The 140073-nt window shown below is 50.3% G+C and overlaps 4 protein-coding genes and 1 non-coding gene across 14 annotated transcripts in view; 2 read left to right on the top strand and 3 right to left on the bottom strand.

Moving 5' to 3' along the window:
• Window positions 1-8104, top strand: part of Map2k5 (mitogen-activated protein kinase kinase 5) — a 255818-nt gene extending 247714 nt beyond the window's left edge. For all 5 annotated transcript variants that reach the window (XM_090358127.1, XM_090358124.1, XM_090358122.1 and 2 more), the window contains one exon: window positions 7653-8104. In XM_090358127.1, coding sequence (XP_090214253.1) covers window positions 7653-7775 — 123 coding nt within the window. In that variant the 3' untranslated portion in view covers window positions 7776-8104. The remainder of the gene's footprint in view (window positions 1-7652) is intronic.
• Window positions 8105-23336: 15232 nt separating this feature from the next.
• On the top strand, window positions 23337-33154 carry Skor1 (SKI family transcriptional corepressor 1). Of its 2 annotated transcripts, none has more exons than XM_090357731.1 (9): window positions 23337-23359; window positions 23673-25881; window positions 27103-27193; window positions 28180-28281; window positions 29474-29545; window positions 30901-30975; window positions 31218-31292; window positions 31862-31927; window positions 32418-33154. In XM_090357731.1, the coding sequence occupies exons 1-9, from the start codon at window positions 23337-23339 to the stop codon at window positions 32507-32509; spliced, it is 2805 nt and encodes a 934-aa protein (XP_090213857.1). In that variant the 3' UTR covers window positions 32510-33154. The 2 variants fall into 2 exon arrangements, with proteins under 2 accessions (XP_090213857.1, XP_090213856.1); XM_090357730.1 differs by having other exon boundaries at window positions 32415-33154.
• A 5440-nt stretch (window positions 33155-38594) lies between these two features.
• On the bottom strand, window positions 38595-38701 carry LOC150046306 (U6 spliceosomal RNA). The gene has a single exon (XR_016532640.1). It is a non-coding gene; the product is annotated as a U6 spliceosomal RNA (small nuclear RNA).
• A 32425-nt stretch (window positions 38702-71126) lies between these two features.
• Window positions 71127-122130, bottom strand: Myh11 (myosin heavy chain 11). 4 transcript variants are annotated; one of them, XM_090358120.1, is made up of 43 exons: window positions 122038-122130; window positions 114349-114709; window positions 110487-110643; window positions 102756-102783; window positions 99607-99709; window positions 98445-98465; window positions 96784-96876; window positions 96354-96417; window positions 95848-95946; window positions 94819-94962; window positions 93633-93728; window positions 91803-91921; window positions 90918-91070; window positions 89959-90132; window positions 89461-89634; window positions 88388-88502; window positions 87902-88095; window positions 86819-86940; window positions 86672-86741; window positions 86391-86551; window positions 85868-85976; window positions 85023-85154; window positions 84711-84917; window positions 84143-84280; window positions 83752-83875; window positions 83383-83554; window positions 82882-83094; window positions 82511-82655; window positions 81994-82200; window positions 81167-81271; window positions 80919-81071; window positions 80555-80803; window positions 79704-79916; window positions 79365-79577; window positions 79073-79234; window positions 78671-78799; window positions 78419-78507; window positions 78124-78247; window positions 77508-77716; window positions 75522-75630; window positions 75263-75435; window positions 73814-73852; window positions 71275-71362 (listed from the first exon to the last, which is right to left on the bottom strand). In XM_090358120.1, the coding sequence occupies exons 2-42, from the start codon at window positions 114691-114693 to the stop codon at window positions 73822-73824; spliced, it is 5838 nt and encodes a 1945-aa protein (XP_090214246.1). In that variant the 5' UTR covers window positions 114694-114709; window positions 122038-122130; the 3' UTR covers window positions 71275-71362; window positions 73814-73821. The 4 variants fall into 4 exon arrangements, with proteins under 4 accessions (XP_090214244.1, XP_090214245.1, XP_090214246.1 ...); XM_090358118.1 differs by lacking the exon at window positions 73814-73852 and having other exon boundaries at window positions 71127-71362; XM_090358121.1 differs by lacking the exon at window positions 98445-98465.
• A 7236-nt stretch (window positions 122131-129366) lies between these two features.
• On the bottom strand, window positions 129367-139740 carry Cep20 (centrosomal protein 20). 2 transcript variants are annotated; one of them, XM_090358117.1, is made up of 5 exons: window positions 139652-139740; window positions 136796-136993; window positions 134638-134722; window positions 130455-130591; window positions 129367-129541 (listed from the first exon to the last, which is right to left on the bottom strand). In XM_090358117.1, exons 1-5 carry the CDS (start codon window positions 139677-139679, stop codon window positions 129483-129485), a joined length of 507 nt encoding a protein of 168 aa, XP_090214243.1. In that variant the 5' UTR covers window positions 139680-139740; the 3' UTR covers window positions 129367-129482. The 2 variants fall into 2 exon arrangements, 1 of the variants encoding a protein (XP_090214243.1); XR_016539658.1 differs by lacking the exon at window positions 129367-129541 and having other exon boundaries at window positions 130505-130591; window positions 134510-134722.
• Between the last annotated feature and the right edge of the window lie 333 nt (window positions 139741-140073).

The following is a 140073-nucleotide window of genomic DNA, read 5'->3' as shown; positions in this document are numbered from 1 at the left end:
TGCATGCCATCATCCACACCACCACAGAAAACACATTTCAGGCTCCCATACATTTAGTCTTCATCAACATTCCCTTGCAAACCACAGTAAATCAATAACAGAATTGTTCATATAGACTGTGTTTTGTTTTAGAAAGTAGGCTTAAGAGTGAGTTCATGAGGGTTTTTATTTGCTGCTGGTAACACAAAATGACCAGAGTTTTCAAATGGTTTGCTTTCTTTGTGTAGATTTCCTTTTTTAGCCAAGCAGAGCACAGCCCAGTGCAAATGGCTTAAGCCTGTAATCCTAGCTATTCAGGAGGCTGAGATATGCGGATTGAGATTGGAAGCCAGCTTGAACAAAAAAGTGTGAGAGTTACCTCCAATTTTGGTAGAGTGCTAGCCTTGAGCAAAAAAGCTCAAGGAGATACACACACACACACACACACACACACACACACACACACACACACACACAGCAGGGACAGTTTTGAGAAAAAAATTGTTATTAATAACAGAGATGCCTCAAAGTAAGCATCTTGTTTTAAAGCTCTTGTTTTAAATTCTTCTGAAGGGTCTGTCCAAGCCAGACCTTAAGATCCACCTACCCTCATAGACCACAGCAGCTCATTCCATTAAATTCCGTGAGTCATATCCAAAACAGTATGAAAAGGAGATGCTTCATTTAAGGTTAACAAGAAGGTTGATACCTTAGTGTCTTTATCAGTTTTAATCCTGTGTGTTCTTTTGACTTGAAACCATCAAAATTTACCCACTCTGAGCGGGGCAGTGATGGCTCACGCTCAGGCGACTGAGATCTGAGGATCGAGCAGTTGAAAGCCAGCCTAAGCAAGAAAGTCACTGAGACTTCTATCTCCAATTAACTACCAGAAAACCGGAAGTGAAGAGATAGCTCACATAGCAGAGTGCCAGCCTTTACAGGAAAAGCCTAAGGACAGACAGTGCCCATTCCCTGAGTTCAAGCCTCAGGAACCACACACACACACACACACACACACACACACACACACACACACACATCCATTTTGTTCTGCACAGTGGTATAGGCCTATAATCCACACACATCTATTTTGTTCTGCACAGTGGTGTAGGCCTGTAATCCTAGCTACTTAAAACATAGAGATCAAGAGAATGGCAGTTTGAGGCTAGCCTGAGCACCAGGTTAATGAGACCCCATCTCAATCAGAAATCTGGGACTGGTGATTCTTCATATCAGTAGTCCTAGATAACACAGGAAATGTCAGTGGGATCACTATCTAAGGCACAAAAAAAAAAACTGGAAATACAACAAGCTGAAAAATAACTAATGCACAAAAAAATGAGGATTGAGGTATGATTCAAGGACTACAGTGCCTACCTAGTAAGTATGATGCCTTGAGTTTCTACCCCAGTACTAAAAAATAAAGATAAAAGTTGCCAAGTACTTTTGGTTTGTTTCTCCTGTTAAGAAATGAGAGAAGCTGTTAAGGTGAATTTTAAACAGATAGCAGCCTTCACTTAATTGGATGCCTTTTGAAATAAGATGAGACATTGGATATGAGTTGAAAAGTTCAAAAATTTTGATACTAGGGCTGGAAACATGTGACCTGCCTGCAGAATGAAGTCTTGTCAGTGTTGGGGGTACCCTCACAGTCATCACCCCCCCACACAGCCTCCTCCTCATTTCATACTCCTGGGTCTCCTGCTCGCTCACTTGCTCTCCTCTCCCCCACCCCATGTTATTGTGAACCATAGCTCTCTGTTCAAATGTTGGTTTCCTACCAGTTGGATGTGGTATGGCCTTAAAATTTGGGTTAGATTTGTGATTCTGTCGCCTGTTTTCATTCCTGATGATGCTGACTTAGATCTTCTACCAAGATTTGTCCAATTTTGCTAATTTTGGATATGCCAGAATGATCATCTCGAGATCTTATTTATGTAGTTAGTGCCAGTACTGGGGTTTGAACTCAGGACCAGGTTGCAGTCCTTTAGTTGTTTTGTTCAAGGTTACTTCTCTGGCACTTGAGCCTCAGCTCCACTTCTGGCTTTTTCTTTTTTTTTCCTGGAGATAAGTCTCTTGGCTTTATCTGCCTGGCCTCACTTCAAATCATGATCCTCAGAGATCTCAGCCTCCCTGTAGCCTGGATCATAGGCTAGGGTTATATCTGCTCTTTGGGCCCGGCTAACCTCATACTTCCTCTGTAGTTCATGTTGGCCTCAAGCTTGTAATCCTCCTGCCTCAGCCTTTTGATGGCTGGGATTACACACATGTATCACCATGTCTGACTAAATTTTATTTCTTCATTATATTAACATAACTGCTCTATTTCTTTGGTTGATATTTGTTATATATTTTATCTCTTCTTTGTGTGTTCTTCTAAATGAATCCTTGCATTTTCTTACTGTTTTAATTTCATCATTTCTTCTTTGTTTTAATATTGGAATTTTTCCAGCTTATTTTCTGCTCTCTCTCCATAGTATCTATACTTCTTTTGCATGTATTACTAAACTAAAAATAATTTCTAACCATGATAATATTAATTATCCCTAAAAGTTTAACTAAACCAAAGGAATTACTAAATGTAATCTCCTTCCCCAAAAATAGTGTTTGGATCAATCTCTTACCTGTATTTTAGGCATAAATAACTTTTAATTGCATATAGACCAAACAGCTTGCACAGAACAGCAGGGTGTTTCCCAGCCCCCTCTATGCTGGGAGCCAGGATCATCAGAGCTCCAGTGGGCGGGATTGGAAGGGACAGACATGCCTGCCTGGCTGCTGCTCAGGGCCATGATCAGAATGAGCCACAGGGGATGCTGGGAGTGCCTGAGCTTTGCTGTGACCAGTGGAATCAGAAATTTAGGGCAGCTAAGTTGACCTCAGCTCTCCTTGTATCTGGCAAGAAAAGAGTTCAGGCAAGATATGAACAAAGTAAAGATGATAGGAAAGTTTATTAGAAAAGAAGTACAGCAAAGAAAGGAGAACACATGGCATAGATAGGCCATAGGAAGACAGCACTTCAGCCGTCTTGGGCCATCTTTACAGAGATGGACTTTCCGTTACATAGGGAGAACGGGAGTCCGTGGAGACAATTTCTGACAGCTGGGGCTCTTTTCTGTGCTTCTTTTTTTGTGATACCAAAGATTAAGTGCCATATCCTTATTTCCTCAATCCTTTATCTTAACAGAGATCTTCCTCATTCTTTTGTAACCTTTCTCCTATTTGATTGTAAGGCAGGTTTTGGTTTATCTGCTTATTCTGCCAGCTATAAGTTCTGTTGGCTTCCATTCCCTAGCTGCTTGCTTTTTCTAATTTCTATCAACAACTGTCTTGTGAAGCTCAGGTTCCTATTACAAAGGGCACCACAGAATGAGACTTAGTCGGGACAGTGAAACTGTTTCCTCCTTTTCAGCCTAGATTCCATTGTCCTTTGGTTTTCAGATGTTCAGAGTTAGTCATTACCATTGTGGTTTTATATAACTAGAGGTTATAGACTTACCTTCTGTTCATCACTGCTTTGCTTTTCATTCTGTATCATTCTTCCTTTCAAAGTATTCTTTTTCTTTCTGAAGTACACACTGACTGTTCTGTCATAAGAGCCCCTGGGGATCAGTAAAGGTCCCTGCCGTTGATTTTTCTTCTAGGATTATTCCATACTAGGATTCAAACACAGGGCCTTGTGCTTGCTCTCCCACTTAGGTCAGGTTTAAACCTAGGATATTATTCTAGTGTGAAAGACAGCACAATGCCTGCTCGGGCAGGTGGCATAGCTGGCCATTGGAGCAGGTATCTTCAGGGAGAGGGCTTAGTGACTGGGGCTGCCTTGCTGTGATGTGGCTGCCAGGTTGGAGTTAGAAGGAAGGGGGCTCCAATGATACGACACATTGTAGTGGGAGCCCTGCTCTCCCGTGCCAGGGGCACCAGGAGGGCCTGCCATGCCCACAGGAGAGCCCTGCTTGACACTTCAAATAAATGTGTGATGTTAAAGAACATGATGTTCTTTAAGGATATTATATAAAGCAACAGTATATACGAGAGACCACAAATCAGCAAATCCCTATTTAGGAAGAAACTTGAAACCAACTAATGACAGATAGGGATGTGTCACTGAGTGATCGCTGGACTGTGGTGCTGGACAGAGATTCCCACATGGATTCCTCCTTCTCTGGCTCTCCAGGCCGAAAGGCGCTCCTTCAGGCTCTCCCTCAGGAAGGCATCTCATTGCAGTGACACAAGCGAGAATTAGGTCAGTCAGTGGAGAGGTGAAGCGTCCAACTCCAACAGGACCAGACACAGCAGCAGGGGACATATTGGATGACCATAGTTCTTTATGGCATACTGAGGTGTCACTGTGTGTGTGTATCTGTGTGTGTGTGTGTATGTGTGTGTGTGTGTTGGTACTAGGGCTTGAACTCAGGACCTGGGTGCTGTCCTTGAGCTTTTTTGCTAGCACTCTACCACTTGGGTAGCTTCACTTCCAGTTGTAATGATTAATTAGAAGTAAGAGTCTCATAGACTTTCCTGCCCAGGCCGGCTTTGAACCATGATCCTCAGCTCCCAGCCTCCTGAGTGGCTAGGATTACAAGTGTGAGCCACTAGCACCCAGCTACCAGCACCCACTTCGTGCCCTTTCGGTGGCTGTCTCTGGTGGTTGGCTTGTCTCGCTCGTGCCACGTCCCACATGTCTACCTCTTTGCCTTTATTCTGTCTCTATCCTCTGGCAGTCTGCGAGCCAGAACAGTTGGAGCCACGCTGGATTAATCGTTGCAGTTGTCCCTGTGTGAGTGCAGGAAATGAGCATGCTCACAAACTGGTTCAGGAGGCCAGCAAAGTCGCTGCAGACCTAGCCTGGTATTCACTATACCAAGCTCTGTAGACAGAGCTGTGGGCATGCTGTCTGTCTGTCTGCCTGTCTATATGTCTCCCTCTGTGCTCCTCCATTTCAAGGCACCCATCCTAAGCTATACAGCAGTGGTAAGAGGCAGTCAGTGGTACAAGTCACTTTGGGCATGGAGAGAGGAAGCATCCAGGACACTGCACATTTTGTCAGCCATATCCAGGAGAGGGAAGACAGCTCCCAGCCCATGGGGACGGGACAGATCTGGCAGCCTGGGCAGTCTCCTTTGCCTCCTACCTACTACAGGGCATGTGGGCAGAGGGCTTCCTTCCCTTAGTGGTGGAGGAAGCCGCTGTGGCCTGCACCCCCCTCCTGCGGTTCCACTCTGCTTATTCCCCAGCAGATAACAACAGAGAGAGAGCATATGGCTCCAAAGTCACTGGGCATTCCGGGGAAAGTGACACTGAATTACCCCAGGCTTGGGGAGGTGGGAAGGCCCATGGTTCTTGAGCACAGCTTCTCCTTTCGTTCTCCAGGAGGGCACAAGGTCACCTTTCCTGAGCCTCGGGGAGAAAAGAGGACGTGGATGCTTGGACTTCAGGAAGGCTCTCCTGTCCAGGCAGACAGTAGAGAAAGCAGGCAGACAATGGGCATAGATCGGGGAGGAGAAGATGGGGAGGCCTTCGCCCTGCCCAGGCCTCTGGCACCCACCTACCTCAGCCTCTCCCAGCCTCTGCTTCCTTGAGGTTGAGCAGAGTCCCCACAGAATGCCGAGAGAGTCGTAGGACATGCCCAGCTGGGCTCCCAGCCTGGCCCCACCATGACCTTGGGAATCTGTACCAGGTGCCCAGGCACCCTCAGAGCTGAGCTGTTTCTTGGCCCCTCTGAGCCACCTCCACGCTCTTCTCAAGGCAGTATCTCTTACCTGCATTGGGAAGACTGTGAGAGGACATGGCCTTTTTTGTCCTGTCCCCAGAGACATCTCAGTCGGACCTGAGGTCTCTGCATCCCACGCAGCCCCTTTCCCTATCCCTGCCAGATCCTCTGTAGTTCCTGCCAGTGCTGGAGCCAGAGCGCCGTGGCCGTGTTCCTCCTGGCTGCTGGAGAGGACGTGAGGAGGTTATTGCCATGCAGTGTGGGGCTTCGAGCACATTCCCAGGGCCTGGCAGTCTGCCCAGCGGCAGGTCATGGCCAGGTATATGAGGAAATCACCCCTGAAATCCCTGCCTGGGATGGGCAAAGGGTCCCAGGAGGGGCTCAGAGAAGAGAGGGAGTCGCGATCAGAAGGGGCGGGCAAGAACAGAAGCTGGGGGCTGTCTCAAGAAGCCCTCATCTCACCACTCTGCTCATCCACTGTAGCTTTCTGGGTCTCTTGTCTTTCTGCTGGCTACAACATGCTTAGTAGACCAGAAAGCCAGCGAATATAAATTCCTCAGGCAAGAAGCCACTGAGGGAGAAGGAAAAGAATACTTCTCCAGTCTTCCTGTGCCTGCCACCTGTAGCCAGGACAGCCCTGTGGCTGTCACGGCTGTCTTCTTCCCTTGCTGAACTCCCAGGTGGCTCTTAGATTGCAGGTGTATATCTTGGTACTAAAAATAGCCTGGCCTTTCTGTGGGCTAAATAGGTTACTGTCAAAGGCAGGCCATGTAGAGGTAGAATTGGCCCCCTCCGAAGTCTACTTTGCAGCCTTGCATAGCCCACACATGCCAGAGCATGCTTCTTCCCCATCTTCCTTCCTCTGGCCTGTTTTCCCTTCCCTCCAATTGCAGGCTGGGGTTTATTGACAGGGAACCCGTAGCGGGGGGGAAAAGGGGGTTCATAAAGCCTCTGTTGGGATGAGTGTTTGGTCCCTGGGCAGCAGCTGGGCACGGAACTAGCCACACAGGGGCTGAGCCTTCACTGAGTATCTGTGAAGTGAGGTTTTGCTGAAGAAGGGCCAGGAAGAACATAGAGTGAAGACAGACTCACCCTCAAGCTTTGCAGAGAGGGGAACAGAGGCACAGCAGGGAGAGTTCCAGACCACGGGCAGATCACTGCCCCACCATGGGCCTCAGTTACCTAGGCTGGGAAATGGAACTGAAAGCTGCCGTCCTTATCTTGCTGTGTTAGTGACGGGGCAGTGGGGAAGGAGGGGCAGTATCAGAGCCAGGTCCACTGGCTCAATCCTATCTTGCTAGCTCCTTGGGATGGTGGTTCAAACCAGCCTGGGCAGATTCTTACAAGAGTTAACTCCCAAAACGTCAGACATGGAGCTGTAGCTCAAAGTGGTAGTAGAATGGTAGCCTGGGGCAGAAAAGCTCAAAGATAGCACCTAGTCCCTGAGTTCAAGCCCCAGACCATGGGTTGCTTGCTTGCTTTCTGCCTCTCTCTCTGTCTCTCTCTGTCTCTGTCTCTCTGTCTCTGTCTCTCTGTCTCTGTCTCTCTCTGTCTCTCTCTGTCTCTCTCTGTCTCTCTCTGTCTCTCTCTCTCTCTCTCTCTCTCTCTCTCTCTCTCCCTCTCTCCCTCTCTCCCTCTCTCCCTCTCCCTCTCTCCCACCCCACTCTCTCTGTCTCCCTTCTCCCCCCCCACTCTCTCATGAGGCTTGAACTCAGGACCTGGACCTGAGACCTTCAGCTCAAGGCTAGTGCTCTATCACTTGAGCAACATTACCACTTCTGGTTTTCAGTTGAGAAATTGGAGACAAGAGTCTCACAGGTTTTTCCCACCTGGGCTGGCTTTGAACCTCCATCCTCAGGTCTCAGCCGCCTGAGTGAGCCAGTGGTGCGCGGCTCCTTGGGTTGCTTCCTCCCACGTGAGGTATGGGCCCTGGTTTCACATTTGCTCCTCTTCCCCGCAGGGCCACCCCTTCATCGTGCAGTTCAACGACGGAAACGCGGCTGTGGTGTCCATGTGGGTGTGCCGGGCGCTGGAGGAGAGGCGCAGCCAGCAGGGGCCACCGGAAGCCTCAGTGGGGCGCTGACAGTCCAGGACCTGTGCCAAGAAACAGCGCACCCATGGCTCCTCTTTATTGCCTGCTTCAGAAGAGCTTTGCAGGGCAGCTTCCTCTTCCTGCCTGGGAAAGCCCTCGAGAGGCCAGCCCCTGCAGGCGAGCAGGCTGGCCTCTGCCTGGGAAAGCCCTCGAGAGGCCAGCCCCTGCAGGCGAGCAGGCTGGCCTCTGCCCTGGTCTGGAGGCAGTGAGGACGGAGGCTCCTGTGGCCTCACATCCCTTCTCCGTTTCCTAACACACTCTTCTTTGTAAAGGTCAGGCCCTTCGGCAGCACTGAGGGGAATAAAAGTGTTACATTTGGGGACTTGATTGCCTAGGGAGTCTGTGACCGACCCTTCTAGATTAGGGGCGCAGGGCCTCCACTTGGGGAGAACGTGAGACCAGGCCTGCCATCCCGGCTCCTGCAAGGCCTCATGTTTGAGGATGGGGTTCATTGCACAGATGAGAAATCGAAGCCCAGATCTGTCTGCAGTGAGGAATAGAGCCAGGACCAGAGCTCAGATCTTAGGCCTCGGAGCGGTCCCCTTCCTGCGCTAGAGTTTGCCCCATGGACCATGTTCCTCGTGACTGTGTTAGCAATGTGATGAGATCACGGCCATGCAGGTGTGGGCTCTGCAGTGACATCAGCTCTGAGGCACATCTGGCTGGTCTGGCCAAAGAAGAAGCCAGAGAAACTAAGAAAGAAGCCTAAAAAAATTCTGAGAAGTCTGTCTTTAGCCCGCCCCTAAACCCGCCTTGCTCCCAGCAGCTCTGCTGCAAGGCGCCCGTTCACCGACCTTCACATCCAGAAAACTTCCTTCCTCAGCCACTAATAACCTAGCTTTGCTGATCCTTCAAGGGATAGAGACGAAAGTGGCATTTCAGCATACCTGAAAAACTCCTGACCCCCACCCCCACCTCCCACTCCCACTGCTTTCCCTGTGTCCTGGGAAGAATGGGACTTGATTTTAACTCTAATTCTCTGTATCTCTGTATCTCTGTATCTCTGTCTCTGTCTCTCCCTCTCCCCCCCCCCCCCGGTTTTCTCTTCCCCCCTCGCCCTCCCCTTCGTTCATCCCCTTCCCCATGTTGGGAATGAAACATAAGCTCTAGAGCCCTACTGCTGTGCCACATCCCCTGACTCCTTTTTCTCACCAGGAAGTCATCTTGTTTTTCCCTTTAAAGAGTATTGGCTCTTCCCTTTCCCATCATGGTCTAGGTGGCCTCCACCACCTCTCACGAGACCACTGGAGAAGTCCCTACTGCCCTCCTGTCCTTGCAGCCCCCCCCCCCAATATGACAGCTAAGGAGACCTGTTCAAATAAGAAGACAACACTTTCCTTGACATGCCCAGAGCCTTCACAGGTTTCCAACTCACTCCTAAGCCACGCTGAAGATCCAGCAGTAGCCGGGCACAGTAGCTCACACCTGTAATCCTAGCTACTCAGGAGGCTGAGATCAGAGGAACAAGGTTCAAAGCCAGCCCGGGCACTAAAGAATGTGAAACTCCAATTAACCACCAGAAAAACGGAAGTGGTGCTGTGGCCCAAGGGGTAGGACAGTAGCCTTAAGCTGAAGACCTCAGGGACAACACCAAGGCCCAGAGTTGAAGCCCCACAACCAAAAAAAAACCAAAACACCCAGCAATGGCCTGTGTGACCTTGCAGTCTGCTCTCATGCAGGCCACCTCCGCGCTGTTCCTGGACTTGCAGGCACATTCCCACCTCAGAGCCATGGCAGAAAACATCCAGCCACCAAACATGGACATGCTGGAAGCCCAGCTTCCGATGTGGCCTCAGACAAACCCGGTCTGAGTCAGTTTCCTCCTCTGTCAGGGCAAGAACTCTGGAGTCCTCAAGCCCCCCCAGCCCTCGTGTTCCCCATTTGTGCTAGCTTGGGATAAGCTTGCACCTCGTACACGCACATGTGCACAGCTTTGTTAACAGTAGGAGGGATTTGGGAACCCAGTGATCACCCCAAATACAACCTCAGGCTGGCGCAGCCCCCCCAATATACAAATTCCCCTTATTTGGAATCAGGAAGATGAGGAGCTGATGAGAACTCGTGAGGAGTTCTGTACAGACCCTTCTGGCTGGAGACAGGGCCCTCTTTGGCCCAGTTTAGTTTCCATCATTCCTCTTCCCCCTTGGCAGCCCAAAGCTACACTGCCCTTGACCTCAGAAGAGGATCCAGACCTAGAACACTGCAGGCAGAAATGCTGCTTCACTCATGCTACACCCGATTGTTCCTGTCCTTCCTATCAAGGGCATCTGCACTAGGCTGCATTATTGTTATTGTTATTATTATTATTATTATTTGCCTCTCTGGGTACAGACCAAATCCCTCAAAGCTCATCTCTGTCTCTAGGAACTGGCCATGACATAGGAAGAGGGAACCAAGGCATTGGAGGGAGAGTGAATCAGGGATGCCCTCAGAGGTGAGCCCTTGAGGTAACCTCTCTTCCCACTGTCTTGCTTTGGCCTCCCACTCTGGACCTCTGTGACGGCCACATGCCTGATCAGAGTCTTTTGGATACAAAACCTCTCACTGACTACGGCTTTAGGCCTGTTGGGCTGGGTGAGGAGCATTCCTGGAATTGAGTGGGAGCCCAGGCAGCCCCTGGGTCACAATGCGAGGGAGGCGTCTCTCTCTGTATCTGGAGCATGGCTCAGAGGCCAGGAGTCCTCAGTACTCAGCCCACTTCCTCTTCCTGCTTCTTCCTTTGGCTTTCCTATCTGAAAAATGCAATATTCAGAATCCCAGCATTTGAGGATCTAAAGGAACGCTAGGACCCCCCCCACACACACGTGTGCGTAGACATAGGAGGCCCTGTGACAAAGCAGTGAGTGACCCCAGAGCCCCATTTGAGGGCTTGAAGCCCAACACAGCTGGAGGATGGTGAAGCCAGTGCAAGGGATTGGATAGCCTGGCATGAAAGCTGAGGAGACCCTGCCTAAAGGCCAAGCACCTGGGGCTTGTGTTGGCTCTGAGTACTCTCAGATCCCCCCAGGGAGACATTATGCATCCAGATCTCTGCATACTCCATGCTGATGGCTAGCATGTCACTTGAAAATGGAATTTCACAATGATGGTGGGCGTGTGGGCTGGCATTCAGAAAGCCAGGCACAAGGTGTGGAGAAATAGGGGCAGGAGAGGAAAAAGAGGGCCAGGATTTTGGACTCAAAGCAGCCCAGTCAGAGTCCTGACTCCATGGGGACTCTCAAGACTGGACTTGGACCAGGCCCAGACTCGATATTGAGGGAATCAAATGTTGTCACTTTGTTCAGCTGGACACAGAGAGGTGTGAGTCATAGAGGAGGGAGGCTGAAGCCAATGTCAGCTCCAGATTCTGTAGAAAAGGGCAATGAAGTCGATGTGGTGGTAGAATTTGGAGCTCAGAGGAAAGGAGAAGGGTCTAAAGTGAAGCTCAGGCAAGTAGAAGTAATAAACAACGCAGGATATGGCCCCTAAGCCCGATCCCCTGCGGGGCCTCAGAACACAAGGGAAGTCCACAACTGCCCAGGGTAGGGCTGAGTTACAGTGGAATTTGGTGATTGTGTCCAGCCTTTGGCTTTGGCAAATATTAGGTCCCTGATCCACCAGGAATGCTGGGAAAATAGGGGGCAGGCCAAATGGGTTTTGGCTATTCAGGGGTGAGGGCTAGTAGAGGTCCAGAGACGGCTTGGGCTGGCACTCACCACCTAAAAGGTTTATAAGGCAAAGGAAGGTGGCAGAATCAGGCCTCTTAATGACAAATTTTCTGCTGAACAACTACAAATATTGGCTGTGACTTTGGACACGGTCTGAAAAAGACTTTGTTTCCTCTTTGGGTGGGATCATTTGTCTTGTTTTGAAGTCCCAAGATTGCAGGCAGGAACTTACAGACTAAAGTTTGTCTTAATTGCTACGGTGTCACCACCTCTCTGGCAGATAACAGCACAATGAACGAGTCGATGGGGCTGAGCCCTGCAGGTCCTTCTTCTAAAGTGAGACAAATGTCCCTGCTTTGAGCCCAACAGTCCATCGGCAGCTCTGTCATTTATTTATCTTCCTAACAGTTTGCATTAACTTGCAGGGGATAAAAAGTATCTCCAGCCTGCAGACTTAGTTAAAGGCAGCCAGTCATTGGGCTTGGCTGGGACTTGGTTCTGTTTTCCCTGTTTGTCTCTTCCTTCTTTCCTTCCTTTCTCTTTTCCTTCCCCCTTTCTTCCTTCTTTTCTGGGCCTAACTTGGACTTTCTTCTGTCTATTTTTTCCTTCTGTTCTTCCTTCCTTGTTTCCTTTCTTCCTTTTTTTTTTTTTTTTTTTAAGCAATGCACATTTGGAAAAAGAGACATGGGCTGGATGGGAAAGTTCTAGGAAGTAAAGTACTGTTTGTTATGCAGTGTGGACTTGACATGGCAAACATTAGCTTCACTCTGGTCTCATTTGGTCCTTTTCCTGCTTCCACACAAGGCCCAGGGACAGAGGAGTCCCTCCCTCCCCCCCTCCCAACCCCGTCCTGCTCAGTATTCCCATCCCGGAGCTGGTGGCCTGTTTCCTAAATGAGATGAATCCTCTCTGCCTTGAGTCTTCTGTCTCCAACCGGATTCCTGCTCACCCTCCATGCCTCAGCCACAACTTTCCTGCCATCCCACCTGGGCTGGCCTCTGTGCAGGTAGGGAGCCCTGTCCATAGGCTCCCATAATGGAATGACCAACCTTGTTACCTAGTTCCTAATGTGGCTTAGATCATGAGCTGGCACAAGGGCTTGGATGATCCCCTAGAAACCATACTTAGATAAATGAGGGAAGGACAGACAAGGATTCTGAGAACTTCAGACCTGTCCCAGTCTGACATCCAACACCCAAATACTGGAGTGCCAGTACTGTGGCTTCTTCTTAATTTCCTTCCTATTAATCTGCATGTAACAGATTAAATATAACTTATTCTCAAGTAGTTCCTGTTTTGTAATTAAAAATAAGAAAACTTGCCTTTTAAAATATTTATAATGCCAGCACTGGACATTGAACTCGGGGTCCAGACCCTGCCCCTTAGCTTTCTCGCTTAAGGCTGGTGCCCCAACATGTAACCATACTTCTCCATCTGGCTTTTGGGTAGTTAATTGGAAATAAAAGTCTCAGAGTTCCCTGCCTGGACTGGCTTCGATCCCTGATTCTCACAGCTTGACCTCTTGAAAAGCTTGGATTATAAGAATGGGCCTCTGGTGCCTGGCTTGCTTTTTAAAGATTTTAAACGTTTGGTCAGAATCATCCAGCCAGGCAGTGGAATGGGCAGGGTTCAGTGTCACAACCACACTGATCTTTGCTCCTGACAACCAAATTTATCTCCAGCTAACCAAATTAATCTTTTCTACTTCACCTGGGTGCCATTTTGGCAATTTGAGGGGAATTTGAGGGGAGCTATAAAAGGCATAGACTAGAAGCCCTACAGTCTTGATTCATTATGTGTCCTGGGGCAAATGCCCAACCTCTCTGAATCTCAAGGCATTTCCCTATTGGCAAAGTTACTGGTAAGTTATTTCTGTCACTGATGGTGACATTCACAAAACACTGCAAAAGAAATGCAAATGCTTTCTGGTTGCTTCCTCTGGTCAGTCACCTCCCCCCGCCCCCAAATACATTCACACAGGCACATGCAGCCAATGTCATTTTCCTTCTCTAGGAGAGATGGGGCCTCCCCAGAAAGAGGCCTGCTGGCCTCACTCCTCTGCAGATGCCAGTGACAGCTGATGTAATGGTTTCAAACTTGTGTTTATCCAGCAAGTGTGGACGGGACTCCCTGCCCCCACTCTGCTAATAACTACCTCTGTTTGTTTTCTGTTGCATGCATGGACCTTGTGAGTGCACTCACCCAGGTGTCTGTCTCTTGGGGAAAGCATCCTGTGAGAACACGTTAAGCAGGGGGTCAGGTGCTGTGGAAATAGCAAATATCTTTACTTCAGATAGACCTGGTTTTGAGTTTTAGCGTTACTATTTCCAAGTGTGTGTGTCTCTGGGATAACCACCTCACCTCTCTGAACCTCTGCTGGGACATCATCAGATCCTTTGTTTGGGATAGCTGGGAATGAGGCTTGCCTAGCATGCACGAGGCCCTCAGTACCACATAAACAGAAAAAAAAAAAAAAAAAAAAGCCAGAGGTGGTGGTGTGGCTCAAGCAGTAGAGTGCTAGCCTTGAGTAAAAGAAGCTCAAGGACAGTGCCCAAGCTCTGAGTTCAAGCCCCAGGACTGGAAAAAAAAAAAAAAAAGAAAAGGAAAGAGATTCATTGGGAGTCTAAAGGAGGTAAAAGATGTCAGGAGCCAGTAAAGCACCTGGCACACTCTCATGTCCCTTTGCCTGTTTCGTCAGAAGTAGGAGAGTGATCCTCCATCCAGCGTCACCGCTTTTTCTCTTTTTCACCACTTGAAATTACAGTTGTTGCATTATTGCACATGCCTATTGTCCTAGCACTTGGAAGATCAAGGTAGTAAGATTCCGATCAGCCTAAGTATGTGTGAATGTCCTGTCCGAAAGAAGAGAGAGAAAGGGCTGGGCACCAATGGCTGAAGCCTATAATTTGAGCTACTCAGGAAGCTGAAATCCAGAGGATGGATGATGCTTCAAAACCAGCCTAAGCAGAGGAAGCCATTAGATCCCATCTCCAAACTGACCAACAAAAAGCAAGGCCGGAGGTGTGGCTTGAGTGATAAAAACCAGCCTAGCAGTAAGCCATGTGAGAATGTAACACTAAATTCAAACCTCAGTTCAACCACTAAACAGGTGGGGTGAAGAAATTACCATAGCTTGTCTTCCTGCTGAAGGGTGAGGTCCAGAGAGCAGTGGCTACTTGTCTTGGTCCCACTTTATCCTGAGCTGCAGCACACAGCAGGCCTCAGTGAGTGGCTGATAAACGACAGTGTCTCCAGTACCCATGCTCGGCATTGCTAAAGTTTAAGAGAGGCCCAAGGGAGTCCCTCTTCCAACTGGGGCTACCCACTTTCTCTCTGCAAATCCCATGAAGACTGGCTCATCACTTCCTGAGAAGCAAAGATGATGGTTTCTCTGGATCAGAAAGACCATTAACAGAGAATTATCTCCAACAAATGATGCTGAGTTAACTACTATCCATATGAAAAAGAATGAGTTTAGACCATTCCCTCACACCATACCCAAAATCGAACTTAAAGTGGCAGATCCTAGACTTATACTAAAGAGCTGAAATGAAAACCTCTTAGAAAAACAGATGACTAAAGAGTATCATGTCAGAAATCTTAGGGGGCCTGGAGTTTGGCTTAGTAGTAGAGTGTTTGCCTAGCATATGTGAAGACGCAGGCTTGATTCCTCAGTATCACCTACATAGACAAAAAAAGCAAGAAATTCTGCTATAAGCTCCAATGGTAGAGCTCTACCAAGCCTTGAGAAAGCCCGAGGAGAGGGCCCAGGCTCTGAGTTCAAGCCCAGGAACAGCAAAAACAAAACAAAAGAACTTTCTTAGATAGGATGCCCAAAACAATAGAAAACTAAAAGCAAAATATAAAAGAAATTGGGCATCATCAAAATTGAAAACTTTATTGTTTTAAAAAGATGGATTAATGCCCCAAAACCACAATGAAAAACCAAAAAAGGGAAAGAAAAAGAGGAGAAAAGATGAAAGGAAGGAAGGAAAAAAAGAAGAAGGAAAGGACTAAGAAGAAGAAAAGAAAGCAAAGGAAGAAAGAAAAACCGAGTGAGAACACAACTAATAGAATGAAAGGAGTTGTTTTCAAATCATGTATTTGGTAAGGGACATGGATCTAGAATTATTCATGAACACAATAATAATACGACGTGCAGGAGTGAGAATCCATGCCGCAAACCCCTAAACAGTTAACAGACAAACCAACAGAATGAACATGAGGGAGTGGAAACATGTGGACCCTGAGAGGGACCAGAAAGGAGGAAGCAAACAAATGGAATGGTGGGTGGATACATTCATAACACTCAATGTACACACAAGAAAATAAAAGTCAGAGCTGGGCACAGCGGCTCACGCCTGTCATCCTAACTGCTCAGGAGTCTGAGATCTGAGGATCACAGTTCAAAGCCAGGCCAGGCTGGAAAGTCCCCGAGACTTTTATCTCCAATTAACCTCCAGAAAACAAGACATGGCATTGTGGCTCAATGGGTAGAGCACTAGCCTTGAGCTGAAGAGCTCAGGGACAAGGCTCAGGCCCAGAGTTCAAGCCCCATGATTGAAGAAAGAAGGAAGGAGAGAGAAAGGGAGGGAGGGAGGGAGGGAGGGAGGGAGGGAGGGGAAACCTGAGGTGGTGCGATGGGCTAGCTGCGAGGTGGGTGTATACACTCCAATGTGAGAGACAGAAAAGCCTCACAAATGAGTGAATAAACACTAAACCACGAATAAACCAATGATGAAAATAGAATAGCTATGATGAGGGTCTGTCAACCAGGAGGCTTGGAGAAGGTCCAGCCCAGGGTCAAAGGCCTCTGAAGCTTGTGAAAGGAAACAGTGGGGCCATGGGTAGAGGATGTAAAGCTGCCCACTCCCTTTGAAAAAGCCTCTAGGTGGTATTGAATTTTCCTTGTGTGCTTCCTCTGGTGAGCTGTAAACTTGTAAATGCTCACTCCATCTCCTCCCTACTCAGAGGACTTCAGAAAGAGAAGTTGTAATAGACTCTGATGGCTCAGGCCTATCATCCTTGCTATTCAGGAGATTTAAAGACTGTGGTTTGAAGCCAGCCTGGGCAGAAAAATCCGTGAGATTCGTATTTCCAATGAACCGGCAAAAAAAGGTCTGGTTCAAATGATATAGAGTATCAGCCTTACGGGAAGAAGCCAAGCAAGAACAAGAGCATGAGCGCTGAGTTCAAGGCCCAGTACCAGCATCCAGAGAGAGAAAGAGACAGAGACAGGGAGAAGACAGAGATAGGGAGACAGACAGAGACAGGGAGACAGACAGAGACAGGGAGACAGAGGCTTGTTGCTGAGTTGGAGCTGGAGAGGAGATCCTCCTTCCCTAAGGGGCAATATAGATAGGAAGCCCAAACCTAGGGTCTCAGGGAATGGAAATTCTCACCCAGAAATCTATCCTCAGTTGGACCCCATTTTTTTTTGCCAGTCCTAGGGCTTAAACTCAGGGGCTGAGCACTTTTGCTTAAGACTAGTGCTCTGCCACTTGAGCCACAGCACCATTTCCAGCCTTTTCTGTCTACATGGAACTCATGAGTACATGGTATATACATGGTACTGAGGAATCGAACCCAGGGCTTTGTGTATGCTAGACAAGTACTCTACCACTAGGCCAAACTCTCAGCCCTCCAACTTTTTTTTTTTTGTATTTTATTTTCTGGATAATATACAGAAGGGTTACAGTTACATTTGTCAGGTGATGGGTACATTACTTCTCAAACCTTGATCCAACTTTTTCCTAACATCTCTGCAGAGGCCTCCAGGGCAAAGAGGACTGGTATAGGGATCTCTACTCCACCCTCTCAATCTAACTTGCATCTCCAAGTGCAGAGAAAACCTTGGGATGAGCAAAGCCCAGACCTAAAATCTCTGAACCCAAGACTTCCGGCTCTGTTCCTTTCCCAAGCACCCAAGCAGATCCCACTATCTTCATAGGGCTCTGGAAGAAAGAAGTTCACAGTTAAGGTCAGCAGAATTCCCCTGTAAATCCTTGACTCATAATGTGCTTCGTCCTCATGCCCATTCTACAGATGAAGATACCGAGACCAAGCCAAGCTCAATGTCTCTCATGTGGCTAGTAGATTAGTGAAAATCTGGATGCATTTGTTTTTTGACCTTTTGCTGTCCTTTTGATGTTCCTGGGAGCTGGGAGTCTCCTGCTAGAAAGAGCTCAAAGAATAGTGGGGGAGGGGTGACTGACAGTGAGGTGGGTGGGACTTCCTCCTCCCCTGTGACTGCAGAGCTCACCTGGATCTCACTTCCGTCCTCAGGTTGGGGTCCAGCAGGTTCTCCTTCAGTTGCTTGGGCCCTGACTGTCGGACTGGCCTGCAGTCTATCTGGCCATTGGATTAATATCCAGATATTAAGTGAACAATAAATTAGCAAAACTACAAGAAAATTTTACAGCCGTTTGCATTTGGCAATCATTGAGTGTTAATTAGAAATTCATTACAATTAAAACCCTGCCTAAACAGGGCCTGCGCGCCTTAATTACATCTGATTTTTAATTCAGAATACGTGTTTACACAGTAAGCGCTACGTACCCCATGATTATCCCCAATCCTCTTTATACTGTACTAATTATGTAAATTAAACCTAATTAACTGACGAAAACTGCCGTTAATTCAACTGGTAAAAGATATGTGCTCACAGAGAAGGCGAGGCCGCCCAGCCCCAGCCCAAAGCTGAAGTGGGAATGGGCCATGGAGGCTGAGCCCCTTGGACGCCATGCTGGAAACTCTGGACTCCAGGCTAGCAACTGGCCCAGTAGGGGGCTGCCAGGAGCACACTGCAAGCCTCCTGCATCCAGAGCTTGGCTCTGTGGACTTAGATGACATAGGTCAGCCAAGGATAAAAGGGACAAAATCCTCACCAATGGAAGCCAGGTGGGGCCAAGGGCAACAACGTTCCAAAGCTGCTCTTGGTCTATACCAGACCCCAGGACCCACCAGCTCCCAGTGAGGAAAACAGGTACTGCACATCTTCTCCTTGGTCTGAGCCTGGGTTCAAGTTCCACAGTGGCCACAGCTCCTCTCCAACTCTAGCAAATGATCTGGCCTTACTAGGTCTTCGCCCTCTGTATGGCGTGCTGTGAGTTGGGGAACAACACCAACTAAACCCTCTCTCTGTAGTATGTCAAACACCACATTTTGGGTCTTAGGACATTCTGTTTTTATGGACTGAGAACCCTGGGTGGGCTGGCTTCCACTGCCCCAGACTCCATTTCTTGTCTGTAAAATGGGAACCAATGTTCCCAGTCTATTTCCATGACCATTCTGAAAATCAGCTCTGCACACAGTAAATGAACACTCATAGTGATATTAACTTTCCCCATCATTTTACCCCCACCTCTGTCCCCTGATAAGCTCCCAGGAAACTGACTAGCACCAAGCAGCCTGCCTCTGTGTACCTTAAATCTTTCTCCAGCTCAAATCTTGGAGCCAGAGCTTTAGATGGCTCTGCCGGCACTGTGCCTGGGCAGGGAGCTGTCCGCAGTTCAGTGCTGAACCAGAAGCTGTGGACACTACACGGCACACCCTGTTGTGCGTGGTAGCCCAGGGTGGATTCTTTGTATAAAAGGTTCTCAGGAGCTGGAGTTCAGGCTGTAGAAAATCCTGGGGCCAACCTGAGAATTTTTTATTGTGGTCCCTTGCAGGACAAAAGAGCCAGGACAGAGGCCTTCCTCGGGGAACCCTGTCCACCCCTCCATTCTACCCCTACCACCCTAGGGGCAGCCAGCTTCCCATCAGCTGCCACCACCATACAGAATTCTGCAGTTGCTTTAAAAAAATCATTAGGAGACTAAGAATAATTACCAAGTGGGATTGTAATTATGGGATGGGGGAGACTGGACCCAGGGAGGGGACTGGAGGTAGCTCTCAAACTGGGTTGGAAAATAGGTTTCTGTTTTCCTCAAAGGGGGAAAAAAGGGGTGAGGAGTGGAGAGTGGCAGAGGGGAGTGGGATAGAAAGCTCCTCTCGGGAAAGACACTGGAACCGAGGAGCCAGAAGGAAATAGAGGGATGGAGCAGGTTCAACTGGATGAAAGTGAAAGGAAGAGGGGAGAGGGGTGGAGGGAGAGAGTAGGCAGAATGTGTGTGTGTGTGTGTGTGTGTGTGTGTGTGTGAGAGAGAGAGAGAGAGAGAGAGAGAGAGAGAGAGAGAGAGAGAGAGAGAGAGAGGTATAAATGCAAGAACCTGTTTTATATATGAGCACTGAACCTCAAAGTGGGCTTCAAGAACATTTTGGCCACTCCTCCATTGGAGAAGTAGGCCTGGTCAGCGCGTCAGGGCTCTTGTGACTTACACAGGGTCAGTGTGGTTCAGGAGAGGAGAGAGGAAGAAGGGAAGGGAACAGCAAGGAACGCGGGAGGGAAAAGGACCCATAACCCTGATCCAGAAGGAAACAGGGGGCGGGGGGAACGAGGGTGACCCGAGCCGCTACCCGAGGAAGATTTATGGCACTGCTCGGGTTCCAAGGACAGGCTGCACTCGCTCTCTGCTGCCACCGCCCCGACAGCCGCCTGTGGCCGCTCAGCCCCTTGCCCGGGCGGCCCACCACGCCCCGGGGCCATCTCTGCCATTATTAACTTCTGTTTGATTAGGGTAATTGTTCAAACTTGGGCTGGACAGTATGATTAATTACAGTTTAATTAACGTGTCCATTAAGGACACTTAATGCCACTGGGGCAGGAGTGGGGGTGGAAGTGGCTGAGTGGGCGCCCAAATGAGGACGAGGAGGAGGAAGAGGAGGAGGAGGAGGAGGAGGAGGAGGAGGAGGAGGAGGAGGAGGAGGAGGAGGAGGAGGAGGAGGGTCGACTCCTGAAGTAGAGCCCAACATTGAAAAAGAGATAGATGACAAGGACACAGTCAGTGGAGGGAGGGGGAGGGAACAGAGACGTAGATAAGCTGCTTTGGGGAGAAAGGTGTCGAGGGGGGTCTGCTCATCAGGGGTGGACCCCTCATCACTAGAATACCGACGTGACAGGGCAGTTGACCCCCAGTTTCCTCCCGGAGTTGGAGATGACTCGGCCCTACTCCTACTGCCGGTGGTGAGGAGAAGTGTCCGAAGCTGGGGTTGGGGGGACAGGATAACCCCCAGCCCCTGTGCAGGAAGCAGAAGGGCGCCTGCCTCCGACCTGGAGCTGTGTCACGTCTCCCACCGGAGTCAGGGAGAAGGAGGGAGCTGGAGGAAGCTGCGCCTGCCTGGGCTTGGCTCTGAGACGGGGTGCACCAGTCCCGGTCCCCACTTCTGGTGACCCCGCATCCAGAAAGCGAGGGATCCTTTTCCGGGCTCCTTCCTTCCGAGTCCTCTCAACTCCACCTCCCGCCCCCCGGCTCGTCGCCAGGAGCGCCCCGCCATCCCTGTTTTGTCCTTGGGGGCAAACTTTGTGGCCCCAGGCCCTGCCTCCCCCCGACTCTCCGACCAGAGCGGGCCTCGGGGCGCGCGGGGCGCGGGCCGCAGGTGTGGCGGCCGCTTACCTGGGACGCACAGACCCTGGGGCGGCGAAGAAGGCGGCGGGCACTGAGCGTGGCCCGCGGCCCCGCGGGCAAGTGAAGCCGGGGAGGGCTGGGGGGGCGCGCGGGGGTGGTGGGTGTGGCGCCCGGGCTCTCAGCTGTCACACGTGCCCTCCCCGAGCTGGCCTCCACACTCCGCCTTGGGATCGCGCTGTGCCCACCGCCACGCCATGCGCTCTGGACTTCGGCCTCTTCTCCGGGCCAGTCGTCGGCCTCGGGGGCCCGCGGCTCGGGACCCAGGGCTCTGCGCCTAGGACCCCGGCGCCCAACGCCTGTTGAGAGCGGGAGGGGCCTGGGGTGGGAGCGTGGCGGTGTGCGCGCGCGCGCGCGCGGGGAGGGGCCGCGCCGTCACCCGGAGAACCCGGCGGATCCCGGACTCCCGCCCGCCGCTCCGCCCGTCGCGCACCTCCGCTCCCCGCCAGCCCGGCTCCAGCCGCCGCCGCACGGTGAGTACCCGCCACCCGAGGCCGGTCAGCCTCGCGCCCCGCAGCCCCCTCGTGCTTTCGTTGAGTTCGGATCTGATTTGGACTCTTGGCGCTGTGTTTTGATTTTTGTTTGGGGTTTTTGGTTTTTCGAATTTATTATTATCCCTAAAGACTCCACCACCTCGCGCCCACCGCTGCCCTCCTCCCGCCTTACACCACCCCAGCGTCCCCCCCGGAGCCCCGCGCACCAGAGACGGTTCCCAGTCTGCCCTGGCCGCCGCTCCTCGTCTCCATGGACCGCCCCCTGCCCGTTCCTTCATCTTTGGCCCCCAAATATTGTTCCTTTCCTAAGACTCCCCTCCCCTTCCCCTAGCTCCAGGGTCCGGAGACTGCCTTCATTAACCAGGGGAAAGCTCTCGGCGACCCCGGGACTCCCGGCTTGGGAAGGGCGCGCGTGGCTCGGGGTGCTCTCTTCACTGTATGCGGGCCCCGGCACATTTGCCTATTTCGGGAAACCAAGAAGCCACCGTCGTCATTTCCCAGTGCTGTGCCCCCCCCCACCCCAGTCACCCCGGCAGCTTGCCTGAAAGCCCTCCCTGCGTGTCTGCTTGACCCTGAGCCAGGGAGTTTAGGACGATTTTTTTTTTTCTTGGCCGCCTCCAAATGTGACAGGGCACCTCAATGTGAAGGGAGGGTCACTTGTTTTAGCTGGATTGAAAGATCGCAAAAGATGAGACCGATCATGGATAGCTTGATAGTAGGAGATGGTACTGAACAGATTTGGGGAGGGGGGAGTGGGCTAGCTGAGACAGCTCAGGGATAGATACCAGGAGCACCTAAACAAATAGATAAGGAAGGAGAGAGACAAACAGATGGTGGATGCCAGGTTCTTCGTTGAAGGCGTCGGAACGGAGACTTCCAGTCGGGCTGAAGCCATCTCAAACCAGGTTTGCCTTTCCAGCCTGGTTTAGGGCCGGCACCCTCCGGATTGCGCTGCTGAGGGCAGCTGGGACACCTGCAACCGTAGACCCTGTTGGAGCCTTGCCTGCTGAGGACACGTGGCTGAGCCGGAAGACCTTTTTTTCGAAGGCCCTAAATATCATTTTCCTGGTCCCCCTCGATCTGTGGGCCCAGCGACCTCCATTCCGGGCCAAGAGCAACTTTTGTGGCCAAAGCTATGTAGGGAGTTCCAGGGCTCACAGGGGTTCCAGCTAGCCCTGGGCAGTAGGGGATGAGGTTTACTCAGAGAGGAGAATTCCCCACCCATGCCCCTAGTAAGAAGCCCAGGGCCCCTGCTAGCTGTCCTGAGAGGGAAGCGCAGGGAGTGGGCAACTGGAAACGGAACGAAGCGGCTCCAGGGAAACTTCCTTGGGATTCACTCTGTCCCAAGTGCCTGACCCACATGGAAACCAGCTGGAATGCAGAAAAACATGGTGAGCAACCACACAAGCCTGGCACCACTGAGGGCTGGAAAGAAAACTGTCTATCGAGCCCCGATCAAGCTGCTCAAGGAACTCACGTTCGCCAGGCATGAGAAGAAAAGCCGGGGGTTTGTGGAAACCCTCACTGTTGTCTCCAGGAGCTGTGCAGTCAGGGCCACCCTGGGTCTGGGCTCAGATGACGCGCTTTGGAGAGGGTGGCAGTTCAGCACGGGAACAGCGGTGACCTCCGCCTCTCCACTGCCGGGGAGGGCCCCAGGTCCCCCCTCCTCCTTCCCGCTCCCCTCACCCCCCCCCCAGTCTGGAGGGAAGCAGTGACCACCCCTCCTTCGCCTCCCACCCCTTCTCGCAACGCCCCCCCCCCCCCGCCCCGTCCGCCCGCGTGTGTGCGCTCCTGAGCCGAGGGGCCGCGGGGTCCCCAAAGTCTGGGCTTCAGGACCAGGCAGGCTGCAAAGACTTGAGAGGGTGCTTGAAGGCGCGCTCAGCCTGCGTCCCCGCGGGACAGCCAGCCATGGCATTACTGTGTGGCCCTGGGCAAGTCACTCCCCGTCTCTGGGTCGCACTTTTTCCCCACGGTTCCTGGAAGCTGGATCATCTCCCCGAGATCTCCCGTATCCCCCCCACACCCCAACTTCTCTCCTAAGCCCCCTTTTGTGTGTGTGTGTGTGTGTGTGTGTGTCAATGCCAGTGCAAAAAACCTGAGGATTCCCGTCCAGGGTGGACTGGGGTGTGTGTGTGGTTACTCTCCCCCCCCCCCCGCCCCGTCCGGTGTCCCGGGCGCGTCCCGCTGTGTGTGGGGCGAACACTGAAAATGGCTCATCTGCTGTCTGCTTTCTCTGTTGGGCAGGAGCGGCGGCATGGAGGCTCTGACCACTCCGCTGGGGCCGGGACTCGAGGACGGCGCGTCTCCCAACTCCAAACAGGAACTGCAGCCCTACTCGGGCTCTAGCGCCCTCAAGCCCAACCAAGTGGGCGAGACGTCTCTGTACGGGGTGCCCATCGTGTCGCTGGTCATCGACGGCCAGGAGCGCCTGTGCCTGGCGCAGATCTCCAACACCCTCCTCAAGAACTACAGCTACAATGAGATCCACAACCGGCGCGTGGCCCTGGGCATCACGTGCGTGCAGTGCACGCCGGTGCAGCTGGAGATCCTGCGCCGGGCCGGGGCCATGCCCATCTCGTCGCGCCGCTGCGGCATGATCACCAAGCGCGAGGCGGAACGCTTGTGCAAGTCGTTCCTGGGGGAGCACAAGCCCCCCAAGCTGCCCGAGAACTTCGCCTTCGATGTGGTGCACGAGTGCGCGTGGGGCTCGCGTGGCAGCTTCATCCCCGCGCGCTACAACAGCTCGCGGGCCAAGTGCATCAAGTGCGGCTACTGCAGCATGTACTTCTCCCCGAACAAGTTCATCTTCCACTCGCACCGCACCCCCGACGCCAAGTACACGCAGCCCGACGCCGCCAACTTCAACTCGTGGCGCCGGCACCTCAAACTCAGTGACAAGTCGGCCACGGACGAGCTGAGCCACGCGTGGGAGGACGTCAAGGCCATGTTTAACGGCGGCACGCGAAAGCGGACTTTCTCCTTGCAAGGAAGCAGCGCTAATGGCGGCTCGGGGGCGCCCGGGAAGGGTGGCGCTGGCGGCGGCGGCGGCGGCGGCGGGCCGGGCTGCGGCGCAGACCTGGCCCCGGGCCCCCCGCCCCACAAGAACCTGCGCTGCGGCGGCGACGACGAGGCGGCCGGGCCTCCGGGGCCGCCTCCGCCCCACCCGCAGCGCGGCCTGGGCCTGGCGGCGGCGGCCACGGGGCCCACGGGCCCCGGAGGGCCGGGCGGCGGCGCGGGGGTGCGCAGCTACCCGGTGATCCCGGTGCCCAGCAAAGGCTTTGGCCTCTTGCAGAAGCTGCCGCCGCCGCTCTTCCCGCATCCCTACGGCTTCCCCACGGCCTTCGGCCTCTGTCCCAAAAAGGACGATCCAGTCCTGGGCGCGGGAGAGCCCAAGGGCGGCCCGAGCGCTGGCAGCGGCGGCGGCGCGGGCTCCGGCACGGGTGCGGGCGGCCCGGGCGCCGGCCACTTGGCCCCGGGGCCCGGGGCGGGTCCGGGTGGCGGTGCCATGTTCTGGGGCCATCCACCCTCCGGGGCAGCCAAGGATGCAGCGGCCGTAGCCGCCGCCGCGGCCGCCGCCACGGTGTACCCGACGTTCCCCATGTTCTGGCCGGCCGCGGGCAGCCTCCCCGTGCCGCCCTACCCGGCGGCGCAGAGCCAAGCCAAGGCCGTGGCGGCCGCGGTGGCGGCGGCGGCGGCGGCGGCCGCGGCCGCGGCGGGCGGTGCTGGTCCGGAGTCCCTGGACGGTGGCGAACCCGCCAAGGAGGGCGGCCTGGGCGCGGAGGAGCGCTGCGCCAGCGCGGTGTCGCGGGGGCCCCTGGACGAGGACGGCGCGGAGGAGGCGCTGCCGCCCCCGCTGGGCCCCCTGCCCCCGCCGCCGCCGCCGCCCCCCGCGCGCAAAGCCTCCTACGTGTCCGCCTTCCGCCCCGTGGTCAAGGACGCGGAGAGCATCGCCAAGCTGTACGGCAGCGCGCGCGAGGCGTACGGCGCGGGGCCTGCTCGCGGGCCCGGGCCCGGCACGGCCACCGGCGGCGGCGGCGGCTACGTGAGCCCGGACTTTCTGAGCGAGGGCAGCTCCAGCTACCATTCGGCCTCCCCCGACGTGGACACTGCGGATGAGCCCGAGGTGGACGTGGAGTCCAACCGCTTCCCCGAGGATGAAAGCGCCCAGGAGGAGACCGAGCCGAGCGCGCCCAGCGGAGGCGGCGGCCCAGACAGCGACCAGCGGGTCGGGCCCCCATCTGTCACCTCCTCGGGCGCAGAGGGGCCCACGGACTCTCCCGACGGCGGAAGCCCCCGTCCCCGGCGCCGCCTCGGCCCCTCCGTCTCCGATGGGGCTGCGTTTGGGGACTTGGCGGCGGACGACGCGGTGCGGAGACCCGAGAGGAGCCCGCCGGGCGGCGGCTACGAGCTGCGGGAGCCCTGTGGGTCTCTGGGAGGCCCCACGACGGCCAAGGTGAGCCCGCTGCCCGTCCCGTCAGGGCCGCCTGCCCATCCACAGACACATCGAGGGCAGGCGAGGGGACCCCGGGCCTAGCCGCAGGCCTCACCTCGAGAGTGTGGGTGGGCTCGAGGGGACCCCCCTCCCCAAGCTGAGGGCTTCCAAAGGTGGGGAGGGAAAGGGGGTCAGCGGGAGGGGGGACGTGGGCTTTGTTTTTGCTGATGGGAGAGTGGAGAGGAGCAGGCTGACAAGTCCCAGAAAAGCAGAAAGAAATAAAAGGGGTCTGAAGGGGGTGGGGGGGGGGAGAGAGAGAGAGAGAGAGACAGAGAGAGAGAGAGAGACACAGAGAGAGAGAGAGAGAGAGAGAGACAGAGAGAGAGACAGAGACAGAGACAGAGACAGAGACAGAGACAGAGAGAGAGAGACAGAGAGACAGATAGAGAGACAGAGACAGAGACAGAGAGACAGAGACAGAGACAGAGAGACAGAGAGACAGAATAGAGGAATAGAGGAGAGAAAGGAGACCCCGAACCAGAGAAAAGTGGTCACCAGGCCAGGCCGGGAGTGTGCCCGGGACTATAAAGCAGCCGGTCCCCCAACTCTGGGGGTCCCGGAGAGCCTCATCCACAACACCTGGCAGCTTTGAGGGTCTCCCCAAACTCTGGCCTTGAGCTGGGAAGCTGTGTCCCAACCCCGGGGTGTGGGGTGTGGGGTGTGGGGTGGGGTGTGGGGTGGCGTTTGGGGTGTGGGGTGGGGTGGGGTGTGGGGTGGGGTGTGGGGTGGAGTGTGGGGTGTGGGGTGTTGATTCTCAGACTGCCAGGACTGGGCTTTGCCAGAATCATCCATCTCGGAATTGGATGCGCACCCCTGTACATTTCTTTCCATTCGCCTCACCAACCGTCCCCCCATCGTTACCCTGTTGAGAAAGGGGTCCTCCCTGCCTGAACAGGGCGCTGGCAGTGGGGCGTGTGGGGAGGATGGGGGCGGTGGAAATGAGGCTCGAGCGCACCGTGGGGGCGGCCGACCCCAGCCGGAGCCGCTTTGTGCGCGTGGAGTCCTTTGCTCCGGGGTGTGAACTCATCCTTACCCCCCCGACCTGGATTCGGATTCGGAGGGGGCGAGGGCGCGTGCGTCACCGCTGCCCTGCGGTCCTCGGCCAGCCCCGCGGCCCTGCCCGGCTTCGGGGAGACACCGACCCCCCCCCCCCCATTGCCTGTCGTTTCTTGGCCGCTGCAGGTGTTCGCGCCCGAGAGGGACGAGCTGGTGAAGAGCGCGACGGCGGCGCTGGGCCCCGCGGCCGCCTATCTCTGCACCCCCGAGGCCCACGGTAACGCCTGCCCGCCGAGGCCCGCGGCCTCCGTCACCCGGGGAACTGCAGGCGGAGGGCCGAGGAAGGAAGGAAGGAGGGGGCGGGGGGAGGGAGAGAACGAGAGAGCGAATACTGGAATAAAAACCATGCTAAGCGCCAACTCGCAGCTCCCACGGTTTGGTTACTTCAGACGGTTCCAGCCCCGCTCTCCCCACGCCGGCACCCACGTCCCCGCACCCCTCTTAACGAACCACCTCGGAACAATCCAGGCCGGCCCCCTCTCCCAGTCCTCTCATTCGGCGCGTGCTGGGCCTCGGGTCCCCCGCGACCATTCCGGTCTGGGTGGAGCACCAGGGCGCGTGGATGCCCGCTCGGGGAGCGGAGCGCGCGATCGCCGGCGGAGCCGCGTCCCAAACTCGGGGGGATCAGCTGGCTAGGAGAGGAGCCTGGGGTCTCAGAAATCCAGGCCCCCCCATGCCACCTTGACCTACCCCGACAAGGCTCCCTCGCTCCCTCGGCACCCCTGAGACCTGAAGGTCACGGCCTGCCGGGAGGTCTGCGGGAGTCGCCGGACAGCTAGCGGCCCGCGTGCTAGCGGTGCCCTAGTAACTGCGCGCGATGTAGGTCGTTGGTCCCTGGTGGGCTCCTCGGCTGCTTTCCAAGCTCTTTTCCGAGGGGCTGGGACGGGGGTGGGGTGAGGACCAAGCTGGGAAAGGAGCAGACCGTGCACGAGGGGATGTGTGTGTCTGGGGAGGTGGGGGGACCCCGACCCAAAGCCTCAGGAAACCAGAGGCGGCCACCACATTTCTAATTAGGACCAGGGCTCCCTAACTGCGGAAGCTGTGTGTGTGTGTGTGTGTGTGTGTGTGTGAGTGTGTGTGTGTGTGTGTGAGTGTGTGTGTGTGTGTGTGTGAGTGTGTGTGAGTGTGTGTGTGTGTGTGTGTGTTGGGGGGGGTGTCATGGTTTCTTTGCCACTCCTTGAAATTCGGTTTATTGCCTTGAAGAACCAGATAAGGAAGACAATCACACCGACGATTTGGAAACGAGGAAATCCTATTCAGACCAAAGGAGTGTCTCCCAGCCAAGCCCCACAAATACAGATCGAGGTGAGCCTCCCTTATCCCCACCTCCCTCTGCCCCCCCCCCCAGGCTGCTGCTGGAGACCCAGGTTTCTCAGATCTCCACACAGACTTGCAAACAATTATCTCCCTGCTTGAGTTGATATTTAAATAAATATTCCCGGGCTTTAGGCAATTGCTACCTCCTTGGTGGCTTTGGGGCTTTATCTTGGTAAGGGTAGGGTCATACAAAAAAAAATTAAAGTAAAAGGTGCCAGGCACTGGCGGCTCATGTCTGTAATCCTGGCTACTTCTGAGGATGAGATCTGAGATTTGAGGATCCTAATTCCAAGTCAGTGGGAGCAAAAAAGTCCACAAGACTCTTAGCTCCAATTAATCACAGAAAAACAAACAAAAAGCCCACAAGTGGTATTGTAGCTCAAGTAGTAGCGTGTAAGCCTTGAGCTAAAAGGAGGAGACAGTACCCAGGGCTGGACTGGCAAAACCAAAACAAAACTTAAAATAGTCAAAGGGCACTTCCTGTCCCACGGGAACACATCTTCATGGATTACACAGTCCTGTCCCCTGCCTTAATAACTTGGAGGGTGGATGGTACAGGTTTTCTTGTCTCCCTAAGCATATACTTAAAAAATGACTGGAATGCAAAACAGGTCTTGTCCAGAGTGTGGTGGAAGGCAAATAGACTGGGTAAATACACAACACTTTGTAGACATTTACAAAACTGGAACAATGATGCTTGTTGAGTCTGGTTTGAGAAGGAGGGAGGGAGAGTCTGATTAGGTTCACTGGATTTATATACTGCCATGTTAAAATGAAATCCCTTTGTACAACTAATTGATGCTAATAAGAAAATATGGGGGAGGCCAAGCGTAGTGGCTCACACCTGTCACCCTAGCTACTCAGGAGGCTGAGATCTGAGGATCATGGTTCAAAGCCAGCCAGGGCAATACAAAGCAGTGAGTCTCCAATTAATCACTAGAAAACGGGAAGTGGGGCTGTGGCTAAGGGTAGGGTGGTAGCCTTAAGCTGAAGAGCTCAGGGACAGCGCCCAGGCCAGAGTTCAAGCCCCATGAACCCCCCCCCCCAAAAAAAGAAAAGAAATTACGGGGAGGACTATAGAAAATGGAGTCTGTCCTGTAGGTAGTTTCTAGGAAGCTTGCCTCTCCTCCTCTGAAGGTCTCTCAGAACAGAAACCCTCTCAACTGCTCTTGTATCCCAGGTGATGATGGGCTCGCCTTGGATGTCACTGGAACTCAGCTGGTGGAGAAAGATATTGAAAACCTGGCAAGAGGTGAGGTTAAACCTGTAAAACGAGGGTACGTTGCGTTTGAGGATGACAGGTCCTTCGTGTAGATTCCTGTAGTGGGTGTGTGTGGGGGGAAGACTTTATGTCTGGGAGGAGGATCCATTTTTAATTCATTGAACTGAAAGGATAAGGCTTTGCACACATCCTGGCTCATATGCGTGTGGATGGGAGCTGCAGGTTTGAAGTTTATTGGAAATTTGTGTTCCCAAGGCCTAAGTCTGTTTTGAGTGAGAAAAATGAGTAATGAGTAATGATCTAGGTGTTCTAAACTCCGTGGAAGACAGACTTGTTTTTCTGAAGAGGGAGCCTCAATGAAGCTCTTATTTTAAGGATTTGAGGAGAAGTTGCAAGCAATTTAATCTCTGGAATTAATACATAGCTATTGATGCATTAAGGGTCAAAGTCTGGGGCTCCTTTACAGAATGGAACTCCCTACCCTATGCTCGCTCTCTCGCCCCCCCCTCTCCCTCTCTCCCCCTCGCTCCCTCCCTCTCTCCCTCCTTCCTTCTCCCTCCCTCTTCCTCTCCCTCTCTCTCCTTCCCCCTCCCTCCTGAGTTAGTCCTGGGCTCCGTCCCTGAGCTCTACCACTTGACCACACCTCCGCTTCTGGCTTTTTGCTGGTTAGTTAGAGAGTCCTGGGGACTTTTCTGAGAAATCTGGGTGCTCAGATCTCAGCTTCCCAGTAGCAGGATTACAGGCATGAGCCACTGGAGCCCAGCAAGAAGGGAATTTTGAACTCTGTTTCAGAGGCACCTCTTTATGGGGAGGAAGAAATTAACCAATGGCCCCATGGAAATTGGTGGGAGAAGAAAGTGGGTAGCAGTCACCCAGTTTGTCAAGGAACAAATCTTGCAGCCTATCCCACTCCTCTGAAAATCACTGGTGTTTTATGAGTTTTCAGCACGGACTTTGTTGGGGGGGGGTCATGCTTGAGCCACCGTAATTGTAGGCGACTTGTTAAATCTGTCTATTCCTTTGAGAAAGCTGTCCATGATTTTGACCATATTTTTCCATTGGAAGTGGGAAAATCAGGCTGTTTGTGGACCTTCTTCAAAAGTTAGGGAGTTAAGAATAACTTTAAAGCAGATTTCAAAATGATTGTTTCCTAAACCAAGGGCCCAGAAATCCTAAGTGGGTTAGACCTGCCTGCTCGGATTCTCTGGGAAATCTTGCCCTCTAGCCCCATGTGTTTGGTTAAATCCTTTGCAGGCAAGTGGAAGTCAGAGAACTGAAGGGCTGTCCCAGCCACAGCGACTGGGGCGGAACTTCTGTTGTACAATAATAGGCCCCTGGGTTATCCCCAGCCTCCTTTTACCTCCCATTCTCTCCCGCTTCTACAGAGGAACTGCAAAAATTGCTCTTAGAGCAAGTGGAGCTCCGCAAGAAGCTGGAGCGAGAATTCCAAAGTCTCAAAGGTACTTCCATGCCTCCTCCCATCCTCATCTCTGCCCTTGAGAGGAACTGCTTTGGGGACATTCAGGGTGCTGATGGCTTCTACCAGATACTCAGAGGGAACCCCAAACTCCTCTCTCCAGTGTTTTCTAGCTCGGCTAAGGACTGGGTGGGGGAGAGCTAGGGGCGAGGGCAGGAGTCTGTGGAGGAGAGGAGCGGGAGAGGAAGCTGTGTGTTTCAGCGCTCACTTAATCAATTTGCGCAGATAATTTTCAGGATCAAATGAAGAGGGAATTGGCTTATCGAGAAGAAATGGTGCAACAGCTGCAAATCGTCAGAGGTAAGACGAGAATCAGGTGAGGTGGATGCCGCCATAACTGCTTCTCCTCTGGCGGGAGCCTCAGTGTTAGCTCAGTCATTTAGATTTAAATGGAAGGTAATTTAACAATTATTTTTTTTATTTAATATCCTTTGTATACTCTGATTAGCCTCCGAATGGCAAGCGAGCCCAGCAAACGGCTTGCAGGCATCATTACATGGAGTGATTGAACTTCTTATCACGGCAATTTCCATGGTTTCTAAATTAAAAATCGAGGCGTAAAATTACCTGGGAAGTAATGCCTAAGTTTGCTTTAATTTTGGTTAGATCCGTCTGCCTTTAAGCGCCATCTCAGGCCATTTCCTTCCTCTGCCAGGCGGCAGTTTGGCACATTGGTACCCCACCCCCTCCCAGTCTCTCTCTGCAGTACTTTTTTTTTTCCTGCTTGGCTTGGGTCTGTGCAGGGGTGGGGGTGGGGATGTGAGATGGGTGTGGTGGGGACGGATAGGTAGGAGAGACAAAGTAGCCTGGTGGTGACCCCAGCTACTTTTGAGGGCCAGCCAGTGATATATTTCCTCCATGTTTTCCAGATACCTTGTGCAATGAACTGGACCAAGAGCGTAAGGCGCGCTATGCCATCCAGCAGAAACTAAAAGGTAAGGAAACAGGAAACAAGACAGGATGTGTACCCTGGGTTGGCTGTGCGATTGAATTTATGAATGGACAGTGGTATTGGGGTGTGTGTGTGTGTGTGTGTGTGTGTGTGTGTGTGTGTGTATGTGTAGAAACCAGGGTTTACTTGGACCAGAAACAGAGGAGAGAGAAGTGAGAACTGATTGTGAGGAGATTTTTATTTTTCTGCAACGACAGTGTAGGGGAAAAGAGCCCCTTGATTGCTGGGCTTGTGAAAAGTCTGCCTTGTGATCCGTAGATGTTCAGCAAATTGATCCTTTAGTCTTTGTGCCTCAGTTTCCTCTTCTGTCGAATGAGGCTGTTGAACCAGAGCAGTGGTTCTGAATTACCAGGGAATCTCTCTTTGCGTCCAGTTGGTGGAGGGAAGTCTAGGAAGGGAGCTAGCGAATTTAGGGGTTCACTTGAGGCACAGGGTGATGGCTAACAGGGTGCATTTGACTCTCTCCCCAGAAGCCCACGATGCCCTGCACCACTTCTCCTGCAAGATGCTGACACCTCGCCACTGCACCGGCAACTGCTCCTTCAAACCCCCACTGATGCCCTAGGCCGGCCTGGCCACACCCAAGAGCCTTCAAGCCATGCTGCTCCTTGTAAATACCCGCTGCCCCAGCGGACTTGAGCGAGGAACAAGCCATTGGAACCCCACTGATGTAAATACTGCAGCCCGCCGAGTGTCCTCCTAGGTCTCGCCTGCCCCCTCCTGGGCCCACTGATCTCCCAGTGTAAATGACGGCCTGGCCCCTCCATTGACATTCTGAGCCCCGGACCTCAGGAGGTTAACTGGACCTAAAGGATGGGGGTAGGGTAAAGAAAGAAAGGGGAGGGGAGACTGTCCCCCTACCACCTGCTGGGGGGTTCTGCCGTGGCCGGGTATTGTGAAGACAACTAGCAACTTTGCTGGGCGCGTGCGTCCACGTCTGAAACTTGTTCCTAAAGACAAAGTGGCTATGTGCAATGGATATAATGTACTGTGAGTCTCTTGGTTTAGTATGAACGTTCACTCTATTTATTTATGCTGTAAATGATTTCGTATTCTCCTGGATTTCTCTCCAGTCCTACTGAGCATTTCCCCACTTTGGATTGTTTGTTTGTTTTTGCTTTTTGATAATGATTTTATTGTAACCTCACTATTTGACAGCACTTTAAAAGGGCAACAACTGACTCACAAGAAGGTGACCACTTTGAGCCTACTTAGAAAGATCATCTTGTATCCGTGACTTTTGTTTTTTAATAAGAACAATTAAAAAAAATTCTGTTGTTTCCTGGGGCTGCAGAGGTGTGGGAATGGAGGATGGGATGAGAGGTCGGGGAAAGAGGTCAGGCAGGAGCCGAGGGCAAGACTGTAGCACAGGCGCAGCATAGGAACTGCCCCGGGGGTTCTGGAATCATGACCACAAAGGTAGACAGCAGTGATGAACTGAGATGTGGAATCCAGGCCTTGGATTCTGGGGGCTGGAGCGCTATCATCCCCCACCCAAGCCAAACCTGCAACGTTTCTCCCAAGCGCCCAGTCACACCCAGTTTTCCCCTCCAGGCCACTCCTTCCCCCAGTTAGGACCCCCCCCCTGCGTCCAGGCTGGGGACGGGGACTATTTGGCCCTAGCTAGGAGAAACCCACTCTTCTTTTTGGGCCCATTTCCGAGAGGGAGAAGGCCACTTCTGGTACAGTCAGGGACTGGAAGCTTCTCTGGAAGGTCTGCTGGCAATTTAGGTTCAGTGGAACTGGCTCCCCTGGGCGCAGTGGATAGAGTGGGGGGGGTGGATATGAAGTCGGTCCCCTAGGAATTTGGAAGAGACCTGGAGTTTGTGCGTAGATGTCCTCCATGGACCCCTAAAAGAGTCCAGAAAAGACTTGCACGTTCCATCTGCGTTCAAGTGGGGTTGAGGTTGTGGAAGAACCTGAGGATGGAGGCTAAACCAGGCTATATTGCAGCTGGAGGGGCCTCCCCTTGTCCTAGGCCTTGGGGCTTCTCCGTTTCTTACTGCACCTGGTGAGTAAAGTGTGGAAAGGAGCACTGTATCGGGAGCCTTGGTTGAATTTCCTCATCTGCTTGGTAAAGGTCCTGGGGCCACTCCCCTGCTCCGGCTGCCCCTACCACCCCGGCCCTGCATTTCCAGGTTCTGTAAGTGGGCTGACACCCGGGCAGCAGGCAGGGGTGCTCCCTGGGAGATCGGACCACAGTGGAGGCAGGAGACCATCCCTCAAGTACCCTCTGGACCTTCAAAGCCCAGAATGTTCCAAGAGAAATGAGGTTGGCAGAGGGCACCCTTCCGTTCTCTCTCCCTGTGGGGTCCCCCAGGGAGTGGCCCGGCTCCCTGCCCAGGTGAGGGGCTGGAGAGGAAGGGCCTTGCGCCCTGGAACCAGGAGAGCTGGGGAAAGGTCCAGCCTTTAGGGTGTTGGAAGATTTTAAGTCCTTTCCCCAAGCATTCCCGCACCTTAAGCGCCACACTTTGCTTCTCTAAAGAGGGCACAGCAGATAGCACCCAGTAAGAAGTTCCGGACCAGAAGATAATCTTGCCCAAATTGTCCCCAGACAGAGAAAAGCAGCAAGTCGCAGTGGCCAGCCAGAGGAGGCACCTCATGGGGCTGTGGATTGTGAGGGAGAGGGGGTTGTAAACGATCCAACCCAGAAAGTGCAGCTGAAAAAAACCCGAAAAACAAAACGAAACCCTCCTGGGTTCTTAGTCCCTTCAAAAGTGGTTTATTCTCCCCAAAATGTTAATAACCAAATGATTGGTATGGATGTAATTATCAATAATTATGCGAATTATTGCTGATTGTGGGGCTCGTAGCTACTTTAATTAGTTTACCAGATTCTAATTAAGTTAAATGAAACATTAATAGGGAAAATATGTTTAAACACACACACACACACACACACACACACACACACACACACCAGATTTTAAGTCTATTTCTCGCCACAACGTTGCCACCTTGTGACAAATTTTAGATATTACAGTCAACCCGAACTGAAACTCCAGCCCATCACAGAAGCTGAACCTGGGGCCCTTGAAAACTTGAAAGGTAATAATAATGGTGGTGGTATGGTCTCAGCGTGTTTAGTTTGTGATTCCTTTTCCCAGAGGAGCCTACAAGAGGTCAAGCTCTACACTACAAGGTCTGGAGGTAAAAGATCCGTGAACACATCGTTTCTGCTTTCCACTGCCCTTTCCCCAGAAGATTCAGCATCCCTTTCATAGTGGTATGATACAGATGGTCTCTGTCCCCAACTATCCAGCAAACCCAGAGATACTGAGCAAACTTGGAGACACCTGGGACCATTTTGCATTCTCTGGGAAAAAACTAGCAAATGGCATCTCACCCCCATTTCCTCTGCCAATGGGGGTAACGTGGGAAAACGAACCTCGAAGAACCTTCAGGCCTGGAGATCTTGCCTTGCTTTCTTATTCTTGGTTATATAGGCCCATTGTTATAAGCCGGGAAGTATGAACTCTGCGATGCTGATCTCTTCTTGGTCTTTCCTGTGATCTCTGACACAAAGGCACACCATTAATGTCCAAATGGGGAAAAAAAAATGCAATTTGGTGGTCCATCTGGCACATGGGAAAATCTGAGAGGAGAAATCACAAGGTGCTTCTGGACAACAGCCACTCAAAACAATTAGGCTCATTTGCATAAGGTTAATTAAACACAAGATTACTGCTTAGACAGATCATGAGTAGGATTAGTTTTAGGGGGTAGGTGTCATGTTACTGTCAATCTAGAACAGGAAAATTTCTTCTTATTCCAACTGGGTCCTAAACCAGAGGAGGATCTGTTAAGTTCTTCAAATTTTGCAAGGCCTCTCTGGCCACACACATGCCTGTTCCCAGCTCTTGCACTGTTAAATGCAGCCTTGATCCTCGGTGGAAATACAACTTCTTCCTTGAATTTAGAATACAACAGAAGTAGATTTGGAACTACATGCTCTTTCCACCGGTTCTGAACAGCCTCATCCTTCTCCCTGCAGAGGGCACATGATAACTAAGTCCAGTGCTTAGTTATGCCTATAACCCTAGCTACTCAGGAGGCTGAGATCTGAGGATGGAGGTTTGAAGCCAGTCCGGGCAGGAAACTCTGTAAGACTCTCATCTCCAATTGCTATCAATTCGTTTCAATTTGCTCAAATGGTAGAACACCAATCTTGAGTGAAAAAGATAAGGGACAACACATAGGCCTTGACTTCAAGACCCAGGACTGGCATAAACAACAAAAGAGTGCAAATTCTGTGTGTGATACTGAGCAAAATTGCTGATGCTCTGTGCTTCAGCTTCATTATAACACAAAGGAAATTATAGTACCTACTTTATAGGACTGTTTTGGTGTTTTGTTTTGTTTTGTTTTGTTTTCAGTTGTGGGACTTGAAGTCTGGGCCTGGGCACTGTCCCTGAGCTCTTTAGCTCAAAGTTACTGCCCTACCCCTTAAGCCTCAGTGCCACTTCCGGTTTTCTGGTGGTTAGTTGGAAATAAGAATCTCATGGCTTTGGATTGCCCTGGCTGGCTTTGAACCGTGATCCTCAGATCTCAGCCTCCTGAGTAGCTAGGATTACAGGTGTGAGTCACCCAGGCTGGCAGGACTTTTTTTTTTTTTAATTCAGTAAATTTGAATTTTCCAAATGTTATCTGAAAGAATTTTCAGATAATCCATTTGCCACAAATTCCCTGCTTGAGTTGTGAGGAAGCAATCATGGTTGTATAAGTTTACTTGTTTGTGTGTGTATATATGTACATATGTATGTATGTATTAAACATGCATGCCTGTGTGTATGTATGCATGTATGTATACATGTATATAGTTATGTATGTTTGTACTGGGGCTTTAATTCAGGGCCTAGAGGTCTTGCTTAGCTTTTTCTGGCTTTTTTTTTTTTTCTGGTTTATTGGAGATCAGAGTCTCACAGACTTTTCTGTTCTCAGGAGAACTTGGACTCTCTATCCTCAGATTTCAGCCTCCCCAATAGATTATAAGCATGAGCCACTCACTGGTGCCTAGAGCATACTGGTACCCTTTACTCTCAAGCATTCCTCTTCACAGGAAGAGCTCAAACAAGAAAGGATAATGTTATCACCCATTGTTTTCTGACTCATGGTGTTTTCACAGTACAATATTTATTCAAGCAGCATATATTAACAATACCCAACTTGATCTCTGGGAATGATTTGAAATTCTGATCCCATGCTTGAGAAGAAACACTTTCAGCAGGCTCTCATGGAACTTATTCCAATTCTACTGTTGGTAATAAGTATACTATGGATGGAAGAACTTCAAATTCTTTGTTGTGAACTTTAAGACTACTGTGGAAGGTGTACTTTCAGGAACACTGGGGGGGGGGGGGTGGGGGGTGTCTTCTGGTGCCTGATGTCCACATGGTTTTAAAGGGAACTTTCAAGAGGTTGGAGTTGATTGGAATACTTGCCCTATGCTAATCTGGCCTCATATTCCCCTGGCTCCAAACTGTTTTGTGCATGACTGAGTTAGTAAAAGGAGAGCCCGGGGATCTGCTCCTAGCTAATAAGTGCTAATATTACCTGTGCTTAATAAGATCATAACTGTCAACCTGTGTCCAAAGAGTCAGGGGATTTACCCTAGTCCTCTGCCAAGAAAGTCAGCCAGGTCTTTGGAGAATTGTCTTTCCTCATTCTGGCCCCCTAAACTGGTCATGTCAAAGAGAATGCAGTTCTTTCAGAGCACTTAGGCAGGTCCGCATGCAACCTCCTTCCCAAGTAGCCAGCAAACAATTAGGCATGTTGGGGAAGAGAAAGGAAAATCAATCAGCAGAAATTGTCTAATTCTATATGTGGAGAAAAGCCACGAGCCCAAAGAACAAAAATGGGTCCCAAGCCCAACAGTTGCAGTTCATGTCTCTGTAATCCTAGCTCCTCCAGAGTCTGAAATGCGCTGACCCCAATTTAAAGGGCTTGGGTAAAGTACTAGGAAATGTAGCTAGGATCACAGGCATGAGACACTGCCACCCTGTGGTTCTTGTGTTTTTAGGCTCAGTGCCTGCAAAGGACTCCTGCTAATGTTACCACACTGCCTCCTCCTGGTTGCTGTATGTCTATCTGTGTCTCCATAGAGAGGGTGACAAGGATACCTCAGGGTGAGACTTTATAGTATTACAATCATCTGTCCTCAAGGACACATGATGGGCCCTGAATAGAGGGCAATAGTGTTATTATTATTATTAAAAAGAATGGAATGAGACAGGCGCTCCTGGCTCATGCTTGTAATCTTAGCTACTCAAGAGGCTGAGAATTGAAGGCCACAGATGGAATCCAGCACGGGTAGAAAAGTTCATGAGGCGTGTTCATCTCCAGTTAACAACCAAAAGCTGCAAGTGGAGCTGTGGCTCAAGTGGCAGAATTCTAACGTTGAGTCAAAAAGCTAACAGGAAGAACCCCAGCCACGCGTTCAAGCCCCAGGACTGGAGCCAACACAAATAGATAACAAAAGGACCTGGTGGTGATCATCTACAGACTTCTGGCAAGGACCTTTCCATCCTCACTCCAGGTCTTGGTGTGTTTTAGATGCGAAATGGGCACATTTTGGCAACACTATTTACTTCAAGGTGAAATCCAGGGCTGTGAAAAAGGAATCAGACATACACAGGGGCAAAGAAACAACTCAAAATATGGAACGCTTCACGAATTTGCGTGTCATCCTTGCGCAGGGGCCATGCTAATCTTCTCTGTATCGTTCCAATTTTAGTATATGTGCTGCCGAAGCGAGCACGACTGCCCTGCCGCCTCCCGGGGTATATAAGGCCGAGGAGCAGAATGCTTTTACAGTTATGGTGAATGCTACGTTGTGCATCTTTTTGGATGTCCAAATGACTGAGGCACTCAGGCCGTCACAACTACATGCTACATGTGTGTACCTTTACGAATAGTCAAAGGGAGTCGAGTTTCTTCACCGCTTTCACCGCATATGCAAATGAGGGGCTCATGGGACGCGTGCCGTGGGCGGGGCTGGGGGTGGAGCTCTGGGCGCGGTGGGCGCGGCCGACGCGCTGCTTTGGTTGCTGATTGGCCAAGCGCTGAGACCTGGAATCTGGGCTCCCTGGACGCTGAGCTGGGAATTGTGACAACGCCTTGTCCCCAAGCCCCCTTGCTATTGCTGAGCATATTTGGGGACCGTCTCGCCCATCTCTAGGACTCAAAGATAAGGTTCCGAGCCTCTAGTTCAGCCCATTGCAGCTCTCGTTCCTCTCATCCTGGACCTAAGCCAAGGCTGGGGTCCCTCTGGGGTTCCTGGGGGACCCATAAGCATCACCCTTTGGCTTCACTTACCAGTATCAGTGCCCTTTGAACCCAAGGAGCTTTGGAGGTCTGGGAAGGGTCAGTACCCTTTGATCATGTAGTTGCCAAGGGACGGACACTTCATAGGCATTACCCCCAGCTCCCCCCACCCGCCCACCCCCCACACTTTGTAATGGGTAGGAAACAGGCTCTGGGAGATGACAGCAGCTCCTGGTCACTCGTCTAGCTAGGTAAAAGGGATTGAGATTTGGGTGCAAGCCTGATTTCAGAATCTGGCCTTTTCTTCAGAATAAGTCTCTAAGAAAACGTTTGGAACCCCATTCTGTCCCATTTTCTCTCTTAGATTTTGCTGCCAACGTTCAGCCCAGACCTTCCTTCCTCACATCCGGAGCTCGTGTGACTTCAGGCCCCAGGCTCCAGCGGGAAGTCAGTGGGCAAGGAACTTCCATTCTGGCAAAGGAGCCAGATGAATATGGAGGAGCCCTGTAAAGCAAGTGTGAAATGAGCCTGATGTGTGGGGCTTTAAATCCGTATGTAATGCTAACTGCTCACCAAGCTAGCCAGGACAGTAAACTCCAGTGAAACTCTTAGCTCCAATTAATCACAAGAAGCCAGAAGTGATGCAAATGGTAGAGTAATAACCTTGAGCCAAATAGCTCAGGGACAGCACCAGGCCCTGAGTTCAAGCCTCAGGAGTGGCCTATGTGGCACACAGAGAATATATGAAATGGAGAGTCTTTGGGAAATGAAGACCACTTCAGTAGGGAGGCCATTTTGCACAGTGATACAGGACAAAGCATTGTAGGCAGAGTCAGTCTTTTTCGGATCAGTCCTCCTGGCCTGGTGTTTAAGACTATAGTTCCCCTTTGTTTCTAGTAAAATGGAAACCAGGCCCATGTTGGCTAACTTCTCCTGTTACTTCTCTTTAAACAAGCAGTATGCAAATTTATAACTGAAAACCTCTGAAGGACCACGATACTTGGATCTATGCCTCTCAGATAAGCTGGGAATATTGGTGTGTGTTATCTCATTCAACTTTTTTGTTGAGTTGGGGAGAAGTGTCTCACTAACACCTTTGCTGGGCCTGGCCTTGAATTTCTATCCTCTTCATCATTTGTCTTCCAAGTAGCTGGGATTATAGGTATAAACCAGTGCACCTGGCCTCCTTCTCTCTCTCCCCCCCCCCCCCTCTCTCTCTCTGTCTCTCTCTCTCTGTCTCTCTCTCTCTGTCTCTCTCTCTCCCCCCCCCCACCCCTTTCTTTCTTTTTGCCTTTGAAGGATGTAATATACTGGTCTTCTTGAGGCATGGGAGGTCCCAGAACAGTCCATAGAGGTTATTGTGGACCTAGGGCTCAGAATCTGCTTTAGCTTGGAAGATGTTGGGAGCCGAGTAATGCCATGTCTAACTTTGAGCTATATCATCGGTATTGTGAATAACTTTCTGCTGGGAGGAAGGGCAACACGCAAAAAGCAGGGCGCAAGAGGCAAGGCACAAGACTTGATTACCATTGGTTACAAATGTGTTATTGCTTTATCACTGTCTGCTGAGACCCATAGTGAGGGTATATTAGCTGGAGGGACTTTCTGGGGGCGGGGGGTGTTGAGGGCTAGAGTTCCTGTCTTGACAGATCTCCCTGATGCATCTGATTGTCCTCTGGCGAGGGAGGGCTTGGTGCGGGTGGTCAGTGGGCCCTCTCCTTTCTTGGCTCGTCTTGGTGCGGGTGTGTTCTCCCTATCCTTCCTGCTGATTGGGAGGGACCGGGGACGAAAGACCCTGACATTCTGGCGCCCAACATGGGGCACGAAAAGAGTGCTTATCACGAAACCATTGGCGAGTTGAGCCAAGCGACTGAAGGGCCAGGGAAACCTGAAGGGAAAATGCAGGCTGGAGTTGCTCACAGGGAAAAAAAAAAGACAGGAAGATGAGAAAGAGAAGGACAAAGAGAAAGAGAAAGAAAAAGAAAAAGAAAAACCAGAAACGAAGAAAACACAAGAAGAGAAGAAAGCTAAGGTTAAAGACTGAAGAGAAGATTATGAAAGAAGTGAAAGATGGTAAACAGGAGAAACGGAAGCAACAAAAGTCAAAGAAGTAAGAAAAACTCCTCAAAGACTGAAAAACCAGAGAAACCTGAAAGGAAAATACAAACTAAAGAAAACAAAAGACAAAGAAAGAGGAAAAAACCCATAAAGAAAGCAAAAGATAAAGCAAAAGAAAAACCCACAAAGAAAGCAACCCACAAGGAGAAAATTGAGATAAAAGCAAAACCAAGAACTCCTCCCAAAGCTAAGGAGAAAGAAGACAAAGAAGCTGCAGCTGTGTCAAAGCGTGAAGGTAAACACAGCAGAAGCAGCCAGGTGTTCTGTGTTGGGCAAGACACAGACTCAAACAGATGAAAAAGGCCCAAATCCGACTACAAGTAAGCATAAAAGACTTGCACACATCATTCCAGTCTGCCTCCGAAGCGCAGGTCACTTCGGCACAGTGGGAAAACAGAGTTCACAGAAGTCTCTGGCCAGAGAGGTAAGGGCAAGGCAAAAATAGGTTTGGAAAAAGAACCGGAATAATGGGTTCAGAAGCGTCTAAGAACCAGATGGTTAGAGTCATAAAAGATTTACTTAAAGCTAATGGTACTGCAGTAAAAGAAGCCACGGTTGAGGCTTACGTGGATATGATAGCAGAAAAAATGGACGGCCGATATTAATTTTGTGCGCTTTAAGATCTTTGTCTGAATGTGTGTGTGAATGAACATGTTCAAGGTTAAATTGTCACTAGGCTATGTAAAATAATGGACGGATTTATACTTGTAACACAAAGGCAATTGAGTAAATCTAAGTGTAAACTATGTGGCAACTTATACGGGAGTGCTTGCTTTCGTCCAAACAAAATAGTTAAAGAACAGGTGGAAAGAAGCACAGAGATGCTTACAGAAATACTTAAGAGGAAGAATTAAGTGGTAGTGATTTAGAAAGCCTGTGCTTGGGTGCAGAATTGCAAGATAGAGAGCCACTGCCCATAGTTGGGAATAGGCTAAGCTTTTTAGGGTCCCTAGCTAAGTATAGAGACAACGCCCCTGAGACAGCTTGAAGAAGATGAATCTTCACCCATAACCCCCTTAAAATGAAGGGACCAAAGTCATTTTTGGAAAGTGAGATAGGATAAATTAGAGACATGGGAGGCAGTAGTTAAAAACAAAATGGGGGGGATTGGAAGACTCCCAAGGAAAATAATACAAAGTCATCGTAGACAGTGAATGCTAATATGACAGGCATTTGCTCCCATGGAAATAGGTGCATCTCCTCACGTCTGGCTTGCTTAAATGGATGGCTGGTTGTCAAAGTCGGGCAAGTCCCAGCTGTGAGCCTATCAACCTAAGACAGGAGCCAAGTAAAAAGGACTTGGTGATCCCATGACGGGTAAGAAGACTAGCGAACTTGGAGACACCTAAGACAGGCACAGGCGACCTGATATGATGGTAGCCCCACATATCCTAGTTGTTTTTTTTTTTTTTTTCGTAAAATAGACAGGAGATGTTGGGAGCCGAGTAACGCCATGTCTACCTTTGAGCTATATCATCGGTATTGTGAATAACTTTCTGCTGGGAGGAAGGGCAACACGCAAAAGGCAGGGTGCAAGAGGCAGGGCGCAAGACTTGATTACAGATGTGTTATTGCTTTATCACTGTCTGCTGAGACCCACAGTGAGGGTATATTAGCTGGAGGGACTTCCTGGGGAGGGGGATTGAGGGTTAGAGTTCCTGCCTTGGTGGATCTCCCTGACGCGTCTGATTGTCCTCTGGTGAGGCAGGACTGGGTGTGGGAGTCAGTGGGCCCTCTCCTCGCTTGGCTGGTCTTGGTCGGTCGTGTTCTCTCTATCCCTCCAGCTGATCGAGAGGGACCAGGACGAAAGACCCCGACAGAAGGCCCAATGTGGAGGAAAGGGTAGCGGTGGTGTTGGTATTGTGGTTTAGATATGATTTGTTCCATAAGGATTCATGAGCTGGAAACTTGGTTGATGTTGAGGTAGTGGAAGTTGCAGTATGATGGTGATTTTATTTTTGCTTGTTATGGGGCTTGAACTCAGCCTGGGCGCTGTCCTTGAGCTCTTCAGCTTAAGGCTACTACCCTACCCTACCCTTGAGCCACAGCCCCATTTCCGGTAGTTAATTGGAGATGAGTCTCATGGACTTTAGTGCCTGGGCTGGCTTTGAACTGCAGTCCTCAGATCTCAGCCTCCTGAGTTGCTAGGATTACAGGTGTGAGCCACTGTGCCTGGCTATCATGGCAATCTTAAAGCGGTACTTGGTGATTGGTTGTGAGATAGGGTATGAAGAAAACGTTAGCTCAGGCCTGGGAATGTGCCTAGTGATAAAGGGCTTGCTTGTCATGAACAAAGCCCCAGGTTCCAGTCCTCCATACCACATACCCATAAAGGCTGAAAGGGGTGCTGTGGCTCAAGTGGTAGAGCTCTAGTCTTGAGAAAGCCCAAGGACAGTGCCCAGGCTGTGAGTTCAAGCCCCAAGACTGGCCTTAAAAAAATTAAAATAAACCTTAGCTCAGGGATTGAGAATGTTCATACCATAGGCCTGAGAAATTGTTTGGCCCTTCCAAGAAAATTGCCCGTACAACACAAAACTCAATAAATCACTGGGCACTCACTGAGGGCTTATGTTTATAATCTTAACGACTAAGGAGACAGATTTGGAGCCATTTTGGGCAGAAAAGCTCATGAGATGCCAAGTAACCATAACAAAGTTGGAAATGGAGTGAAAAAGCTCAGAAACAGTACCCAGGCCCTGAGTTCAAGTCTCAGTACGGATACATGCATAACAAATTTAATAAATCTTAGAAGCTTTTTTCCCATAGCAACATATGATTATATGTAATAGATTGTCATAATAATGCAAATTTGGAGGGTTAAGCAAGGAATATTCATTATGGGTTAGACAGGACATATACAAGTACGTGATAAGGCAGACATGTTTTCTTCTTTTTGGCTGCATGTGGCCTGGCTGCCTCTATTGCAATAATTCAGAGGACAATCAGTGCCAGGCAGATAGGGAGGGCACATGCTAGAAAAGTATTAACATACTATGTGTGTCGATTCAGTGATGATGAAAGGAGATTAGATTATTCCTGGATATGCTGGGTACAATGATGTTTTGGGCTTCTTTGTTGATCAAGGTGACAACTTCAATCCGAACATTATCCACACATTTTTACTTAGTAATCATCCCAAATCCTGAGTCTCATATGGAAATGAAAATACAAAGAAAAGCAGGGCACAGTGCCTCAAGCCTGTAATCCTCACTACTTAGGAGACTGAGATCTGAGGATCATGGTTCAAAGCCAGCCTGGGCACTAAAGGCCATGAGACGCTTATCTCCAATTAATCACCAGAAAACCAGAAGTGGCACTGTGGCTCAAGAGGTAGAGCGGTAGCCTTGAGCTGAAGAGCTCAGGGCCAGCGTCCAGGCCCAGAGTTCAAGCCCCACACTGGCCAAAAAAAAGGGTGGGGGGAGGCAGGAGTTTGGCCTAGTGCTTACCTAGCATCCATGAAGACCTGGGTTCGATTCCTCAGTACCACATACACAGAAAAATGTGGAAGTAGTGCAGTGGCTCAAGTAGTAGAGTGCTAGCCTTGAGAAAGCCCAAGACAGTGCTCAGGCTTTGAGTTCAAGCCCCATGACTGGCCAAAAAAAAAGAAAGTACAAAGAAAAGACCTCAAGAGTCAATGGTAGTAACATTGATGTTGTTCTAAATATGAGATGCAGGATTTCGAAGAGTGATCAGAACTGAATGTCAGTGGTCCACGACTGAAATTCTAGCTCCTCAGGAAGCAGAATTCTGAGGATCTTGGTTTGAAGCCACTGCAGGGAGTGAGTCTGTAAGACTCTTTAACCAGTAAAAAGCCAGAAGTAGAGACGTGACTCAAGTAGTACAGTGCCGACTTCAAATAAGTATCCCCAGCAGGAGTGCCAAGACCTTGAATTGAATTTGAGCACCAGTACGTGTGTGTGTGGGTGTGTGTGGGGTGTGTGTGTGTGGGGGGTGTGTTCCAAATAAAGGTTAACATTACATTTGTCAAGAAAAAAACTGTCTTAGTCCCAATCCAAGTGATCTAACCTCTGCATATTCCACTGCATCATAATATAACAAAGAAAGTCCCCGTGTACAGTCATTGCAGATGAAAAATAGGAGGTCAACAGTGGTGTCATGCGTAAATTTTGTCTACAGCAGAATGTTTAATTACTGCCAGTTTAAGAAGTTAATGAATGATCTTGACTCCAAGTCTGAGCTTGATGAGACTCTGTGCCACTGTAGTGCTTGAACCTTGGAAACATGGTGCCTGAAGTTTATATTAATTATAATATCTTTTAAAGTTTCCTCTACTTTTATCCTTTTTTAACTTAAATTTTATTGTAAATGTGACATATAGAGGGGTTGCAGTTACATAAATCAGGTGATAAATACATTTCTTTTTCTCCCACTTTTCCCCCTTTCCCCATCCCCGCCTCCCCAAGTTGTATAGTTCATTTCCAACACACTGTCTACTGAGTGTCACCACTGAAATGGTTCAACTGGTTCTTCCTCTGTCCCACTGGTTCTATGATGAGCTCGTCAGTCAAGGACAGTGCTCTACCCCATTGAGCCACAGCACCACTTATCTACCAGTTTTCCGGTAGTTAATGGGAGATAAGAATCCAGCATACGTTTGTGCTTGGGCTGGCTTTGAACCACAGCCCTCAGATCTCAGTGTCCTGAGTAGCTAGGATTACAGACATGAGCCACTGCACCTGGTGGATTATTTGTCTTTTATGACCCACATAGGCATCTTCTTGTATTCTGTAAGACTTGTAGGGCTCTGAGAGATAAGCACAAGAGGCGAGCACAAGGTTTTCTCCTGGTGTTAGGGATGGGCTCCAGGCTCCCATACTTGCTTAGCAAGCTCTACCACTGAATTACCTCCTTAGCCCATACGAAGGAAGTTTTCAAAAAGTCCCTGCTTTGTCATGAGAAAAGTCTAGGCCTAGAAATGTTAAGGGCCCTGACTAAGAACACAGGTTGAAGTGACAATTCTGAGATTTGTGCCCAGCTCTCTCGGACTCTGAATCTAGCTTCCCAACCAGACAGATTAAGGCTACAGCGTGAGAACTTCCGGAGAACCTTTTGCTGTGACCTTCAACCCCACCATCAGTGCATCCTTACATTGAGCTGTCACTCAAGTGCTTATTGTGACTTAGTTCATTGAAGCCTTGGTCTCTAGTCATCCAGGGTGGGTGGTGAGTACCAGGTCTGCCTGGGCCTAAGGACTGAGGGCGTACTCTCACAGCAGGTTGGAGAAGAATTGCCAAGACTGAGGCTAGAGTCAGCCAGCTTCTCTTTGGCTGTCAGTGTGTTGTGGTGTGGGAGGGGAAGTGGGATACCTCTCCATATCACTGTACCCAGAATCCCCACGTCATACACTCCTAAGGTGGCAGTGACGACAACTGTGGTACAGGGAGAAACCACAGGGGCTTTGGGATGGAAAAGGCCAGCTTTATGTCACAGCAATGTTACTGAATATATTCAAAGCAGGTAATTTAGCTGGGATGTAGCTCAGTGGCAAAGCGCTTGCCTTCCAAGTGCAGCGTCCTGGGTTTGATCCCCAGAAAGACACAAACAAGACAAGAAAAAAGACACACAAAATACAGTAAAAACCCAAACAAAGCAGGTAACTTCTTGTTGCTGCACCTCTGCCTCCTGACCTCTAGGCAGAAATGATGTTATGCTTACTTTGCAAGGAGGTAGGGTTCAATTCCAGAAATCATACTGGAAACTGTTACACTAGACAGGAATAGCAGTTGGGCCAGATTTCCTGGGATGCCACGGCATCCAATTCTCCCCTTACCTGATGAGTGAAACATTCGTGAGTCAAGAGTAGACCTGCAAAATTGGAGCATCAAGATGAAGCAGGAGTACACTGTATTAATCTATTCACACTACTTAACTCTCATTAAAATGTACTTTAGTGAATGTAATATGCAGTTTCAAATGATACAACATATTAAGTGCTTAATATACTAGAAATTATGAAACTATTATACTCAATGCCATATGAAATAATTAGATGGAATTAAACCTTAGCAAGCTGAGTGAAGGAAAGATTTCAACTTACAGTATCTTTCAAGTACCTTAAACCACCACTGCAATTCCCAAAATAAATGTTCAGAAATTAGGATCATTAAATAACAGCTGAACTGAATATGTACTTACACCAGTAGCTTGTCTGGGCTTGATGGCATGAAGCCTGATTTACTTTGGAGGGGGATAAGGGAACTGGACCCACCACTTTCCCAGAGAAGGCTAACAACCACCACGCTCTGCCCTGGGGGCCTATCTGTGGGATGAGTCCAGCAATTTGGGAGTAAAGCTTTCAGTTGAAGTGATATATTAGTTGCCTTTCAAAAATTCACCTAGAGATAGACAAAAAAAAAACCAAACAAATCTACTTGTTTAACTTTTTGATTACATCTGTGTAGCAGCAAATTTATATGTATTTGTGTAATGAATCTTCACAGTTCATGTGTCATAAGTCAAGGTGTTTAATATTTTATCTTTAAGGAGTTGTACAGGGATTTCAATTCAAAAGATCAATTTATAAGACAGTGCATCGCATTTAATGTCACCCTTTCATTCATTCTCCATTTACCTCAACCCATCTATCCTCTCAATTCACCTCTATTTTCACATGTACATATTGAATATTATGACTATATTCTCCCATCCTTCCCCTCTCCATCTACCTCCTCCCTTTGACCTGCCACTTGATACCTGAAATTCCAGCTGCCTGGTATTCATTTTGTTAGGCCGTAAATTAGTTGTTCAAAAAACTTACAACTTCAGAATTATCATATATATATATGTACATATATATAATGCTTTAGTTAATACATTGGTGGATATATTCATATGATCCTGTATATATTTACACACATATTTATGTTACATCTCACCTCCATGTATGTGAGAAAACACGTGTCCTTTTCTTTCAGAAGACAGGATTACAGAAGGTAGTTTATAGTATCAGCCTGTAAATAGGAACTGGGTGATGCTAGCTGAATGAAGTCTTCCTAGCTCACTGTGGTTTAGGTTCTGAGTTATGGGAAACTAGTGAAATTTCACTGACATTCATGTCTTTCTAGGATGGATTCTGGTGGAGAAATTATGCCAAAGGCCCCATTTGGCAATATCATTTTCTAAATACTAAATGATTGCTAGCACCTGCTTGATTTATGGCAAAGCCACTTGATTTGATTTGCTGACAAAGTTGGACCTAAGAGATTTCATTTGGCTGCAAGGCTGAGATCAAGGATTTAGGTTCCTTTTACCAAATAGGCCTATGAACGCTGGCAGGCAGTATCTGTTTCTAAATCCTGAAAGATTACTTGTGGGACTTTGAGCCATTACAGTCACACAGTTTCAGTTGCTGTGTAAAAGGAACCCAATGCCAATTCACGGTGTTTAAGATTTCAGAAAAAGGATTGTTTGTTTTGACCAGACGTGTTTATGGAAGTTGGAAATATCAGCCTCTTAATTTGAAATGGTTGATGCTAGCCCAAAGAAGTCTTCTGAGCTGACTGTGGTTTAGTTTCTGAGCTTTGGAAAAAAAATGTCAAAATTTCACTGGCTCCATGTCTTTTTAGTAAATTTTCAGATTTCTTGGATCCATTGTTTCAAGGTAGAAACTTGACAATATCAGCTTCTAAATTATAAAAGATTTCTGGTAACTGCTTGAACGATGGCAAAGGCACTCATTTAGAGGTGAACAGTTTGATCCTAAGAGTTCTGCACTGGTTGCAAGTCTTCTGATCCAGGATTGAGGTTTCTTTTAATACTATAGGCTTATGCATGCTGACTGTAAATATTTGCTTCTAAATTCTCCAAGTTTGATGGAGACCTAATGAACTATTACACACTCATTCAATTTCATATGCTGAGTCATATGAACCTATGGACATTTCACTGTGTTGAAATTTTCAAAGGTAAAACTACTTAGGTTTCTTTTTTCCAGGTATGTTTGTGGAAGTTGATTGGAAATATCAACCTCTAAATATGAAACGGTTGATGATGGCATAATGAACTCTTCTGATCTCATTGTGTGCGAGGTTCTGAACTCTGGGAAACCAATAAAATTACACTAGCTTCATGTCTTTCTAGGAAGCATTCTGATTTCTTCAAGCCAATATGCCAATGATGCCTCTAGGAGTATCAGCTTCTAAATACAAAATGGTTGATGCTAGTGGGATGAAATATTTCTAACTTAACTGTATTTTGGGTTCTGACCTATGGGAAACTAACAAAAATTCCCCTGCTTCCTGTCTTTCTAGGAAGGATTCCACTTTCCTTGAAATATTATGCCAATGGCACACTTAGCATATCACATTGTAAATACTAAACGGTTGCTGGATTCCACTGGAACTATGGCAGAGGCTACGTTGAACAATGGCAAAGGCACTCAGTTGGAAGTGTTAAACGAATTGAACCTAAGAGCTTTGGATTGGCTGCAAGTCTTCAGATCTAGTATAGAGTTTTCCTTTATACCATAGATCTATGCGTGCTTACTGGCAATATCTGCTTCTAAATCTCCAAAGGTTGATGAAGGCCCAATGAGTTATTACTACTCAATTTCACATTCTGAGGCATACGAACCTACAGATATTCCACTGTGTTGAACATTTCAAAGTACATAGGTTTCTTTTCCAGACAGTGTTACGGAAGATATTGATAATATTAGATTCTAAATATGAAACAGTTGATGTTAGCTGCATGCAGTCTTCCTAGCTCACTGCTAGGAAACTAACAAAACTTCACTGCCTCCATACCTTTCTAGGAATGGTTATAGTTTCTTCAAGCCAATATGCTAATGGCATAACTTGGCAATATCAAAATAATAAAGGATGCTCGTAACCATCTGAACTCTAGCAAAGGCACTCTGTTGAAGGTGTTGAACAAACTGAACTTAAGAGCTTCCCTTTGTTTTGAAGTGCTCCGATAGGGATTGAGGTTTTCTTCACACCATAGACCTATACATGCTCACTAGCAATATCTGTTTCTAAATGCTGAAAGTTTGGAGGCACAATGAACTAATACAGCCTCACTCAGTTAGATGTGTTGAGTCATATGAACTTATGGACATTTCACTTTGTTGAATGTTTCATAATAACAATTCAGGTGACTGACTAGACATGATTATGGAAGATAATGGATAATATCAACCTTTAAATTCGAAACCGTTGATGCTATGCAAACAGAGTCTTCCTAGGTCACTGTGTTTTAGGTACTCATGGGAAACTAATACAATCTTACTGGCTTCATCTCTTTATAGGAATGATTCCAGTTTCTTTGCACTAATATGCTAATGGCACCACTTGGCAATATTGCTTTCTAAATAGTAAATGGTTGCTGTTACCATTTGAAGTACAGCAAAGGCACTCAGTTGGAAGTGACCAGTTTGACCTAAGAGCTTTTGACTTCCTGTAATCCTTCAGATCCAGGATTGAGCTTCCTTTCCTATCATGCATGCCAACTGGCAATATCTGTTTCTAAACTCCCAAAGATGACTAGAGTCCTATTAGCTATTACAGAGTAACACAATTTAAGTTGCTGTGTAAAAGAGACTAATGTCAATAAGCTGGTCATGATTTCCATACAAGCATCGAGATTGCTTTGACCAGACATGGTTATGGAAGGTAATAGCTATGTATGAAATGGTTTATGCTAGCCAAATGAAGTCTTCCTAGCTTACTGGGTTTTAGCTTCTGAACTATAGGGAACTAACAATTTCACTGGCTTCATGTCTTTCTAGGGAGGATTCTGGTTTCTTCCAGCCAATATGCCAATCGTGCTACCTGGCATTATCGGCTTCTGAATACTAAATGGTTCTTGGTACCCATTTGAACTATGGCAAAAGCACTCTGTTGGAGGTGACCAGTTTGACCTAAGAGCTTTGACTTGCTGCAAGCCTTCAGATCCAGTATTGAATTTTCCTTTATATCACAGTTCTATGTATGCTTACTGGCAATATCTGCTTCTAAATCCTAAAAGGTTGATGAAGACCCAGTGAACTATTGCATATTCAGTTTCACATTCTGAGTCATATGAACCTATGGACATTTCACTCTGTTGAACATTTCAGAACAAGGGCTTAGGTTTCTTTTCCTAACATAATTACCGAAGATAATTGATATCAGATTCTAAATAGGAAACACTTGATTTTAGCCAAATGAAGTCTTCCTAGCTCACAATGATTTTGGCTCTGAGCTAAAGGAAACTGATAACATTTCACTGTCTTCATGTCTTTCCAGGAAGGATTTCGGTTTCTTCAAGCCAATATCCATATAGTGCTAATTGTCAATGTCAGCTTCTAAATGCTCAATGGTTTTTGGTACCTGCTTGAAGAACAGTTAAGCCATTTTTATTGAGCTGTTGAACAATTTGAACCTAAGAGTTTTCAAGTGGGTTTAAGCCTTCCGATCAAGGATTCAGGTATCCATTATCAATAGGCTTTTGAAATGCTGGCTGGTAATATTTGTTTCTAAATCCTTGAAGGTTGCTAGTGTCTGATTGCATTATTACATGGTCACATATTTTCAGATGCTTTATAAAAAGAACCTAATGCCAATTCACTGTGTTTAAGATTTCAGAGCAAGGGGGCCGGGAGTTTGGCCTAGTGGTTAAAGTGCTTGCCTAGCATGCACGAAGACCCGGGTTCGATTCCTTGGTACCACATACATACAAAAAAAGCTGGAAGTGGTGCTGAGGCTCAAGTGGTAGAGCGCTAGCCTTGAGAAAGTCCAAGGACAGTGCTCAGGCCCCTGAGCTCAAGGCCAGGACTGGCAAAAAGAAAAAAAAAGATTTCAGAGCAAGGATTCAGGTTGCTTTGACAAGACATGATTGTGGAAAGGTAATTGATAAGTTCAGCCTCTAAATATGAGACGGTTGGTGCTAGGCAAATATAAAGTCCTCCTGAGTCACTATGTTTTAGGTTCTGAGCTATGGGAAACTAACAAAATTTCACTGGCTTCATGTTTTTCTAGGGAGAATTCAGCTTTGTTCGAGCCAATAAGCCAACAATGCCACTTAAATGATGACAAAGTACTACGTTGTAGGTGCCCAGTCATTTTGGGGGGCCCTGAATACCCCGGCTCCAGCACTCTGAACCAGCTAGGAGTCGTTTTAATAGCCCAGTGGCTACTCTCCATCTTCAGGCTGATGGAGAGCGGCCCCGACCTTCAGTGGGCTGAGCTTTTAAAGGTCAACACCACACACAGGTGATAGCCACCATATGACATCACCTTACACAGCCCGTTGTCAATAACCACAAGTGTGAAACCACAGGCAGGTGATCCTAACCACTCACAGGTAGTCGAGCAGGTTAAGCGTTTCACAAAACCAAAACAGTGTGGCAGCTAAGCCTGCAGGTTATTACACCCCAACTCCTTCTTTGTCAATAATCAAATCTCCGATAGAAGATAGAAGGTCAAGGCTTCCACAAAAAGGAAGACTCATGCCAACTGTCATTTTTCTGTTTCTGCATATTTTTCCTTTATCCGGTGTCATTTTTTTTTTTTTTTTGCCAGTCCTGGGCTTGAGCTCAGGGCCTGAGCACTGTCCTTGGACTTTCTCAAGGCTAGAGCTCTACCTCTTGAGCCTCAGTACCACTTCCGGCTTGTTTCTATATATGTGGTACCAAGGAATCGAACCTGGGTTCTCGTGCATGCTAGGCAAGCACTTTAACCACTAGGCCAAACTCCCGGCCCATATCCGGTGTCATTTTTCAAAACTGATTCTGGTTCTTTTATTTTGGGGTTGATAGGGGAAGATTCATCTGTAACTTCTTCTAACTGACTCAGGGGCATTAACCCTCCCTAGCCAGAAACCTCTAGCCTTAGCCTATTTTTACTAATCAAATTTCTAACACTTGAAGGATTGACCCTCCCACACACACCCTGTTTTCCCAGGGGCATACAGATACCAGGCAAGCCACCAAAGTGAGTTCAGACTGCCTGACCCCAGTGGGGGAATCTAGGCTTAGCTGTAAACATTTCATCATGGTCCCAGCCAAAAAGCCCTTCATGTCCCTTGATCTAGTGACTTCAACCTTTAGCTCCTTGTTTAGACCTTATAGAAACCCCTGTTTCCAGCTCCGACACACAGTCTCCAAGCCTGAGGGAAGGCTGTGTCCCTCACTGCTCTATCTCAATAAATAGTCCTCCACTGTGGATGACCTCAAGTCTGGCCTGTTTTCTTCCTTTCTCCTTCATTTTCCTAACAATACTTGACCCCAGATTTTAGCCAAAGGAAGCAAATCTAAATTCCCTGATGCTTTTTTTCCCCAAGAAGGGATAACCTGATTACAGTGTAAATAGCTTCCCTCCATCCCCCAGTCATTGAGCTTGGACTCTGGGCCTGGGCACTATCCCTGAGCTCTTCAGCTCAAGGCTACCACCCTATCCCTTGATTCACAATGCCACTTCTGGTTTTCTAGAGGTTACTTGGAGATAAGAGTCTCTTGGTCTTTAGTGCCTGGGCTGGCTTTGAACTGTGATCCTCAGATCTTAGCCTTCAGCATTGCTGGGATTACAGTCTGAGCCACCACGCCTGGCTCAGTATAAACAGGTTTATGTCTTAAAATACTAGATATCAATTTGCAAAATGCTAAAACCTGATGATCTTTTTTTCTTTTTTTTTTTTTTTTTTTTTTTTTTGCCAGTCCTGGGCTTGAGCTCAGGGCCTGAGCACTGCCCTTGGACTTTCTCAAGGTTAGAGCTGAGCCTCAGCACCACTTCTGCCTTTTTTCTATGTATGTGGTACCGAGGAATCGAACCCGGGTCTTCATGCATGCTAGGCAAGCACTTTAACCACTAGGCCAAACTCCTGGCCCCCCTGATGATCTTTTTGAAGTTTAAACTCATTTACCCATTTACCTTTTGAGTGGTAAGCCATTGTTTTTTGGTGTGTGTGTGTGTGTGGCAGGGGAAGGGGAGATTAACTCAGTGACTTGAGCCACAAATGCTGGCCCACTGTCAGGTCCAATTGCCTGAGAAAGCACAAACCTTGGCTCTGTCTCCTGCAGCAACTTCTTAACATCTGGACAGTCTCTATCTTAACTGAGTAAGCCTCAAAACAAAGTGAGGAGGTATCTACAAAGACAAGCAAATACCTATATCCATAGTTCCCTAGCTCTCAGTGAAGGCTATTTCCCAAAACTTTCCAGGCAAAAATGCCATAAGCTCCGATTCCTTCTGGAACAGAGATTGTTTAGAGGTTATTTACTGGTTGTCAGCTGACACACCTAGAAAAAAATACTATGCACAAACTTTTTCAGGTGGGGAATAAAGTAGGCTCGTGACAATTGGTAAAGCTTTCTTTCCCCTATGTGCGTGTTTTGATGTGCTTGTTGCAGAAGTTGTTTTTCCAATGCATGAGAAATTAAAATTCTTTGGTCTTCTGATGTCTTCCAATCTGAAGGCTAAGTTTAGTTTAGAAGCATTTGTTCTTCTACCTGTAAGTTCTCATCTAAGTAAGCAGGCTTTTGGGAAGTTCTGGAAGAGGTCATGACTAAAACATTGATAGACTTTACCTCTCCTTTTGCTGTCATTCTGCCTGTTTTGTCAGTATCCTTGTTTCTCCTTTTCTCCAGGGAATCATTCCTTTTGTGGCCTGGGCAATGTATAATGGCCACCTTTCAGGGTAGCCAGACTATGTCAAATATTATGAAGATCTATTCTACATTGTTTCCCTGCTGAGGTTAATCAGCCTCTTTCTTTGTATAATACCTCACGGACATGAGCTGTGGCCAAAGCATATCAGCTATCCAGGAAGAAATTCACAGTCTTTCCTTTTGCCTGCCTTTCAGCTTTAGCGTAATAATTTCTGATTTCTGGGCAGAGGTACCTCTACTTAGGGTCTGGAATCAGTTCTCCAGGGACCCAAGCCCTGAGTCAGTACCCATTTAGTTATTCCTCTTTGCTCAAAGATGGAAAGCTGGAAAGGCTTTTGCAAATTGGGAAAGGCCAAGACGGGTGCCAATATCAGGGCCTACTTTAATAAGTCAAAGGCTATAGTGGAACACAAAGGCTTAGCTACTTCAGGAAATCCTGGTTGAATGGGGAGGTATCTTTAGGATGGCTTCAATTTTCCTTTTGACAGGGTTTGCTATCCCTACTTCAACTTGTAGCCCAGATAAATAGCCTGGCATGCAAATTTGTGCTTTCTTAGCTGATAACGTGTAGCTCAAATGCTCAAGCTTTTTGAGAAAGTCTCAGGTAGCCTACTTACAAACCTCCTTGCTTGAGGATGCCAGTAGAAGGTCTTCAATATTGTAAGAGTTACTTTTGGATGTTCTGTTCAAAAAGCTTCCAAGTCTTAACTTGGGACTTCATCAAAGAAAGTTGGAGGGCCAGGAGTTTGGCCTAGTGGTAGAGTGCTTGCCTAGCATGCACGAAGACCCGGTTCAATTCCCTGGTACCACATACATAGCAAAAAGCCAGAAGTGGTACTGAGGCTCAAGTGGTAGAGCTCTAGCCTTGAGAAAGTCCAAGGACAGTGCTCAGGCCCTGAGCTCAAGCCCAGGACTGGCACCAAAAAAAAAAAGTTGGAGAGTTCCAAAATCCTTGACAAACCCTTGTCCAGGTTAGCTGACAGGAAAAGCCACCTTCTGGGTCTGTCCATTTGAAGGTAAAGATGAACTGACTGGCTTTTACCAAGGGCAGACTTCACACTGGTCTCAGTCTCCTGGAAAGTGATTGTGGCACACAGCTTTGAAGCTACCTGATGGCTCTGATCCCACTCCTTGGAGGTAAAGAGGATCTGTTAAAGCCGATAACAATCTTTCCAAGTGCGTTAATGAGTAAAGAAAACAGAGGCAAGGATTTAAAACCCGAGGTTTCAGAAAAAGAAGGTGGTAAGTTATCCTTGAAATCCCTGTGCTCTGAAGAACTAGGGGATCTGATTTGCGTGGCCAGGCTCCCTGAAGGTGACCCTAGGAACTGCATAAAAAAGGGCAGATTAAAGGAAACCACACCCACTTTACATTGAACATTCAGTGCTCACATTTACACTCACGTTCACAGAGGGCCCAGAGATGGTCTATGGACACTAGCTCGATTATTGAAATCAGAAAAGCATTTAGCATTAATTAACTGATGTCAGCTGACCCATGCTGTCCCATTGGTAAATGGAAACAAGCTTACCCACAGAGACAAGGAACAAACCAACACATGGCCACACAGACAAGCCTCAGGTGGGATGCAAACCCACCCAAAGTCAACACCTACCTGTCCTGGTCCAGTTCTGGTTCAGATCAGGTTCAATTTGGGTTCATTTTGTACACAGAACATAAAACACTAGTCTAACTGACCAGACATGTTTATGGAATATGATTGGAAACATCAGCCTGTAGATATGAAGCATTTGTCGATTGCCTAATGAAATCTCCACATGGCCGGATGATGCCAGAGTTGAGGCTTCTATCAACAACCTGGGAGTTCGTAGAGGTGATATTGCCACCTGATGCCACTGACATGTTGGTTCCAAGAAATTGTGATTCTTCCTGAAAAGGCATAAAGCCATGGAAATTTGGTTTCTGTATGCTAGCTCAGGAGGCAAAACTCTTCTGACTCCCAAGACTTCCCTCCCCTACCAACAACAGTTTCTTGGCTGGAGAAGCGTATTTCCAATTATCTTCCATCAGCATGTATACCCTAATAAACTTGAATCCTTCAACTAAAATTTTCTCTATGTAGAAGATTTCAATAAAGGATTCCAATTTCTTAGAACTTTAACTCTGGAATCAATAGTCATTGTGGAGAGATGACTAATTTGCACCAAAGAGTTTGAAGCATGAAGAAACTTCAGGATTCTTTCAAAGAAAAGGCTTCTGATTGCTGAGAGGAGATATATGCCTCTGAATCCTCAAAGATTTTACATAGTCCACTCATCTCTTACCTATTCAGAGTTTCAGTTGCTGTTTCCAAGGAACCTAATGACAATTCTCCATGTTGAAGTTTTCAGTAAAGGATTCAAGTTATTACATCAGACATGCTGATGAAAGCCAATTGAACAGGTCGGCCTCTGGCTAGGAAACTTGCTGGTTAGCAACAAGAGTTTTGCCTCCCAAGATAAGATACATATACCAAATTTCCCTAGCTTCATGCCTTTTCAGGAAGAATTGTGATTTCCTAGAACCAACATGTCAATGGCACCCAGGGGCCGTGTCAGCAACCACATACTAAATGGTTATTCATAGAAGCTTCAACACTGGCATCGACAGTCAATGAGGGGAATGGTCTAATTTGCCTCTAATTGAAGAGCTTCTTAAGAGTTTGAAGCCTGAAGAAGAAAAGTCAGGATTCTTTCAAGAAACGTTGTGTGATGGCTTAGAGGAAGAATCCGACTGTGAATCCTCAAAGGCTTCAAATAGTGTTTTGATCTGTTTCTAAGTCACAGAGTTTCAGTTGCTGTTTCCAATGAACCTAATGCCAATTCTCCATGCTAAAGATTCCAGGAAAGGATTCAAGTTTCTTACACTAGACATTCAGATGAAAAATGATTGGAGATAGCAGCCTCCGACTTGAAAGTGTTGTTGGTAGAGGAGTGAAGTCTTGCCAGCTACACGGGTTTTGCTTTCTCAGCTAGGCTACACATACCAACTTTCTCTGGCTTCTTGCCTTTTGAGGAAGAAGGACGATTTCTTGGAACCAACATGTCAATGCATCAAGTGGCAATATCAGCCTGGACATACTAAACAGTTGCTGATAGAACCTTCAACTCTGCCATCATCAGTCAGTGTGGGGAGATGGCTAATTTGCCCCTTAGAGCTTCCTAAGAGTTTGAAGCCTGAAGAAATAAAGTGAGGATTCTTTCAAAGAAAAGTCATGAATGGGAAGAGGAAGTTTGGTTCCTGAATCTTCAAAGGTTTCACATGGTCCACTCATCTCTTACCTAGTCACAGAGTTCCACTTGCTGTTTGCAAGGAAATGAATGCCAATTGTCTGGGTTGAAGTTTTCAATAGAGGATTCAAGTTTCTTGCACTAGACATGCTGATGGAAGGCGATTGGAAATATTGGTCTCTGGCTATAAAACTGTTGTTTGTAGCCCAGTGAAGTCTCGTCAGCTACAAGAGTTTGCCTTGTGAGCTAGTATACACAAAGCAAATTCCCCGGGCTTCATGCCTTCTCAGGAAGAATCACGATTTCTTGGAACCAACATGTCAAGAGTTCCTGTTCAGGTTTGGTTCCTGGTCGGGTTAGGTTTCCAGTTATGTTTAGGGTTAGGTTTAGGGTTCTGGTAAGAATTAGGTTTAGCTTTAGTTTTCTGATTAGTGTATGGGTTTGGGTTACGGACAGGCTTAGGGTTCGGGTTCGGGTTCGTGTGAGGGTCCGGGTTAGGTTTAGAGTTAGGATTAGTGTTGTGTATTAAGATTGGTTTAGGGTTCGGTTTAGGGTTCGGGTTAGGGTTAGGTTTTGGGTGAGGGTTTGGTTTAGAGCTGGGTTAAGTTTCAGGTTAGGGTTAGTGGTAGGGTTTGTGTTCGGGTTTGGTTTATGGTTAGGTTTAGTGTTAGGGTTAGGGGTTAGGCTTAGGGTTTGGGGATAGGGTATAAGTTTATGGTTTAGGGTTATGGTTAGTGTTTGGTTTTAGTGTTAGGGTTTAGGTTTATGGTTAGGGTTAGGGGTTAAGGTTTGGGTTAGTGGTTAGGTTTGGAGTTAGGGCTTAAGTTTAGGGTTACAATTTGGGTTAGGCTTTAGGGTTTATGTTAAGGTTAGGGTTTAGGGTTAGGGGTTAGTGTTAGGTTTAGGGGTTAGGGTTAAGGGTTAGGGTAATGTTTAGAGTTAGGGGTTAGGCCTGGTTTAGGGGTTAGGATTAATGTTAAGGTTTGTGTTCAGGTTAGGTTTAGGGTTAGAGGTTAGGGTTAGAGGTTAGAGGTTAGAGGTTAGGGGTAGGGGTAGGGGTAGGATTAGTGTTAGGATTTAGGATTAGGGTTTAGGGTTAGGTTGAGGGTTAGGGGTTAGGTTTAGGGTTAGAGGTTAGAGGTTAGGGGTAGGGGTAGGATTAGTGTTAGGATTTAGGGTTAGGATTAGGGTTTAGGGTTAGGTTGAGGGTTAGGGTTAAGGGTTAGAGGTGAGGGGTTGGGGTAGGGGTAGGATTAGTGTTAGGGTTTAGGTTGAGGGTTAGGGTTTAGGGTAGGTTTAGGGATCAGGGTTAGGGTTAGGGTTCCTGTTCGGTTTTGGTTCCTGGTCTCCAGTTATGTTTAGGGTTAGGATTAGGGTTAGAGTTATGGTTAGGGTTAGGTTTAGGGATCAGGGTTAGGGTTAGGATTACTGTTAGCATTCCTGTTCGGGTTTGGTTCCTGGTCGAGTTAGGTTTCCAGAGGGTTTTGTAGAGAGATTGCCACTTGGTGCCATTGACTTGTTGGTTTCAAGAAATCAAGATTCTTCCTGAAAGGCATGAAGCCTCAGAAATGTGGTATGTGTATCCTAGCTCAGAGGGTAAAACTCGTAACTGGCAAGACTTCACTCTATCAACAAGGGTCTCCTAGCCGGAGGCCGATACTTCCAATTACCTTCCATTAGCATGTCTAGGGTATGAAACTTGAATATTCTACTGACGACTTCGACCCAGAGAATGGCATTAGTTTCCTTAGAAAAGGCACCTGAACCTCTGCCACTAGGTATGAGATGAGTGGGCTATGTGAAATCTTTGAGGATTCACAGGCAGAATCTTCCTCTCAGCGATCCGATGCCTTTCCTTTCAAAGAATCCTCCATTTTGTTCTTCAGGCTTCAAACTCCTAGGCATCTCTTTGGGGTAAATTAGTCATCTCCCCACACGGACTGCTGATGCCAGAGTAGAAGATTCTGTGAGCAACCTTTTAGTAGGCAGAGGGTGGGTGATATTGCCACTTGATGCCATTCCCATGTTGGTTCTGAGAAATCTCGATTCTTCCTGAAAAGGCATGAAACCAGGGTCATTTGGTATGTGTATCCTACTGAGAAGGCAGAACTCTTCTAGCTGGCAAGACCTCACTCCGCAATCAACAAGAGCTTCCAAGCCGGAGGTCCATATTTCCAATCACCTTCCATTAGCCTGTCTAAGGTGTGAAACTTGAACTCTACTGAAAACTCCAACCCGGAGAATTAACATTATTTTCCTTGGAAAAATCAACTGATTCTCTGTGACTAGAGAAGAAATGAGTGAGTGCAGTACGTGAAACCTTTGGGGAATCAGAGACAGAATCCTCCTCTCAGCAATCCGATGCCTTTCCTTCAAAGAATCCTCAATTTATATTTTCAGGCTTCCAACTCCTAGGAAGCTCTTAGGGGTAAATTAGTCAGCTTCCCACAGTAACTGATTATGCCACAGTTGACGGATCTACAAGCAACCTCTTAGTATGTAGGAGGAGATATTGCCACTTTTTGCCACTGACATGTTGGTCCCGAGAAATCGCGATTCTTCTGAAATTGCCTGAAGCCAGGGAAACTTGGTACCTGTATCCTACTTCAGTAGGCAAAACTTTTGTAGCGGGCTAGACTTGACTTCCATATCAACTCCAGCTTCTTAGTCCAGGGTGGATGTTTCCAATCAGCTTCCGTGAGCATATCTAGGCTATGTAACTTGAATGATCTCCTGGATACTTCATCCCTGAGACTTGGTGTTAGTTTCCTCGGAAAAGGCAACTGAATCTCTGTGACTGGGGAAGAGATGAGTGGACTGTGTGAAAGCTTTGAGGATTCACAGGCCGATTCTTCCCTTCATCGATCGGATGTCATTTCCTTATAAGAATCCTGAATTTTGTTCTTCAGGCTTCAAACTCCTAGGAAGCTTTTTTTTTTTTTTTTTTTTTTGCCAGTCCTGGGCTTCGGCTCAGGGCCTGAGCACTGTCCTTGGACTTTCTCAAGGTTAGAGCTCTACCACCACTTCTGGCTTTTTCTAAGTATATGGTACCAAGGAATCGAACCCGGGTCTTCGTGCATGCTAGGCAAGCACTCTACCACTAGGCCAAACTCCCAGCCTCTGTCCCTGATCTCTTTTGCTCAAGGCTAGTGCTCTACCATTTGAATCACAGCTCTACTTCAGCTTTTCTAGTGTTTAATTGGAGATACTCTCCTGCCTGGGCTGGCTTTAAAATCTGATTCTCAGATCTCAGCCTCCCGAGTAGATTATAGGCATGATCCACCAGCATCCAGACACACTTATTTTTGTTGTTTCATTTAAGTCTACTGTAGGTCAGATATGCTGGTGCATGTGTAAATCTCAGCACTTAGGAGAGGGGAGGATCTCAAATTCAAGGCTGTCATTGGCCCTATGCTGAGGTCTAGATCAGCATCCAAAACATAGATCCTGTCTCAGGAAAAACAGAAACAAAAAACGGGGTTGAGGATGATGTTTCACATCTGTAATCCCAGCTGCTCCATAGCTCACCAGCATCTCTTGAATCCCTGTTGCTGCGGAAGGTCAGGAGCGCAAACTCCTGGCTCTTGTTCATCTCACTGCTCCCCATCTCCAGCGGCGCTTTTCTTCTCTGCCCACCTCTGCAGCATTGGCCTTGCCCCAGTCCTTGTGCAGGCCTTGAGAGATTCCTCGTGGTTCTGGCTCAAGGAAAGAGAGAACGGACTACAGGAAATCACATGGGCACGGGTGTCTCAGGTTTCCCATCCTAAACATGCTTGGCTCATGTCAAGCTGGAAGTAGCCTAGGTCAGATGTGTGGTCTCCCAGTCTACCCTGCTGGGCTTGAGCCTGCTGGCGCTTTCTATCTCTTATGACTGATTGCGGGCCCGGTGCAGGTCTGCTTCCTCTTTTCCCATCAGATGTACTAACTCAAATCCAGGAAACATGCCTTTTTTTCCTTTTTTTCTTCTTTGAGATAGGGGGTCTCACTGTGTTGCCAATGTCCACACCACTGTCTGGCTAGTTCTGCCTTCAAAATATTTTTGGAGTCCACGGCTCCTCCCTCCTGTCTCTCCTCCTCGCTTCTAATTCAGGCCACCTTCCTTTCTTTTTTGGGTTCCTCCAGGTTGAGCTATTTCAGCAGAGGAGCCCATCTGCTGCCCTCTGCCAAGTTCTCCAATGGCTCCCATCTCTGCGACACGTTTTTCTTTTGTTCTTTGTTTGTGACTAGGTTTTGCCCTGCAGTCCAGGCTGGCCCTCACTGAAAATCCTTCTGCCTCTGCTTCTCCTGCCTCTCCTGCCTGCAGGGGTTACAGGTATCCACCACCACACCTGACTTACTGCTGTGTGTCTGAACAACTCAGAAAAAAAACACTCTGTGATTTGACTTGGCTATTTTGATCTGCCCAGTGTCTCCACCCCTCTTCACCCTTTCTCCCACACCTGGCTGTGCCTCCCTTTTCTCGTGTCTTGCTTCCATTTGTTGCTTTCCAATCCTTCTTCATTCTTTTCTCAAGGCCCTCATGCACCACCCCTTCCAGGAAGCCCTCCTTGATTCTCAGGTTGAGTTTGGGATGCCCTGACTAGGTGGCGCTGCAGAGATGCTTCTAATTTTGACCATGGCCGTTTGCATGCCTGCATCCAGACACACTGAAGAATGTGCTCTGAATATATGCCGCTTCTTGCATGTCACCACCACTGAACAATTTGCGTGCATTTGCATGAATTTACATGTGATTTGAATATGATTCCTCTCACGAGGCCCCTTAAAGAGGAAAGAGGGACCTGGAGACATCTTGCATGGGTCCCCAGGTTCTGTTGTAGTTGCTCAATAAACACTTCATGGCACGATAGGTGCAATTTGATAGTAAGACCTGGGATGTAAGCAGCAGTGGCAGGCTGTCTGTTTTCACATGTTAGCATGCTAATCCTCCATGACGTTCAGGGTTGTGATTTACTTCTGTTGAAGATCACCTGTTGATCCAGGCCCAGGTAATAACTTGAAAGCCTTGCCTGGTAGATGCCGTGTCACAGGAAGCGTGAACACGTGCTGTCTCCACAATGGAGGACCCGGGGAGGACCTTCAGCTCCGAGGAGGAAGCAGCCACCTAGTGGAAAGACCTGGCGATGACTTACAAGCAGAGGTCAGTCCTGCAAGTTCTGCTCTTGTCCATTGTTGCAGACTTACTGTGTGCACTCTAGGTCTACTGTGTGTGCCATGAGGGGCGCACACTTACTCTGAAAACCAGCCCGTGAGGGAACCTGTCACCATGCTCCACAGATGAGGACACAGAGCCACAGGGAGTCTTGAAAAATAGATAGATACATAGATGAATGGGTATTAAGTGAATTGGGCCGAGAGGATGAGGCAGAATTGGAGACCCAGATGCAACAGATCGAGACCTCCTGTCAGAAAACAGTCGCTTGCGGATGGAGCTCGAAGCTGTCAAGGCAAGAAGCTTGGGGGCAGTGTCGGGGGTGAGAGTGGGTGAGTCGACCATGTGTGGGGTGGGCCAGGCTGGGAAAAGCAGCTCTACAAGCTGAGGACGCAACCCTGCCCACTCTTAGCTGCAGGGTGTGTGGTCACTGCCCAAGCAAGTCCCACCTGGAGGGCTAGAGCTTCAATCCAGGAAGGCTTTGGGGCTGCCATGGTGAGAGAGCCCCACGTGCTCCTCGATTAAACCACTGAGCCTGCAGAGGGCCTGCTAGTCACAGCTGTGTGACAAGCATGTGAGAGTTGGGGCAGAGATGGAGGGAAGAAATCCAAACCTCTGCTGTGGTCACCAGCCAACAATGCCAGTCACCTAAGCCACGTCGGCTGGGTCAGGCTGAGAACCGGCTCCTCCCTGGGAGGTGAATGCAGGGGCCTGGGAGGGATCCAGATCACAGGTTCCAAGGCCACAGCTGAGCATGCTTTTCTGGGGAGGTCTCCCTCTTGGCATTTTCTGGAAACAAGGTTAATGAGTTCAGATGCATCTCCTTTCATCTGGATGCCTCTTAAATAAGAGTGTGGGCGGGGTGGTGAAAGTCACACCTGCATGCTGGCCCGTGGGCATGCGTGCCTCTGTGTGTGTGTGTGCTGCTGCTTCCTGACTGCAGACCCTGACGCTCGGGTCCTGGCCAGGACACAGCATCAGAAGAGCCCCAGCAGCCAGAGGGTGTGTGTGACCTTTCCGTCTTCACCCACCCCACAAGTCAGGTGAGTCACTGGTTCCCTTGGCTGGGGTCCCAGCACACCCCTCTGGCAGCAGGCACCATGATGTCACCCCCTGGGTACTTCCCTACGGTTTGTAGTGGAGTCCGAAAGAGGAACTTGACTTTTCTTCTAGCTTTCAAATGAAATCTTGGGCCTTCGACATTTCATGGCTTTTTGGGTTTTGTTTTTAATCTGGCTGAAGAGCTCTTGGTGAGAAAGCAGAGAGAAGAAAAGAGAGGGGGAGAAACGGGAAACAATGACTGGTCATCGCTTGCTGACTTGCACTGAAATAGTTGAGGACCATTTGATGCCATTGTTTTGTTGTTTGTTTTTGTGCCGGTACTACGGTTTAAACTCAGGATGTGGGCACTGTCCCCGAGCTTTTTCCACTCAAGGGTGGTGCCCTCTCACTTGAGGCACAACTCCACCTTGAGCTTTTGGGGGTGGTTAATTGGAAATAAGAGTCTCACGGGCCGGGAGTTTAGCCTAGTGGTAGAGTGCTTGCCTAGCATGCACAAAGACCCAGGTTCGATTCCTCAGTACCACATACATAGAAAAAAGCCAGAAGTGATGCTGTGGCTCAAGTGGTAGAGCTCTAGCCTTGAGAAAGCCCAAGGACAGTGCTCAGGCCCTGAGCTCAAGCCCAGGACTGGACGTTCCTGTCCAGACTGACTCTGAAGCTTCCTCCTTGGATTCAGCCTCCTGAGTAGCTAGGATTCCAAGTGAGAAGCAGGACCCACGCCTGCATCCAGCCGCCTGGGCTGGCTGTAAGAGCCTGGATTCCCACTCCTCTGGGGAGGGATAGAGTAAAACTGTTGTGCAGTAGCCAAGGCTAGCACGGATGTAATGAATGTTCCTTGATGCAGTAGGTGGCACCCAATCACTGAGATTCAGCTGGACTTGTCTCCACCCTTAGAAAGCACTAGCCAATCATTGTGCTGCTTTTAATAATGGGCGACAGTTGTTCTCTTCCCTCTCCCTCCTCCCCTCCCTGCTTCTCCTATCCCAAATGCTCCTTATGATGTCCCCTGTGCTGCAGCGTCTCGGATCAAGTTAGGACTGTTGTCACACTAAGTACCTGACACACTCTTGATTTTTTTTATTGTTAATAGTTGTAGGGAGGGGTTACAATTCCATAAGTCAGGTTATGAGGAAACTGCTTCTTGGTCAGAGTCAACCATTCCTTCATTCTCCCCCATTTTCCCCTTCCCATCTGCACCCTTACATTACATAGCTCATTTTTTCTTTTCCATAAAGTCCATTGAATACAGTGCCCACTTTTCCTCACCCTTCTTCCCTCCATTCCTGTGTAACTCCCCTTGCCTGTCTCCCAAGACGTGTGTCCACTTTCTGCTATTCATTTTGATAACCAGAACGTCAGTCGTTCGGAGGCCTGTATACGCTCCCACATGGATTTGCATTTCGGATCTAGCGCTGTCATATGAAAGTGTGTTCTTAAGTCTCTCTGAACCTGGCTTACGTCAATGAACATCATCCATTTCCCTGCAAATGACATAATATTCTTTCAAATGAATGAGTAAAATTCCATTATGTATATGTACCATATTTTCTTGGTCCACTCATCTGGGGCTGTTTCTATAACTTGGCTATTGTGAAGAATTCAGCAGTGAACATGGAATAGCACAGCAAATGTCTTTACCGTATCTTGATGTGCGATGGTCTAGGTACATGCCCAGGAGTGCTTTGACTGGATCATGGGGAAGGTGTGTGTGTTTAGTCTTGGGAGGAATCTCTGAACTGCCATCCAGAATGATTGTACCAGTTTATATTCCCAGCAACAGTGCAGCAGGATTCCTTTTTTCCCATGTCCCCACCAACATTCCTTACTGTTTGAATTCTCCATGGTGGCCAATTTTACTAGGTGAGATGGAATCTCAGTGTTTGGATTTGCATTTCCTTTGTGGCCAATAATGTTGGCCATTTCTTAAGCATTTGTTAGCCATTCTTACTTCTTCTGAGAAGTCTCTTTTGCTCCTTTGCTCATTTATTGATTTGGGTAATTTGTATGTCAGGGGATAGTTTCTTGAGCTCCTTGTGTATTTTGACTATAACTACTAAAGACCTCCCACTCCATTGGCTGTCTTTTTAGTTTTCTCACTATGTCTTCTGGTGTGCAGAAACTTACTAGTCTGATATAATCTTATTTGTCAAGTCTTGTTCCTATTTGCTGAGACTCTGGGACTTTTCAAAAAATTTCTGCCTGTCAATGGTTTCCCTCATTTGTAGTAATTAGTACACATGTGGGACCTATCCTAGCAGAGGGTTACAATAGCTCAACACCTAGGTACATATGTCATATAGGATAAGACTAAAGAAAAGGGAATCTAAGATATAGAAACAAGAGCTTTATCTTGTGTGATCATTGTTCTTAATGTACTATGTCATTTCTCTTCTCTTTTTTTGCCCTTTCGTTAATTTCATAGTTACTGTAACTGACTTTGTTGCCTGGCATATTATGTTACCTGGTATATTATATATACATTTGTTTATTTGAAATAGGAAAGAGAAGAGGGCAAAACAAGATGATTAGGAGAGGTGGGGGGAAGGAAATGTATCAATGTGTGAGAAGTAATATACCTGCTACCTGAGGAATGTTACTGTAATCCCTCTCTACATTATGCCAACAATGAAAAAGAAAGAACCCCCCCCCCAAAAGAACCCAGCCTAATTACAAGATAATGGCTTCTTTATTCTAAATTATTATTTTTTTTTGCCAGTCCTGGGCTTGAGCTCAGGGCCTGAGCACTGTCCTTGGACTTTCTCAAGGCTAGAGCTCTACCACTTGAGCCTCAGCACCACTTCCGGCTTTTTTCTATGTATGTGGTACCGAGGAATCGAACCCAGGTCTTCATGCATGCTAGGCAAGCACTTTACCACTAGACCAAATTCCTGGCCCCGATTCTAAATTATTTTAGCAGCAAAAAATTTCTGCCCCTTAAGTTCTCATGTTTCTCTTGCTCCCTCTTTAGTCGTTTCAAAGTATTAGGTCTGCCATGGAGGTCTTTGATCCATTTTGAGTCGATACTGGTGTCTGGTGACAGATCGGCCGCACTTCTCCTCCTGTACACGTAGACATCCAGGTTTCGCAGCACAGTTCCTGAGGAAGATGCCCGATGTCATCCTGGTGTCAGTGGTGGTCGTGAGTGCAGCGGTCTGTGTCCAGTCCTGTGTGAGGCTTCGAGGCTGTGGGGAGCTTTCTTGGCCTATGGACACCTTCCATTTTTTGTTTTTTAATAAAGATTGATGGGGCTGAACTCTGATGGCCCACACCAGTCATCCCAGCTCCTCTGGAGACGGAGCTCTGAGGATCACGGGTCAGTCAGCCAGGGCAGACAAATTCAAGAGACTCTAAAGTGTTGTGGCTCAAGGGGTAGAGCACTATCTTTGAGCAAAAAAAAAAAAAACTCAGGAACAGCACCCAGGCTCTGAGTTTAAGGTCCAGGACTGGCTTTAAAAAAAAAAAGTTGGTGGCAGAACAGATTCACAGGTAAGGGGAGCAGGAGGCATGAAGCCCTCAGGATGTGGTTGAGACAGCTGATAAGGGAGGAGGTGACAGCCACCTGTCATGTCCCCCTGCAACACACAGATTCTGGGTGTGTGGAGAGACGGTTCTGTCGACTGAGCTTTAGGGGAGATTGGATGAGGAGGTCGGGTGCCCCTAAGGGCCATCACATGAGGGAGGGACTCCCTAAGAAGTCAGGGTGCAGGTGTGGGGGAGTGGAGAGACTGCAGGGAGAGCACAGGCCCTCCCGGAGCCAGCAGAGAGGAGCCAGAGCCTGTGTCCAGCTCCATGTGGATGGATGTTGTCCTTCAGGAGAAGCTGGAGCTGCAGCACTCAGAGGGCTACCGGCAGATCTCAGCAGACAAGGGCAAGTAAAAATCAGCTGCAGAAGGACATCCAGGAGCTGGAGCAAGCCAACGATGACCCCAAGAGAGCCAAGCGGTACTCGTGGGGGGCGCTGGGAGGAGAGGGCATTGCAGGGTCTCATGCTCCTCCTCACCTGGGCTGCCAGGCCTGTGTTCACCCCCCCAGGGACAAAGTTGTGTGTCACAGTGCACACTCGCAGTCACCCCCCCATGATGCACTTGTATGTTAGCACACTTGGTTCACATCATTTACTGCACAGGCAAGGCCAGCCTGGAGTGGACCTGGCCCTCTCAGGGCTGCTCACCCTCCTCACAGGGGTGTTTGTCCCCTAAAATGTGCGAGCCTGTGGACTTCTTTTTTAAGGAGCAATAAAATCCTGAGAAACCTGTGGGCTGCCGCTCTGTGGTGTGGTGGCCGCTCATAGAAGGTGGACATCAAAATCAGAAATGGGCTTTTTAAGTGGCCTCTGGGGGTTGGTGTGTCCCCTAGGGGTTGGTGTCACTTCGGCATCTTGTCTGTGCAGTTGCTGTTTTCTCGTTCGTTCTGCGCCAAGCTGGCCTGAGGAATCTTATGGGGAACGGAACCTCCCACCGGCATCTCTGCGCACGACACTTGCTCTGGGAGAGAAGGCCCTGGTCCGTGTGTTTTTAGGACCCTGCACTAAGAATGGCTTTCCTGGGGAAGTGTGTAGACAGGGCCTCACTATGTCACCCAGGCTGTCGCTTGTGATCCTCCTGCTCCTGCCTCCCGAGTGCAGGGATTGCAGGTGTGGGCAAGTACGCCCTTGCTCTTAGGTGTTCCAGTGTTGTGGCTTTAAATGGTGAGGGTGACAAACCAGATGTAACCTGCCGAGGTAAAATGTTGACTGGCTTTTTCAGAAGCAGTTCGTTGGTTCGTGTTTTAACATAAAGGAGCGTTGGATCTATGGATCATAATAAGAATGCTTCATGTAAAGGTTAGAACTGCTGAAGAGCTGGGGGTTTGGGATGACGATGGACTGTTGGCTCCTACAGTATGCTGGGGATGGGACCCAAGAGGAAACACAAATTCACCTGTTGGTTGTCCACAGAGCCTGACATTTTGACAGTGGCGTGTCACCTGAGGACGTGGGGTTCTCCACTAGCAATAATGGCTGTGTTTAGGAGGACTTAGGTCTGGACTGAGGTCCTCATTCTCGTTCAGGGGTACAAGCAAGTGCTCCGTCCACGAGGCAGCCTGTCCAGCTCCTCAGGCATGCACTGTGTGTGCCCCTCCTTTTGTGTGTGTGGGGGGGAGTAACTGTACTAGGGGTTGAATTCAGCTTCCTTTGGGCTTCCTAAGTTGGGGTTCTACCACGTAAGCCATACCTCCATCCTGTTTTTATATTGATTTATTGTTACCCATGGTAGGATTTGAACTGAGGGCTTTTAGCAGACAGGACCTGTTTGTGGATGATGCTTTACCATTTGAATCATGCTTTCAGCCCAGCCTTTTGCTATTTCATTGGAAATGGAATCTCATGGGCTTTTCTACCTAGTTTGGCTTCTAACCTTAGTCCTCCCCAAAGCTTCCCTAGGAGCCAGTTTTACAGGTGTGAACCCCCAGGGCCTGGCTTGGTTGGTTTTTGTTTTGTTGTTGGTCTTGGGGCTTGCACTCTGGGCCTGGGCACTGTCCCTGAGCTCTTCAGCTCAAGGCTGTACCGTTTTGTGCCACAGCACCCTTGTGGTTTTCTGGTGGCTAATTAGAGATGAGTTTCACAGACTTTCATGCCTGGGTTGGCTCTGAATCGTGATCCTCAGATCTCAGCACCCTAAGTAGCTAGAATTACAGGTGTGAGCCACTGGCACCTGGCTAGCTTGGTTATTTGCAATGTTATATTTCCACTTATACCAGGACTAGCCTGGGCTTTGACTCTACTTCTGGTTTCCAGAGTTTCTAGGGATAGCTGGGATGACAGGTGTACATCACCACACCCAGCCATTGGTTGAGATGGCATCTTGTGAAGTTTTACGCCTGGACTGGCCTTGAACTATTCTCCCTGTCTCCTCAAATTGGTAAGGTCACAGGTTTGAACCCACTGGGGTTTTTGTTGTTTTATTTTTTCCAGTCCTGGGACTTGAACTCAGGGCCTAAGCATTGTCCCTGAGATTTCTCAAGGTTAGCATTCTACCACTTGAGCCACAGCACCATTTCTGACTTTTTTTTTAGTATGTGGTACCGAGGAATCAAACCCAGGACTTTATGCATGCTAGGCAAGCACTCTACCACTAGGTCAAACTCCTGGCCTGAACCCAGTGTGTTTTTGTTTTGAATTTTCTTCTTGTGTGTTGTTTGAGGATGGACCCCAAAGCCTCAGAGCTGTGCCTGTCTTCAAGCCCTTCCCTCTACCAGCAACAAGTTTATCCCACCATGGCAGGCCTCAGTTTCCCAGCCTACAAAACAGCTCTTGACTTCCTATCACTGCTGGGGTTCACTGAGAGTGCTCGCCTTTGCTTTGCAGAAGAGGGCTTGACAGATAAATCGTACCACCTTCTGGTGACTTAGAACCTTTTATTAGTGAGTGTGTCGCAAGTACAACCCTGGTGTGAATAAGGAAGTGTCACATCCCAAGGCTACCAGAGGCGCTTGCTGTGTGCTCTGAGGCATATCAGGTGGAGCAGGGGAAGGAAACTTCCTAAGCAAGGGTCTTCCTGGAGAGGTCGGGGGGTGGGGGTCAGCGGGGAAGAGAACAAGTTGGGGCTGTGGAGGGGGGCAGTGATACTGATTTGCTAACTCCCCAGTTCATGGAAACCCATTTGCCAGTGACTGGTTACTGCAGATGTTTTGCCCAAAACTGGCCATCAGGACACACACTCCATCAGCCCAAGGCTGGGCTGTGTCTCCCGATGGACTTCTAAAACCGGGATGGGAACTCAACTGCAGGGTGGGTGGTGCTGGCGTGGTGGTGAGGGGGCTGGCGCCGTCTGCAGTCGAGGATGGACTAGAGTCTGTGGGGCCTGGTGCGCTCACTCACTGGATTTCATTCCATTGAAGTCTCCATCCCTTGACTCTGTTTCTTCCTCAGAACCATCTGCATTCTCGATAACTCTGCGGCCTCCGGACCTTCTAGAAGGGATGAACGAGGAGGTCTCGTTTCCTCGCCTGTGGGTGTGAAGCAGAAAACACGCCTAGCTTTAGTCCTCCCCTTGCAGGTTGGGTAGATTGCTTTGTTAAGAGGCAGAGACATCCGAGACCAGATGCCAACAGTTGACAGAGGCAAGTCCCAACTGTCCAGCCCAAGGTGAGAAATCATGGCAGCTTCTAAGGTGTGGTAGTGGGCCGCATCTTACCAGTGATTGTCTGCTTTCCAAACTGTCTAGCTTGCGACCCCAGTCTCTACCATCTGAGATTAAAATAGAAGGGCAGGTGGTGGCTAGCAGGTCTCATTTTTATTCAGACTGGGGGCAGGGGGGAAATGGAAGGTGAAGAGGGCAAGGCCAGGCTTCCTGTTGGAAGAATTTGACATTTCACAGCCAGGTGGTGTGATAGGGAGACAGGTAGTGGACACCGAAGGGCGCCCCCTGCTGGTGCCAAGCCTCTCGCTCCAGGTTCCCCAAAGGTAGAGATGGCGCCTGGCTGGCCTGTGTCCTTAGGCACTGTGGATGTGTCACGTGTGACATAAAGTAGCTCAGTGAAGCTTTGTTGGCTACATAAATTACATCTCGTGTGTGCATGTGTCTGTGCCTGTCCTGGGGCTTGAACTCAGGGCCTGGGTACTGTCCCTGAGCTTTTGTACTGAAAGCTGGCTCTATTGCTTGAGCCAAAGCTCTACTGCTTTTTGGTAAAGTGCCTTGTAGGTTTGTGTGCCTGGGTTGGTTTTGCATCCTTCACCCTTGGCTTTCAGCATCCTTAGCAGTGCAGACAACAGGTGTGAGCGTCCTGTGCCTGGTCTGCAAATTACACCGCAGGTAGGCAGTGCCTCTCTCTCCTCCCCGCTCTGTCTCCTCAGGCCTTTGCACACCCCTCTTCCTTATCCAGGCCCACCCTGCCTTCACAGGAAGGGCTGATCCCAGGCTGGGAGGGAGAGGTAGGCAGGAAGGAGACAACTTCCATCCACCGAGTACCAGCCTTCTGTGTGGAATTTCAGTGGGATTTTTAGGTTGAACACAGACTGTGGCTCTGTCATCCAGCCCCACTTGACCTACTCACAGGTCAGGCCTTAATTCCCTTTAGTACATCTAAGCCGCCTATCCAACCCACTCCATGGCAGGACAGCTGGGCAGAGAAGCCAGCCTACAAGCCCACCCCCCAGAAAGACCCTTCAGTCAAAGGAACAGCTCAGATAGGTAAAACCAGAGGCATAAGCAAGACCCAGAGGTTTCCTGATCACTGAGAAGGGACCTGTAGGAGCCTGTACAATGGTCAGGAATAAATACTTAACGTTGTACCCATTCCTGATGTGAGCACCCACCCCGCCAGCTGCACAGGGAAGCTTCTGCACTGAATCCGTCCCTCTCTAGCACTGAGAAAAGGCTCTGGAAGTTTGGGGTGGAGAAATGACCTCCCTGCATCTGAAGTGGGTGGGCTTGCCCCAGAGCAGGAGGGGGCAGGGCGCTGTCTGCTTGCTACTCTAAAGAGCTCAGAGGTGTGGCCTCTGGCCTCCACAGTAGATCTGCCAGGGCTAGGAGCCTCTGCCCTGCAGGCCTTCGAGCCTTCCTGTCCAGGCTTCAGGCCTTTCCTGAGTTAGTGTAAATCCATCCCAGACTTTAGAGGGTCTGGCCCTGGAGAATTTCATTTTCTCAATCTCGCACCTCTTGTTTAAAGCATGGTGGGTCACAGCCAGTGCCAAGGGCAGCTCATCCAGGTTGGCAGGAGGGCTATGAAAGTGTCCCCCGCCAGCCCACACATGAGCTCCCAGCAAAAGCTGACCCCACTTTAAGTATTTGATAGCAGTGGCCAAGGGGAGATTGACACAAGCAAGGACTCATTTGGCCTCTCCAAGCTAAGAGAAAAAAATAATAATCCAAGCCCATTACAGATTTACTGTGCAGACAAGTTCCTAAGAACCCAGAGAAGTAGAGGCCTCCCCACCCCATTGAGCGGGACCCCGGTGCCCACTCCCCTGAAAGCATGCAGGCTCAGGAGCCGGGGTATGGCCAGTCCCAGCCACGTGCTCAGGTGCTCAGCAGAGCTGTGGATGTGAGCTGTGGAGGCCAGGCAGTGGTCACGGGAGGCCTGGGCTCTGACCAGGACCAGGCAGGGAAGCCACACCCAGCCTCGGGTATGGATAGTGTGGACTGTCTCGACTGTCACATTTATTACATGGGTTTCTTCCCCAGTATGGGGGCGGGGGGGAGGAAGAGGCCAGAAACTTCCCAGCATCCTGACAGCAAAAGAAGAGTGATTTCAGCGCAAAGAAAAAAATCTAAGCAACGTGCCCAGCCGACAAATGTCAGCAGAGGACGGGGTAAGGCCCTGTGGTTTTGACCGAACTGTCTAAGCCCTTAGATTTGGCTGGGCTCTGGATTTGAGAAAAGTGTTGTGTGTGGAGGGTGCTGGGCAGAAGGGAACAGAAAGTATGTGACACACAGGCCGTGAGCTGTGGCGGGATACCTGGCAGGTCACTGCGAGGCTTCCTGTGGGAGGGGCCCTCTGAAACAGAGAGAGACACGCCTGCCTGGTCACCACTGGTGGCCGGGGAATGGCGAACGACATCCGTAACAACAAAGGCATTGACATTGACATCCCCCCTGGCCTGGGCAACTGTGCCCCTTGCTTTTGTTCCGTGACTCCGCCTCCAGCCGGAGGCCAGCAGCCCATGGAGGGACCCTGGCAGCTCCTAGGTGGCTCTGAGGAGCCGCCTTGCCCCTACTCAAGCATGGTGCAGGGAGAGGTGAGGCAGTACCCGCCCTCAGCCTGCATCACGTGTGGTCATTCTGGTGCTGGCCTGGGCTGCCTGGAGGAGGACCGGGCAGTGTTTGCCGATGGGGAGCCCCGGGGGAGGGGGCAGTGTCCAGTCCCCAGCACAGACTCAGGGGCCTCATGGGAGCAGTCTTCTCTGGTCTCTCAGTGCTGGAGCTGCGCTGTACAAGACGCATTCCCCGACGCCCTTTACCACGGCACAGTCTGGCGATCATGTGGGCCTGACCAGAGGTAAGCCTTCCCTTTGGGCCTGATTGCGACTCACACAAGGGAGAGTTCACCATTGCACTCCTCCAGTGTGTTTAATCTTGTGATCTATTCGTTTAAAAACCTCAGGGGCAAGCTGGGTGCGGTGGCTTATGCCTGTCAGCCTAGCTACTCGAGAGGCTAAGATCTGAGGATGGTGATTCAAGGCCAGCCCAGGCACTGAAGTCCGTGAGACTCATCTCCAGTTAACCACCAGAAAACCAGAAGTGGGGCTGTGGGTCAAGGGGTAGGGCGGTAGCCTTGAGCTGAAGAGCTCAGGGACAATTGCCAGGCTCAGAGTTCAAGTCCTATGACCAACAAAAAACATCCCAAAAACCCTCAGGGGCAGGATGGCCACAAATGGTCATAAAATGGTTCATTTCAAAGCCATACCGGCAGGGATGGACAAACAGAGCTGTGAGGCTTCTGGGTAGAGGGACAGACAGATAGCAGGGACTTGGTGACATGACACAGGAATAAGGGACAATAGCAGGGAAGGAAGTAAGGGGGGAAATGTTGGAGTGAGTGACTTGCAAAGGTTGCAAGCGGGGACAGCATTCACTGCATAGGAGCGGCCAGTGCAAAGGCCCAGGTGGGGACCAGTCGCCAAGCTCCTAGCCGAGAGCTCACACTGTGGTAACTGGGCTTGGGCTGGGTTCGGAGGGTTGCTGCGAGGGTGGGCTGTGGGGTGGCCGAGGTCTAGAGGGGGATTGCGGCGTGGACTAGGGTGCTGAGCAGTGGCTGGATTCTTGCAGGGTCTTGGGGGGAACGTTGTGTGCATTTCCCTGCCTTAGCCGTGGGGCTTGGGGCAGAGAGAACGGGAGGCAGGAGCAGGGAATTCGGGCAGGCAGCTCCTGCTGGGCTCAGCATTGCAGTTCCCGGCAGGGCCCTCACCTGAGCTTGCTCTTGAGTGCGTTCATCTCACGGCCCATGGCCTCGTTGCTCTCGGTGGCCTCGTCCAGCTCCCGCTGCAGCTTCCTGCGGTTGGCGTTGATGCGCTGGGATTCCTCCTCTGCCTCCTCCAGCTGCCTCTTGAGTTGCTTGACCTTGGTGTTGCCTTTCTCAGCCTGTGAGGGACAAGGTGGCGGCTCAGCCAGGCTGTGGGGCTGAGCGGGGCTGGCTGAGGCCTGAGGCGCAGGCGAGGCCGGCCTACCTGCTCCTTGTACTGCTCGGCCATCTTGTGCTCATCCTCCACCTGGAGTAGCACCTCCTTCAGCTTCTTCTCCTTCTGTTTCAGTGCCTTGGCGGCCGCCTGCTTCTCCCTACACACAACCAGGAAAGGGAGGTGCTTCTGTGAGCCCCGACCCCAGGTCAGGACGCACCCATGTCAGGCTCAACCTCAGTGCTCACTGGAGGTCCCTGGCGGCTATGCCTGAGCTCCTCACCGCTTGGGAGGTAGAAATCCAGAGAATTAAGGTTCAAGACCAGCCTGGGTCTTGAGACCCAGTGAGACCCCCACCTTTCCTTTAACTTACTATGATCATTACAACCCTAACCATGGAACTATCTTTTAAGTTTTCTTCTGAGTAGCCCACCTTTTTTTTTTAATGGTTTTCTTTTAGATACATATTTCAGTTATGTATAATGATGTTGTAAAATGTCTATTTCCATTCTATTCCTAAATAGTTCCAGACTGAGGGTCATGTTCTGTGTGCATGTATGTTCCCGTCTCTGAACGTGTGTGTGTGTCTTTTACAGCAAGGCCCTATCTCAGACACAGTGGCACACACCTATCTCCCCAACCACATGTTAGTGAAAATAGCATCACAGTCCAAGCTGGCCCAGAGAATAAAAACAAGACATTGTTTGAAAAAATAAGAAAAAAAAAAAAAAACAAGGCTGGCAGGCCACCAGCATGGCTTATGCCTATAACCCTAACTACTCAGAAGGCCGAGATGTGAGGATTTCAGTTCAAAGCCAGCCCAGGCAAGAAAGTCCCTGAGAGTATTATTTCTAGTAAATCGCACACATCCTGGAACTGGAGCTGTGGCTCAAGTGGTAGAGCAGTAGCCCATCAGCACAAGAGCTCAGGGACAGCACCCAGTCCCTGAGATCAAGCCCCAGGACTGGCAAAGAGAAGGGGACTCACATGTCCTAAGTAGTAGAGTTTTGTCTCACGAGTACAAGGCCCCAAGTTCAAACCTCACTGCCATCACGAGAAACAAAAGGAACGAGAAGGCAAGGCTGCTCCAGTGCTGCTGCACAGGCGAGCCTGGGAAAGCCCCGCCAGGGCAGCGGGGACAGGACAAGGGATGGCTAGAATGCAGGCTTCAACTCCGCTCAGGGACAGTGCCCAGGCCCTATCTTGCTCAAACTAGCACTCTACCACTTTGAGCCACAGCTCCACTTCATGTTTTCTGTGGTTAACTGGAGGCAAGAGTCTCACAGACTTCTACCCTGACTGGCTTCAAACCATGATCTTCACATCTCAGCCTCCTGAGCAGGTAGGATTACAGACATGAGACCATTGCCTGGCTATGGGCTTTGTTTTTGTTTTTTGTTGTTGTTTTTTGTTTGTTTTTTGTGCCTGTCCTGGGCTTGAGCTCAGGGCCTGAGCACTGTCCTTGGACTTCCTCAAGGCTAGAGCTCTACCACTTGAGCCTCAGCACCACTTCCAGCTTTTTTTTTTTTTCCCTATGTATGTGGTACCGAGGAATCGAACCTGGGTCTTCATGCATGCTAGGCAAGCACTTTAACCACTAGGCCAAACTCCCGGCCCTGGGCTTTGTTTTTGAAAGGATGAAAATATTATGCAAGCTTCAGAGGCTTAACACCTTTTTTCCTTTCCCCAAGTATAGGGGACTAGAGCTTTCTAGGTAAGAGCTTTGCCCCCTGAGCCAAACCCCAATCTTCTAGTGTATTTTATTCAGATAGTGCCTTACTCTTTGACCCTCACTGTGGACTGTGATCCTCCTACATCTCTAGAGTAGCTGGGATTACAAGCATGCATGACTACACCTGGCTTGAAAGGGGTGAGTAGCACCGTATGTGAATCATCAGTAAAGCCACACCAGGGCTGGGGACATAGCTTAGTGGTAGGGTGCTTGTCTGGTAGGCCCCAGGCCTGGAGTTTAATCCCTGGTGACAGATGGATGAATGGATGGAGACGCTCCACTCTCCTCTCTCAGCCCCTGCTTACCGGGCCTCCTGCTCCAGCTGCTCCTCCAGCTGGGCGACCTTGGCCTCCAGCGCTGCAATGGTAGACTTGAACTTGGACTTGACGGCCCCCTCCATCTCCTGCAGCTTCCCTCGCAGCTCCTTGTTCTGCCGCTCCAGCTGCTGCCGCGCGCTCTCATTCTTCTGGGCCGTGCTGCGCTCCGTGGCCAGCTCGTTGTTGAGCTGCTCAGCCTGCGGGTGGGGGCAGGGAGGGGGGAGATGAGGGACATGGAGGCCCGGATGGACCTCAGCTTCCTCTGTGAGTCCCTGGGCCTGAGCCGGCCACCCTGACATGGGAGTCAGCTCTTCTAGAAACGTCCAAGCCACTAACTTGGCCAGGGCTGGCATCCAACTCACAAGCTTCCTGTCTCTGCCTCCTGAGCAGCTGGGATTGCAGAGGTAAACCACCACACCTGGCTTCAGTGACCCTCCCCTTTCTTGGAAGGGATGCTACAGGGCGGGGGCTAAGGAGAGGGAGGGGAGGGGAGGGAGGGAGGCCAGGGTGCCTGCCTCTTATCAGAGTCACGAGGGCCCTGGGTCTCTAATCTCAGGCCTCCCTGCTCTTCCAGGACAGGAAGCAACCCTAGACTTGGCTTCACCTGCTGGGTGGCCTTGCGGACACGGTCACTCATGGCCTCCATGTTGCCCTGCTCCTCCTCCAGCTCCTCCTCCAGCTGCGCAATCCGGGCTTCCAAGCGGCGCTTCTCGTCCTGGAGTGTGTTCCTGAGGGGACGAAGCCATCTCAGGACCTGTCCCCTCCCCCCACCCCCTCCCCCTCCCCAGGAGGCCCTGCCTCCCTCCCGTTGGTCTCTAATTGTGGGAAGAGGCTCAGATCCTCATCCAGAGGCAGGCAGCACCGAGTAGCCACCAGCTCTCCTCCCCTGTACCCCATACCTTCCAGACAGGCTGCTGGCCAGCTCCTCGGCCAGCTCCTCCTTCTCCAGGTCAGCCTGCTTCCGCGCCCGCTCAGCCGCAGCCAGGTCCTGCAGCAGGAGGAAAGTGCTGGCTGCTCCCCGTGGTGGTGACCCGCCTCCCCATCTCCACAGCCCTGCAGTCCCCCTGGGCTCAGGAAGCCCTGTGTGCCCTCCTGGGCCTGCTTGGGGCGGGGGCGGGGGGGAACCACAGCATTTGAGGGGGGTGCGCTACCTCCTGGAGCTGCATGAGGTCGGCCTCCAGGCTCTTGGTCTTCTTCTCGTTCTCTTTGGCTGTGGCGAAGATCTCATCCCTGGAGGCCCTCGCGTCCTCCAGCTCTCTCTGGAAGTCCTTCATCTGCGCCTGCACAGGGCACACGGAGGACATGCTGAGAGGTCTTTACTCAGCCCGGGCCTGCCCACACTCATGCCAGTCCACCACCCAGCTAGCCTCCCCCAGCACCTCCAGCTGCCACCTAAGAAGCAGACCCTGGGGACTGACTGGAAGACAGGCGTGCCCGCCTGGCACAGACACAGCTACACAGATGCAAGTTCACCACCCGACCTCGAGGAAGCTCCCAGAACCTTCCCCGCTGAGCCCTGGCCGCCCTGCGACCCCACCATCACCACCACGCACCTGCAGCTTGCGGAGTTGCTTGATGGCCTCCTCCCTCCCCTTGATGGCCGAGTCGGCCTGAAGCTCCAGGTCCTTCAGGTCGCCCTCCAGCTTCTTCTTGGCTGTAGCTGCCAGGTTGCGCTGTTTCCGCTCATCCTCCAGCTCTGTCTCCAACTCGTGCAGCTGCGTGGGGCACAGGCACGGCTGCCTGGCTGCCCCTCAGAGGCCACCCAGGGGGGCCTCTCCTCTCAGCCCCCCCAGATCCCCCCCTGGAGCCCCAGGGGTAGGGGGCCCGGCCACCCAGCCCACTCACCTGCCGCTGCAGCTGCCGTCTCTTCTCTTCGTTCTGCTCGTCCCGGGCCTGCAGGTCCCGCTCAAACTGGCCCTTGAGGGCCTGCATGTTGACCTCGAGCCTCAGCTTGGCATCCTCCGTGGCCTGCAGCTCATCCTCCAGCTCCTCCAGCTGCGTCCGCATCTCCTCCATCTGCGTCTCCAGGGCGCGCTTGGACTTCTCCAGCTCGTGTACCTGTGGGCGGGGTCTTCCCCAGCGTGAGCCTTGTTCCCCCCACCCCCACCAGCTAGGATGGCCAGCAGCAACCCCCCCCCCACCCCAGGCCCTGGCGATGGCCTCTGGCAGCCACCCATGACTTACATTCTTGCCTACATCATCCTTTGAGCTGACCAGGTCTTCCATCTCGGCCTTGAGCATTTTGTTGGTCCTTTCCAGCTCCTCCTTGGCCTCCAGGGCCTCCTCCAGGGCCCGGGCCAGGGACAGGGCCTTGGTTTCCTTCTCCCTGGCTTCGGCCTCTGCTCGGTCCCTCTCATCCGCGTACTTTGAAGAGATGTTCTTCTCCTCCGCTAACAACTACAACACGACACATGAGAAGGCTCAGCGGCGCCTGGCAGAGCCACACCTCCGCCTCCTGTCACTTGGTATCTTTTGAGACAGGTTTTCACGAGGGAGCCTGGACTAGAACCTCCAACCCCAGTCCTCATGCTACCTGAGCGGGTGCTAGGATTACAGGAATGCACTACCTACCACACCTGCCTGCAAAGGAGCTCTTAAACTGTAGGTCCATCATGCTGAAAGGTGGAGGGGACCTTCATGTGCCTCTCCATGCACCCAGACATCAGTCCCAGCAATAGCTGTGGGTCTGCCTTCTCGGCACAGTTCTGGCAGTGGTGGGATCAAATGGCGGCTATCCGGGGCTTCCCTGTCTCAGGTCTACTCTGTCAGGCTTGAGTTTTACACAGTGAACCATCAGGGAAACATATTCAAAGCTGTCACCCCATCATGTCCGCGCCTACCCGCGGAGAGGCAGGAATGAACGGGCCTCAGTTCTTTGCGGGGCTAGAAACTAAGGGAGTGCTGGCTTGCAGGTAGCTGCCATGGTGCTGGGGTCTAGGAAAGTCTACACGGCGGCTTCCTTGGGTATCTCTGATCTGATGATGGTTTTACCGTGGAGTGGAATGCACACCCCCAGCCTGGGCCTGAGCTCCTACCTGGTCAAACTTCTTCTGCTTCTTTTCCAGGTTGGACACCAGCTGCCGCTGGTTGTCCAGGTCCACCGCTAGGTCGTCCAGCTCCTGCTGAAGTCTGTTTTTGGTCTTTTCCAGTTTGTCGTAAGCTGCAGCCTTCTCCTCGTATTGCTGTGTGAGCCCCTCAATCTCCTTCTGGAACCTCTTCTTGCCCTCCTCCATGGTGTCCACGGTGCTGGCCAGGTCCTGCAGCTTCTTCTTTGCATCAGAGAGCTGAAGGGGCAGCAGGCGAGTGGGGGTGAGGGCAGAACCCTCCCCCCCATGGCCTTCCCCGGGGAAGAAGGACGGGCCCTGTGGCTGCGGGGACCCCCTCCTGCCAGGAACGCACCTGCACGTTCAGTGTGGACACGTGGCGCTCCAGGTTCTGCCTGGCCTCGGTCTCCTCGTCCAGCTGCTCCTGCAGGCTGTTGCGCTCGTCCTCCAGCTGCCGTAGCTTGGTGGACACATTGAGCTTCTGGCGTGTTTCTTCCTGGAGCAGTTCCTAAGGAGGCCGGCATGGAGGTTCCAGGGGGCCGCCCCAGCTGGACCCAAACCCAGGACCCACCCCAAACCCCCAGGGGACAAGGGACAGCGCACCTGGGTGTCCTGCAGCTGGGACCCAAGGGAAGCCACGTCCTTGGCCAGCTTGATGGCCTTGCCCTCTGCTTCATTGAGCAGACTTGTGACGCTCTCTACTTCGTTCTGAGGGTGAAGAGGGAGACTCTGTCAGCAGAACCATCTAGAACAGGGCCCTCACTATGTGAGAGGAGCCCCCTGTGCCTTCAAGGTCACACCCGGTGGGCTCTTGGGTGGGAAGAGTACCCATGCCCCCCCGGGACACCCTTCGCACATACTTGGGTTCTGGACCCTCCACACTGCACTGCTAAGAGCTCATGTGAGCCCCCATTGCGTTGAGTGGGCCTGGATCCCACTAACTAGATCCTGGGTCCCGGGTCCCAGCAGCCAGGATGAGACACTACAGAGGACGAGCGTGACTGTGGGTAATAAAACCTCTACCATCCATTCACTGCGCACGTGAAGAATCGTACTTCCTTCCCCAGTCGGGCACGAGCAACACACCAAGCACGGGGTGGCATGACTGGGGCATCAGGCCAAGCAGGCTGAACCCCAGTGAGATGGACCTTGGCTTAGAACCCTGCGATGGCTTCTATCACCCAGCCATGGGGCCTCAAAGGCTGTTCTTTATGTAGCCACAGTCCCCTCCCTCCATCTCTGACCACTGGACCTTTGCTGCCCCTCTGCCCCACAGATTTCTTCCACTTATACTCCACATGCCTTCCCAAGGTGAATGAGGACGGTGTCCCCCGCCTAGGTGGTGTCTGGGGATGTATAGAGCAGGAGCAGATGGAGGTTGCAGGGTTGGATGGGATGGGAAGCGCGCCCCGGCGCTAGGGGGCGCTCACCTGCAGCTTGTGGGCCTTGTCGCTGAGCTCGGCCCGCGCACGCTCCCCATCGCTGTACTTGGACTGCAGCTCCTGCAGCTGGACCTCCAGCTTCTTCCGCTTGTGCTCCACCTCCTGCTTGGCCTGGCCCAGGGCCCGCAGCTCCCCAGCCAGGTCCGAGTTCTCCTTCTCCAGTGTCTGCTTGCTCTTGTCCAGGTTCGCCTTGGCCTGGGGAGGGAGAGAGGAGGGCTGCAGCCATCCTTCCCTTCCCCCTCTCTGGGGCTCTGTGGCTGCGGGTCTGGGATATGGGGGCACACAGCACTACATGAAGAGCTCTTCATTAGTCTTGGCTAACTTGAACTGGGGAAGTTCCCAATCTCCACTGCCCAAGTGACTGGGATTATAGGCAGGTGCTACTGTACCCAGCTCTTTCTTCAGTGCACCTGACTGAACCATCCCATGGCATCAGGTGTGGAATCTCCCACTTACGGGTACGGGGGGCATGGTGGCAGGGGCGGGGCGCTGTCTCACCACGTACCCTCTTGAACTGCTCAAGCTGCTCTGTGAGCTCCTCCACGGCCTGCGTGTGCTTCTGCCTCATCTCCTGCACTTGCGCCTCATGGGACCTTGTCTCCTCATCCAGAGCCTTCTTCAGCACCGTCACCTCCTGCTCCCGCTTTGCCCTTGACCAGGAGAAGCCAGGGGGTGACACCCAGACCAAAACAGGGTCACTCAAAAGGGGACAAAGACCTAGGGGCCCAGAGCTGAGCACCTCAGAGCTCCCCTGCTTGCCCTTCGCTGTGGGATCTCGAGCCATCCCCTAACCTCTTGGGGCCTGGGTTTCTTCACGTGTGACATTTCAGATCTGTTCGGGATCCCCCGAGCCCCATCCCCAAGCCAGGCCCGCACCTGAGCTCCTGCTGGGTGGCCGTGCTGTCCAGCGTGTCCTCCAGCTCCGTCTTCAAGGCCTCCAGCTCCTCACCCAGGTCTCGCTTCTGCTTCTCCGCCTTGTTCCGGGCCGCACGCTCCGAGTCCAGGTCCTCCTGCAGGTCTGAGATGTGGCCCTCCAGCTCCCGGATCTTCTTCAGGGCGTTGTTCTTCTGAGCCATTTCATCATCCAGCCTGCCGGGGAAGGGGCGCCAGGGATGAGTCCCTACGCTCTAGGGGCTACATGCTGGCCATCCGTGCTGGGCCCCTCCCCGGTGGTGTGGTGCCCTGTCCAGAGATCAGTGATCACTGTGCCAGTGAGTGGACAGCAGCAAGCAAGAAAGAACAAGACCAGAGGGTGGACAGTGGTGTGCGCACGGTCTCCATGTCTAATCTGGGGGACGGAATGGAGCCAGCGGACCGTGGGGTCTGATCACAGCTCTCTCTGCCCCCCACCACCAGCGGCGCCTGTGTGGCCACTACCTGGCCAGGGCGGCCTGCAGCTCCTCTTCCTTCTTTGCCAGCTGGGCCCTGAGCTCCGCGATCTGGGCCTGCAGCTCGGCAATCTGCTCATGGAAGTCGGTGGCCTCACCCTCCAGCTTCCGCTTCAGCTTCTCCAGCTCCTGCCGGCTCTTCTCCTCCTTCTTCAGCCGCACTGCAGTACAGCCAGGGCCCGTCAGGAGGCCGTTCCCCCTCCCCGCCCCCCATCTTCCCCCAGCCAGTCCCTGACTGCCCTGTGGGGCCTCCCCGGCCTCCATCCTCCATCCTCCATCCTCAGCCTCCTGCGCAGCAGGGATCACAGACGTGAGGCACCAGCTCTGGGCTGGGGTGAGTCCCTGCTCCCCGGCTCACCCTCCAGCTCCGAGATCATAGACTCATGCTTGTTCTTCAGCTTGGTGAGATTTTTGGCCTTCTCCTCCTCTTCGGCAAGGTTGGTTGTTAAGTCACTGATCCTCTCCTCCAGAAGCTTCCGCTCCTAAGTCGATGGGGCGGGGGGAGGGGGAGAAACAGGGTCAGCTCTTTCTAAAGAAGCTATGTTCTACTTTCCGTAATGTTTACATGAACAGCAGAGACAATGGCTCACGTTACAGGCACAACCTAGCACTCAAAATACTCGAGAAGCTTCCTGTCCCACTTGCCACTTGTTTCCTTCCACTCCCATCCAGCTCAAGGGACCCCACCCCTGCCCGGGGGCTTTGGCACACGGAGGGGAGAGGTGCAGGGGTGCTCCACGGGAACCCACCTTGGAGAGTTTGTTGTTCTGGTCATCCATGACCAAGATGTCATCCTCCAGCTTCTTGATCTTGGCCTCCGCCGTGACCTTCTCCAGTTGCAGCTTCTGCCGGGCAGCCTCCTCCTCCTCCAGCTGTTCCTCCAGGTCCTAGAGTCGGGGTGGGGGGGAAAGCCCACAGTGAACTCAGATACCCATGAACACCGGAGCCAGGCTGGGAACCCCAGCCCCCACCCTCTCCGTCCCATGAAGCTCTCCGTCTTCTCACCTGTAAAGTAGGATAATGGGTGCCATGGTGGTTCTAAAATAAGTGCATAACTCTGGGGGGTGGGGACAGCCTATCACCAGTGCCACCCTTCGGCAGGTCCAAAGCCACCCAGCTAAGCCCTTTCCAAGTTCTCATCACATCAGCTAAGTATTATTTCAAGTTCAGGCTCTTTTGTTACGTGGCAATAGCTGACTGATGCACAGGCACCAGGCTGTGCATGGGCTGTGATGGGGAGAGGAGTGCCAACATACAAGGCAGAGGACAGAGTAAGCTGAGGCAACTAGGACTCGCTCCCTCCCTGGGCAGCCTTACTAGCATCTGCTGGGCCATCTTCTTCCTCTCGGCCTGCAGTTGCTGGCCCCGGTCCTCCTCCTCCTCCAGGCGGGCCTCCATCTCGTGCAGGATCTCCTCCAACTCCTGCTTCTTGGCAGCCAGCCGCACCCGCATCTCCTCGGCCTCAGCGTACAGCTCCGTCTCCGCCTGCAGCTGCTCCTGAAGCAGGTTCTTCTCCTCGGCCAGCTGCACATGGGACAGGAGGGAGCGGGTGAGGCCCCCCCCCTCTGGGGCCCTGTAGGTACTCAGCCACCACCCCCTCCGGCAGCCTCATCGGCCTGCCAGCCACACCTGCGAGTGCTTCTGCTCCAGCTCCTTGAGCTCGCTCTCTGCCTTCTGCTGGCGCTCCTTGCTCTTCTGCAGCTCATCCTCCTTGGCCTGCATCTCCTCCTCCTGCCTCGTCACTTGCAGCAGCGGCTTCACCTGCATGTGGATGCAGACATGCTCTCCTCACACGCTACCCCCCCCCCCGCGACCTCACTGGCTTAGAGGGATCCGAGAGGCTGCAAGTGTCAGCTGTGTGCACAGGACAAATGACTTCACATGTCCAGAGGCCCCAGACAGGAGCAGGGCCCAGGGGCTCTCCTGTGGTCATCTGCACAGGGCAGGGGCAGAGGCCAGGGCCTGGGCCTACTGGTCATCATTCTTACCTTTTATTTGTTTTGCCAGTCCTAGGGCTTAAACTCTGGGCCTGAGCTCCTTTCAACTCAAGGCTAGCCCTCTACCCCTTGAGCCACAGTGCCACTTCCAGCTTTTTCTGGGTGGTTAATTGGAGATTAGAGTCCCACGGACTTTTCTGCCTAGGCTGGCTTCAAACCGTGATCCTCAAATCTCAGCCTCCTGAGTAGCTAGGATGACAGGCGTGAGCCACTGGTGCCAGCAGGGTTAGATGACGTTCTTGGGATAGATTTTCCGATGTTGGGTCGTTAGATGGCCATGTATGCCCACTTCCCCAGAGGAAGGCAGGGAAAGGGTGTACCCCAATATGGCAGCTGGGGCCACTGATAGCTGTAAGCAGGGGCAGGGGTGCAGAGTCACATGGGGGGCGCCTCTAGCTATGTGGCAGTCCCAGGTTCCTCATGTGGAGGCCCGGGGGCAGGGATGGGAGTCTCGGGGGGGGGTAGGTGAGCACCCACCTTGGTAAAGAGTCTCCACCACTGCCAGTTGCGCAGCTTGAGGTAGGCAGCGCAGTTTCTCTGGATCACCCGCATGGCTGTCAGCTGCTGTTGGCGCTTGGTGAAGGCCCTGGGGAGGGAGGCAGCCTCCAGAGACAGGCCTCCCCCGGTGCCCCCCACTCCTCTGCCTTTAGCTTCCTGAGCACCAGCATGAGTTCCACTGCCTTTCTCAATGGCCCAAGGGGACCCCAGGTTCACAGGCAGAGCGAACACCCCTAGGAAACAAACCCAGCACTCTTCCCTGCCGGGAGACTTGGGGGGAGAAGCACAGAAGTGAGGGCTGCCATCTGGGCTGCCATCACAGGTCAGGAAGAAAAGGGCTGCCAGGACCTGGGGGTGGGAAGGGTGGCAGGGGGGGAACTGAGCTAGGAAGCCAGCAAGTGGGGGTCTACTGTGAGAACCAAGAGCTCCCAGAGCCCCCGCCCCCGTGGTGATGTAGGGCCCCCTGCGGCACTGTGGCAGGTCGGGGGTGGGGCATCTTTACTTCCTGGCCAGGTAGCCCCGGCACATGGCCTGGAAAGCCATGATGACGTCGGTGATCTTCAGGTCCCGCTCCTCCTCCAGGTGAGCCAAGACTCCGGTGCGGAAGAAGATCTTGCTTTGCCCGATCCTGTACAGGTTGGGGTCGAGCTCCAGGGCTTTGATCTGCGGAGAGGGCGGGCAGTAGAGGCCGTTTGGCGGATGATGAGGCCTCTCTCACCCCGTAGAAGCAAGGGCCGAGGCTGGACATCCAGGGGCCACAGGGGGAGGCTGGGCCGGGCTTACCATGAGAATGCAGGCCTGTTTCCCATCCATGAAGCCTTTGGGGATGGCATTTGCTGCCAGGATCTCATAGCTTGGGACAGAGGGCAGAAGTCAGCACAGGCCCCCAGCGATGGCCCTGGCCCCGCACCCCCCAGCCGGGACACCCACCGCTGGCGGAACTCCTGGAAGACGATTCTGTTGGGGAAGCCCTGCCGGCAAATGCGGATGCCCTCCAGCACTCCATTGCAGCGCAGCTGCTCCAGCACCAGGAACGCGTCCAGCTTGCCCGACTGCACCGGCAGAGGACAGCCATGACCACGACCCCCCAGAGACTCCTGCCCCAGACCCGCTCACCATGCCAGCCCCGGGTCCTCACAGGGGTCAGCCAGGAGTGAGGTAAGAGCACCACATTCGGTCTAGGTTCCTATCCCTTTGTGGGGTTTGAACTCAGAGCTCTTTGTGCTTTACCATTTGGAGCCACCGCTCCACTCTTGGCCTTTTTTATGTGGTAGGGAGGAATCAAACCCAGGGCTTCATGCAGGCCAGGCAAGCACGCTACCATTCAGCCACCGTCCCTGCCCCACCCCCTCTTTCTACGGCCCCGTGTTCTGTGCTGTCTACATACTTGGTACATTAGCATCCCCTGATAGAAACTGGGGCTTTTTCCCCCACTCTCCTCCCCCCTCCATCATCCACTTGACAGCCTTTCCTCCCTCCTCTCCCACCCTACAGTTTTCATCACCAGTGTCCTCCTCTGCCCACTGCCACCCTCTTCTCCCACCACTGTGGACAACTACAGCGGGCTCCTGTGCCCCTCACATGGTTAAACCAAACATGGGAGAATAACCTGTTCCAGCTTAAACTCCCTCCTATAGACAGCTGAGCCCCGGTGTGCACAGAAGGAACCCCACATTCTCACCCCTGTTCCCTACTCCACCTCACCCGTGTGATCCTCACCTCACACCGTATCTACGCCTAGCATTCCCCCCTCCCCTCATTTCCGCGCTTTTGCCCATTCTGAGCCCTCTGGCTCTGAGAACGGCTCTGTGACTGTGGACTGGAAGAATGGTGCATGCGCCCCTCCAGGAGTGAGGAATGGGCCCCCCCATTCCAGCGTCTTTCCACCCAGGGCAGATGGAGCTCTTGGAGCGGGCAGGGGCTGGTGGCAGGGGCAGGCCCCTCTCCCAGCTCAGCCTTAACCCCTTCCTGGTGGAGTGTTGATGGCGCCCCCTGGTGGACACCCCGGCTCACCCTCTTCTCGTGGTTGGGGATGATACAGCGCACAAAGTTGGGCGTGGTATTGTGCAGCGTGGTCATCAGCTTGCCCAGCTGTTCCTTGTACAGCTGGCCCACAGTGCGGAACATGCCCTTCTTGGTCTTGGAGGCACTGGGCATGGAGCTCTCGGTCATCTTGGCCATCTGGTCCAGGCCCACGATGCGGTCCACTGCAGGACACAGGAGAGGCGAGGCTCACCTCCGCCCTGACCGGGGCCTACATCGCTGGGCCGTCACTCTGGCTCCCTGTAACAAGCTGTTGGCCTGTCTCTCCCTGACACCAGGTGTTGGGGGCTCTCAGGGCCCGTGCACAGCTGATTCCCCTCCCCACCCTTGCCCATGCTTGAATGAAAGAATGGAGGGCATGTGGCCAAAGGCTGGGGGGCTTGCTCCTCTCCCCTGCGCCCGGAGCACAGGCCCCACACCCGGGACAGCGGGCAGAGGTGGAGGCCCGGGACTCACCGTCCTTCCACAGGTCAGCCACAAACTTGTCTGAGGAGGCATTGAGAAGGGAGGTTACATTGTCATTCAAGGGGTCCATGTTCTTTGTCAGCCAAGCACTCGCATTGTAGTCCACCTGCCAAGGAACACCCCACAGGTCAGGCACCCTCGTGGGTGTCAGATGGACATAGACGGCAGGACCCAAGTCCACCCGTCTCCCTCCTGGGGCTCCAGAGAGTGGACAGGAACTGACATCTTGGCCACCATGTTGGGTTAACACATATACCAAGAAAGAGGCCAAGCAAGCATAGACTGGCCCTGCATGCGGTAAGGCAGCAGCAAATACAGCTGGAGGAAGGGATTATGGGATGTTGGTTGTTATGACAATGGCTAGGCCTAGTCCAGCCATTGGAGACGAAGGAGGAAAAGCACACTTAGAAAGTTGGGGAAAAGCAAACAAGCTAGGTACCAGTGGCTCATGCCTGTAATCCTAACTCCTCAAAAGGCTAAGGTCTGAGGATTAAGGTTCAAAGCCAGACCAGGCAGGGACGTTCTACAATGCTTATCTCTAATTGCTGAGCAAAAAGCTGTTTTAGTGGAGCTGTGGCTCAAGTGGTAGAGCATCACATGGGAACCCTAAGCCAAGTTTTGTACCCAGGCAGCCACGAGGTGGGGACAGGGTTGATGGCAGCGATAAGGCCCCGTCAACCACAGTCCCCCACACGGAGATCACTGACAAAAGCAGAGATTTTTTTTCCCCATTTCTAGGCCTTGAACTCAGGACCTGGGCACTGTCTCTGAACTTTTTTTGCTCAAGGCCAGCACTCTACCACTTGAGCCACAGCACCACTTCCAGCTTTTTCTGTGTATGAGGAATCAAACCCAGGGCTTTATGCATGCTAAGCAAGCACTCTACCACGAAGTCAATCTCCCAACCCAAGAGCTGGTCTGCCAGTCTCCTTGAGGAGACATACAGAGCATGGCTGTGTTTAGGGTATGGTTGGCAAATGGCTACAAGCTTTCTGTGGAGACTGCCTGGGTCCCCTCACCACCTGGGACAGAGCAAGCCCTGGCTCCACCCTCCACCCTCGCACCTTCCCCGCATAGTGGATGATGGAGAATTCCGTCTTGTCTTTGAGTTGTTTGGGCTTCTGGAACTTGGGGTGGTTGCCCTGCTCCGAACACAGCTTCTCCACGAAGGACTTGTCTGTGGCTTTGGGGAACCAGCATTCCTCGTCCAACAGGGCCAGCACACCTGGAGGGTTGTTCTGAGGATGACAAGGAACACGTGGCCAGTCACGCATGCGGTGACCCCAACTTGCCAGAAGGTGAGAGGCATCCCCCTCCCGTCGACTCCATTTGCGTAGATGCCTACCTCTCAAGAGGGATTTCTGACCCCCTTTCTCCCAATCCATCCTTCAATCACCCCGTGGCCAATGGGAGGCCGGCACCAAAAAGACTTGTTCTCTAGCGCCCCCTGCTGCCCGATGCTGGCGGGGCATCCTCACCTCTGGGGTCTTACAGAGCAACTGAGCTAGGATGCTGGTGAGCAAAGCATTGCTCTTGGCCTAGGGAGAGGACAGGCCCCTCACCGGGCGCTCGATGAGCTCGATGCAGGGCTGCAGGTCCAGGCCAAAGTCGATGAAGTTCCACTCGATGCCCTCGCGCTGGTACTCTTCCTGCTCCAGGATGAACATGGTGTGGTTGAACAGCTGCTGCAGCTTCTCATTGGTGTAGTTGATGCACAGCTGCTCGAAGGAGTTCACCTGCACGTACATGCGTGGGGGGAGCGGGAGGAGCGGTGAGAGCCCGTGGTGACGTCAGAGGGTCTTCCCATGGTCCTCCCTGAAGAAAGACCCTGGGGCCGGCGGTGGTGACGCCCCATTCCACGTGGCCCCCCTGCATCCAGGATGAGGGTGCTTATCATTCTTGCCTGCGGCATTCATCTACGGATGCCACATAGGCACGGATGAGTCACCTTATAGCTGGGGAAACTGAGGCTCAGACCCAGCATGAGTCTGTGCCAGATGTCTTTTGTGTATCCTTAAACCTTTACCTCCCCTTCTTTCTTTCTTTTTCTTTCTTTCTCTCTCTCTCTCTTTCTTCCTCTCTTTCTCCCTCTCTCTCTCCCTCTCTTTAAGTGCCTCCAGCAACTAGTCCTATACCATTTGGAATTCTCCACTGACTTGGAGACGGTGCCTGGCTTGGGAGGTAATATCCTGGACTCGGCTCAGGTTCACGTGGGGCAGTAAGATGCCCCACACTCAGAAACGGGATATAGGGTGTGTCTCTGCCTGAGTAGCTGAGAGAGGCATGGAGCTACGGCAGGTGGGCAGGCCCTGCTAGGGGTTCAGCCATACTCCTGGCTCCCCCAGCGCACACACCAGCACATTCCCCACTGGCTTTCCATCTCCTATACCCTCAAACTCCTGTCACCACTAAACAGCTTTGTCTCCTCCAGGGCCCTTCCTCTAAAACAGTCATTGCTTCACTGGAGAGTCATATCACCAAGGACCGAGGCCCCAGCTGCCACAGTCCCACCAAGCTGCACCTCAAAGATCTCGAATCCAGCAATGTCCAGGATCCCCAGGAAGGACGCCCCCTGCCGATGGGTCTTGTCCAGGGCTTTGTTCACGCGGGTGAGGATCCAGCGGAAAAGCCTCTCATAGGTGGCCTTGGCTAAGGCCTCGATGGCAAAGTCGGCCTGCAGAGGACATGGCGGGGGAAGGGGATGTTTATGCTGTTACCCACAAAGCCTGGAGGTTCACACTTTTGATTCCTCACCGCCTCTCCTCCCACCTTTAGGCATTCCTTTAAAACAGGAAAAATAAGAGCCGGGAGGGTATGGTATAAGCTGCAGGAACCCTATGGCAAGAGTGGGCACACCTCGGGAATGACTGCAGAATGAAACACCTCTTGCTAAGGACCGTGAAACCCCTTCTGTCAAGTAGAGACAGACGGCGAGCATTTCCAGAATAAGGCCCTGGTGCTTTCAGTTAAGAGGTCAAAGTTAGTTATAGGTGAGCGGTGCTGCCATTCTTACTTAGTACTGAATCCTCAGAATCTGACATGGGACCTTGACTATGTTATTGCTGGGCAGATAAGGGATACAGAGGGATAAATGGGTAAGTAGGTCAAGTGGTAGAGCACTAGCCTTGAGAAAGCCTAAAGACCCCTGAGTTCAAGCCCCAGGACTGGCAAACATTAACAACAAAATTTCCTTAAGCTGGGTGCTGGCGGCTCACACCTGTAATCCTAGCTACTCAGGAGGCTGAGATCTGAGGCTCACAGTTCAAAGCTATCATGAGCAGGAAAGTCCATGAGACTCTGATGTCCAATTAACCACCCGAAAACCAGAAGTGGTGCTGTGGCTCAAGTGGTAGATGAGTGAACAGAAGAAACCACTGTAGGAACCAGTGGCCAGTTTATCATGTACCTGTTCTTTCGTCTGAGCTTTCTGCACCACATCCCGTCCAACTTTGATACGTGGGGTCAGGATAGCTCTGGTGAAGTCGGTCACGTTAATTCCCGCAAGATGGCAAACTTTCTGCGCAGCTGGATGAGAGAGAAAGCTGGGTGTGCATCACAAAAGAGGGCCCTCATGGCTGCCTGTGCGTGCAGGCTGCTTTTGCAGAAGCAGGGCCTGGGGTGACTGGGGTCAATGATGGAACTTCAAAGCGGGGGCTTAACGGCAGGAAGTTCTCAGTCTACGTCTCTGTCCCTTTCCGATCATGTGACTTGGACCCATCACACCTCTCTGTGTGATGGGGGTCTTGCTGTGGTGGGCCAACAGGATGTTATGGGAAGTACCTAGGGCATAATAGCTGTTCAACTAACACTTATTTTGCTTTTCTAGGACACTGGTGACAGTGTCGTTTGGAAGTGGACAAGAACATGAGATCAAATCCAGCCAGCAGTGTCAGGCAACGAGCTGCTTCCAATTCCCTGTGTACCTCTACAGTTAGAAACTTCCGCTCTGGGCATAGTGGCGCAACTCTGTCGTCCCAGCTACTTGAGAGAGTGGGACTAGAAAGATCGAATTCTATGCTAGCCCAGACGAAATGTTTGTGAGACTTCAATCTCAGCCAAAAAATTTTTTTAAAAAGCTAAGCACGATGGCATGCTCCTGTCACCCTTGCTGTGTTGATGCTGCATAAAATGGAGGATTGTGGTCCAGGCTGGCATGGGCAGAAAGTGAGACACTGTTTCCAAAAATAAGGAGGGCACATGGCTGGGAGGGATGGCTCAAGTGGTAGAGTGCCTGCCTGACAAGCACAAGCCCTGATCTCAAACCTCATTAACTCCTGGGAGCACACACACACACACACACACCTTTTCTCAAAACAACATCTCCCTGCCACCGGTTCCTCCTCCTCAACATAGAATGAATGTTGCATTGCAGTTTGCCCAGCACAGGCAGACAGTAAACTGATTTCTTCCATTATTTACAAGGTATCTTTTGTTGGTGATGTTGGTATTGGCCCTGGGGCTTGAACTCAGGACCAGGGTGCTATCCTTGAGGTTTTTTGTTCAGGGATAGCCATTCTACCACTTTGAGCCACAGTACCACTTCTGGCTTTTTCTGTGTATGTGGTACCAAGGGATCAAACCTAAGGCTTTGTGCATGCTAGGCAAGCACTCTACCACTAGGCCACACTCCTGGCCCCATCACTTCCCATTTCCTGATGGTTCATTGGAGATGAGGGTCTCATGGACTTTCCTTCCCTGAGCTGGCTTTGAGTCGCGATCCTCATGGCACTAAAGTCCATGAGCCTCTTATCTCCAATTAACCACCAGAAAACTAGAAGTGGTGCTGTAGCTTTGAGCTGAAGAGCTCAGAGACAGAGCCCTGGCCCAGAGTTCAAACCCCACAACTGCCAAAAAAAAAAAAAAGATTTCACTGGGAAGTTTGCAAAGACAGCAGTAAGGACTGTGTCCAGCCATTTTCCAGGCCCCGTGCCCTCTACCTCCCCCCGAAATGCAGTAGCACCCCTTTATCCATGAGACTTGAGTTCAATATGGCCTGACACTGCCACTGGCCCAGGACTGTATGTTGTGCCCACAGCCTGCACACATGCACACATCCCTTGGGTAAGGTTAGATCAAGGCTACAAGCCATCACCACAACACTGAGCCCTGGCACCCACATGGTGGCAGAGCTGAGGGGAAAAGCACTGCGTCTCTCCCCAGCTCTCTGCTTGCTGGGGACCACAACTGGACCTGCGCTGTCCCCCGCCCCATCCCCACGGCCCTCGGCTCCACCCACCTGTGTTGTCAGGCATGGACGCCTGGTCAGTGTTTCTTTCCTTCTTGAAGACAATGTTGCCCAGCTGCAGGACGGACGACACCACCTTCAACATGGCTGAGGGAGGGAGGAAGGGAAGAAAAGACACGGCATCAAGCAGAGCTGCCTGGTACACAGCAAGAGCTTGGTCTATGTGTGTTTGCCAGTACTGAGGCTTGAACTCTGTGCCTGGGTTTGTTTTTTTTTCCTCAAGGCTAGCTCTCTACCACTTGAGCCGCAGCTCCACTTTCAGCCTCTGGATGGTTAAGTGGATATCAGGGTCTCAGACTTTGCCTGGGCTAACTCTGAATCCTGATCCTCAGATCTCAGCCTCCTGTGCAGCTGGGAGTCCAGGCGAGAGCTGCAGCCCCTGGCTCGTGTGTGTGTTTAAAAGATTAGAAGCCAAACCATGCTGGGTCCCAAATAAGAACAAATCATCTATGAGTGGCCCACAGCCTTGGATGCGAGACGAGACTCAGGCTGAGTTAGAAACATCACCCCATTGTCAGCCGAGCCCAAAACCTTTTCCAGAAATCTAGGAATCTTTTCCAGGTTATCAGTTACTCGGCCACCCTGGGTACCCACCGTGGAGAATGGTGGAGCTCTGGGCCCCAAAGGGACATGGGAAGGGAGGGACATTTCCCACAGTCTTGCCCCTCGGTGTTCCAAGGAACACGAGCCTGCATCTGACTCAGAAGGGAAAGTGTTTCCAGATACACAGGACCAGGACCGAGAGCCCTGCCCTGAGCCGGCCTGCACTGGGAATCCAATGTGTTTCAGAGCTTTCTCCTCCTCCCCATTCTCTACAGCCAAGACCCTGGTCCTAGGGCCATCACCATGAGGGGTAGCTCATGAGCATGCCGACCAACCAGAGCCTAGGAGATCCATCTAGGGGCTACAGCAGGGAACTCACTCTGCTCTTTGGACCTCGAGCCAGAGCATTTGTGGCTGCCAATGTAACTTAAATAGGGAAGGTGCTGGTGACCAATGGAGGAGGAGAGAAATCTGAGCACCTAGATCCAGCTGTACCTGAAACCTGGATCTCTGAATTATTCCACGATAGGAATGAATAAGTGTCCTTTAAGGCCACTGGGTCCTTTGCCACGGAAAAAAAGCCCCACAGTACAGCTGGCACCACTGCGGCTGGGATGGGCAGAGGTGCTCTCACCTAGCTGCTCCTCCTCACTGAAGCCCATGATAGACATAGCCTCCAGGGTCTCCTGGAACATCTCATCATCCTGGGCAGCAGGAATGGGCACGAAGCCATTGGAGAGGAACGTGTAATTGTTGAAACCTTCCAGCAGCAGGTCATCTGCAGGGGTGGGGTGGGGTGTCAGGGGAGGTGGTCAGACACCCAGAAGCAGGGGCATGCTCATTCTCACTCTCCCAGTCAACTTGCCCACCCCCCGCCTGAAACAAAGCTGCCCACAGCCACGGCCATTCTGTTTCCCCTGCTCCTTCTGCATCCCTTCCACTCGGCGCTGAACTGCGTCCAGCTTTATTTTGGCTAACTGGAGCTAAGAATCTCATGGGCTTCTCTGCCCAAGCTGACTGTGAACCTCCATCTTCAGATTCCCCCAGCCTCCTGAGGAGCCAGGACTATAGGAGTGCGTCTCCAGCGCTGGTCTAACATGGCGTTCTCAGGGCCATCCCTTCCCAGCTCTGCCACTCCCCTATATCGCCTGGACTTGAACACCTCTTGGCTACTGCTGGAGAAAATCACAACCGCGCACCTATGGCTACGTGCCTTAAACTCCACGTGTCACATGGTCTAGAACACATGTCCCCTGGACATCTAGATATAGGGAGGAGAGGAAAGAGGGAGAGAGGGAAAAGAAGGCAAGGGAAGAAGGGAGAGGGAAGGGAGGGAGGGAGGAAAAGGAGGAGGAGGAGAGAGAGGGAGTGGGAAGAAGAAGGAGAGGAAAGAAGAGGGAAGGAGGGATGGGGAAGGAGGAGGAGGAAGATGGAGGAGGGGTGGAGAACTGGGGAAGGAAGGTGGGAAAGGGAAGGAGGGAGGAAGGGAAAGGGAAGAAGAGCTTCTTGACCCTCGGTCCTACGAAGTCAGGTTCCCAGACACTTCTAGACCCTGTACAGCGAGCCTCACCCCCAGACATATGGTGGCCGTGCACATGCGTCCCGTGTGGATCTCACCGGGACTTATGGCCCCTCTCCCCAGCCCCCCCCCCCCATTGCTCACTCTTCATCTTGTCCTTGGCCCCTGCAATCATGTAGTAGAAGATGTGGAAGGTTCTCTCGTCCCGGGCCTGGCGGATGGCTCGAGACTTCTCCAGCAGGTCTGGGGTGCAAGTGTTAAGGATTCTAGAACCCCCATGGCTTCTGCCTCTGGCCCAGTGACATCTAACCTCACCCAGGGGGCTGTAGGAGGGCTGGGGGGGGCGCCACCATGTACACGATGGACTGTCCAGTTCTTTCCTTCGGCCAGAAGTCCCTGAGGATGCATGCCCCCCCAAACCAGGATACAGGAGCCTTGTGCCCCAGAATGAGCCCTATGATGGCCCATGAGATGCTGACCCGCCCCCGGCACCACAATCTCTTGTCCTCCATGCCTGCCCTCCACCCCAGCCAGCTTTAGACACCAGGGAGAGAAATCTGCCACCCCTGGCACTGTGCAGCCCCCTTCAGGAGGAGGGGTCCCCACAGCCCCCACGCAGCCCTCGGGGCAGGGGGCAGGTTGAGGGATACAGGTTTCAATGTTGGCGCCCACGATGTAGCCGGTGACATCAAAGTTGATTCGGATGAATTTGCCCTGTGGGAGGAAATTGCATTCGTGCTAGTTCGGGTCCTTCCCTGCCCCCAGCTGCAGGTACCCAATGAAGGGGGGGGCGATATGGGGACCCCAAGGTGCATGATGGAGGGCGGGGATGCTTGCAAATGCTCAGAGCCCCCCCAGCTCTATGCAAAGGGCTAGAGGCTGAGGTTCCATAATGGCTGTGCCCAAGTTAATGATGGGAAAACTGAGGCCAGCTAGGATGCAGAGATGCCCCATTGGACTCTGCTGGCCAGAGGCAGAGCTGCGGGGCGGGGGGGGGGTGGGAGATGGTCAAAGGCTGCTGACTTTTTACACACACACACACACACACACACACACACACACACAGAGTCTGCTACTTACAAATCTGGAGGAATTGTCGTTCTTGACGGTTTTGGCATTGCCGAAAGCTTCCAGGATGGGGTTGGCCTGGAGCAGTTGTTTTTCCAGCTCTCCCTATAAGCCAAGCAGGAGGAGGAGGAGAGGCTGAGCCTGGGCCCTGGGCGCAGGCTCTCTCCTGCCTGCCACCCTCTCTCACACCTGGCGGCAGTGTCTAGATGTAGTGGGAAGCCCTTGGCTATCAAGGAGGCATGTCTGAGGGACCAGGGCCCGCTCCTTTGCACAAGGCTCTTTCCACCCTGCACCTGTGCAGTGTGCAACCCGCCCAATTGCACATGGAGGCCGTACTGGAGTCCCAAGTCTCCCTCAACAAGCTGCCTTCCGCACATCAGGCCCCTGTGGTAGGGCTCAAGGCCCTAGGGCCTCCCGAGGAAGACAAGGAGCCCAAAGCTCTGCCAGGAACGCTTCGGCAGACTGTGGCAGAAGAAGCTTTTAAAGCAGGTTAAATGCAGCCCCGCCCCTCTGCAGGACCGCCCCGTCCACGCGTGGCCACATGATGAACCATGGCAGGAAAGGGCCAACCAGGAGGTTAAGTCATGCCAAAAAGCCACGAAGCCGCTCTGCTAGTTCCCAGGACTTGGAGGCCCCAACCGCCTTCTGGGACACGATGGATTCTGGAGGTTCTTGTCCTCCCTAACAGCCCAGCTAGCACCCCAGAATCAGGGGGTGGGAAATGGGTAGTGGATATCTAGAAGCAGCAGCAGCAGGCAGACCCAGGCCTGGGACTGGAAGCGACCACTGATATCTGCATCTTCTGGGGGATCCACAGCAAGATGGGTCCCAGGCATCGTCTCCATGGAAACCACACCCCAAGCGGAATCACCCAGGATGGGCAAAGGGTTTCCTTTGGCTTGCAGGAAGCAGACTAAAGTTGTTGCTTCTGTCCAGACAAACTTGGGGTTCCAATGTTCCCCACCCCAAAACCTGCCTCTCTGGAACCAGGATGCTGGCAGGAGGGTGAGAGGGCCCTCTGGGGAGAGGGTCACACATGGAGACCTCATATCACAGATGAGACTGTGGCCTATAGCAGTGACCCAGCCACACAGTGGCTGCTCTGGCCCAGCGGCCACCCAAGCTCTGCGGCACACACCAGGAGGAGGAGGACCTGGCACGACCAGGTCCCCGGGGGGCCTTACCAAGCCACCAAAGCCAGGGCATTGCCACCCTGCCAGTCTTGGCAGCCCCAAGCCAAGCATTAGCATGCAGAAGACAGATGGCACTGCACACGCATGCACAGAAAACACACGTGCACGGGGTAGGGCAAGCCATGCTATGGACTGTCAATCAAGCTGGGGAGGCAGGGCCTAGCGCTCCTACAAAAACCACCAACAAGGCTTTCAAACCAGACACGGAAGGAACAGCTTCAGCTCCCTACACTCAGGGATCAAGGGTGGGCTCAGAGGGAAGGGGTTGGGGGTCCACTCTGAACTGGGAATCTCAAAGGGGGGCCCATGGTGGCCAGTGGGTCCCCACGCCACACCACGCCACCCCCTGGCACACTGGACAGTACTGAGGATTCTCTATGGTCCAGTCCCATCATCAGGGACGCCCACGGGTGCAGCAAAGCATGCAGGTCTAACTCCACTCCGTGCTGCCGTCATACCACAGAACACACCGTTACTCACGTAGGCAAAAGACGGGCCTTGCTGTGGTCGCACCATTCGGTGAGGAACAAATGTCAGCGTTATTTCAGTCACAGACATCTACCCAGGTCTGAAGCTCTCACCACCTTCCCCCAACAGCAGCCTGGGCACCCCCAGATCAACAAGAGCAGCTGCTCCCCCTCAAGGCTGTCTCCTGCCTCTGTCCACCTCCCTCCTTGGCCTCCTTTCTTAGACACACTGTGTAACTGACACAGAGCATGTGTGTGTGTGTGTGTGTGTGTGTGTGTGTGTGTGTGTGTGTGTGTGTGTGTGTGGTACTGGAGTTTGAACTCAGGGCCTCCCACTTACTAGGTCGATGCTTAACCACTTAGACTCTTCCCAAATTCCTTACTGCTCTTGCTATTTCTCAAGTAAGGGGTGACACTTATACCTGGGGTTGGCCTTAGATCACGATCCTCCCACCTCTGCCGCCCAGGTGGCTAAAATTACATGCATGCACTGCCACACCTGACCTGAGGCCAGATAAGAAACACTCAGGAGCATGGATGGACCTTGTTTTTACTCTGTAGGAATGGGCAACAAGCAGTGTATTTTCACTGCTACATGAGGCTGAAGGCCATTTTTTTCTCCCCCTCATGCTGGCTAGGAAACAATTTTGCCAGAGACACTTTTCAGGCCAAGCTTTGCTTCCTGGGTTTGTTGGAGAAGGGAAGCCTTCGTGCCAGGTCTCCAGGAGTCCCCAGATGCCCTGTCATGCCCTCGCCCCTGAGGGCTCAAAACAAGATGCAGAATGGCAGGTGGGGTGACGTCCCCGCCATGGTCAGACATGACCATCGCAACTCTGCCCCTGCTCCGGGTGTCTGGTGTAAAGTAGAGATTCAGCTATGAGTCAGCAGAGGGCAAAAGTCATCAAGGCTACATGCCAATGTGGCCCCCAGGTCCCCACTCCTGGGGGATGGGTCTCAGGGGGCCAAGCCGCACCTCCATCCTGGGATCCCCACACTGGAGGGGAATACGTGACCATGTCTGTGGACATGCGTGGACACCATGGGGGGTGGACATCATGGGATGGCGGGGACCCCCCGCACTGCAGCCACAGGACGTCCAGTCAGCCCTGAGAAATGCTGAGCACTGGTTGCCAGGCGGGCCCCAGCCCCCGAGGCCCCCGCAGACTCCCACTCACCGTGATGCTTGTGTCCTTCTTGCCCTTGTGTGACGAGGCCACCACTGCCAGGTACTGGATCACCTTCTTGGTGTTCTCTGTCTTGCCGGCTCCAGACTCGCCTCTGAAAGACACGCAGGTCCAAAACTCGCAAAGGATTAAACCATAGTAAAAATAAAATTAAAAACCTGATCTTTGCTGCCAGGGGTTGCCTGGAATTCAGTTTGTGATGGGGTCTGGCTGTGTAGCCCAGGCTGCCCTGGAACCCAAGATCCTCCAGTCTCAGCCTCCCTGGGAGCTGGCATTACAGATGTGCATGAGCACACCTGGCTGAGATTGTGTGTGTGCATGTATGTGTGTACGTACTGGTCCTGAGCTCCTTTTTCCACTGTGCAATTTCCCACTCTATGCCCCTCCCTCAGTTGGAGTCAGGGGTCTCACTAAGGTTCTCGGTCAAATAGCAAAGAGAACCTTATTTGAAGTCATTTATGCTAAGGTTTACATAAGTGATATGTTCTGATCAATAGGGCATTTATTATATTATTATTATTATTATTATTATTATTATTAAAAGAAAATCATCAGGCATGGTGGCCTGTAATCCTAGCTACCCAGAAGGCTGAGATCTGAGGATATCACAGTTTGAAGCCAGTCAGGGCAGGAAAGTCCATGAGACTCTTATCTCCAATTGGCCACCCAAAACACCCACAAGTGGTGCTCTGGCTCAAAGGGGCAGAGCCATAGCCTTGAGCAAGAGTTCAGGGGCAGTACCTGAACTCTTCAAGCCCCATGGCCAACAACAAAATCCTTCTTGAACATGAAGAGGGTATTTTTTTTTAACCACAGTGACTTTTCTGTTCTGGTGACCTGTGTTTGTGATGAGAGACCGCCATGGAGGGGCTACCCACCCAGGGACTTCCCGATTTCCTCCCGCTCCCATTTTCTGAGTGAGCAAAAGGGAAAGACAAGAGTCCCCATCCCTGCTTTTCTGTTCCTCATCTCCTCCTTGCATGATGCCTTTCTTTCTTTTGCCTAAACTCTCCCCTGTTCTGAGCTCACTGAAATAATAGAGAGAAGAAAGCCTTCTTCCTTTTTTAAGCCTAGAGAAGAATGTGTTCCTCTCCCCCCCACCCCCAACACAAGGTCTGCTCAAGGTTCCCTGTCCCGAACCAGGACGCCCAGAGACAGCCCAGTCCTCGATTCTTCTTCCTAAATAGGAAATGGAGAAATTAATTTTCTCTGCCAAGCTTCCCTTGATAACTGTGCTCATGCTGGGGGGAAAAAAAAGGAAAGAAAGAAGAAACACGTGTTCCAGCTTGCAGGCCGGATCCACCTAGTCAGCCCTCCTGAAAAACCTCCGCTTGCTGCTTCTCCTGAACTCCCTTCTCACTGGCAGTGCTGAGGGACTCTGTGTTAGATCAGAAGCAAGCCTGGCCCAGCGTGGGTCAGCAGCTTGTCATGGGTCACACAGCAAGGCAGGGACCAAGGGAGAATTCAGAGTCCAGTACAATTCCAGGGCCAGAAGTGGTAAGAACGGAATGTCGATTTGTACCAGGCACAACATGTCATCCTTCTAGCTAAGAAAGCTGATTATTCTCATCATCCACCAGGAGAAACTGAGGTTTAGAGAGGCTGAAATAGTTTTCCCAAGTCCCACAGTTGCCTCTGCTAACCTACACTAGAGATTGGAAATAAGGAAAGATCAAGATATGAACTGAGGTCCCACCATTGTCTCCTTCCTATTCATTCTGATTCCCCCCCCCCCGGCTCTTCCCCACAGACTCCTTCCTTCCCCTCCCCATCCCCCAGCTTTGCCACAGAGAGGAGTGGGATGCAAACTCTGGGTCTCTGCTTCTCCCCAGTGGGCTGCTTCCAAGTTTTTCTGATAAAAATAAACCACCCAGAGGCCTTGCCAAAGAAAACACCCCATGCTCCAGGCCTGGGGCGCCGGAGCCAGGCAGAGACAAGCTTATCTGCTGTTCTGACCCTGGAATCCTGGGGTGAAGATGCCACCCAGGTTAGAGCCCCTAGTTCCATCCTTGGGAGCTTGGTTCTCAGCTCTACCCTCCCCCGGGGACCCCAAGGGGCCAGATGTGGCCTCCCGGACTTGTAGTGTCCCTCAGCACAACCCAGTGGCTGTCTGGGTGGAAAGTTGAGTGAATGTAGATGAATTGATAGGTGGATGAATTGAGGGATAGTAGGATGGACAGATGGATGGGTGGGAGGAAAGAAGGAGGGAGAGGAAAAGGCAGGTTTGGAAAGAGGGACTGGTAGATAAGAAGATGGACAGATGGATGGATGGCATGATGGTGAATGGATAGATGGATTGGATTTGATGATGGGTGGATGGTACATTAATATGTGAATGGATGGATTGATGGTAGATGAATAGATGGATAGATGGACAGATAGATGGACTTTCAGACAGATGGATGGGAGGATAAATGGAAGGATAGGTAGATGGATATGTGAAAGGATAGATGGATAATGGTGAGCACATGGATGGATGGTGGCTGGATGGGTGGATGGTGGATAGATGAGTGGGTAGGTAGATGGGTGGGTGGGTGGGAGAGGGCACATGGATAGGTGGATGATGGATGAGTAGATGGATGGATGGGTAGATGGATAGATGGGAGAATGAATGGATAGGTCATTAGATGGATGGGCAGATGAATGGACGAGTGGATGGGCAGAGTGGATGGATGGATGATAAATGGGTAGGTGGACAGATTGGTGGATGGATGGATGGATGGGTAAGTAGATGAATGAATGAACGAGTGAGTGAGTGAGTGGATGGGTTGCAACCTATCTGCAATTTTCATCACCTCACTCACCACCCCAGCTCCCATCCCTGGCAGATGCCTAGCACTTGGCACATGGCAAGCATTTACTACCAGAATCTGTCTTTATGACCTTAAGAGCTTGCTGGGGGAAAGCTCCCCAGACCCCAAAGTTCTGCACACAGACTCCCATCTCCGACCCCAATGCTCTCAGGCATTGCTAGTGGTTTAAGTTTGCTGACCTGTGTGCGAACATCTACTCCTGATGTTTAAAAAACAGCTACTCCATGCCAGGAAGGGGAGGCAGACCCTTAGAGCAGTGAACACACTGGGGGTCCCGGGGGGGCTTCAACTCCCACAGGACAAAGTGAGGCAGCCAGCTCCACTTACGTGCACAGAATGGACTGGTCCTCGCGATCTGTGGACAGAGAGGAGAAAGACACGGCTCTGAGCAGAGAGCTGGGCTTGGGCCTCGTGGGGGCTCCCACTCAGAAGCACCCACACTCTGGGCCCAGCTGTCATCTGATCTCAGCACCTGGGACACAGCCCCAGGAGCCTCAGGAGAAGCAGGGTACAGAGTAGGGGGCAGGTGGGGGGGGGTCAGGCCACGGCAGCCAGAGCTCTGTGCCTGGACACTGGGCAGTCTGAATCATCTCTGCTACCTACTTCTTTTGGGGGGGAAGGGGCGACGCAATCCTGGGTCTAGAACTCATGGCCTGGGCACTGTCCCCAAGCTCCTTTTGCTCAAGGTTAACGCTCTACCACTTCAGCCGCAGCGCCACTTCCAGATTTATGTTTTTGGCTGGTCGTGGGACTTGAACTCTGGGCCTGGGCATTGTCCCTGAGCTCTTTAGCTCAAGGCTATCAGCCTACTCCTTGAGCCACAGCACCACTTCTGTTTTTCTAGTGGTTAGATAAGAGTCTCACTGACTTTATTACCCAGGCTCGCTTTGAACCTTGATCCTCCGATCTCAGCTTCCTAAATAGCTAGGTTGACAGGTGTGAGCCACTGCGCCCAGCTGTTTTAGTTCATTTTTAAATGGGGTCTGGAGCTTCTGTCCGAGGATCTTCCCTCTGTCTCCCAGAAAGCTGGAACTCTGGCACACCCCACGCTGTCCATCCCCATCTGAGGAAGAACTCTGGAGGCGGGCAGGCTTGGCACACAGCCTGGGAGGAAGCAGAGCTCCCAGCAGGCCTTGCCCAGAGCCAAGAGATTTATAGGGTCACAGCCCCCAGGACAGAGCAGGCCCTCACTGCCCGCCCAAGGCCTCTCGCTGGCCCTGGAAGGTTCTCATCAGAAACCCAGCGTGGGAACCTCACAGAATGCTGTGTGTGGAGCTGCGTGCCAGCCGCATCACCCCCCAGGAAAGGGTACTGGGCCTCCTGGAGTCTTCCGCTTCCTCCTGGGACCAAGAACTCCCAGGGGGCCGGGCCCCTTGCTGGGGTACTGAGGGTCCTTCTCCCCAGCACCACCAGCTCTGCTCTTCTTGCACCACTGATTCTTTCTATGCGAGTAAAATTCACCTAACATCAGACTTGCCTCACAGCTATGGTGGAGAAGCACCCAAGTACCTCCCTGTAGTCCCCTCAGATCAAGTCCCGTACTCTATCCTCACCCTCTGTCCCCTAGCAGCCATCAGTCTGCCTTCCATGTCCGTTCTGTAGTCCCACTGTGTGCAACTTTGTGTGTCTAGTTTCTGACACGGAGGGCATTTTCCAGGCTCATTCATATTATGCTAGGCATCGGTACCTCATCCCGTTTCACAGTTAAAGTTAAATAACACAACATTCTGGACCACCTGACTATGGTTGACTATGTTCCAGAGAGCATCCATATTCAAGTTCTTAATGGAGTAGTTGCCTCACATTCTTTTGGCATAGATAAGTGAATCTTGAAAACACGACACACAGTATACAAAGCTCATCACAGAAGGCAGAGCTCATGCCTGCAATCCTAGATACTCAGGAGGCCGAGATCTAAAGATCACAGTTTAAAGCCAGGTGGAGAAAAAGTTCATGAGACTCTTTATCGGCAGTTAATGAACAAAAATTTCTTAAGTGGAGTTGTGGCTCAAGCACTAGCCTTGAGCACACAAGCTCAGGAACAGTGCCTAGGTCCTCAGTTCAAGCCCCAAGACTGCCCCCTCTCCCCGCCACACACGCACACACAATCAACAGTAGCTTCAGGACCCTGTAACTCACTAACAATCAGTGAACTCATTAATCAATAATTAATTTACAAGGGATCAATTATGACGTCCCAGAGCAGAAAGATTTTTCAGAGCCTGCCCATTGTCTACCTTTGAGTGCAGAGGGCTGACGTCCTACACTTCAGAGAGTCTGTTAGGTTAATAACATTTATTAAGTAATGATTGCCTTCACTCATTAAATTGCTAACACCCATCAAATGTGTAGCCTGACCCTTCCTGAAGGTCAGGTGTTCCAGGGAGGCCATCAACACAAAACCCAACACGATGCCCCATCCTGCAGAGCAACCACCGGCTGTGGATAACAGGGAAGTGGCCTTGGGGCTCTCCCTCCCCCAGGAGAAGCAGGAAGACTTGGCAGCTGTGGAAACAGCACAGCTGATCTGGGGGTGAGTGGGGCAAAGCCCACTGAATATACCTGCAGGAGCAGGGAGCCCAGGACCCCGGCCTCAGCTGTGCTGCCTCCTGCCTGGAAGCCAAAGGTTTGCCTTACCCTGGGGGGGTCACCAGATCCCTACAGATAGGCTATTTCTATGCACCCCAAGCTCAGCGCCAGAGCTTCTCTGTCTGTGAGGCAGGCACTGTAGGTCAGCCATAAAAGGAGAAAACGGAGCAGCGGCTGAGCAAGGTCCTGTTGGCTGTCTCCCTTCCTCCCACAGAGGGGGCTGGGAGCAGAGGGCCTGGTGTGTGCCCCTGCAGGGCCTCCGACACCCCAGGAAGCACAGACTCACTCCTTACCTACAGACACCCGCAGCCCCCTGTGTTGAATGCTAGAAGGTTCCAGACCTTCCTTCAAAGAGGCAGATATGGATTTGTCCACCCTGTAGTCCTCATATCTATGAGACTGTGGGTTACGCATGTGCACACTCTATGCATGGAAGCCATCTCCCTAAGGTAATGCATTATGAGATGGCCTTCCGCCATGGAAGGATTCCATGTATGGCGCCATCTTTCCACCAGGCCCTCTCAAGCCACCGCCCTGACGTTTACTTCCAGCCGCCAGATCTGTGGTTTATAAGCCAGTCTGCCCTGGAGCATTTTTTTAATTTTATTTATTTATTTACTTATTTATTTTTGCCAGTCCTGCGCTTGAGCTCAGGGCCTGAGCACTATCCTGGGGTTTTCCCAAGGCTAGAGCCACAGCACCATTTCTGGCTTTTTGCTATGTATGTGGTACCGAGGAATCAAAGCTGGGTCTTCATGCATGCTAGGCAAGCACTCTACCACTAGGCCAAACTCCCAGCCCCTGCCCTGGGGCATTTTGTTTTAGCAGCAATCTGAATGGATGAAGACACAAGGCCTACTCTGGTCCTCAGCTTTTTAAGGCCTCCAGTTCTCCATGCAGACCAAGGGGGAAGAGAAACTGTGCACAGGGCAGAGGGTGGTGTGTGCAGGAGCCTAAGTTTCTCATCTGTGACATGGAGAGGCTGGCAGTGTCCTGCAGGGCACAGATTAGGCCAGGGACAGCTTTCCTATCCCCATCTCCTTTACACAGCAGGCTGCCCATCCGAGACAGAGGGACACCCCACGTGTGGGAACATAGACAGCCCAGGAAAAGGCTCTGATCACTCACTGCCTGAGCTTATCTTCAACACGAAAGCCCCGGCACCCGTTTCCTTGTCTGCTGTCTGCAGCCAGTGGGTGGCAATGGGGTGAAGACAAGACACTTGTGACCCAGGCCAGCTCTCCAGGGCAGAATGCAGGCTTATCTGCCAGCTCACACCCCGCCCCTGCACTCCAGAGCTCCAGGGGCTTTCCACACGTCCCTCACTTCACTCAGCACCACTTGCCTTGATCCAGGGCTTTAGGAGCCAGTGCACTTCTGGGGAACCAGGCTGTGCCTCACTTTCACTGGTGGAAAGGGGAAGACTTGGGCATTGGCAAGGCTCTGTCCAGATCCAGTTAGCTGACCTGCAGCCCAGTCTTTGTTTCTGTGGGCCTCAGTTTCCCCAGCTGTAAAAGGGAACTCATCACAGTAGCTGCCCTGCTACCACGCATGCACCCTCTGCTATTTCATAAGAGCCACTAGGGGAAACACTGGGAGGAAAATTAAACCTTTGTTGGCCTGCCTTACTTCAGAACTTGAAAATTGCCTTGCTACATTGGATGTGGCAGTTCCTACCTATAACCTAAGCTACAGGAACACAGTTCAAGCCCAGCCTGGAAAAACAGGCAAGACCCTGTCTGAAAAACAAAACAAAACAAAACACAAAACTACAGGCCAGGGACATGGCCTAGTGGTAGAGTACTTGCCTAGCCTGCATGAAGCCCTGGGTTCAATTCCTTAGTACCACATATGCAGAAAATGCCAGAAGGACCTCTCGTGGTAGAGCACTAGCCTTGAGAAAGCCCAATGACAGTGCTCAGGCTCTGAATTCAAGCCCTAGGACTGGCAAAAAAAAAGAAATATGACTTTATACAGGCATATTTATCTTGCCCCCTCCTTCAGCTTACAGTAACAACCTAGTTCCACACCTCCCACTACAAACTATGTTCTGACTTTCCAAAGAAAGAAAGAAAGCCAGGTGCTGGTGGCTCCTGCCTGTAATCCTAGCCACTTGGAGGCAGAAGTAGGAGGACGGTTGTCTATGGCCAGCGGGGGCAAAAAACATGAAACCTTATGTAAAACATGAACTAAAGCAGAGGCTGGGGGCATGGCTCAAGTGGAGCAGATTTAGTCAAGGGTGCTACATCTGCTCAAGTCCAGTGAGTGGAACACACTTTCTGCTCCATACCTCGGCCTGCCAGCAGCTTCTCCTGCCAGTGCCGGGAGTCAGAGTCACAAATGCATACAATTTTACAAACACACAAGTGTAACATCAACATTCTGTAAATACACAGCCAGGCAACAGCCTTATCTCGGGGTGGCAGAGTTGTTTTGGAATTCTTCTCAAGGAATACGTATTACTGATCTTTTAAAGTTACAGAGGTAGTTCTCAGAGTACTGAGCTGCTTGATTGTGGGTCACACAAAGCCAACAAGATTCTATTTCATTTTGCCAGAGAGAGGGAGAGGAAACGAGAAAGAGAGCCAGAGACAGAGGGCGGATAGACTGAAGAAGACAGGAAGAGAACCTAACTTTCCACTTCTTTCCCACTTTTGAAAGAGTGAAAATGTGATGTGATGTCTGGATCAATGGCTACCATCTTTGTGACCACAAGGGAAAAGCCAGGAAAATCCCAAACAAGCCTGATTTTGACAACCCAGATAGTAACAGCCCCTGCACTTGCTGTTACAGGAGACAATAAACTATTGCTTAAGACATTTCCTTGCTAGTTAAGCTACTTGTAGCCCAATGCATGCCAAATAATAACTGCGTGATGTCCAGCTTCCTACAGAGGCTTGCAAACAACCTCCTAAATAGTCGTTCATCAAGGGCAGCCATGGAGACCACAAAGGGGCAGTAGACAGTACCGGGCCAAACACAAGGCCTTGGGATGAGAGAGGGAATGGCATATCCTCACCAGGTCTTACAAGGCGCCACCTGTTGGTCTTTGGATGGATTGCAGGCTATATCTGGAATTAGGATCACAGAAACTTGGGTGGTTCTAGCTGCGCCCCTCTTTCCTGGCAAATGCAGATTCCCACCCACAGAGTTCCTACAGTGCCCATCTCCTACCCTGGGTGCCAACTGTCCTGGAAGTTTTGTGGGAGCCCAGTGTCATCGATGTGTTATGGGCATATCACTCTTGGGATCAGAAGTTTTTCAGATCTGGAAATATTTACACAGACTTCTCGAGGTGCCCCAGGGACTGGGATCTAGATTTAATATTGATTTTACTTGTTTCACAATGCATCTTAGGCACACAGTCAGAAAGTAATTGTATGGGAATTTTTCAATAATTTTGTGCAAAGAAAAATATTGCTTCATAAGGTAAAAGTCCCCAATCATGCAACCAAAGAGGTTCAGAGAATCTCAATTTTTTTGGTCAGTTGCGGGGCTTGAACTCAGGTCTAGGTGCCATTCCTGAGCTTCACTTAAGGCTAGTGGTCTACCAGTTTGAGCCAAAGTACCACTTCTGGTTTTCCGATGGTTAATTGGAGATGAGAATCTCACAGACTCTCCTGCCCTGGCTGGCTTAGATTTTCAGATCTTAGCCTCTTCAGTAGCTAGGATGACACATGGGAGCCACTAACACTTGATGCATTTGTGAGTTTTGGATGCACAGTTTGCTGGTAAGTATCTGGCACTCCTAAGTTGCTATGAAGTTCTTTCAATGTAATACTTCATTTAATCCTCATGGCAGCCCTGTGACGTAGGTCATAGCTACCACAGTTCTTTTCCACAGAGGCAGCAAGGGGTACAGAGAGGTTCAATAGCTCATCTAAAGCCACATAGGACATGAGGGGCAGAGCCAGGAATCACAGGCCAGGAATGTGGCTTAGTGGTAGAGTGCTTGCCTAACATGTATAAAGCCCTGGGTTTGACTCCTCAGTATCATATAAACAGAAAAAGCTGGAAGTGGTACTGTGGCTCAATGGTAGAGTGCTAGCCTTGAGCAAAAGAAGCACAGGGACAGAGAGCCCAGGCCCTGAGTTCCCAGGACTGTCCCCCCAAAACACACACACACACACACACACACACAAACACATGATGGATGCTCTGTTCTAGAATCAATGTCCTGAATGAAAGCAGTGTCTGGGGAGGTGGTGTGTGTGTGTGTGTGTGAACTTTCTAAGAAAAACATTGAGAAAGTTGTAGCAAGTTCAACAAGTTGTATCAAGTTCACAGGGAATTAAGGCAGGAGGGGACATTTCGAAGAGGGAACTATCTAGAAACATGTCACATCTTGGTCTGTTATTATAACACATAAAAATAATAATAATATAATCAGGTTGAACCTCCTTTGTCTGAAAAGCTGAAATCTGAAACTTTCAGGCCCCACTATAAGACCACAGCAAATAATTCCATTCCTTTTTTTTTTTTAGACTGAGACTCAAGCTGAACTCCAACTAGAGATCCTCCTGCCTCAGCTGTCCAAGTTCACATTCCACATTACCCAACATCATGCGCAGAAGTATTTAAAAATATTATATAACACTTCCTCCAACTTAGGCATGCAAGGCAGATCTGAAACTTCAATCATTTTCCTCTTTGGACTTGGGTTCCATCTCTGAGACACTTCAATATATACTAATGTTTTAAAATCAAAACAGAATTTGAAAGCTGAAACACTTCTGGCCTTGTTATGCTTAAGTATGATGACCCTAAGATGTCAAACTTGGGTGCGAAGGTAGCGTGTAAAGGTCTTCAAGCTAGCTGGGCTCTGGTGGCCCAGGCCTGTCATCCTAGCTATTCAAGAGGCTGAGAGGATCACCGTTCAAAGCCAGCTTGGGCAGGAAAGTCCTTAAGATTCTTGTCTCCAATTAACCACCAGAAAGCCCAAAGTGGGGCTGTGACTCACACAGAACACAAGCCTTAAGCAAAAAAAGCTCAGAGCCAGCACCTCAAGCCCCAGGACTGACCCCAAAATTAATTAAAATTCTTCAGGTTGGCATGAAGAATAATCTATGCCACAAGGGCAAGATGAGGACTGAGCCTCCCCTTGTGCAGATGAGGAAACTGAGGCTGGAGAAGGAAAAGCATATGCCCACACTCCTGAGGGAGTCTGAGATGGGCTCTTTGAGCCCTTTCCCCTCCCGCTTCTTCCCCAGGCAGCTGGCACTGCGCACTGGGGCTGCTCAGGGGCTGAGCTTTGCCTATATTTGCCCAGGCGGCCTCTCCCCCACCCCTTCTTGCCCCCTCCCCCACCCTCTCCCCTCCCACCTCCCACAGCTGTTGGCTTTGCTTTTCTTCCTTTGCTTTTCTTCCTTTTTCAGTCACAGCCCTGGGTCCCCAGCACTGCTTGCCAAGCTGGCATTCCTGGCAGGGATTCCAGGAGATTTCCAGAGACGTGGCAGCAGCTGGGCCTACCTTGCAGCATGCTCCTGTAGGCCGTGTCGGCGATGGCGTAGATGTGGGGGGGCATCTCATGCCGCTTCTTGCCCTTGTACATATCCACGATCTTTTCCGAGTAGATGGGCAGCTGCTTATAGGGGTTCACCACCACGCAGAACAGCCCCGAGTAGGTCTGCGGACACAGGAGGAAAGACAGTTGGATGGATGGACAGATGGATGGACGGGCAGGATCCACTGTGTCCTGGTGGAGGTGGGGACTGAGGCTAGGGAAATTGAGGCGGGGGGGGGGTCCCCTGGATGGCTGTAAGAATTTCCCTGGCTGAGGGATGGCCAAGACTGAATGAAAAGGAAATCACAGTCTAGGGACATTTTGAACAATATCAAGACAGGAAGTGGAGTGTGGTAAGGAGCAGGACCACTGCCCCAGTGTGGCCTTCAGGCCCAGCCACACCCACACGGGGAGCACTGGATGGTAGAGGCCCAGGCAGAGCCCAGGCCAAGGACAGAGTTCACCCATGTCATAGTCACGACCAATTAAACAACAGAGCTTAGGTGTGGTGGCCGAATTTGCCAGCAAAACCCCACAGCACTCACTGACTCACCAGTCATCACTCATTCATCTACCTTCACCCAGTAATCTACTCAGTCATTGGCTCATTCACTCACTTTCAGTCACTGTTTTCATTCGCTCATTCATGTGCTGTTACTCATCCACTTGCTCATTCGTCTCGTTCAATCTATTCTGCGTATCCTAGACTCCTGTCAGGTCATAGGACAGTGGCAGAAGTGGACTTCCGGAGGTCCTCTGACCTAGGAGGCGAGGCTGCCCTTTGGAGGCGGGGAAAGTCCCAGGGCTCAGTCTGCCAAGGGCGGATGGTGTGTGGCTGGTGGGAAGCAGAGGAATGATTGGTAGACAGAGGATGGAGGGCTCTGCCAGGTTCCAAGTGAATGGGGTTATACAACACCTGTTTGAGCCACCTATCAAGCACCTACTAAGGCCAGGTCTGGGTCAGAAGCTAGAAGGAAATCAATCGTTGGCAGATATGGCTCTCTAAGAATGTCTAGATCATGGGCCAGGGGTGATGGTTCGTGCCTGTAGCCCCGTTCCTTGAAAAGTCCCTGGAGGAAGCACTCTGTTATCTGGGAAAAATAAGACTATCTCTGAAAAACTAAGAAAGCCAAAGGTCCCTGTGGGTTCCAGTCTTTACCCTTTGCCTGGGAGGCCTGTTCATCTCCTCCCCTCAGTGGGGGGAGAAGAAGGGGGAGGGGGGCTCCTGTCTATAGAGACCCAGGCCATAAGCCCTAAGCAGGATTGAAATGGACCAGCTGTGAGCAGTGGCAACCAGAAGAGGCGGGGCTTGTGGAGAGATAGAGACTACACAGGCTGCTGGGCTAGGGACACAGTACCTCCTGCCAGCCCCTACTAACAAGCTGGGTTATGATTGGTGGGGCAGGGCTACCAAGATGGGTAATGACAGGTGAGGGCATGGCTACAGTCAAGGGCGTGGTGACCAAGCTGAGTGATGATGGTCGGGGGAGTGGCTAACAAGTCAGGTTTTGATTGGTAGGGCAGAGCTTCCTGGCCCCGCCCCCTGACCGCCTCCTCCCCAAGGCCCTATGTCTATGAAGAGAGGAAATGGAGCAGAAATGTTTGAGGCAGGGGCAGTGGTGGCATCACGAGGTACAAAGCATTTTCATCTAATCCGTCCAGAAGAGCTCAGCAGGAATCTGAAGCTTTTTTTGTTTTGTTTTTTAATCTCTCTCAGATGACACCCTGGATGGGGTGGGGGAGTGGTCTTCTTTCTAGTTTGGACTCAAAGATCATGTCTGAGGATGGAGGAAACATTCAGGCCTGCCCTCTACTTCCTGGGATGGCACTGGACCCCAAGAAGCCCAGTCCCTCCTCTCTCTCTCTCTCTCTCTCTCTCTCTCTCTCTCTCTCACACTCACACACACACACACTTGGGAAAACCCATAGGTCAACCTGGGAAGATAACATTTCCACAAAAATGCCATTCACACGAAGAATTTCCTTCACTCAAAGAAGAAAAGAGGGGCTTTCCTGTTCCAGGCCTCCATATGCTTGCCTAGAAATGGAGCAAGCTTCTGAAGTGAATGGACATGCATTAAATGACAGAACATGGGCGTGGCGTGGTAGCTCATGCCTACAATCCTAGCTATGCAGGAGGCACAGGAAGAACCCAGTTCTACCTGGGCAAAATGTGGGAGGCCCTCTCCAAAATAAATAAATAAATATATAATAATAATAATAATGATGAAGCAGTAAGGTCTGGGGGTATGGCTCAAGCTGTAGCACCTAGCAAGTGTGAGACTCTGAATTCAAACCCCAGTACATCAATAATAAGAACAACAACAAACAATGAAATGTAAACAGGTTCAAGGCCTGGACTGGGAATATTACATGATATGTTTGTAGCCCTTCAAAGGTAGCTGGGGGGTGGGCCTCAAGCAAGCACTCTATCACTTGAGTCATGTTCTCAGCCCTTTTGCTTTTATTTTGTTTTTGATAGGCTTTTGCACTAACTTGGCCTGGTCAGGCCCCAGACGCTGATCTTCCTGCTTCCTCTTATGGAGAGGCTGGGATTCCAGGTATATGCTACCATGCTTGGCTTGTTGGAGATTTGTAGAAAGAAAACTCTTACTGCATGGGTCTGATAAAAATTCTTGTGTCTTTTCTACAGGCAAGGAAATATTTAAAAGAAATTAGGTAAGCTGCCCAGTCAGAGAGGAAAAGAAAGCCAGGTGCCAGTGGCTCACATCTTGGCATCCTAACTACTCGGGAGGCTGAGATCTGAGGATCATGGTTCAAAGCCAGCCAGGGCAGCAAAGTCCATGAGACTCTTATCTCCAATTAACCACCAAAAAGCCAGAAGTGGAGCTGTGGCTCTAGTAACAGAACGCTAGCCTTGAGAAAAAAAAGCACAAGGCCCCAAGTTCAAGCCCCAGGACTGGCATAATAAATAGGTAAAGAGATCTCTCTGCCTCTTTTTTTTTTTTTTGCCAGTCCTAGGCTTGAGCTCAGGGCCTGAGCACTGTCCTTGGACTTTCTCAAGGCTAGAGCTCTACCTCTTGAGCCTCAGCACCACTTCCAGCGTTTTTGTTATGTATGTGGTACCAAGGAATTGAACCCGGGTCTTCGTGCATGCTAGGCAAGCACTTTAACCACTCCAAACTCCTGGCTTTCTCTGCCTCTTTTATTCTGAGATCTTACTCCAAACCCCATGTGGAACCTGTGTCCTCTGTCACCAGTCCTTTATAGTCCAGGCCCTCTAGATTAAGAATGTTCTAGATCTATGCCACCTAACTCTGTGCCAAACCCAGTACTTACAGAGTGCTTGATCTAGGGCCAAGATACAACTGAAGAGATGAATTGTTAATATCAATAGTATTTAAAATACTTTATATTGCCAATACTGGTGGCTCACACCTGTCATTTTAACTACTCAGGAGGCTGAGATCTAGGGATCGTGGTTCAAAGCCAGCCAGCAGGGCAGAAGACTCATCTCTAATAAACCACCAGAAAACCAGAAGTGGTGCTGTGGCTCAGCAAAGTGGTCATGTGCTAACCTTGAGCAAACAAAAATAAGAGCTCAGGGACAATGCCCAGGCTGTGAGTCAAAGCCCCAGGGCAGACAGAGAAATAAATCATAAAGACATTTATATCTGGACATAATCACTTAAACACTTCAATCAATCTCTCTCAACTGTAAATATCTTATCTTTAAACCTGATAAAAAGTTAGCCCCACGTGGGCAGTGGCCATGGATGGTGCTACTCCAGGCAAGGGTGGGAGATGAGGGTCCCCACGTCCCCCTTCCCCCAGCCCAGCCCACAGCCCCTGGCCCTGGGCACTCACGTAGATGAGGCCGGAGAAGTAGCGTTCCCTCAGGTTGTGCAGCACAGAGGCCTCGTTGAGGCAGGTGAGCTCCGCCATGTCCTCCACCTTGGAGAATTTGGGCGGGTTCATCTTCTGAATGTCGTCCTTGGCCACCGTCACTTTCTTGCCATTCTCCACCAGCTCCACCACCACCTCGTCGCCCTTCTCCTCCTTCACGCTGGCCGCCTCGAAGCCCTGCTTCTCCGACGGGACCCACACCAGCTTCTTGGCCACCCAATCTGCCTGCGCCATCGGGCTGTTCAGGAAGTTCTTGTCCACAAAGAGAAACTTCTCATCGTCACTCGGCTGACCCTTCTGCGCCATGATGCCCACGGGTGCCCTGGGTAGAATGGGCACACGGTCAACAGCAGGCCAGAGTGGAGTACCACCCCACACCCACAATCTACCGAAGCATCCAGAAGGTACCAGAAGGTTCCCTGTCCTGTTTCTATTGTCCAAAGATGCCAAGGCCACATGGGAGGCTCAAACCTGTCATCCTAGCTACTCAGGAGGCTGAGATCTGAGGATCACATTTCAAAGCCAGCCCAGGCAGGAGAGTCCATGAGCTCTTACTTCCAGAACCACCAAGAAAAAAAAAGCCAGAAGCAGAGCTGTGGCTCAAGTGGTAGAGCACCAGTATTGAGTGAAAAAAGCTCCCAGACCCTGAGTTCCAGCCCCAGGACCTACACCAGAAGTAATTAGTTAAGTAAAGCCCCAGGATTATTTTTCCATATCCCTCCTCCCCACCTCCACAGTGCAGGGCCCTGTGTGTGTCCGGTTGTAAAGCACATCTAAACCAACTTGAACCACCACCACCATTTATGGGATAGCTCAGCACCCCTGAAAGTCTCCATAGTATTTCCAGAATCTTCCATTCCTTTGGAGCAGCATGACCTGGTATGCAGCTTTTTCTAGTCAGGCCCCGCGCATAAGCTGTCTTGACTTAGCCAGATGAGCAACAAAATGCACAGAAAAAAGAAAGCAGGCATGGGTGTGAGTGGCGGGGGGCCTCATCTGATCCAGGATAAAAATCACAGAAGCAAGAGCAAGTGTAAAAGGCGAGAGAACCCCCTCCCCCACTCCTTTCCCTCCACCCTTTGATGCCGTCGACCCTGATGAAGTGTGAAATCCTCTTTGGTCAGAGGCGAGCCAGCTGCAAAGGCCTTTCCCAGACTGGGCTCCTTGGAACTCTGAGGTCCTGGAATTTCTGGAAGCAGCACCCAAAGCCTGATGTATGCAATGCAAGCACTCTACAGTAGCTGGGATTATAGGTATGCACTACCACACCTGGTATCCGCTGGGCTACTGGAGATGGGGGAGGATGAGGGAAGGTGCAAAGGTCTCCCAATATGGTACTGATGTGAAATCTGTTAAGGAGGTACCAGGCATTATCTGACCTTCAGTGAGACCCAATTGCACTTGAGGATACTCAACTTCCTGTCTACCCAGCTGGGGCTCCCCAAAATAACAAAATCATGTTTGACTAAATAGTGCCCTTGAGAAACTTCAGTGAGCTCATCAAATTACACTAACCATGATCACAAAACTGGTAAAGCATACTGAATGCTGGCTTCCGTGTGTGTGTGTGTGTGTGTGTGTGTGTGTGTGTGCGCGCGTGCGCATGTGCTGGTCACTCCTGGGGCTTAAACTCAGGGCCTGGGTACTGTCCCTGAGCTTTTTCATTCAAGACTGGTACTCTACCACTTAAACCAGAGCTCCATTTCTACCTTTTTGCTGGTTAATTGGAGATGAGTTTCTTAGATTTGTCTTCCCAGGCTGGCTTCAAATTGTAATCCTCCAATCTCAGCCTCCTAAATAGCTAAGATCACAGGCATGAGCCACCAGCACAGGCATAAATAGCAGCTGTCACATGTATGTGTGTGTATATGTGTGTGTGAGAGAGAGACACTAACAATGCCTTAGGGATTATTTGGCTTTCTTGCTCACAGCTGTTGCTCTACCACGTGGCCCATGTGTCCAGCTCATTTTTTTGTGTGTGGTGTTAGAGACCACATCCAGACATGCACTCTCCCACTAAGCTCTAGCTCCAGCCCCAGTTTCCATCTTATTTAATCACCTCAAAAACTCAGGAAGAGCCAGGCAAGATGGCTCATGCCTGTAATCCTAGCTACTCAGAAGGCTGAGATCTGAGGATCTCGGTTCAAAGCCAGCCAGGGTATTAAAGAGCGTGAGACTCTTATCTCCAATTATTCACTAGAAAATGGGAAGTGGTGCTGTGGCTCAAGGGGTAGGGTAGTAGCCTTGAGCTGAAGAGTTCAGGGACAACACCTAGGCCCAGAGTTCCTCTCTCTCTCTCTCTCCCCTCCCTCTCTCTCTCTCTCTCTCTCTCTCTCTCTCTCTCTCTCTCTCTCTCTCTCTCTCACACACACACACACACACACACACACACACACACACACACACACACACACACACAAACAAAAACTCTGAAAGAGCCAGAACTGAGGATCGTGATTCAAACCAAGGCTGGGAAGAAAGTCTGTGAGATTTTTACTTCCAGTTACCCATCAGAAAGTCAGATGTAGAGCTGTGGCAAGTGCTATAGTGCTAACTTTGAACAAAGAAGTTAAATGAGAGCGCAGAACTTGGAGTTCAAGCCCTAGGACTTGAACAAAAATATATAAATGCATAGAGCAGATGTGAAAGGACAAGGGGAATGCTGCAGTCTCTCTCCAGGACTACTTGTCAATATTTAGCATTTTAAAAGTGAAAGGCCCCGCTGTGCACATGTGGCTCAAGCCTGTAATCCTGGCTATTCGGGAGACTGAGATGTGAGGATCATGGCTCAAAGCCAGCCCAGGGCAGGAAAATCCTTGATACTCTCTTATCTCCAATAAACTACCAAAAGCTGGAAGTGGAGCTGTGGCTTAAGTAGTAGAGTGCAACCTTGAGCAAAAAAGCTCTAGGTCAGTATCCAGGCCCTGAGTTCAAACCCCAGAACCTGTAACCACCCCCCCCCCAAAAAAAGCACAAGGCCATTAACTTAGCAATATCATTATAGGAAATTCATGCCACAAACACATCTTAGTAGATGAAAACAGATACACAGGGTAAGTGTCCTTACCCAAGAAGCTCCAAAATGTCCGAGTTTTGGCATGTCAACAAAATGTCCCCAAGAAAAACTCTCACCCTTGACCCCAAGTGGCTAAGGGTTGCAGTTAACACACATAACTAAAATGACTGAATAAAATAAACACACATGACAGCGTATGCAGGCTCACATGTATAAACATGCTAACTATAGCAGGGTAGGCTCAGAGGAGGATTCTGACTAACTTACAGCCCCACCAAATGAACACCAGGAGGCTGGAAGGGAGTACTGTCAAGGGGGGAGGAGAGGGGGTAGACAAACGGAGGGAGGGAGAGAGGGAAGGGATGGAGGGAGGGAAGATGGGTGAAGGCAGCTAGAATATTCAATGTCCACATGTGAAAAGGAAACTGGGCCACTTGAGGGGAGGAGGGGGGGAGAGTTGGGGGGGCAGGGCACAGGGGATTGGGGAAACTGATCAACCGACAATTTGAACTCAAAGCCCCTGGGACAACTACTTAAATAATAAAAAAAATAAAATAACAACACAAAAAAAGCTCAGATTATACACCCAAAGTGTACACACCACAAAAAGAAATTCCGCATCTAGACTTGAATCCATCCCCAAGGCTTGTCATGATGCAAAGGCAAATATTCAAAAATACCCCTAAAACCCAAAGCCAAGCACTCGGAGACCTGGAGCATATCAGGAATGCTTCATAAACTGACATGCTTAATTGAAACCCCTGATATAATTGGGAAGGAAGGCAATAATGAAGAAGACAGTCCCTGCATCCCTCTGCCTCCCTTGTGTCTGCACCAGGGCTTAGAATTGGAGTCTCAAAGACTGTTTTGCCTCTTCTATCCTCCTTATTAGCTAAGGTTACAGGTGTGCGTTGCATCCCTCAACACAGAAGTCATTTCTAATCATTACTTGGGGCCTCCCAGATCCCTTCAAAGAGGACTGGCCTTTACGAAAAGCAAGAACACAAAGATAACATAGGACAAGTGTCTCCTTTAGGCTGTGCACATGGAACAAGTTCCTTACCATCTCTGCTCATGTTTGTTAGAGATGACTGTCTGCTGAGGTTTGCCAAGGACCAGGTGCTATGTTAAGACGTTCGCAAATGAAGGGGGTGAAATTGGTTGAGATGCATTGTACTTACAAAGTGATACGTTACGTTGAACCCCATTGTAACAGCTATTTAAATAAAACCATATATATATATATACACACACACATGTGTGTGTGTGTGTGTGTGTGTGTGTGTGTGTGTATATATATATATATATATGTATATTTGTAAGTCATGGGGTTTGAACTCGGCCTGGGCATTGTCCCTGCATTCTTCAGCTCAAGGCTCCCACCCTACCCCTTGAGCCACAGCCCCACTTCCTGTTTTCTAGTGATTAATTGGAGATAAGAATCTCACAATAGGGGCCGGGAGTTTGGCCTAGTGGTTAAAGTGCTTGCCTAGCATGCATGAAGACCCGGGTTCGATTCCTCGGTACCACATACATAGAAAAAGCAGAAGTGGTGCTGAGGCTCAAGTGGTAGAGCTCTAGCCTTGAGAAAGTCCAAGAACAGTGCTCAGGCCCTGAGCTCAAGCCCAGGGACTGGCAAAAAAAAAAAAAAAAAGAATCTCACAGTATTTAGTGTCAGCGATGGCTTTGAACTATGATCCTCAGATCTCAGCCTTCTGAGCAACTAGGATTATAGGCGTGAGCCACCATGCTCAACATACATACATATATATATATACATATATATATATATATATATATATATTTATATATATATATATGGCTTCACACCCCTTTCTCCCCAAAGGGAGGAGAAAACTCAGGGCTTGTAGAACCTTATCTTCTTTACTGGCTGTTGAGCTATGGAGAAATTTTAAGAGTCTACTTTTATAAATGAAAGCTACTAACAGTAATGGCTCTCTAAAGACTTGATAAGAAAACAGCCATAAATATTGCCCAGCAAGAGTGCCCAATATATACCAGGTATCAAGGACTCACGCCTATGATCCTAGCTACTCAGGAGAATGGGATGTGGAGGATCAGGGCTCAAGGCCAGTAAAGGCAGAAAATCAGAGAGGCTCCATCTCAAAAAAAAAAAAAGAAAGAAAAGCCAGGCTGGAGGCAAGCAAGCAAGTTTGAGGTCCTGAGTGCAAACCCTGATACTACCAAAGAAGAGAGTGAGAGAGAGCCCCAAATACTGGCTATTTTCCTTAGTCCCATTTTACAGACAGAGAAGTTGAGCTTCTTCAATGCAATGAAAGTGACATTAAAATCTGCTTGTGGCCTTCTATGATTCCCATAGACTTGAAAGTGAGCTTTTGTTTTCTAGAAAAAATTGAACATATTTTAGATTGCAGAGTGGTACCTTATATAGCTTCGATTATATATTTGTTTGGATAGAAGGCCCAGAGGAAAGGAAGAGACAATTCCCATTTTTTTTTAAAAAAAAAAATCGTCCTTTCCTTCCAAATGTCCTGAACTTCACTGCCAGTTCTTCCTGAGGGGGACCAGAAATCCCCAGGGCTCAGCAAGCAAGGCTGGGTAGTTGCCGGGGGGCTGGGACTGGGTGCTGGAAAACACTACCATACATGGACATGTTTGCCTCCATCTCAGCCCTCCCAGAAAAGTAATGATAAATCCATAACAAATACCTTGTACGGAATCCTGTGTCTATTTCAGACATGATAATAAAAAAATAGGGTGTTTAGGAGTCAAACTTGGGCGGTTACTCAGAGACAGCCCAAGAATCCTGAAGCACCTCAGATCATCAGCTCCAATGACAGAATGAACTGTTTCATGTTCTTTTAAAGCCACAAAAAGTATCAGTTTATGTTTTCTTCAAAGAGAGGATGATAAATATTTATAATGCTGGGAGAATTTGCTCCTACCAGAAACGTGACTTCCAACAAGAAGTGTGGGTCCACAGGAAGAAGGACGAGGAGGAGAAGTAGGAGGAGGAGAAGGAGGGGGGAGGAGGAGGAGGAGGAGGAGGAGGAGGAGGAGGAGGAGGAGGAGGAGGAGAAGGAGGAGAAGAAGGAGAAGAAGGAGAAGAAGGAGAAGAAGGAGAAGTAGTAGTGGAGGAAGAAGAGGAATAAGAGACAATTATGGTGAGGTCAAGGGTATAAACCTGGCATCAGATAAACCAGGGATTGGGTTCGATCATTTATTTCCTGTGTGCCACAGGTGGTGCCTCAGCCTCTCTGGGCTTCAGCTGTCTTCTATACTAAACAGGTATCCCAATGCCTTTCTGATGAAGTTGGAACAATAATTAAATGAGATCAGTTAAGTGATATAATAATTATGTGGCATTGGGTACCAGTAGCTCATACCTGTGATCCTAGCTAGAGAATGTTGTCTGAAGATCACAGATTGAAGCCAGATCAGGCAGGAAAGCCTGTGAGACACTTATCTCTAATTAATCACCACCTAAAAAATACAACAAAAAACACACTGGAAGAAGTGGAGCTTCGGCTCAAGTGATTGACCTGCAGCCTTGAGTAAAGCTAAAGAACAGTTCCCAAATCCTGAGTTCAATCCCCAGATTTAGGACAAAATAATAATTCCTGTTATGAAATAATTGTAACAGGACACCATTAATAGTAGCTGTCTTGATGGGAAGACTCCAACAGCTTTCAAAATCATCTTCCACATTTTATTTCATAGCCTGCCATTCATAACTTCAGATCAGCCCCTTCAAGCTCCCTTCTTTCAAACAAACTCCAAAATAGTACTTCTAAGCAAACCAAAGGACTGAAGACAAAACCACAACAAAATACAGCTATGCAAAGTTTATCAACAATCCGGCCTGACTTCCCTTTGAAAGGGGAACAACATAACCAATCAGTTCTTAATATTAACTGGAACTGCTCATTCCCTGCCCTGAGTTTCTATGTCCTTTTTTATTTTTTTCCCTCCTGGACTTTTTTTTTTTGTGGTGCTTTTCTACAAGTTGCAAGATCTCCAGCAGCCAACCCAGTTTTTCTGGCTACTCCAACATCACAGGGAACTTTTGTTTCCATGCAAGAAAGGCGGGCCTCATCATCTAACCTAGGACAGGTGTTTCTTCTGAATACAATGTGGAACTTGGCAGACACCTGGATTTCTGGGGCCTCTTAGGTCAACCTTCAGAAGGTGGAGGGCAACCAGCTTACCTCCCGAGTGTTGACAGGGCCTCCTCTCCCTTGTCCCAGAGGCCCTGTCTCAACACAACCCAGGCACGGGCTGTTCCGTTCAGCTGGACGCGCTGCCCATCTGCAGGGTGGCAAAGTGCTCCAAGGCATATTTTTTTGGTGCCCAGGGTAACGGTGCAGAGGCTGCTAGATACCAGTCTACAGGACCTCGAGCGCCAATCACCCGTTAGTCCCACCTATTGCTATGTCCTAGCCATTTATTTTCCCAAGGTAGTTTTCCCAAGACTGGAGAACACTGGCATTGCGCCCGCGCTTGGCATCTCAAGGATGGACGGCTGGCCACCGTCCCCGAATTGAGAGGATGAGAATGACAGAGACACACACCCCCACCACAGCGCTACCCTGCCACGCAGGACCCTTCAGCCCAGCCCTCCCCTCTACACCGGGGCGCCCCGCAGCACTTACAGTCCTCTGGGAGGGTTAGGAGAGGAGACACCGGATGGAGACTCGGATCTGGCGCACTTCCAGGCCCCGGGCGTCCAAATCTGCTGCGCACCCTGGACGCCTGGCTTTATAGAGACCTCGCACAGACCACGGGTGGGAAAAGGTGGTGGGCAGGTCTGGAGGGGCGGGGGCCATCTGGAGCAGGGCCTATGGGGTGGGGTCTGATGATTGGGGCGGGCCTGCCTGTAGAGAGAGCCGGGGTAGCCCGCGGTGTGGGAAAGATGTGGGGCGGGCCTGGTGGAGATGGGAAGGGTCTGGTGGGGGCGTGCTTGTCTTTAGTGAGACCCGGCCGCAGTCTGTAGGCGAGAAAGGCGGGGCCTGGTGGCGAAGGGGCGGGGCCTGGCGGGCTGGGCGGGTCCAGCCTGCGCTCTCCGCAGCCACTCCTGCAGGAGCTCTGGAGAGCCGCTGTCACCGGCCCCAGGCGCACCTGGCCTCCGCGCAGGGTTCGCATGGGAAGAGGCATCCTGGTGCACGGTCACCAAGACTCAGGAGTCCCCAGAGGCGGCCTCTATAGTGGGAAACACTGGAGAATTTTTTTTTCCGAAGCCAATGCAAAGCTCCTGGGCTCTGATTAACCTCTTTCTGCCCGAATCCGGTGTGCCATTTTTCCTTCCTAGTCCCTCCTGTATGACGCCTGCCGCGGTGGGGGCAGCACACGGTGATGTCTTGAACCCTGCAAAGTGCAAAGCAGGGCTCTCCCTTCCCCACCCCGCCCCTACTTGGGTGCTGGGAATTGTGCAAGAAGGGGGACTTCTTTGGGAGAAAGAACTTCCAGCAGACCACTGTCAACCCCATCCACGGAGCCGGGCAGCCACTGGCCCCAGGCGCCCCGCCCCGCTAGCCAGCGAGGGGACCTTGGCCTGTAACCCCCTCGCTAACCCGTGCCTTCCGCAGTCCTCGATTGTGGGTATGGGGTGGGGTGCAGAGCGTTGGAACTGGGTGGCTCTGCAAGATGCTGTCCAGATGCAGGGATCGCGGGTGCCTCCCGGCTCTACAAAGTACAACAAGTGTTTCCGGAAGGTGTGGGGGGTCCCTATAGACCCTGAGGCCCCTTCCCATCATCTCTCCCCAGGACCTTGGGCCTGACTCCTCCGTCCTCCTCCTTTCTGGCTCTGCTCCCTCGGTCTCTCCATCAGTTGTCACTAAATCTATCTGTCCGTTTGTCCTTCTTCCCCGCCCCCCACCCCGTGCCTCTCTTCTCCAGTCACACACACGCGCGCGCGCACACACACACACATAGGCCATAAAAAGGAAGGTTGAGGCAGTGGACTGGCCCCGCGCCAAGGCCGGGGACGCCGTGCTCCCCGCGCACGGGCTCCGAGGTCCGGGCCGAGCCGGTCCTCCCTCCCGGGCCCTGGGCGGGGGACAACCCAAAAAGGCAGGCGCGGGCGCCTTTTTCGGCAGGAACTCCCCGAGCCGCATACCAGTCGGGCTGCCCGCTCCCCCTGACTAAATATGGTGTCCTGCGCACGGCCGGCGGATGGGGTGTGCGCCCCATGCTGGCCGCCCAGCCCCGCGGGGTGCTAAGGGGGACCCCACGGCTTGGGCTGAGCCCGAAGGGACGGCGTCGCCCACGTGGGCCCCGGCCACGTGTGAGCGGAAGAACCAGCGAAGGGGGCGTTGGGAAGACCCGGAGGGAGGCTCAGAGTTTGGCCGCTGCCCATTTCAGACAATCCCTGCCCCCTGCAACGGCGTCTTTATCCACCCGCCCTGTGTGCTGGCCAGGGGGACGCTGCGGGCGTGCTGCAGGTTTTCTTCCTTCTTTTCCTTTTTTTTTTTTTTTTTTCCTGTTTAGTACTTGGGGCTTGAACTCAGGGTCTTGCGTTCTCTCGCTCGGTTGTGTGTGTGTGTGATGGTCCTCTAGTATTTGAGCCACAACCCCACTTCTGGTTTTTGGGTGGTCAGGTTGGAGCTGAGTTTCACAAACTTTCTTGCCTTAGCTTTGAAACTTGATCCTCAGATCTCAGCCTCCTGAGCAGCTAGGATGACAGGCCTGAGACACCTGTTGCCAGCTCTTCCTGGCTTTTGGTAAACCATCCTCAGGCTGATACCAAACATACATGGGACACGTTAGCTGCTGTGCTGTGGCCAGTCCTGGGGTATGAGGGAAGGCCCAGAGCTGCCTAATATCTCTCTCTCTCTCTCTCTCTCTCTCTCTCTCTCTCTCTCTCTCTCTCTCTCTCATCTCTCTCTCTCTCTCTCTCCTCTCTCTCTCTCTCTCCTCTCTCTCTCTCTCTCTCTCTCTCTCTCTCTCTCTCTCTCTCTCTCTCTCTCTCTCTCTCTCTCTCTCTCTCTCTCTCTCTCGTATGATGAATGGGCTGCGTGCACCAGCCTTAAGCATCTCCCACTGTAAAAGGAGTGGAAACTGTCCTAGCCTGCCCTCAGCAGAGGAAAAAGGGGGAAGCCGGCACCCATCCCCCGGTTCTGTTCTGGAGCAGACTGGATGGAGCTGGAAGGAACCCCACTCTGCCAGTGGCTCTCCCTCATTGTTTACGAAAGCACTGTAACTTCCAATGGAGTCACTGTGTTACCAAGACTGGGAGATTCCTACTCAAGTCTCCTATTTTCTCACCAAATCCTGTAATATTGCTATGCCATATGCTCCTCCTGCCATCTCTAGCTCCCATTCTACCATGGCAACTCCAGGTTTGGAGAAATCAAACCACCTGGCTGAGTAGCAAGGTAATTAGCAAAACAGCAGAAAGTCCAGTCCTGCATGGCTGGGTGTCTACTAACTTAATGGAAGTGGAAGGGTTTAGGCTTTGGGTGGGATATAAACACAGAACCTTGCTCTTACTGGGCAAGTGCTCTACCACTGAGCTACACTGCCAGCCAGGAGTCTGGGATTTGGAGTTCCACATCTGCTAAGCACCAGCCAAGCAACCTCTGCCCTCATTGTTCTCAAGGAAAAGTAACTCCCAGGCCCCGTGCCTTAGTCTTCCCCTGGCTGCCCTGCTGGACTGTTAGGTCCTGCTGGAGCTGTTGGGTGTTGAAGCCTTACATAAATGATTTCATTCCTTCCTGGCATGCTCTCCTGTACCCAGGGACGGTATGTTCACTTAAGTGACTCAATAAATATCCCTGCAAGTCCAGGAGGGTTCAGGCACTTGGATCTTGGAGGTGCATTGTTCTTCAAGTGAAATTAGATGCCTCTGTCTTGTTTCTCATGGCTAAAAAAGTCAGTTATTTTAAGAAAGGAAAGAAGCTACTCTAAAAACATCGCCTTGACTGAATGCTGTCAAGTAACTTTCCTTGGCATTCTCTGTAGAGGCACCAGACATGGGCTTTCCACAAATTCATGAAGCCATGAAGCCAGGTGACAAAGGGGGACATTTCTCTGTATGTGTGTGCCTGAGACCTGAACTCAGGGAGTAGGTGCTGCTTCTGAACAAGACAGTCTTGCTCAAGGCCAGTGCTTTACCACGTGTGCCATAGCTCCACTTCCAGTCCTGGGGACTAAACTCAGAGCCTGAGCACTGTCCTTGGGCTTTTTTTTTCCCCCTCAAGGCTAGTGTTCTACCACTTGAGCCACATCACCACTTCCGGCTTTTCTATGTATGTGGTACCGAGGAATTGAACCCAGGTTTCCGTGCATGTTAGGTAAACACTCTAACCACTCAGCCAAAATCCCGGCCCCCACTTCCAGCTTTTTTGTTTAATTATAGGTAAGAGTCTCACATACTTTCCTGTCCAGACTGACTTTGAACCATGATCTTCAGATCTCAGCCTCCTGAGTAGCTAGGATTACAGGCATGTCACCAGCGTCCAGTTTTTTATTTAAAAAAGTGTTTAATCAACTAGCTTTGTTCATGGAATTTTTTTTTAAAGTGCACTCTTCTTGTGTGTGCCTCAGGATTTAGTGATGTGAAAGTGCATGAGCCCAGTTCATTTGGCTCTCTGTGAAGCAGATGTATCCCCGCCACAAGCAGCTGTCAGCAGCTGCAGGATGACTGCCCTGGTCACCTGTGTTTCCCCCATGCACCTGTTCCCAAGTCTCATCTCCTGGAAATACACCTTCCCGATCTCTATGGGGAAAGGCCCTAAAATTCTCAGGAAAAATAGTCTTAGGGTTTCTGTTTATACAAAACCAAACACACCCTTACCAGATGATCCAGCAAGTCATAATTCTTGGGGATTTACTCAAGAATTAAAATTTTATGTATAGGCAAAAAAAACCCACATAAATGTAGCTGTATTCACAATTGCCCCCAAACTAGAGCAACCAGGAAGTTATTCAGTAGATGAATGGAAAAGGATGAAATAGTCAAGGCCAAAAAGAAACAAGGTTATTAAGCCAGGAAGACAGGAAGGACCCTTAAAGGCATGAGGTTCAAGGCCAGTTGGGCTGCATAGTGAGATAACATAATTCTTGCATGAGGGTTGTTGCAAAAATCAAATACCAAGTATCTGGGAAGTGTTGTGGAAAGGCCTTTAACTCTCACAACTGTTAATCCTTCATGCACAAATACTGGCTTTACATAACTGGGCAGGCATGTGAGTTGTACACAAATGGGTTCTTGCACATAATTAGAAAGCTATTAGTGTATTCTAAGCAAATATATATCCTAGGTTTAAATCTATCATCTTCAAAAGCCAGGTCTTGGCCTGCAAGTCTTCAGTTTGCTCGTTCCTACTGCCACCCCTCCAAAAGCCCCGCCAGGTTTGAGCAAAGCCAGCTTCCTCCTCACTTGGTCCAGCCTTTCCATTAGCCATTTACGAGAAGTCGGCAGCTTCTGGGCTGCCTCTTCCTGAACACGCTTCCTTCTGGGGGTGCTGAAAGCATCTTCTTAAACTACTGCCTTATAAATTGATTCTGAGATGGATGCTCACAGCGCACATCTTAGCTACTCAGGAGGCTGAGATTGGAGGCTTGTGGTTTGAAGATAGCCTAGCAATGAAAAGTCCCTAAGACTTTTTATCTCCAGCTAACCACCAAAAAGCCTAAATTAATAGAGCTGTGGTTCAAGTGATAGAGCACTAGACTTGTATTAAAAAAAAAAAAAAAAAAAGCAGGAACAGCACCTAGGGCCTGAGTTCAAGCCCAAGAACTTGGCACACATGCACACAAAAATAAGTCTGCTCACATCCCAAGTATAGCAGTTTCTAGAGCAGACTTTCTAAGAACACTGTCCTCCTTTTCACACAGTGATAAAAAAATCTCACAATGAGCGTTTTTAAAATAGATGGTGGAGCTGTACAGGTGGCCAGGTTATAGTACTGTCCCTCACAGACACACACCATCACCACAAAAGTGACAGGACAGTCCCTTGCACAAAGGGGAACTCATTCTCAAGGATGGAAACTGCATACACACACACACACACACACACACACACACACACACACACGTAACAAATGCAAAAACACTTTTAAATATTTGTGACAGCTCAGTGTGGCTTCCATTCTAATGATTTTTGATCAGGACCCCAAGTTATAAATGCCAGCATTTTTTCTCACCCCAATCCTGCATGACTGCAATTCCTGAGGTAAACTCAGTGTCTGTTGCCAACACCCTTGGATGTAAACCAAGTCCTCTGAGAGAATGCAGATATTTCTATTCCCACATGTAATAAAGCTGGAATTCATTACTGCAATCAGATGTCATGGATTTAAAACTGGAAATACCTTCTTCTAAGATGCTAAGATTATCATTGGAAGCTATCAATAGGGTTTCCCAAAACCTTTGGCAGGTGAAACATGGATTCATTATATTCTGCCAAATCCTTGGTTAGCTGTGAGAGGTGAACCCTGACCTGCATCACCAAATACAAAATTGGATGTTTTGGGGGCCGGGAGTTTGGCCTAGTGGTAGAGTGCTTGCCTAGCATGCACGAAGACCTGGGTTCAATTCCTTGGTACCACATACTTAGAAAAATGCCAGAAGTGGTGCTGAGGCTCAAGTCGTAGAGTTCTAGCCTTGAGAAAAATCCAGACAGTCCTCAGGCCCTGAGCTTAAGTCCAGGACTGGCAAAAAAAAAAAAAAAAAAAAATTGGACGTTTCGGTAACTTTGTGCCTCAGCAGCATCAGAAGACATCAATGTCACTAATGGTGTCCTCAGTTCCCCAGCCTGTGAGAACCATTCAGCTCACAGTGCCAAGCACCCAGGCAGTGTCATTCTGGAACCTTCTATCGCAAAGGTTGTTCTTAGGGTCTATTGGTTCTACACTGTGAAAACTTCCTTGAAGACAGGTGTTAGTGACTCATACCTGTAATGCTAGCTACTCAGGAGGCTGAGATGAGGATCACAGTTCAAAACCAGCTTGGGCAGCAAAGTCTGTAAAACATCTCCATTAAACTGCCAAAAATGTCACAAGTAGAACTGCAGCTCAAGTGGAAGTACACTGGCCTTGTGCAAAAGCAGCTCAGAAAAATGCCTATGCCTTAGGCCGAGAGTTCAAGCTCTAGGACCAGCATACACACAAAAAAATACTTTCTTGAGCTGGCACTGTAAGAGCCCTCCCTAGATCCTGTCCCAAGAAGGCTATCAGAGCCCTGGTGAGTAGAGCCTGCCCTGCAAGGTCACATGGAAGGAGCAGCCCACGGGGCTTCTCCAGAGCCTGCCTCTTCGGGCTTAGACTGCATTCCAATGAAGCAAAATCAACTCTTTGTTTCAGACAGCACAACTACAAATATTATACTCTCCCCATTCTAGCTCATCAGTAAGTCTTCCAGAAGCCAAAATGGCCTAAAGAACAGTTATACAGTTTGGAGTGTTTAAGTCTAGTTATGATTATCTGAAAATAGTTACTTCAACTAAAAAGAAAGGAAAAAAAATCAAATAGAAATTAGCTTTTCTGGTTCTAATATTCTTTTCAAAATTTTTTTTCAAAATATGGATGTTGTTTTTGTTTTTTGCTATTGCTGTGGTTTGTGCCATTTCTGGGACTTGAAAACTGGGCCTTAGCTGTATCTCTAAGCTTTTTTTGCTCTTTTGCTCAGGCTAGTGCTCTAACACTTGAGCCACAGTGCCACTTCCAGCTTTCGTGGTAGTTTATTGGAGATGAGTCTCATGAATTTTCTACCCAGGCTGGCTTCAAACTACAGTAGCCAAAGGACAAGCAGACAGGCATGAAGTCACCAGCACTTGGCCTCATGTGTTTACAAACCCATGTAATTGCAGTAGAAGGAAATTAGATTAATAGGTCATGTCAAAGAGCAGGACTTACAGAGTAAGACCTGTAGAATATGCAAGAAGAATGGTCAAAGTATTAAAAAACAAAAAACAAAAAACAAACCCTAATTCATTCTCACATACTTCAGGACCCTTAACATCACATACGAACAATAAGTTCTTTGGTCACATCCAGTGAGCTTTATTCACAAATGCAGGAGAACCTGAGGGCTATGGAGATGTGAATGTGGGATACACAGAGGGGAGATGTTGTATCATGCCCCATGTTGCTCGTTATCTCTTCTCTGCATTGGTATCTGTGCCAGTCCCTGGCTCCTTCCTTAGGCGGTCATCTGGCAACAGAAGAAAGGAGGTTAACACTCACCTGGGGCAGTGTGTGCCCTGTGCAGCCCTGGGGCAGGACCGCGTACATTAGGGAGCACTGGCTGAGTTCACAGATGATTGAATGTGGCAAAGAAACCCTCATTTCTTCCACACTTGAAGAAGGCAGATGGCTTCCTCCCTGGGAGTCACCCCAGCTTTTCCAGTGTTCCTCAACAATTTCTAGAACTGCTAGCTGAACTCCAGCCCTGTTTAAGGGGAACAGACCTCTCTTCTATTAGGAAAGGATGGGTATACCAAGACATGTGAAAGGGTATCAATGTATGTGAATTAATGCACCTTCTATCTGGCAAATATCATGTAACCCTTTTACTAATTACAATAAAAAAAAAAAAAAGAAAGGATGGGTATTCAATCAGCAGGTGAGCTGGGCAGAGCACTCCTTTACACCACAAACTCACAACAGCACCCTCTTGTGGTAAGAAAAGAAATAGGCAGCTTACATCATCCTACCAGGGGTAAAACTTGCAGGGGATTGTGGAAAATGCTTGGAAAAGCCCACAACCTGCCAATAAACATCCACACATGGTCAGAGAAAGCAGAGGTGGGACCCCTGACAGGCTAGGACAATGGTGAAGGGGTCCCCATGCCTTGGTTCCACTTACTCTAGGGCTCTGCAACTGCGCAAATGGCAGGTGGTACGTGAAAATTGGGTCCTCAATCATATAGAATAGAGATGATATCAAAGAATTTCCCCCGCCCCCTAAGATGTTCTGTGCAAAAAGCATTTTTTTTTTCCCTCGAGACTAAGTACGATAGGCTAACTACGGTAGATACAAGTAGACTACAACTCTGACCTAAAAGCCCAAGAGAAACTGTGAAGACGAAGTGGAAGCTAAGGGCAAAATCTCAGGGAGCTCATACCCGTCTGCCTTCTTCCACTGGACTGCCTGCCAAGATGTGGCCTGAGAGGTTGCCGTGAGGGCTCGCTCACAAATGCACCGTGGACACCATCCTTAGGACCATGCAAGAAATGACCTAAAATTCCATACAGGAGAGGTCTACAGCAGGAAGAAAAACAAAAAAGTCAGTCAGCTCTGCATGAACAGGAAACATTTTTAAACATTTCCTTTGAAAGGCAAGCCTGCTAGGCATGAGGGTGCATGCTAGTAATCCCAGCCACCCACAGGTGAAAGCAGGAGGCTCACAGGCTCATGCTGGCCCAGCCAAATTAAAAACAAAAGGCTCGGGAGTGCGGCTCAAGTCCTATGAGTACTTGCCTAGCAAGCACAAAGACCTAAGTTGAATCCCCAGTAATCCCCTACCTTGCCAAAAATCAAATCAATAAATAAAATTTGGTAAGCTATGATATTTAATAGCCAAGTTATTCACTAGCCCTAAAAAGTCACAATTATCCAAAGATGGGTATAACGGATTTTAAAATCCAAGAAAAGATATTAGCAATGAAATAACATTTCAATCAATTCCCAGGAATTCAGCATGTAAACTCCAAGCTGGGAAAGCGACCTCCCATCCTGAGCACTATGGGATCTGCTGATGCAGGCGTTCATGAAACACTTGCACACAGTGAGCCCGATGCCTGTGCTCAAACCCTGCCTCAAACGTGCCAGCTGCGGGATCAGAGCAAGATCCTCATAAATGTTCCTGCTCTATAAATGGGGAGAAGCACCATCCGTGTCACACAGTAGTTATGCAGTAATGAGTTCATAAACGTCAAGCCTTTAGTGCCATGCCTGGCACATATTAAATGGTAGATAAATTTTACCTACACAGGAGTTGGGTAATAATATTTTAAACGCTACTTTAGGCCAGGTGCAATGGCTCAAGCCCATAAAGATGGAAGGCTGAGGCCAGCATAGGCAAAAAGTTAAGAGATTCCATCTCAACCAATAAAAATCTGGGCATGGGCATGGTATTTTAAAGTGGTCATCCCAGGGCCGGGAGTTTGGCCTAGTGGTTAAAGTGCTTGCCTAGCATGCATGAAGACCCGGGTTCAATTCCTCGGTACCACATACATAGAAAAAAAAAAAAAAGCCGGAAGTGGTGCTAAGGCTCAAGTGGTAGAGCTCTAGCCTTGAGAAAGTCCAGGGACAGTGCTCAGGCCCTGAGCTCAAGCCCAGGACTGGCAAAAAATAATAAATAAATAAATAAATAAAGTGGTCATCCCAGCTACTTCAAAACATAAAGAAGACCAAGGTTCAGGCTGGCCTGGAACTTCTGGTTCTCCTACTTCAGCCTCTCTAGGGCTTGGATTACAGGTATGCACCATCACAGTTTTCACATGCTTAAGATTGCCATCTAGCAAAACAAACAGAAACTTGCAAATACTGAATCTCATAGAAACACAGATTTAAAAAAGCCATAAAGGACAGGCTTCTCTGTCAACTTTGCATGTGAGCCTGATGAAGAAGTGGGGGAGAACACAGAAGACCAGGGATGCTAGAATGGGGAAGAATACCACATCACAAGGTTCTTCAAAGCACAAGGGAAGATGAAAGAGGAGCAGACCCAATGACAGGGATGGAAGGACTGGGGTCGAAGCCCCTGGCTATGAAATCAGTACTTGGTCATACACAAAATGGAAAATTATTTCATGTTTAAAAAAAAAATACAGGGGCTGGGAGTTTGGCCTAGTAGTAGAGTGCTTGCCTACCATGCACGAAGACCCGGGTTCGATTCCTCAGTACCGCATACATAGAAAAAAGCTGGAAGTGGTGCTGTGGCTCAAGTAGTAGAGCTCTAGCCTTGAGAAAGTCCAAGGACAGTGCTCAGACCCTGAGCTCAAGCCCAGGACTAGCAAAAAAAAAAAAAAAAATTAGAAGGCTGGGAACTCAGTGCAAAGCCTTGCCAGCCTGAGCAGGGAAGAATGTGAGACTGTTATCTCCAATAAACTACTCAGAAAAAAGCCAGAAGTGGCACTATGGCTTCAAGTGGCAGAGCACTAGCCTTGAGTATAAAGAGGTTCAGGGACAGCCTGAATTTAAGCCCCAGGACTGGCAAAAAACAAACTAAACAATAGCTGCCTTAAGAACGACAGAGGAACAAGTTTGGACTAGTGTAGAGTGCTTGCCTAGAATGCACGAAGATCCGGGTTGGATTCCTTGGTACCACATACACTGAAAAGGCCAGAAATGCTGCTGTGGCTAAAGTGGTAGAGTGATATCCTTGAAAAAGCCCAAGGACAGTGGGTAAGCCCTGAGTTCAAGCCCCATGACTGGCAAAAAAAAAAAAAAGAATGACAGAGGAAAGAAGAGGTAAGGGAGAAGAAAGTGACTGGAGGGGCCAGGAGTTTGGCCTACTGGTAGAGTGCTTGCCTAGCATGCACGAAGACCTGGGTTCAATTCCTCGGTATCCCACATACATAGCAAAAAGCTGGAAGTGGTGCTGAGGCTCAAGTGATAGAGTGCTAGCCTTGAGAAAGTCCAAGGACAGTGCTCAAGCCCTGGGCCCAAGCCCAGGACTGGCAAAAAAAAAAAAAAAAAAAAAAAAAAAAAAAAGAAAGTGACTGGAGACAAAGGAACTGGTGAGGAGCCCTAAGAGGAAGCATTCTGTCCCAAGGATGCTTTGAAATGGACAGAGAGCACTCTGGGTGTGGGTGCTGGGGGGTGGCTCAGCACACCAGGGAGGGTGGCAGGTCATCCCAAAGAGAGTCTATACAGAGCACTTATCACTGAAAACATTTTGTTGTATAACAAACACGTGAAAAATAGAGTATCCAATGAGACAAAATTCTTTTTTTGGGGTGGGGGAATCATGGGGCTTGAACTCTGGATCTGGGCGCTGTCCCTGAGCTCTTCAGCTCAAGGCTAGCACTCAACCCCTTGAGCCACAGTGCCACTTCCAGTTTTCTGGCAGTTAATTGAAGATAAGAGTCTCACAGACTTTCACACCCAGATGGCTTTGAATCGAGATCTTAGGATCTCAGCCTCCTGAGTAGCTGGGATCACAGGCACAAGCCATGGCACCCAGGTGAAACCAAATTCTTAATGAAGTCTCTTGCTAGGGAGGCTGTTCTGAGGGCTGTCCTCAGACCTTTGAGGACTTAAGGGGAGATGGTGAAGAGTCTCCAACACAGAATGGGAAAAGGTGAGGACAGACTCCCAAGTTGACCTGAAGGAAGAAGTAAGGGGAAAGAGTTAAGTAAGAAGAAAACAACTAAAAGGGCAAGGCCTTGAAGTACAAGATCAAGAAGCCAAGAGGAAGCCAAGCGCCAGTGGCTCCCATCTGTAATCATAGCGACTCAGGAGACTGAGATCTGAGGATCATTAAAGCCAGAACAGGTCAGAAAGTCTGTGAGATTCTTTTTTTTTTTTTTTGCCAGTCCTGGGCTTAAGCTCAGGGCCTGAGAACTGTCCTTGGATTTTTTTCAAGGCTAGAGCTCTACCACTTGAGCCTCAGCACCACTTCTGGCTTTTTCTAAGTATGTGGTACCAAGGAATCGAACCCGGGTCTTCATGCATGCTAGGCAAGCACTTTAACCACTAGGCCAAACTCCCGGCCCTGTGAGATTCTTATATACAATTCACAACCAAAAAAGCTGGAAGTGGAGCTGTAGTTCAAGTGGTAGAGCACTAGCCTTGGGGAAAATGCCTAGGGAACAGCACCCAGGCCCCGAGTTCAAGCCTCAGCAAAGGCACAAAAGAGAGAGGAAGAGAGGAGAGAAAGGGAGAGAGGAGAGAAAGGGGGAGAGGAGAGAAAAGGGGAGAAGAGAGGGGAGGAGGAGATAGAGAGGGGAGAGAGGGAAGAGGGAATAAAGGAGGAAGAGAAGGGAAGGAAGAAGGGAGGAAAAGAGACAGACAGAGAGAGAGAGAACAGTCCAGTGGTGGAGCACCTGCATACATGCTAGGTTCCCCCCACCCCCAGCACAAAGATGGAAATGGGGTTGTTGCATCCACTAAAGCCAGAGGACCTTGGGCTGCAGTGAGTAAAACCAGTGTGACTTATGCACTGCTGCTCACCTTGGATGGGGTACAAGGCTTGATATGCAAGAGATCTTAAATATCCGCTTGATTGACAAGGAAACTGCCACCAAGCAGTGGCTCCAACACACAACATCTGAAAACCTGCATTTATCCAAACTTCTTACATTGTGTTATCCTTTGATTCTTCAAAGGCATTTAGTTCACGGATGAGAAATTGTCTGTCCAATGGAACTACAGGTTGACCAGATTCTGGGAGAAAAAAAATAATAGAAACACTGAGTCTGTCCATGAAGAAAGCAAATACAATTCTGCTCAGAACCCTTCTTCCAGGTATACATATTTTTCAGACTTTGGAATGATGATTGCTCATACCAAGACAGATGATGCAACTGTATGCAGTTTTTTTGTGTTTTTGTTTTTTTTGCCAGTCCTGGGCCTTGAACTCGGAGCCTGAGCACTGTCCTTGGGCTTTGTCAAGGCTAGAGCTGCACCACTTGAGCCACAGAACCATTTCTGGCTTTTTTCTAGGCAAGTACTCTACCACTAGGCCAAACTCCCGGCCCCCCAGCTTTCTTCTATATGTGATACTGAGGAATTGGACCCTGGTCTTTGTGCATGCTAGACAAGCACTCTTGCCACTAGGCCAAACTCCCGGTCCTGAATGCAGTTTTATGATGTCAAATTGTGTTAAGTGGATAAATTCATAAATCTAGTATACATTCTTTTAATCATTCACTCTTAATAAATTCATACAATCTTAATATATATTCTTTAAGTCCCCACTTGTTTTTGTTTGTGTTTTGGTGTGGTACTGGGGCTTAAACTTAAGCTTCAGCTCTTGCTTGTTTTTTCCCCTCAAGTCTAGAGCTCTATCTCTTGTGCCACAGAACCACTTCTAGCTTTTTGATGAATAACTGGAGATCAGAGTGTCTCATGGACTTTCTATCCTGAGCTGACTTCGAACCTCAGGCTACCCTGGGCAGACAAATTTGTGAGACTTTCTCTCCAATTAATGAGAAAAAAACAAAAAACAAAAAACAGAAAAGGGGTTGTGGCTCAAGTAATACAGCACCAGTTATGAGTAAGAGTTTGAGGCCCTGAGGTCATTGTACCAGCATACAATCCCCATCCCCACCTCAAAAAAAAAATAGCCCACTAACAGGTAATAACATAGCATTTCTCTGTGATAATGCCATTTGTGGGTGAAATCCAACAAGGCTAAGTCTCAAGTGCACATTTAAGGAGGATGCATGGCTCCATTTCCACGACATCCTGGCAAAGGCAAATGTGGCCACAGCAGGCCATGAGCTTCAGGAGCCAGGACTGGGAAAAGGCTGATCACCAGAGCTTTGTGAGAGCAGCATGTCTTATGGCTGAATTGTCACCAGTGGTAGTTACACAGTTGAACATGTTCTACCAAATCCACACAACTGTACACAAAGAAAAAGTCCATTTTGGGGTATGCAAATTATACCTCACCCCTTTTTCAAAAGCCAAAACATTTTCCAGACACTGGGGGCTCATATGTGTAATCCAAGCTAGTAAGGAGGCTGAGATATAGAGATGCTGCTTTGAAGCAAGACCAGGCAGACAAATCTGTGAGACTATTTCCGATTATCCAGCAAAAAGCAAAAAAAGAAGCTGGAAGGAGAGGTGTGTCTCAAGAGGTAGAGCACTAACAGCAATGAATGAAGCCAAACAAGAGCATGAGCCCCTGAGTTCAAGCCTCAGTATTAGCACAAAAAAGAAAAAGAATGTCCAAACAATGACTGTAAAACTTGAGTATTTCACTGTATTTCATTGTAGGAAGCCCAAGGCACACAACTATTTGATGACCCTCTCAACCTGCTTCCTGCATGACCAGAAAACTGCCGAGAACCAGCTAAAGAAAACAGAAACAGACACTCAATCCTTACACCACAAAAACACAACCTGTGGGCACGGTGGCTCACACCTGTAAGCCTAGCTATTTAGGAGGCTGAGATCTGAGGATCAAGGTTCAAAGCCAGCACAGGCACAAAAGGACCTGAGATTCTTATCTCCAATTAACCTCTAGAAAATGGGAAGTGGGGCTTGGCCCAAGGGTAAGGCAGTAGCCTTGAGCTAAAGAGCTCAGGGACAGTGCCCAGGCCAAATTCAAGCCCCATGGCTCCCCTCCCCCCAAAAAAAACCACAGTCCGCTGTCAAGTAAAGATCTAAAGGCAAAGTTATTTTCTCCTATTTCATAAGCTTTAGAATTTGCTGAAGCTATGAAAAGAGCCCACAGAACTTTCCTGTTCCATGGGTCAAGGTGACAGCAGGAAACAAACAAGTGTCACTTACCCGCCATGAGCACAGATTCTGTGTACTTATACTTGTTGAAGTCCAGGTACTCCCTAATGAGTTCATTAATAAGAAAGTTCTCATGAGACAGTGATGGCCGGGGCTCTTGGTCATCATCCAGGGCATTGAAAACTTCAGCTCGGATCCTCGCCTTTAAATGGCCTAGCACCCCTCTCTTCTCCAAGGTGTCCTTTAACACTGTTAAATATAAAAATGTTAGTACTTCAGTTAGAGAATATATTTTGTCCTGCCTTGGGCATACTCTAAAGAACAATGCTTGCAAGACAAGTAGCTCTATCTAAACACTGTAATATTAACTATCACAAACCACACTGGTTAGAAAAAGAAAAATTAATTTCTCAATTTACAATGATTTACTTCTAATCCATTTAGGCATCTTCATCATCATGGGCTGCAGGCTGGTACATATTCTTTGATGAATCAAAACAGGAGAATCAATTACTATTAGCTTGCTGGGACCTGAGCTTACTCTCGATTCTTCTAAACATTTTTGGAAGGGTTAATCACTGCAGAAGAGCTCTGGCCTTCCCCACTGACCTCTGGCCCACAAAGATGATTGAAACAACTATATTCTCTAAAAGAAGCCATGTCATGTTATAAAAAGCCTCACTAGCTACTCCTTAGGGAATGGTCCCTTCTTACTGAAAAGACGTTTTAGCTGTTCTGCTTTAAGTCAGTTGTAGCTTAACCCCTCATAACAGGAGGGTTCTGCAATACCATGCCTAGTTAAAAAACTTATCACAGGATGGTTGCAGACCCAAAGACATGTATGCAGAAATTAACCTAACATCTTGATCACTATGGAAAACACCAGAAATTACGATCATGAAGTCCAGCCTAGTATTTAGTATGGGCCATGAAGGGCTAGGGCTGGATTTAATGCCCCTCCCCTTGCGGTGTATCTCAGTCTAGAACCTTCCTTTTTCAAACAACCCTCAGCGGCCAAGTGACAATCTGCAGTTTCTAGACTATGGTGAGAGCTCACAAAAGCAACCCAGGAGAATGATACACAGTACCTCATTGTACAGGTGGAGTGAAGTTGAATATAGCACCTTGCCCTGTGAAACATACCACACTGCTGCCTCACAATAATTCATAAAGAGATATTGCCTGCGTAGGCACGGCCATCATCACATGTGTGCTTGTTCTGTGTGTGTGTGTCCTGGGGCTTGAACTCAGGGTCTGAGTCCTGTCCCTGGGCTTTTCCACTCAAGGCTGGTACTCTATCTACTACTTAAGCCACAGCTCCATTTCTGGTTTTTGTGGTAGTTAACTGAAGAAAAGAGTCTTGCAGACTTTCCTGCCTGGACTAGCTTTGAACCCTGATCCTCAGGTCTCAGCCTCTTGAGTAGTTAGAATTACAGATATGAGTTGCCAGTGCCTGGCAACATCAAAACATCAACTTTTTTTTGCTAGTACTGGGCCTTGAACACAGCACCTGGGCACTGTCCCTGAGCTGCTTTTGCTCAAGGTATTAACTAATACTCTACCACTTGAGCCACAGCACCACTTCTGGCTTCCTCTGTTTATGGAGTACTGTGGAATCAAACCCAGGACTTCATGCATTGTAGGCAAGCACTCTACCACTATGCCACATTCCCAGCCCCAACATCAACATTCTTAAGCTTTGATAAATTACAACAAATTATTAGCGAGCTATTATCTTAAGAGTGCCCACTATTTTGAAACCATCCCTTCAACCTTTTTACAGGTATGTTAAGCACAGACATCAGGGTGTCTTTGTAACAGGACCATAAAAGGAAAGCAGAGCCATATCATACTTCTTGGACCATAACTGAACCCCCTGTTCTCCAACTCCATCTTTGGAAGTTAAGATGGAAAGATATCCTCTCCCCACCCCACCCCCCATACACACATTGGCAAGAATCCCTTCCAAGCACTCTGCAGTACAGGGAGGGCACAACCTCAAACCTGACGGAGGAGTGAGGAGACTGCAGTGAGCAAGCCCACATTTCCTTCACTATCTTGGGTGTGTGTGTGTTTGGGGGTGCGGGGAGGGGAGCTTGCTTTCCCCAAAATAATGACGTCTACCTCTCAAGAGAAAGCCAGGGCAGAGGGATGGGAAATATGCTTCCGGAAAAGGTAAAATGCTCATAACTCTCAAGTCATGGGTCAGGAAGCAAGTTTTCATTGGGTTTGGACTCAAAGGCCAACTGAGCAGTCCAATGTACAGACAATAATAACAGGGCTAACTGCCCTGGACACACTAACCGCCACGCTGCCTCTGAGGCTCGGTGTCACCCTAACCTTCTCTGCTGGGGTGCTTAGGACACTGTGGACACAAATCTTCCTCCGAGAACAGGTCTTAACCCGCTGTGGTTCCCGCCTTGAAATCCTAGCTGAGAGGTGAGGATGGAGGTTCGAAGCCAACCCGGGGCAGGAAATGTCTGTGAGACTCTTATCGCCAATAAAATACCAAAAGGAAAAAAACAAAACAAAACAAAAACAACAACAATAACACAGAAAAAAACCCCAGCAATGGAGCTGTGCCTGCCGTGAGGGGAAACGCTCAGGGACAAGGCCCAGGCCCTGGGTTCAAGTCCCAGAACTGCCGCCAACTGAAAAGAAAAAAAAAGGTGAAAGGAAAAGGTAAATAAAATATAAAATAAACACACCCGGCCCGCCCCGGCCCGGGTCACCCGCTCCCGGCGCCGCCTCAGCCGCTCGGCGTCCGCACGCGGCCCGCGGGCGCCGCTCAACGCCTGCGCCCCTCCGCCGCGCGTGCTCCTCCGTCCCCAAGTACCCCTTTGTCCCGTCCTCACAGGCAGAAACTCCCGGTCGTCCCGCTTCTCCCGGCCGTCCGCTACCACTCACCGGTCTTCAGCTCAGTAACAGTCGCCATCTTTCAACCGCCGTCAAGGACGCGCTTCCGAGGTGCGCAAGCGCCGTTTCCCCCCTGCGGCGAGGTCTGCAGCCAATAGGCGCACAGATAACCTCACGTGTGACCCGCCTCTCTCGGGTTATGCTTTCCTGTCTGCGATTGGGTGAATGGTGAAGGTCCGGGTGAGATTCTCACCAATCAGCGAGCTCGGTAGGCGGGCTTCACGGAGGGAGGTGGGGCCAGAATGGAGAGTCTTCCCATCTTTCAGCCGTGGGTGCTGCTGGCTGCTTAGCTTTTTCCTGCCGGGCCTCTGGTCCTCCGCGGGGCGCTCGCCTCCAGGAGTGCTCAGCTTCGCAGCTCCCAGGGCTGACTGACCACCATGTAGATGTCTAATCCGGCCGGCAGCAGCTGCACG

This window comes from Megascapheus bottae, chromosome 25 (assembly GCF_031878675.1).
Source record: "Megascapheus bottae isolate mThoBot1 chromosome 25, mThoBot2.hap1, whole genome shotgun sequence".
Taxonomy (NCBI): domain Eukaryota; kingdom Metazoa; phylum Chordata; class Mammalia; order Rodentia; family Geomyidae; genus Megascapheus; species Megascapheus bottae.
This window is presented reverse-complemented; position numbering and strand designations above follow the sequence as displayed.

What these genes read in the sequence shown, in the direction of transcription:
- Skor1 (XM_090357730.1), top strand. Translation starts at nt 23,337, where the DNA reads ATGGCATTACTGTGTGGCCCTGG. An exon ending in CCCCACAAATACAGATCGAG is followed by an intron (nt 28,282 to 29,473) that starts GTGAGCCTCCCT and finishes CTTGTATCCCAG; the next exon opens with GTGATGATGGGCTCGCCTTG. An exon ending in CATCCAGCAGAAACTAAAAG is followed by an intron (nt 31,928 to 32,414) that starts GTAAGGAAACAG and finishes CTCTCTCCCCAG; the next exon opens with AAGCCCACGATGCCCTGCAC.
- Myh11 (XM_090358118.1), bottom strand. Translation starts at nt 114,693, where the DNA reads ATGGCGCAGAAGGGTCAGCCGAGTGACGATGAGAAGTTTCTCTTTGTG. An exon ending in AGATGGCCCAGCAGATGCTA is followed by an intron (nt 84,281 to 84,710) that starts GTAAGGCTGCCC and finishes CCCCGACTCTAG; the next exon opens with GACCTGGAGGAACAGCTGGA. An exon ending in CCCAGCTGCAGGACACCCAG is followed by an intron (nt 81,072 to 81,166) that starts GTGCGCTGTCCC and finishes CGGCCTCCTTAG; the next exon opens with GAACTGCTCCAGGAAGAAAC.
- Cep20 (XM_090358117.1), bottom strand. Translation starts at nt 139,679, where the DNA reads ATGGCGACTGTTACTGAGCTGAAGACCG. An exon ending in AGAATCTGTGCTCATGGCGG is followed by an intron (nt 134,723 to 136,795) that starts GTAAGTGACACT and finishes TTTTTCTCCCAG; the next exon opens with AATCTGGTCAACCTGTAGTT. An exon ending in CAGTGGAAGAAGGCAGACGG is followed by an intron (nt 129,542 to 130,454) that starts GTATGAGCTCCC and finishes TTCTGTTGCCAG; the next exon opens with ATGACCGCCTAAGGAAGGAG.